Source organism: Balaenoptera musculus, chromosome 3, assembly GCF_009873245.2.
Source record: "Balaenoptera musculus isolate JJ_BM4_2016_0621 chromosome 3, mBalMus1.pri.v3, whole genome shotgun sequence".
In the NCBI taxonomy this organism is placed as follows: Eukaryota; Metazoa; Chordata; class Mammalia; order Artiodactyla; family Balaenopteridae; genus Balaenoptera; species Balaenoptera musculus.
The window spans coordinates 5,190,060-5,311,669 of NC_045787.1; the positions used below are offsets into that span (position 1 = coordinate 5,190,060).

Genomic DNA, 121,610 nt, shown 5'->3' on the forward strand with positions numbered 1-121,610 from the left:
CTAACCATCTAATACATGCTCTCAAATAGATGCCTGGTCTCCTGCTCCACTGTAAGTCCTGGGGGCCCGGGGCTCAGACGGGGGGCACAGCACCCCAACTCTAGTGAAGGGAGGGCAGAGCCACCCCCAGAGAGAGCTGGGCTCTGTGAGCAGGTCGGGGAGCTCAGGGCTTTAGTGACTCCCCCTGGCGAGTCTGACATGCAAAGACCCACTGCCTCACCCCGAGGGTGAGCATGCCTGTGCAGCTGTAACTGGTGCATCTGCAAACCCCGGATCTCCGGGGACAAACGACGCACTGGCCCCAGGAGCTGCAGAGGCTGCCCGCACCGCACAGGCGAACGAACGCGCTGCCCACTCCGGTCCCGCATGGCTTGGCTTTCCCGGGCTTGCTCGGCTCCCGGGCTCTCAGCCAAGGGGGCAGCAGGGAGCAGCTCTGAGTCAAGGGGGCAGCAAAGGCGAAAACGCGATGGGAGGCTGGCGGGTCAGTGTGGCCCCGGGGGGAGGGGAGGGTTGTTCAGAGGCCGACATCCACCACTGGCCTGATCTTTATTATTCACGGATATCGGGGTGCCCGTGGCCTGTGGCTGGCCCTACTCCGCAGGAGTCAGCCCCTATAAGAACTCGTGGAAAGCACACCTGCGTGCCCCCCTAGACGAGGGCCGTGGCGTCCCCGCCAGCCCTGCGGATCCCAGGCACCGGAAGCTCGCCCTCGTCCATCATCGCAGGAGCCTCGAATGCACCCACCCACCCCTCCCCAGGCAAAGGGAACCAACATGCTCCTGGCGCATCCCTCTGTCCCCAGGAACAGCCCGAGGTGTCTGGGCGCCCGGGTCCCTCGTCCAATCCAGCCCATCCACAGCGACTCAGAGCTGCCCCCTTGGCTGAGAGCCCGGGAGCCGAGCAAGCCTGGGAAAGCCAAGCCATGCGGGACCGGAGTGGGCAGCCTCTGCAGCTCCTGGGGCCAGTGCGTCGTTTGTCCCCGCAGATCCGGGGTTTGCAGATGCACCAGTTACAGCTGCACAGGCATGCTCACCCGCGGGGTGAGGCAGTGGGTCTTTGCATGTCAGTTACAGGAAGGACCCCCTCCCCCGCCCCCCGCCAGGGCAGCACGTTTCACAGAAACGTGGAAGCGTTTGCCCTCCATGTATGCACCCCCTTCTGCCCCTTCCCGATGGCAAAGAGGGAGAGGAGAACAAGGGCTCAGGGACGTCTGAGACCTACCCGGCCTTCTGGTCCTGCAGCTCCAGGGGGAGCTTTTAAAATCCCGTGGCTGAAACTTGGCATCTCTCCTCTCACTCCCCCTCCTGGAGATTCTTGATACTGTGCCTGCATGGGGGGGAGGTGCTGGGAGGGCCCCAGGCTGGGGAGGGGGTCTTCTACATAGCTCCACCTGCCAAGATTCAGATGAGCTTAATTTTCTGCAATTAATGATTTTTTAATGTTCTTAGTGTCATGTTCCAAGTGTAAAATTCATATCCATAATGCTGAATAGATATGCTTTTTAAGCTACGTCCGCACAAGACTGCACGAGGAGTCTCTCCTCCCTCCGCAGGCTGCCCTTGCGAGGCAGGAGAGAAACCCCAGCTCTGCCCTCTGAGAGCTTCCTCCCGTTTCCTCGTCCTGAAACGTGCCAGGCAACGATGCCCACCAGGCAGCGTGTCTCCACGTGGGAACGAGGCACAAGCATTCAGCAGGTGTTGGCTTAGGAGATGAATTGGAGATCACGTGGGAGTCGCCCGCCAGGTAGACGCTTCCCAAGCGCCGGCTGGTTCAGGTTCAGCTCCTGGAATCTCACAATAGGCTGGTGTCCCAGGGGTAGGGGGCTGGGGGCTTGTTTAGCCCCTTCCCTGAGTCCTGTGACCAGCTGGGCAAAGCAGACACACACACACACACACACACACACACAGAGGTGACCAGAGAGCCAATCTCACTTCTTTCCAAACTGTAAGCCTGAGGGAGGGACAGAAAAGCCAGTGTCCCCTCGAGAGGCTGGCATCCGTCACGCAGGACGCCTGCCGCTGGGATTTGCTCACCAACACCAGGCCCTGCGGAGAGAGGCAAACCTCCCCGTCCTGGTGGAGTTTGCTGTCTAGAGGGAGGGAAGCAGACAGAGAGCAAAGCACATAGCTGCTAGAGGGCATGTGGAAGCACGGGTGCAAATGCGACCGCGAGGGTTCATGACAACAGGTGAGTACCTGGGCGGGGCCCCGTGGCTTCAGCTGGTGAGAGAGAGGGCTTGGGAGACATCTCAGCTCCCAGACTCTGGGTGACACCTGACACCACCGTTGTGGCTTTTATTTTGATTCCTTATGCACATCATGCTAGTGAAGACCTCTACTGGGACTGTCACCCCTAGAGGGTCACAGCCAGCCAGGCAGAGGCTAAACACCCCTACAAACAGACCTGGCCACCGTTCAGCCCTGTGAGAGGATAGGGAAGAGCCTCATCCGTCCGACTCCTGGGACCCAAGTCCTAGAGCAACAGAGATCCACGGAGATCCCCGCACCTAACCCAGAGGTCACGTCAGAGGTGCCAGAAACACAGCCTCTCCTGAAATCTAACCGGAAGCACAGGGAAAGCCCACCTCCCAGGATGATGGCGCTAACCTGAAGGCACCCATGTGCCCGCCACCTTCACCCCTTCAACTTTGGTCCCTTTGATGAGCGAATAATCAAAACTCCTTGATACTATCATTTCTCATTCTTAAGTCTGCGTGGGGCTGTCTAGTGGTCACTTGCACACCTTTTTCTGCAAATTACCTGTGTCTCTCCTTTGCCTACTTTTCTCTCAAATTGTTCATCTTTTTCTTAGTGATTTGAAGAAGCTATTTACATAGCATGGAGGTGATGTGTTATCTGTTATACCTATGGCAAATATATTTTCTCTCAATGTGTCACTTTGTAAAAATCTTTGTTTATGATGTCTTTTATCTTTATCAAATCACTGAACTATTTAAATAAAGGTTTTTTATATACCTTTCCAGTTCATTCTCTTGAATTTTCATACATAGGTAATTATCTGACCTGCAAATAATGGCAGTGTTGCTCCCTTCTTTCCCTCATTTCTTCTCTTGGTCTCACTGTACTGACCAGGTGGTCGATGTGGACTAACTGAGACAATAGTGAACAACATCTGTTAGTCGGTTCTGGTTTCTAATATTTTTACCGTTAAGTATGATGTTTGATACAGGATTTCTGATAAATACCCTTCATGAAGTTAAAAAAGTTCCCTTCTATTCTTAGCTTATTTTTACTTTTAAGGTAAGGAATGAGTCTTGAATTTCATTAAGTCAATATTTTAATTTTTCTCCTTTAACCACTGAATATTCCTTATGATTCCTTATGTAGCTGTATTCAATGTATACATTCATATATAGTTTATTTTATAATGTAAATATATAATAAATAATATCTACAGTATATATAATAAAATATATAATTATATAGAGAATGTAATTCCTTATGCCCCGTGAATACAGCATAGCGCATCCCTTGTTTTAATTCCCGGCTTCTCTTGTCTCACTAATGTTTTACTTACGTCTTTTCACAACCGTGGTAGTGGTGTGTCAACAGCAGGCCTTCCTTTTTCGTGTGTGTCCTTGACCACTTGGGGCCTCCTGGGTACGCCAACATAGAATGATGGGGGAAATGTCCTAACTTTTTCTATCAAGTGAATTTAACATAGGAAAGAGGTGTTCCCTGAAAATTTGACAAAGCTCACCTGGAAACCCCCCTGGGCCTCGTGCCTGTTTGGGGCGAGGAGGTGGGTGCATCTCCAGCCGCCCTTTCCCTTTGTTTCTCTCCGTTTCTTGGAACAAATCTGGTGATTTCCTGTATGTTTTCATTTCACCCATGCCTTCAAGCCCATTGGCACGACGGCGGATGGGTGTGTCCTTGCACACTTACAAGTCTCTCCGGTAGTGCAATTGCCTTCTCTCACTGTCTCTTTCTTCCGTGAGCAGTTACCAGACATGTGCCCGCTTTACTGGTCTTTCCAAAAGCTTTTGAATGATCGGTCGCCCCTCATGAGCATGTGTTCTGTTTCATTACTTTGTGTTTGCTCAGGCTTGTTAATTGATACTCAAATCCCTATATTCTACTTTGCTTGTCAATTTCTGATAGATGTTATTATTAAAATGTCTTAATATAACTGTGGATTTGTCAATTTCTTCTTCTATCGGTAATATTTTTTGCTTTTTTAGTATTTTGTTGTAAGGTGTTTTAAGGTTAAAGGCTGTTATATATTCTTGGTAGATGATTTCTTTAATAAATATAAAATATATTAAATATTCCTGTTTTTCCCATTTAATGTGCCTTACAATGAATTCTGTTTTATTTGATATTAATATCAACACACCTGATATCTGTCCTAATTTAAAATGCACATATTCCCTGACCAATAAATGTCACTGCTAGGAATTTATTCTAACCCACATGCCATGTGCAGTGTTTGAAATGAAAGGTACAAAGTTATTCTTGCAGGCTTTTGGGGTAGTAACAAAGGACCAGAAACAACCCAAGTGCCTATTCACAAGGGTTTGGCTAAATGGGGGATCCTCTGCCCCCTAAGAAAGAACGAAGCTCCTGATGTACTGATATGAAATCATTTCCAAGCTGCATTATTAAATAAAAACAAATGCTAGGAGCAGAACATTCTGTATAGAAGTCATGTTTGTGTAAAAGAGAGAAAATGCCTGCATGGAATATCTCTGGAAGGATATACAGGAAATTACTGATGCTCGTGGCTGCCATGGAGGAGAAAGGGGGCCGGGCGAAGGTGGGGGGAGGCATCTTGCTGATCTGAACCTCTCAAATACTGAACGCTGTGAATGTTGGACTCTTCCAAATAATATTAAAGTAAAACACCCACACCTCCATCTTTCGTTAGTGTTTGCCTGTGTCCGTCTCGTTTCAATTGTTTGAGCTGTTTTGTGTTTCTTGTGTTTTCTTGTTATTTCTATCCTTTTTCCCCATTCTTTGCTCCCCTTAGACTGACAAAATTTTGTTACCTTTTTCCTCTAGTGGATGGGAAGTCATAATTCCTATTTTTATGTCTCCACCATGTTGACAAACACGTGTCAATTGTGTAGGGGATACACCATGCCTGGGCACACAGCCCAGCCCTGCTTCCTTCCCTGGGCCTAGCGTTCCGATCCAAACTTCCTGCATGCACATCTCCAGCCCGGGGCTGTTTCCCAGGGAACCTAACTAAAACATGCATTGCTGAATCAGCCTTAGAGAACCGTCACCTCCCTCCCAAGCAGGACAGGCCCTCAGCACACCTCGACCTTCCCTCACCCACCGGAGTTGACTTGCTGATTATCACTGGGAAGCAGAGCCCTGCCCACTTCTATATTTATATGTACTTTATGTCTCTGCCTTTCCAAAGATTGCGCCACGCAAACAGTCCAACGCTAATAATGAGAGATCAGTTATTAAAAGGCAAATCTGAACGTTGGCGCTGGTTGCATCCCATTTAGTGCATGCTCTGGACCCTTTATACTGTTTGTACTTATTGTTTAAAACTGGCTTAAATATTTAGACATTTTGTTACTGGGAAATGCTATCTGTTGCAACCAAAATCCACCTGGAAAAACAAACCACAGATACTTATTTTTATTTTAAAAAGTGTAGCCATTCTCCTGATACCAATGACAATCTTATAAATAATCTAATTAGAACACAAATTTGCATAATTTCCCAGGTGCTTGGATACTTTTAATGCAAGGCCTATGTTTTCCAGGTTTTATGAGTTTCTCACTTGTTACTTTAAAACTATCTTCAATACTGAAGTTTGACTTTAAGGATGGAAGGAGCTGGTGATGGAAACTGGTGCTTGAAAATCAAAGAATGGGGTCCATTACACAGTTCCGTATTTCCTGCCGAGACCAGTTCCTGAGCTGCTACCGCTGGCATGAATCACCCCCTCCCCGAGCCCATGAAAAGAAGTGAGAGGAGGAGCCTATGACCCAGGCGGTGCTGTGCGGTTCTCGGGCTTTCCCTCCGTATCTGCCTGCCTTAGTCACCCCTGAGACTGAGGACCTCTGCAGCAACAGAGCCTGTGAGCAAGACCAGTTTAAGCTGCATGCACTTCACCCAGCTGATCTCTGTCTGCCTGATCAAAAGGTTCTATCCAAGAGGGAAAAGAAACAAGGGCTATGGACGTCCCTGGTGGTGCAGTGGATAAGAATCCGCCTGCCAGTGCAGGGGACACGGGTTCCATCCCTGGTCCGGGAAGACCCCACATGCCGCGGAGCAACTAAGCCCGTGTGCCGCAGCTACTGAGCCTGCGCTTTAGAGCTCACGCACCACAGCTACTGAAGCCCACATGTCACAACTACTGAAGCCCACACACCTAGAGCCCATGCTCCGCAACAAGAGAAGCCACTGCAATGAGAAGCCAGCGCACCACAGCGAAGAGTAGCCCCCGCTCACCACAACTAGGGAAAGCCCGCACACAGCAACGAAGAACCAATGCAGCCAAAAATAAAATTAAATCTTTAAAAAAAAAAAAGAAAAGAAACAAGGGCTTAGCAGTGAATGCCTTGTCCTAGCAGCCTAAAAAAATCAGCCTCCACCTTGAAACACTTGCTGTCAAGTGCTGTCCCCAGTGTGTCCCACTCTGTCACAACTTCAGCCCTATCAGGAGGGTGCTGTCATGATGCCCATTTCACAGATGAGGAAATGGAGGCCCAGAGATGTTAAGAAACTTGCCCGGGCTCACACAGGCAGTCAATCAGTCAGTAAGTGACTATATCAGTTAGCTATGGCTGCATAACAAATCACCCCAGGATTTAGTGGCTTGAAACATTTATCGTCTCGTGGTTTCTGTGGATGAGGAATTCGGGTCTTTTCTGGGTCTCCGTCTTCAAGGTGTCTCAAGAGGCTCAGTCATCTCAAGGCTTGACTAAGGACAGACCCGCTTCCAGGCCCGCCTGCACAGCTGACGGCAGGATTCAGTGCCATGTGAGTTGCTGCCCGAGGGCCCTCAGCTCTTTGCTCCTTCCACACAGCACTCATGTCACCAAAGTGAGTGAGCCAGGGCAGAGGTGTGCCGGCAAGAGCTAACACAGCAGGGCTGAGACCACTGTCCTCAGAAAGGCCTGAATGCAAGGCTGGCCTCTGGGAACTTGGATTTTGGGAGTGTTCCTCCCACCCTAACTGATTGGGAGGGTTTCTGTGCCTCGACTGTTTATGCAATGTCCTGAACACCTGCTTTCCTCGTGGAAGGCTGGGATTTTGAATGTGCCAGGCAGCGGGTGCCTACATGACCAGCCCCAGTACAAACCTTGGGCTCTGAGTCTCTGATGAGCTTCCTGGTGGACAGCACTTCACACGTACGTCGCAACTTGCTGGATGGTTCTCCCAGCCCACTGGGAGAGGACTCTTGGTTTCCTCCCGCCTTTTTGATGGCGGGAGTGTTCCTCTGCATGGTTAGGCATCATTAATTTCACCAGTGCCCTTGCCATGGGCTTCGCAGGTCTTGCCAGTTTTCTGTTACCACGAACGACGTCGCATTGCATGATGTAGACACGTCATTTTGCTCACTTGCAAGTGCAGGAAGTGGACTTGCTGGGTTTGAGTTATGTATATTTGTCATTCTTTTTTAGGCACTTTATTTTATCATCTTCTCTAAGGTGGTATTCTAAAGCTCAAAGGAAACAGAGGCTTTTAAGTGAAAAATTTGTCTCCCAGGTTGACCCACCTGCAACCAACCCACCGCTATTTCTGGACGCGTGGGTCACCTTCAGAGACGCCCGCTAGACAAATACGGGCGTATCTGTGTCCTGGCGAGGAAACGTTCGTTCTTCAGCCAGATCGGTCTTCTCTCCTGCAACGCCGTCTTTTCAGAGCAGACACCCCTCACCAAAATGTTGATTAGAACTGGAGAGAAACCTTCAGTGTAAGTGTTCATGTTAAAAACATCCTTGTCAATTTTTATTTTTGGTTTTTAAACGGTCTCATGAGGCTTAGCCATATGCCATCATCCTCTAGCTTATTTTTTAATAAAAGGGATTTTTTTTAGGAAGCTTTCTTCTCCCTGTAGCGTCTGTGCTTCTTCTTAGCTGCTTTGTCCTGTTTGCTTTGATCCCTACATTCAATGACAGAGGCTGTTTCCAGACGTCTGGGGAATCCTTGGTTGTCTACTCCTGACTACGCGAGGGCTCCAAGGCGTCTCAGCTGCACTGCTGGGGAGAATGCCACCTGAGGGTGACTCTAGGGGGCCAGCTCTGGGAACCCTGAGGCCACGCCTTAGATCTTTCCCCTGGAGCTGGACAGGTTCCAGAGAAGTGTCTTCCAATAATCTCCCACGGGGAGACTGGCCGCCCCAAACATTCGGGAGCCCAGGGAAGGGCCGCCTGTGGACGGTTGCACAGCGGACTGCTTCTCGCTGTGCTCACCACTGACTTAGGGGTTCACTCTCTCGGTTCTCTTATTACTACCTCTGTTTGCTTTCCAGCTTCTGAAATTGTGTTGCTTCTGTACTGCCCTCTCTTTGTTTTTGTTTGTTAAAATATGGTTACTGTAGTTTTACTAGGGCTTGGGGGGCAGTGAAATTAGATGCCTGGATTCAATCCATGTCTCGAACCAGACAATCCCTCCTAATTATCCTCTGCTTCGAGAAAAGTTCATAAATTTACATTTGACAAAAAAGCTTAGAGGTTTAAAATAGCCTTAATTTTAAAAGAAGCAAGAAAACATACACTCACATATCACATTTGTTCCTCTGGAGGTTCACTCCTTACTGGCAATTTTGAAAAGCCGCTGAAACCATGAAAATGTGATCACTAAAAAGCAGCCGTTGCAATGCAACTGTCCCTTTAAAAGGAAGGTGTCCTGCGATAGAGGCCCCACTCACAACTGAACTGCCGGCTCTGCTCCTGTAGGTCAAGACTTTTTAAAAAATTGGAATCCTGTTAATTCAGGGAAGGAGCAGGAGGTCTCAAGAAAAAAATTTGAATTTATTTTTTCAAAAGGTAATGAAGGCTTGGTTATGTTAATAATAATAATAATAAATGTTATATACCAATTGTTGTACCCCTAATTAGGGAATCAGGGGAAATCATTTACATTTAAATTTGAATTATTTTCATTATGTTTTGGTAACTAAAGTTCCCGTATTTATCAAAACAGCCTACCTGCAGGCTGATCATAATGTGATAAAAAAATAAACTACTGTGTTTTAAAGAAAAAACAAACATACAAAAACAAAAAACTTGGAATCCTGGCTTTGTCACTTACTCTGTGTGATGTCTGGTATTACTTATTTTTGCTTCAATTTCCTTATCTGTGAGTAGGGGTGATACCCCCCTCCATTAGGTTGCTGTATAGTGAGTCACAGATCAGTCGTCAACTTACTGTCTCATGGCTCCAAGTTCATCCATCATTGCCCTCTCTGCCAAAACGGGTCTGGGTCCTTGAAATAGTTCTGCCAGCTCTGTCAGTAGAGGGCACTAGAGCGACACTGCAGGAAGAAGGGGTTTTGCCTCAAGATTCTGGTGTCCTTGCTCCCCAGCTGCCCCACTGTGTGCAGCTGCCCCGTGCCCAGCTCCTGCAGGGTGCAATGGCCAGCAGCGCCCAGCGGCCAGCAGCCTTCCCCGGCACCCTAGAGGGCAGACTTCCAGCAAGTTCCACCAGTGCAGAGCCATAGCAATGTCCCTGCGGTCACACCCTCCTCAACAAATCCTGGGGTGAGGAGTGATGGGTTCTTCCTGAGGTGCTCTCGCTCAGGGCTAGCTGCTCCTTCTGTCATTCCCATACCCTTCACCATTCTCTTTACTTTTTACCAGCCAAGCCCTCATTACCCCGACCCCACTACCGTAAGCCACCCTTCCTACTAAATTTCCCGTTCCCACAAATTACTATGTGGTTTCTCCTGGTCACACCTGACTGGTATGAGTCAGTGTAAGTAACTTAAATATCATAGGCAAAGGCCCGACATTGTCCTGTTAAATGACTGTTATTACCTAGGCCTTGGTTTGCTTACATGTTAAGTTGGGATGAGATCTACATACTCAAGGGTGTTTTATCGACTGCGTGGGCCCACAGTAACTGTGATGCAGTGTGGACAGACCTGGGTTTGAATTATGGCTCTGTCATTTAATATTGGTCGTGACAATCTAACCATGCCTATATAGACTACAGCTATACAAAATGTTTGTCAAGTACCTCAACTGAACAAATGTTAGCCATCTTTACTGCAAAGAAAACAGCAAGGGTTCTAATTTGCCTTTACAGTATCACAGTCTTAGATGAGCTAAGGTTATATAAACCAACGGTCCTCAACCTGACCACAGGTCAGGCCATATGGGGTTTAGACCCCACCCCGGCCATAAGAAATAGAGTCTCCAATAATAGGGCCAGAAATCTGCATTTTAAAGAAGCTCTGGAGAAACTTGAACAGAACTAAGAGCTCCCCCTTCCCTTTGGTTGGTGAAGTTGGCCCTGGCACAGCCGGTGGGCATTGGAAGGGCCAGAGTCTGAGGCTTTCAGCTCCAGTGAAAGAGGGGATTAGTACCTTCAAATGTTGAACAAATAGAAATAGGAAAATCAGGGCTACGCTGCTTACGTGGGGAAAAAGGGAGGATAAATAGGGAAGGGGGACTACAATAGAACCCGGTGTTGGGTTGGAATCAGAGGTATTGATGTGACATGGTTTGAAACAATGTATAAGTAACACATACAGATGTACAAATGTAAGGTGTGTGCACACACACACACATTCATTTCCTAGCTCTCTCTGCTGAGAGGGTCTGTAAGAAACAACACCTCAGTAGCCGTGAGCACACCTAATACCAGACGTTGGTTTCTACCTACCAGGTTCCACTAAAAGGATCCGGGGATCCGGGGTGGCTCCAGGACTGGACCATCATTGTACCAGAAAGAAGCACGATGGGGACATGTGGAAGGATGTTAGAACCGACTAGAAGCAGCTCCCATCAGCAAATCCTGGGACAATGACAGTAACATATACCTTACTGAATAAAACAGGAATCCTTGAGTCCACATGATATAAATGAATAAAGTAGGGGAGAGGGGAAAAGTGTTTAGTGTAGAATGCAAACTAATAATGTAGAGGAGTGATAAAACTGCAAATTATCATTTTGCAGATCTCATGGTAAAAACTGATTCAGGAAAAATTACCAAGAAATGCTAAAGCTGGTAAAGTTTGATAACAAAGAGGTACATAGTCAAAGTATCTCCCTGCAAAATACCTGTTAAGGTTTTAAGTGAAGAAATGTGGAGGCAGTTTTACTCAAGTAAAACTTAACTAGGAAGCGACAAATCCACATCACGAGCCTCTTGATATGCTCCTGGTGCCTTTGTTTTTAGCAAAGACATGCTGAAGTATTAAGGGATAATGAAACATGTCTGCAACTAACTCAATTGGTTCAGAAGAAAAACTAGTTACACACACACAGACACAGGAATTTAGGTGAAGGGTAAATAGGAACTCTTCACACTACTGAGCTGGAAAGTATTTCAAAATCAAGAGACTTAGGAGACAAATCAACCAAACACAGTGTGTGGTCTATTTGTCCAGACCAATTTAAAAAACAAACTGAGAGTAAGCAAATGTGAACATTAACTAAGCTATTTGTGGGGTTTTTTGGTCTTTATTTCTTCCCCATCTCCCAGCAACCACTTTTCTACTGCTTTTTTCTGAGTTCAACTTTTCTTTTTTAGATTCCACACATAAACGACACCATGTCGTATTTGTCTTTCTGTCTGCCTTATTTCACTCAGCACAACACCCGAGAGGTCCATCCATGTTGTCACAATGGCACGACTGCCTTCTTTTTTACGGCTGAATAATATCCCGTTGTATATATATGCCCCACGTCTTCTTTACCCATTCATCTGTTGATAAACACTTAGGTTTACCCGTTTCCGTACCTTGGCTATTGTAAATAACATATGACTAACATGGGGGTGCAGATATCTCTTGGAGATAAGTTTCATCCCTTTTGGATAAATACCCAGAAGACTGCTGAATCATCTGGTAGCTCTATTTTTAACTTCTTGAAGAACCTCCAGACTGTTTTCCACTCCCACCATCAGTGTACCAGGGTTCTCTCTTCCCCATGTCCTCACCAGCCTTTCTCCTTTTAGGTAATAGTCATCCTAACAAATTGTGAGGTGACATCTCATTGTGGTTTTGATTTGCATTTCCCTGATGACTGCTGGTGTTGAGCACTTTTTCATTTATCTGTGGCCATTTGCCTTCTTTGGGAAAATGCCTACTTAAGTCCTTTGCCCCTTTTTTTAATTGGATTTTTTTTTAATTCAGTTGTATGGGTTCCCTGTATTTTTAGTATTAACAGGTTAAATTTTAGTATTAACCCCTTATCAGACATATGGTTTGCAAACATTTTCTTCCATCCCATAGATCACCTTTTCGTTTTGTGGGTTTCCTTTGTAGTCCCACCTGTTTATTTTTGCTTTTGTTGTCATACCCAAAAGAATCATTGCCAGGAGCCATGTCATGGAGCTTACCCCTTATGTTTTCTTCTAGGAATTTCAGAGTTTCAGTCTACATTTAAGTCTTTAATCCACTTTGAGCTGACTTTTGTATATGTGTAAGATAGGGGTCCAGTTTCATGCTTTGTGCATGTGGCAATCCTCTTTTCCCAGCACTATTTATTGAAGAGACTGTCCTGTTCTCATTGTATAGTCTCAGTTCCTTTGCCAAAAATTGACCATATATGCATGAGTTTATTCCTGGGCTTTCTATTCTGATCTACATGCCTGTTTTTCTACCAATAGCATACTGTTTTGCTATAGCTTTTTAATACAGTTTGAAATCAGGAATATGATGCCTATAGCTTTATCCTTTTTCTCAAGATTGCCTTGGCTATTCAGGGTCTCTTGTAGTTCCATACAAATCTTAGGATTCTTTTTTCTGTGAAGAATGCCGTTGGAATTTTTTAGGGCTTGCATCAAATCTGTAAGATCACTTTGGGCAGTATGGACATTTCAACAATATTAATTCTTCCAATCCATGAGCATGGAGTATCTTACCATTTATTTGTGCCTTCAATTTTTTCATCCATGTCTTAATAGTTTTCGGTGTACAGAATTTTCATGTAAGTTATCTGACGTTAAGGAATTGTTACTGCTTTTGGTGTGAAGTTATTGAGGTTATTTTTTATTTTTATTTTTTAAAAGATTTTTTTGATGTGGGCCATTTTTAAAGTCTCTATTGAATTTGTTACAATGTTGCTTCTGTTTTATGTTTTGTTTTTTTGTCCATGAGGCATGTGGAATCTTAGTTCCCAGACCAGGGATTGAACCCACGCCCCCTGCACTGGAAAGCGAAGTCTTAACCACTGGACCGCCAGGGAAGTCCCGAGGTTATTTTTTAAAAAGAAAAAGGGTCCTTATCTTTTGAAATGTTAGACACGATTTACTTCAAAATAATACAAAAAGGTGGGTATTAATGAGATTGTATTCACTGTGAAAGCCAGGTGACAGGGACATGAAGGTTCACCACACCATACTCTTCTTTCCTGAAATTTTGAGGGTCTTGATAGGATGTGTCACCCAGAACCCCGCCTGACACAGAGCAGGGACCTGGTAAGCAACTAACTGAAACGGCCACGCAGCTCCTGCCTGGTCAGCACAGTGCCCGAGGGAGCCCATTCAGCACTGGAGACGGTTCCCAAACTGCTAAGCAACCCTCTGCCCACCCACATCGGGCTCACTGTAGCTGCAGCGTCAGTACCGCCCTCTGGAAGATAAAAGGTTAACCCACAAGAAAGTCCTTCAAGCGCTTTCAGGCCTAACTACTGACTTTATTCAAGAGCTGCCTTCACATTAAAATTCCTTCCACCAGCTAAGAAGGCTTTAATCCTAATGTTTCCATTTACCCCAAAATAAGTTAGTTCCTTCTGCCTCATGAACTGGAGTAAACACTAGAGTCGTACACATACCCATTTTCATTAATGACTCTTTATTTAAACTTTCCAAGGATCCCAAACCCCATTTAAAAATTAAAATTGCAGGGTACTCCAATAAAAGCACATAAAACCCTCATGACTAGTATCACAATTCACGATACAACTCTTACTGTGAGAAAGTTTATTTTACCTTTTATTACAAAGGCACAGAAGTCATCTGAGACCTCAGATATTAACCCCACCGCGTATTAATGTCACACTAATGGGCCACTTAATACAATTATTAAAGCTGATAGTACAGTTTTCCAACAATCCACACGTAGTTACAGATTCCCCCAAAAAAAAATGCCTAAAAGAAGCACTAGGCCTTAAGACCAATACAGGCATAACAAAAGGGACCTGAAATTTTCTGCCAGGGCAGTTATATTTCTTGGTAGAATAAGACTTTAACAATGAAAGTCTATTACCGGCAACAGGCATACTGGACCCAACTTTGCCAAAGAAATGAGGAAATTCTAACAAGCTAAAAAAATACCTTCCATACGCTCCACGTGAAAGGCGTCCGGGGGTCACTCACAGACCTGGCCTGCCGTCACCTCCCAGTCTTGACAGGCGTGTGCCTCACCGCTCACGAGTAGTCCTGGGTTGCGCCTCCGCGGCGGCGTGTGCCTCACCGCTCACGAGTAGTCCTGGGTTTCGCCTCCGCGGCGGCGCCGAGGCGGAGGCCCCTGCAGCCAGCGCACCGGGGCGGGCCGGCCGCCGGGTCACTGCCTGTGGCGGCCTCTGGCCGGCCGGCTACCCCGCCCCTTGCTCGGCAGCCAGCTGGTCCTCCGGAGCCCCAGGGCTGGCTGCACTCGCGCTCGTCGGAACACCCCTCTCTTTCTTCTTTTCTGCCGACACCTCCAGCCCCATCATCCTGAGATAGTGAAGCCGTTCATTCTTTGGCACAAAAGTTCGAATTGAGGCCTTTCCCCGCCATCCACACAGCACGATGGGGCACTGGAGCGTGTCCGGTTTCCTGTGAACACAACGGCTCCGGGTAAGCATTAAGCATCCTCCTAACTGCACCGTAGGCAGTGCTAACACACAACCGCTCCCCTAAAGTACCCCGAAGCCACGGGGAAGGCACTGTAGTCTGTGATTCTACGGAGGCTTCTCTCAAAGGAAAACCCGCTTCCTTCCTCCTGTCCTGAAGAGTACCAACGCCCTCAGGTTGGCCAGGTTTTCCTTCTAAAAACTCACAGTGGAATAACCCCCAACTCTGCAGATTTCAAACACTTTCAGTGTTAGAATTTCCAAATACTTGCACCTTCGCCAACGTGAAGACCCATCTGTATCCACCCTACCAACCACCAGGAACTTGTCCTGTCCCTCGTGGCTCCTCGCAGCTCGCGGCCCACGTCTACAGATGAGCAAACTGAGGCCCCGCAGAGGCCGGATAACTGGGCCCAGGGTAACAGCGCCAGCCGGACGGGGCACCAGGACCGGGAGCCAGGACCACCATGCTTTCCGTACTCAATGCTTCCCGGAATTGGGTCTGGTCACCCACCCCCGTAACGGTACGATGCCCGGCGCGCCGAGCCTGCCTGTGTCCAGCAAGCAGTGCCATCCAGGTCCAAACGCCCTGCCTGCCCAACCGGCTTCCCAGGCGGCATCAACTCCCCTTTCCGAACTGGGAGGGCGGCTACTGTCTGTATTGCGCATGTGCCCCTTACCAAGCACTGTGCGTACCAGCCTGTACCATGCATACTGTTATTTACTTTCTTTCAAACGTGACTCTGGTCTAGTTTTTAAGGCTCCTAAAGCCCTCATTTAAGTAAACATGTGTCCCAAGCCTACCTGATGCCAGGCATCAGTGACACAGGCTGTGCAAGGAACAAACAAGCGTTTCAGTCATATTTCTCAAAAAACAAACAGAAAAAGAGAAAGGCCTGAACCAGGAAGAGAGAAACCACTAAGAAAAGGAGATGGAAACACATCGGACCTTTCCATTTTTCTAGGACAGTGAGTTGATAAAAAACGATGACAGGAAAATACCAGAAAATTCCCATACTCCCATTTTCTTCCTCTTTAAAAAATCTAATTCCTGAAGCTGTCTTTTCACCTGTGTACTTCAACCAGTAGAAACCAGCATATGTGGAAAAGCGGACCCGCATCTTAAAACAGCCTACAGTTTTCTACGTGGGCCACACGAGCACTGTTACCTTACAACCCACCTGCCGTCTTACTCCTGGTCCCGCCCCGCCCCAGGCTGCACCCCACAGACCATGCTGGGTGCCAGGACCTGGCCTCCCGTGCGAACTCCACCCAGGCTGCTGCCCAGCTGGTCCTGCCTTCCAGAGAAGCTGCCCAAACCCCTCTCCAGCCCAGACTCTGCTCTATCTCCTCCTTTGGAAATGGTGCTTTATTTGACAGAGGCAGCTGTTAAATGTAAACCAGTCTGGGGACGCGAATGCTGACCCTGCCACCCCCTGCTGAGGACCCCTGGGCCTGACACCCAAGTCCTCTGTCTTGTTTCTGGCAAGCGCTGACCACGTGGGACCTGCTCCCCCTGCGAGGGGTGTCGCAGAGCAGTGGCCCCGTGGTCCCGAGGTGGCTGTCAGTCTAGCTACGGGGGCCGGCCCCCCATGCCCCGGCCCAGAGCAACACTGCCTGGTACCTAACGGGTGATCCACAAACACCAGCCGAACCAACAGCCGAGGTGGAAGAACTCAACCTCTCTTGACTATCTTATCTGTACACTTTCTCTGTTTAAGGTAAAAATCAGAATTAGATTTCTAGGGCACAGAGAATAGGACTCTGCATTTTATCTTCTAAATAAAAACACACGTGGCTTGAAAGGAATGTTTTATCAAGAGTATCTTCATGACATACGAGAATATTCCAGTTCTAAAATTTGCACAGTACTATTTGAGAGGAACATCATAAAAGGCTTCTAAGACCACCCACCACCCCCCCCCCCACGGACAAGAACACGGAGGCTCCGAGGGCAGGAGCGTCTCACTTACGCGGGGTCCGGTTCGTACTTCAGGACGACGCTGCCCTTGGCTGGAAGAGAAACAGACACACACTGGTCGAGCTCTGCCAGCAGGGACACCTCTGCTGTGCACGTTTGTGTGCCCAGAGAACAGTAATCTAGACTCTTGGTCTCAGGGGTCTGGAGGCAGAAAAGAGGCCTTTCCGTCTAACTTCACAATGCCATCTGCAAGCCAGGCACCAAGTGGGGTCACGGGGACAGTGGGGAAGAGGCTCACGTCAGACCACTGAGAGACTGAAACACTCAGCAAGCCTCTCTCAGGAGCAGGGAGGTGGGGATTAACTACTGCTTGATTCTCAAAATTCAAGACTAAATAAATAACTGCTCCCACTCCCCGAAAGAGCATGGAACAACACATTAAAAAATGCCAAAAATTATGCTGCAGTCGTCCAAATGTAGGATTAAAAGAGAAAAAGAGCACACGTCCCCTCCTCCTTTAAAACAATCCCTACTTTGAACGCAGCCCTGCCTGGGGAGACGAGGAGGCCTCGGCCCGGCAAGCTCCTACTCCTCAGGCTTCAGGCCTGAACGTCAGGCATGAGACCACGTTAACTTCAATGACTGATTTGTGCCCTTTTCAGCCAACTGAGCCGGAAATAAGGAATAAGTTATAAAAAAGTAAGTAAGAAAGAAAAGAAAAACAGAACTAGAGTCCAAGTGGGATTATTTGTATTCTTAGGAGGAAACGTCACTCAGTGATTCGAGGTGGAAGTTTATGAAACAGAAAAGCACGGATGTGACCGCCACCCGCAGAGCAGCAGGACCTTGGGCAAGGACGCACACTCTACTGCAGGGCGCTGGTCAAGGTGCCAAACCAAGCCGACAGCCTGTGCTCGTCGGTCCCCTGGGCCTCGAGACGCAGACACACCCGAGCGCTGGGACCTGCCCTCTGCATCCACGCGGGGCCCGGCCCTGGCTGCCCGAGTGACAGTGGGCAGCCTGGGGCTCTGGCAGGCGGGCTGGCCGGGCCCCGACACCTGCACAGGTAACCGTGGAAGGCTGGCTCGGGGAAGGAGAGCAACCCCAGCAATGCCCTTGACCCTCAATGAAAGGGATTATCAGGTATGTCTCCAGAAATCCCTCCGAAAATCGACGCAAGCACTAAGAACAAAGTCACAACGTCCTGAAACATAGAAGTGAAAAAGCTCCATCAGGCAGGAACACCTACATCTTCACTATGTGTACGAGGACAAGCTGCGTCTCTACGCCAGCCAAACTGCTTACCCATGTCCTTGACTTGGCTGTATGCCTCACTGCTGAGTTTTCTAAAAAACGGATTTTCCTGGGTTAACAGAATTTTAACATCTTCCATGGAGACGATGATAATTCTTGAATTAATAAATGGATACAACGTATATATTCCCTGTGGGAATAAAGAGAGGTGGCCATTACGAATGGCAGCAATCACCACCCAGGCACGTGAGGTGAGCCGCCGGCGTCCGCGGGGTCTGGCCGGCCCTCCCCTCACGGCAGCCCCTGGCAGGCGGGACGCCAGTGACACGCGGGACACACGCCAGCAAGCACAGCCCCACCCTAGCGCCCCGGGAAAGCTCAGTGTCCTCGAGAGCCCCCCTGGCAGAAGCCAGCCTGGCGCTCAGTGGTCCTGACCCGCCGGGCCAGCTCAGAAACACCCATCCACGCCTCCGCGGCCCCCACCGGCCGCGCTTACCTCCTGCGCCAACCGGAAAGCACAGTCGAACTCTTCACCGCTGTTGTTTCGACACCAGACTTTAACCCCAGTGTTAATAACCTGGGATGGAAAATATCAGATGAAACGCACGTAAGTGAAAGTCAGGATAATCGACTAAAATACTCCTTTCTACCACAAGGAGACAGAGCTCTAAGTAGCTGCTGAAAGAAGGAAAAAAGGAGCGGAAAATACTTCAAGAGTCATCTGACTAAAATAGACGTTCTCTTGGCCCAACCGATACTCTCACACGGCTTCGGTTTCTGTGGCTTATACGAACTGATAATTACAACAGACGTTAAAACCAAGAAACTCTGAGAACACAAGAATAGGTCAGCACACGTTCCACGGGCCATCAGGAGCAAGGATGCCGTCAGCCTGGAAACCCCAGCAGACACCCAAGAGAGGAAGGAAAGACGGCACCTAATGGCCCAGCCCTGTCCTGAGAACACTCTGACCTCGGGGGCCTCCAGACCACACAGAGATGAGCAGCGTTAAACACGCAGGCGAGAGGGAGACGAGCTGGGAAAACTGTAAAGCCAATGAGAAGAGGGCCCAGCAGTGGAAAAATTCTAAGGAAAATGGAAACAAACAAAGCCAAGCGCCCACAGGAGCAGCAGGCAGACGTCGGTCCCCCACGACACAGACAGCGTGAGCCCAGCGGGGCCGACAGGACACGGCCGAGCAGCCTGTGCCTGGCAGCGGCCGAGACCCCCGGGCAGCTCGGCTCCCCTCTGCCCACGACGCGCAGACTGGCAGGGCCGCGTCAGGACCGGCCCCTCCCGCCCGAGTCCCAGCAGACGCGAAAGCACAGCGCCCTGAGCGCACGCGGGCCCCGGGGCTGCGTGAGCGGTACCTTCACCCTCTCGCTGTTGTTCAGCAGCACGTTTCTCAGCTCCTTGGACACCATGTAGAGCTGCCTTCTCTTCCCCTCCACAGTTCGAGTTAACAAGTTCATCTTTGGGAAGGAAGGGCCCAAAGCATAAAATTTCCTGCGAAGAAGAAAGGGCGGCTGACAAGAGTTCCGTTCAGAATGTGACGAATGCCTCTTGGCAGCCTGCTCGCCCCGACAGGTCCCGCTCCTCAAAGCTGCTGTGGGTAAGGGTGCCAGCACTCTGCCGTGGACGCCCACCTTCACCCGCTTCACCTGGGCCTCCGGGAGCTTCGCCCGAGCGCAGCTAGATCTGGGACCTGCGTTAACAGGTGCGACCTCCCCCCTCAACTGCTGCTCCAACACCACACCTGAGAGCACCCGCCTGCTGCGTGGGCATTTGAGGAGGGATTTTTACAAACACAGGCAAAGGACCCACTATCTACAAGACAATGAATGTAAGTGACCACTCTGGTTTAAAGATACCAAGTTCAACAAACAAGGAAGAGATGAACCCAAGACTGTTATCCTGAGCACCTCTCCCCTCTGTTCTACCTGGAAATCCCACCCAGACCCACTACTCTTCACTTCCTAACTGGGAACAAGGCGGGGAGCCCTGGCCGCAGCCCAGAGTTTTCCATCTCTCTATCATCTATACCTTTGGGCGGTTTAGGTTCTCTGATTACTGCTCACCTTAAATTGAAGGGTTCAGTAAACACCCTCTAAACTTTCATCCAGCTCCGACATGCGTTAAAAAGGGGCTAAATGAAAAACTACAGTTAAATGTGACTACGTGTGCATTTAACCCTACGGTAAATTTAGAAGAAGAATTTAAAACGTTGAATTCATCCTTACTGGATAGGTGGAAATAATGGGTCGTCTTCAGGAATAAATACAAACGGATCTTCTTTAAATCCAAATAACTTCATTTTCTTAGATGGAGGAGGACTGAGAAGGGAATGGAGACGAGACGATCTGTCATCTGAGAAATGCCGCTAAATCCCAATAGCACACGCCTCCGCCCGCCCAGCCCTCATCCCAGCTCCGTGCAGCGCGGGCTCTGTAGGGAAGTAGGTCTCTTCCCTCCAGAGGACAGCCCGCGGCATCCACCCTGGGGGTTCCTCAGCACTGAACCGTGTCCTATACAGCAAGGACCTTCTCACCCCTGCAAAACCACCCCCGAGACAGCTCTGGGTTCCTGTTTAATCTACGAGGGCTGGGGAGACACGAGAACGTGAGCAACAAGACACACCGTTTCTTACCCACACACACCATCTTTCTTATTTCCATTATTCTCTAAATTCTCAGCTCTTTCAGTTGCTTCTGTGTCGCTAATCCCAGCGGCCGGTTTACTCTCCAGCTCCAAGGGGTGGGAGACGCTCTTTCCCATGGGGTCTGCTGGGCCCGGCTGCACAGGCCCCCGTGGCTCTGCAGACTCACCCTGCAGCTGGAACAGGGGGTAAGCTTGTTTAAACTCAGCCAACAACCTCCTCTGCCCTGATACAGGAACAGACGGAACTCAAACGTCGCAAAATCCATCCAAATGAATACAGCATCTCATGTACAAAAGAGAGACAACAGATTTTTTTTAAAACAAGTGTTTTAAATCTATCTGCTATTATAAGCAGAATTCATGGGCACTGATTCTAGTTTTAACTTCCCGTTTCCTAGCAAAGGCCAACAACGCCAGCTTGTCTTCACTCAGAAATGCTGCCGTGCATCTGCTCTGCGTGATGAGTCGCATGCTGCCCCAAACACACTATCCGGGGCCGAGAAGACAAGGACATACATAAAGGACAGTGGAAACTCTCCCAGGACCCCTGGATAAACCGCTGTGGAGATTAGAAGAAAGATAGTAGAAAGATAAAGTGCACCTCCAGGGACCAAGAAACTACCTGTAGAAAAACGAACTTCTGATCCGGGATAACAGTATAAATTTGGCTTTAAGAATGTGCAAAACGTCTCACTTACATTAATTTTTTATGTATGTTTTATATACGATCTTACATAAAAAAACTATTACATGACACATAGCACAGCAACTACAGGTAATAACACTGTTGCATATCTCAAACTTCCTAAGAGAGCAGATCTCAAAAGTTCTCACCATGAGGAAAAACATTCTGTAACTATGTATATACAAACAGAATCATTATGTCCTCCACCTGAACTAATATAATGTTGTATGTCAATTACACCTCAACTTAATAAAATTCTTTAAAGCTACATGTCCTTTCTAACAGGTCACGAGATTGGTAAAGTGATAATTCTCAATCCCTATGAAGTGAGTTTACGAATTAGGACACTTGAACACAGAAAAGTTCAACGTGTCCCTCAGTTCACAAAGCTATTAAGTGGACAAGTTGCTAAGGTCCTAAAGCTATTAACACTAGGCAACACCGCCTCCCAGAAAATGTACTCTACTTAATTGTTGGAAAAAAAAAAAGAGGCAAAACAGAACCAACCCCCGAACCCTCTGACAAGGCCAGCGACGGTGCGCACCCTTCCTATGCCCGCCTGTGCCTGCCGTTCGGAGCCTGTCTCCCACGCCCCTCTGTGCAGGAGGCTTTTTCTGTTCCACCGCAATGGCCCAGACCCAATCCTGCCCCTCACAAGGAAACCAACAGCACTTCGTCAGCATGGCTCTCCCTGGCTCCAATCCTGACTGTATTTACAAGCTCCATCACTTCAACTAGACAACGGCGTCCTGAAGACTGAGAAGCTGAGTTATCAATGTGGCCCCAGCAGAGTCACGCTGGGCGAGCTCACGGGGCAGGCCGCCAAAACAGGTTTTCTCAGCTAAATGAATGAGGAACTGACACACTCAAAGGAGACAGAAGAAGTAGTAAGATTTAAATGAGCAAATGATACCAAGTTGTTCTAAAAAGTAAGATGCCACATCAGAGGTGGCACACTGAAGAAAAAGCTCAAAACCACTTATGTGACAAAAATGTCAGCACAGCCCCAAGTGCAAGGGAATCTGAAGTACACGTATGCGACAGGCTCTGGCCAGTAACCATGTAGTACAGCACCAGTCGTGCGCTTTGACCATGTCAGATGTGACCGGTGCCACGTAAGATGCTTCTTCGAGTGAAAGTTCACACTGTTTTTAAATCTCGGAACGAAAGCATGAAAAATATTTCACTAATAACTTACTTTAAACTGCATGAAAATCACATTTTATTATACTGCGATAAATAAAATGTCATTAATCTCACTTTTCCGTTTACTTTTTAAAACGTGGCTGCAAGAAAATTTAAGTTACCGTGTGGCCGGCGTTCATGTGTTAGGGAGCACTGCTCCGAGCTCCGGGGGGGGCCCCATTCCCGACCGGGAGTGAGGGGCTGTGAGAGTCAGGGGCTCCGCCTCTGGAAAACCTCTCCAACTCACAAGCACCGCGCCGACGGCCCGCAACCGCCACGTCGCTTCAGTGTGAGGCTGCGCCCCAGGCGTTCGTCGGGATTAGCCATACCCCAGAGAACGGTTTCCTTTCTGTTTCTCCAAAGGCCAAGCATTCCTTGTCCTCGTTTTCCAGCACGCACTGTGACCCCAGGCCATGTTCCACGGTCACGGAAGGAAGGCTGACGGACACGCTAACAAAGCTCCCCACGTTGATACACTGATAAGGGGAGGAGAGCGCATCACACGGCAACCTTGTGTCAAGACTCAAGGCTGCCCTCTCCGAACCCCTCGGCTTCACGGCCTCCCTTACATAACCCAGGGGGCGGCTGAGGTTCGCTCGACAGGTCAGGCCCTGTCTATGTCCACGTCAGCCAGGCCTGGACAGCCTGTCATGACCTCTCATGGCCAAGGCAAAGACGGGCTGGCCTGCGGTTGGCAGAGTTGTTCCGACTGAAAACTACCCACAGGAAGGCAGACACAGACACCGGCCTGCAGGGGTTCCTTCTGATCCTAGACCACAGAGCAGTCGTCTTTACGACTTTCCAATTTTTATTAAAGAACTGGATTTAAGATATAGAAGAAATGCATTTCCCAACTCTGCCTTTTCCACCTCCCTTGTAAGACACTGCTGCTTTCTGGAAAACTCAAAATTTAAATTTAAGAACACCACCAGCACCGCCTCACACACAAAAACGCTCCACTGACCTCAGCCAGCTTCTGCCTCAACTGCACAAAAAGACCGCACGGTATGTTACGTTGTTTTGGAAGATGTTTACCTTTGGGGGACGTTTATTCCATGGCATTGAAGACTTTTTCACTAATACTGCCACGAAGAACCCTCCAGTGTTTTGATGATGTGGTAATATCCTAAGACTGAAACAAACAAACAAACAAAAACACCCCACACAATTTACCGTTTTTAACTGATCCTAAGCACACTCTTTTGCTGTAAATATTCACCCAGCCCTCACTGACAGAATCGTCAATGTGTAATGTGTAAAAAGTTAACGTACTGGCCAAAGTATTACCTAATTAAATTCAAGCCATTTATTTTTGTTATTTACAAATGCTCAACGCCTGCAGCTCAGGCCCTGAGAACCTTACTTGCTGAAAAGCTCACACACGAGGGGTCGGCCACAGGCGCAGCCCAGAACACGCAGGACACGCCAGAGGTCCCACCTCCCCACGAGCTCACCACCGCTCTAGGTGCATCGCCTGTGACTTCTCGGGGTCCTTTGGGGGGAACATGGTAGGCCGAATTTGGGTGTGTCTGCTGTGGGGAACATCATCCCACGTTGCAAACCACTGCCCATCCTTCGTCATCACCTGCAGGACGAGAGGGTGGGATTCTAGATTACCAGCCCCACCTAATAATAGGAAAAGTCAGAGTGGGCGATTCTCATTTCTCTCCAAAGCGAGGACTGTTTGCAAAGATAAAAATGAGACAACCTTCTATTCCATGAAACAGGACAATCGTCCTATAAAGCAGCATTTTCATTTTCCATGTGGGTTTTTATTTCTTTTTTAAAACAAGCCTCAGATTGTTCCTCGTTTAAAACTGAAAAGTGAATTGTTTCATATTGGAAACAAGGCTTGAATTCCAGCCAGTTAAAAGAAAAAAAGCAAAACTATACTTATGGGGATGAGAATAAACAAAGCTGACTTCTAATTGCAGAATAAAGACAGGAAAACTTTTCCAGGGCCAGAGAGAAATATTTGTGTCATCATACCATTTGTCATTAAACATAATTTTGAAATTGATTCTAAGCTGCATAACCAAATGTACTATTTATTCAAGTTACCCAACCGTGGGTGCTTTAAAACGTCCACAAGTCTAACAGGTCTATCGAGCTGATCTGCCCTTCTGAGCCAGAGACCTTGCAGAAAGACTACCTTCCACTGTGTGAGCCCAGGCATCCACTTTAGTCCTGGCAACTCAGAAGACACATCAGCAAGCTCCAAGGCACCTATGTATCAAACAAAAAACAAAAACAAAAATTCACATTATGCCCAGTGAAAGAAACTAATTATAAAAGATCACATATTGTATGATCCCATTTACAGGAAATGCCCAGGGAGGGCAGATCCACACAGGCAGAGAGCAGATTAGTGGTTCCTGGGGCGGGCGGGGGTGGGAACAGGGAGTGACTGCAAATGAGCTCTTCTCAAAAATGCAGTGAAGTCACTACAGATCACCGAACTGCACACTTAGAACAAGTGAATGTTACGTGCATAAATGACAACACAGTAAAGCTGCTGCAATACGGAGCTGCAGAGTCCACACCGCGTCCGAGACAAACTCCACAGCAACAAGAGAAGCCACCGCAATGAGAAGCCTGCACACCACAACGAAGAGTAGCCCCCATTCGCCACAACTAGAGAAAGCCCGCGCGCAGCAACAAAGACCCAACGCAGCCAAAAATAAATAAATAAATTTATAAAAAGAAAAAAACAAAACAAAACACTGTGTCTACAGTAGCACTACTAAAAGAAGCTGTAAGTTGGGGCCATTACAGGAAACCTCTCAAATCAACTACCATCCACAGACCACAGACAGATCAGACAGTCTCAGGAAGAGGAAAATCCAACATAAGCTCCATGGAAGCTACGAAAAATGCAGGCAATCATGAAAACAGAGCGAAAGAATCCCCAAGGTGGAGGCCCAACAGTAAGAAACCTTTGACAAAAGCATCACACTGACCTCCACTAGTACATCCAAATATTCTGGCTTTTAAAAGCAAACACTAGATAATAGTGCAAGTGTACGAAAACTGGTTTTCTCAATCAAACACTGCCCTGGGCTCAGCAGTGACTTCCTGCCAGCATTTGGGTCAGAAGCTGCCAACGCTGGCCCAGCGCGTGTAGACTGAAAGCCTATCAGCCACCCTTCCCCCAGCTGAGTCTGAGGACTTCCAGGTGGGGACCACAGCCTCTCCAGGCGAAATCCCCAGCGACTGCAGAGTACAAGGCCCAGCCAAGGCCTAGTGTCTGATGAAGCCACGTCCACACGTGACGCCTCTACACGACGTCTACACACGACGGAGGACGGAGATGAGACATCTACAATGTGGTCTGGAGCAACCACGTGCAGAGATGGCTGTGAGAGCAAACCCGAGACTGGAAACCCACCTGCCTGGTAAGAAAGTAATTACAGACTAGGACACTAAGAGTTAAATGTACTGTCAAATTACATCGCCCACAGCCGTCCTCTTCACATGCCTTTCGAAATAAAGTACCATCAAAAATGTAGAGCTCATAACCATGCAAGGAACACTGTTCAGAAATCACGTCTTTATGTAAGTATAGCAAAACAAAGTAAACACAACATAGTAAATGCAGGTCGAAAGGACCCCAAAGGTGCGAACAACCAGAGGGCTGACCACACAGCACAGAGATCACTAGGCCACTAAGAATGGAGCAGAAGCCTAGACGGTCTCGGACACCGCCTCAGGAAATGCACACCTGTTTCAACATCTGCATTTCAACTTGCTTCATACATAAGTAGAAAACTCGGTAGCATTCTATTCTGGAAATGTAGTTAGTTTGAAATTTCCAATTATTTCTGTTAAGGAGAAACTGACGGAACGGTTAACATTTCAGCAAAAACATGAAAACATTATGAAATGTTCTTACAACCTGTCTGGCCCCTCAGTATAAAACAGTGTGATAAGACCTCACACCCATTAGGATGGTTACTATCAAAAAACAAAACAAAAAAACAACCACAACAACAAAAAAAACCCAGAAAATAAAAAGTGCTGGCGAGGATGTGGAGAAATTGGAACCCTTGTGCACTGTTGGTGGGAATATAAAATGGTGCAGCTGCTGTGGAAAACAGTATGGTGGGTCCTTAAAAATAAACACAGAATTACCATCTGGTGCAGCAATTCCACTTGTGTGTACGCACAAAAGAACTGAAGGCAGGGTCTAAAAGAGTTATTGGTACAGCCATGTTCAAAGCAGCGTTTATTCACAACAGCTAAAATGCAGAAGCAAAACCAAGTGTCCATCAACAGATTAATGGATAAACAAAATATGGTCTAAACATACAATGGAATATTTTCAGCCTTAAAAAGGAAGGAAATTCTGATATACTACATAACATGGGTAAACTTTGAGCACATTATCCGAAAAGAAGTAAGCCAGTCAGTCACAAAACAACAGTACTGTAATGATTTCACTCAAAGGAGATATCTAGAGTGGTCAAAGTCACAGAGACAGAAAAATAATGGGGGGGTGGGCAGAGGGGATACTGGGGAGTCGTTTAATGGGTCCAGAATTTCAAGGTGAAGAGCTCTGGAAATTGGCTACACAACAATGTGAATGTAGTTAACACCATCGAACTATATATTTTTAAATAGTTAAGATGGTACATTTTTAAGTTATGTAAGTTTTACCACAATTTTTTAAAAAATGCAACAGTGTGGTAAGGATCTGACATAACCTTTCAAACTTAGAGAAACAAAATGGGCAAACTGCATAATTCACGAAATACAACAAACCCATTATATAAGCATGTTTTTAATCAGGGATACCTCATTTTAGGGTTTATGGGCTAATCACACAAACGAACGTAGAAATACAGAAAAATACACTATAGCAATAAAGGTTTTGAAAAGTACATACATACTCTTATTGAAAGATCATCATGCACTTACCTTCACTCTTTTCCAGTAAAGATGCTATGACTGCTTCATCTTCAATGGGGTTTAGTGAACACGTAGAATACACCATCCTGCCGCCTTCCACTAGCTGTTCAGCGCCCCGAGTTGCAATCCGCAGCTGTAAACTAAGGGCCGGAGACTAGGTTACCCTAGGTTACCCTATGTGCCGAGCACATCCGCACGGCACATACGTCATAGGCACTGACTATAGCACATATTCATTACAAATTTTATGACAGACATAATAAAATATAAAATACTCTATGCAAGGTGAACAACTCCCATATAAAGAAAAAAATAACAACAAAAATTTTAAGATTTTAAGCGAAGTTAGAGTAACCCTATATAAGATGTTCCCTGTTTATCTAAAAAGCACCTATTTATAGATGTTGTTACTATATGTTGTTGTTACTGTTCTGTTAACCTTTCCCAACATGCCAACAAGCAAAGCATAAAGCTGATTAACAACTGAATTCAATACAGTAGCTAAATCTCACTATTAAAAAGTCTCCATACTTATAGAAATATTTGCTTTTTCTTTCCATGAGCAGTTTGCATCTCTTAGTACATTATAATCCCAATTGCCTGTTTCACAAAAACAGTAGTAAGTTTTTAACAGAGAAACAAAATTTCCTGAAGTTATTTATGGTAAATATTCATTAGTACCCTCTAGATCACCCATAGTTCTATATTTGTATAATTTTAATGTTAAGTGAAAAAAAGAAAGCAAAGCTCTGTAGACAGTACAATCAAAACAGCTAGTTTAAAAATCCCTCTGCACGGAAAAACACTATAATACACCAGGCGTGACAGAAATTATCTCTGAGTTAGAAGAGTTTCTTTTTCCTTTCACTTCTAAGAACTTTCCAAATTTTCTTTAAAGACAACCAAAACATATTTCTGAGAGGTCAAAATGTTAAGCAAAATAATTCAACACAAAAGAACTGAAAACACAGAGGAGAAATATTAGTAAGAAATGGTCATTTCATGGAAAACACATGTTTGAAATGTTACAGGAAACTTTTATAAAAGGCATTCTCAATAAACGTGTACCTGAAATGTATACAATCTTCAGTTCCCTACTCTTGAGAGGTTTTAAAAACAACTACTTCTGACAAATAAGCAAACTCGCATGAAGGTGGCCATTAACATTCTGAGGCTTACAGTCAGTCAGCTGAAGCTCTGGATGCCCAGGTAATTCAACCATAAACCTTCACTAATCTCTTAGGCACACAGGGCTACCAATTACACAGTTTATTTACCCATGCAGCTGCAAGCTGTTTAAGGTGCTCCACTTTTTCCAGACGTCAATGTTTTTTCTCATAGTGCCATCTCCACTGCAAAGAAAGACATTTAAGAACTTAAAACTCTGAACCGGTAAGATGATCACAGCTTAACAAATATGTCATATTCCAGTTAAATTACAAAACAGGTATCATTATTATTATTATAAACACCAATTAGCAAACAATCTAAATTCTCACAAGCTACAATAAACTTTCTATTTTTGTTTTGGGGACACTCTAGTACAATAAACTAATTGCACTTCAATTTCAATGCAATAAGGAAATAAAGATTTGAAAAGAACACCTCTCTCAACAAAGAGATAGTAATTTGTTTCCATTTGAGAAAAAATACTAGCAAAACTAATCTTCAGACCTAGGACACAGAACCTTTTGATCCTGCTACTTAGAAAAGAAACTTGGCTAATCAACAGTAACATTTTAATCAGAATTACAAGAATAATGATAAACTTACACTCATAAAGGATTCCCACAGCAAATTCAATTAAGCCAATTTAATTTCTTTACCAAGATTTTTCTATATATCACACTTAAACATTTTTTAATTTCTGCTTTTACTTAATGGAAATCATTTACATGTAAATTCCATAATACAGAGTTGATCAATTAATCTTTCTGTCCACATCTAATTTTATCTACTCAGAATTTGAGTAATTCCTGTGTCTGCTGGCTTTCTCTGTAAAATTTAATTTTCCTTGATGGTCTAGTCACATGTCCTTGAGGTGAAGGGTCTGCAGGATGGAAACGTCCTATACGATATAATTGCTTTCAAATAACATCCCTTGCTTGTATGGTGGTGGCTTAAATTCTAATTCCCTCAACTTACAACTCAGAGCTCATGAGGTCACGTCTTTCTCACAGTATGATATCTGTGATCGAAAGAACACAGGGGTGGGAAAAATCAGTTTTTCTGACCCAAAGGAAAACTAAAAAGCTGCCACCTAAAAAGAAAGGAACGTAGCTCATGACCTATTTCAATTTTTTGAAGGAGAATTCTTTCGGTATTTGACAGGCAGTCACACTCAGTGCTAATGAGTTCTGCCACCAGCAGTAATCTGCCCCTTGTTTAAATAAGACAGGATTTAATTCCGATGTGTCATATTTAAACACTGTGTTTAGTGCTAACAAAGTTCTGTGGCAGCATTTGTACTATGGTCTCAACAAAGTCATGTGTTCAGAAGGTATTAAACATGTGTGACACCAGTGCCTATGTCACTGCCTCCAGGAAATTAACAGACATTTTAAGTTTTATTCTCTTCTTTTTGGAAAAACTCAGTTATTCAGCTATGCCATGAAATTCTTTTATAGGTAAACCCAAAAAATCTAAAATTTATTTGTAAAATTTCAAGAAAGCTATGTGTACAAATACAGAAGAGTTTCCCAAAGGTTGGAACCCCTGAGTTTCTCTGTGCTACATAAGGTTCACCATAGAAGCCCAACGTGATCACGTATTGTCCTATGACAAGTATCCTACACACTCACCGGAAGCAAGCACAAGCAAATCGCCCCGGCACTCACGTCCCGAAATGCCTGTTAACGAGGCTCTATGGTGGCGCTGCTTGCCTCTCAGGTGTCTTCTTCGTGTCCCTTTTTAAGACGATCAAAACCACCCCCTTGGGCTTCCCTGGTGGCGCAGTGGTTGAGAATCTGCCTGCTAATGCAGGGGACGCGGGTTCGAGGCCTGGTCTGGGAAGATCCCACATGCCGCGGAGCAGCTGGGCCCGTGAGCCACAACTACTGAGCCTGCGCGTCTGGAGCCTGTGAGCCACAACTACTGAGCCCGCGCGTCCGGAGCCTGTGCTCCGCAACAAGAGAGGCCGCGACAGTGAGAGGCCCGCGCACCGCGATGAAGAGTGGCCCCCGCCTGCCACAACTAGAGAAGGCCCTCGCACAGAAACGAAGACCCAACACAGCCAAAAATAAATAAATAAATAAGTAAAATTAAAAAAAACAAAAAACAAAAAAAACCACCCCGTCTGATCTCTTCGTTCTGTTTATCACTAAAATTGAGTTTCTGTCTTCTGATTTACGCTCACAGTGTCTCTCTCTTCAAACCAGGTGCCACAAGCTTCATACCTGCAACTGCATGCGCGTCGTGTGCAGATTCACTTTAGACTATATCTGATCTGGTTTCGAGTGGACTCTGGGCTTTCTGGCCTCTGAATCGTACCTGCAAGGGACGTCACATAAGATGCGGTCGTAGAAGAGAGCCTCCTTCTTCCCGTTCACATCCACCTGGAGCCGAGGGATGCAGGAGGCGTCGTGGTTGACCACCATGATGCAGGGGCTGCCCAGCCGCTTGGCCTGGTGCACAAGCAGGTAACAGCGCTTGTTGTCCACGTCATTCGCGATGACAAACCCCTCTGGGAACGCAAAGCTGTGCGTCAGGTGAAGGGTGACGTAAGTGGAGCAATTTCCTGAAATGCGCAACCTCTAGGTGGGCAGGTGAGACGGGCAACTGAGCAAACTTAAGACCGAGCTTCAGATTTGCTAGAACTAGGGACGTGGTCCAGAAAAAGGAACCAGGTGGCTCAGCATGGATTTTACAGTCACTTAAAATGTCAAAACTTCAAAATTCATCTGTTCAACAATTATTCACTTTGTACCAATTACTGTGGCAAAAGTAACGTTTCCATTATTAACTATTAACTAAAAAGGAGGGTGAGGGGAGAAAGATGTAGAAAACAACGAAATCCCCCAACAAGTGTTTAAAATAGCGCACATGTGCTGGGCCTCCATTCTAGACTCTGCGAATCCGCTTCCTGGGGAGGGGCCGAGGCTCCTGAGGGTCAACCCGCTCCCTGGGAGGCTCTGACCTTCGCAATCTTACATAATGTCCTCCAAGTTCAAGACAGATGTCCCATTTCGTATGTGATGTCTGGTAATGTCACAGAACTTACCTATTAAATGGCGGTGGGATTTGAACCTGGGGAGTCTGACAGCAGCTCTGAACAACTACACTCTCCTGCCTCTCACATAGGTAGTAAACAGTCAAAAGGAAACAAAAACCCCAATGTGAGACTGTTACTACTGAAAACTCAGAGGGCAATCTACCTACTGTGGCTTTAAAAAGAAACACCACTTGCTTTTATAGAAAATACACGGAATCCTAAAGTAAAGGCCCTCCCCACAGTGCCCGTGCGGGTCTGAGGACACGTGACAGGTGTGCACAGCGTCCAGCTCTACTTTCAGAGACACAAAACCCATCTGCCTGATGCCTCCTGTGTTACGCTCTTTTCCTTGGCTACAACCCACCAAAGTAGCACCCCTACCCTTCAAACACCAGCCCAGTGCATACCTGGGAAAGGCACGCTCATGTCGGCATGCAGCATCTCGATGAGCTGTGTGGTCTTTGATCCAGGTGCTGCGCACATATCTAAAATCTACTGAAAAGCAAGAAAGTGTCTGATGTTCTTCTTTTGATAAATCAATCATCCTATATTTAATTTAGAATGACTTAAAATTAGTTTTTCATTTCTATTTCACAACCCAAACACATATATTTATAGAATGAATCTATAGCATATTATATTGAACTTCCAGGAGTCTAATATTATATAATGTCCCCAAACCACAGAAGGATAAAGATACTTACTCCACAGGGGATAGGAACAAAATGGCACTAGACACCAGCGAAAGCAATACATTTAGGGATGATGAGTAAAGATGCTAAGTGCGAGAAGCAGTATAACAAGATGCTACGAGGCAGGGCTAGCGGGGTTCAAGTCTCAGCTCAGTCACTGGTGACTAGTTTGTGACTTCAGGCTCCACTTTTCTTTGCCTCCTTCCCCTCATCTGGAAAAATGGGGACAGCGATAGCATCTACCCTCACAGGGATATGTGGATAATAAAGTGAATCGATCCACAAAAAGAACTAGAGCAATGCTCAGCATTCAACAAGTCCTCAATACACGTTCACTATGACTTTCAACCGATTTAGTCAATCAAGAACACTGAAGATCGTCTGAAGATCGTCTGACTAGCAAGTAAAGAAACTGAGTTGTAAAAATTGCAAAAAGAACCTAAAATAAAATATATGTCATTCTCCACTTTACCCAAAGTGAAAAGGAAAACAGAAATGATTGACTATATAAAGAAAAAAAGGTCTCAACAAAACAGAGAGACACAAACACTGATAGTAGCCTACCCACCAGAATTTTCTATTCAATGCACGATACCTTATGGTGAGGGTGAGCATTAAGCAACAGTGGTGGAATCATGCTAACGGCTTCTTGACGACTGATGTTTCCCTTAGAAAATAAAATTTTTTAAAAATCAGCAATGGCGTTAAGAAAGGCAGAAAAAAATTAATATTGGGCGTTATTTCCAATGCAACAGGAAAATACCATATAATTATACACAGAACACAAAAGTTAGTACTATCACATAGACAGTAAGACAGATTTTTATACTAGTGGATAAATGGTTGCTACCAAAAGACTAAGTAAGGATGCCCGTTAATATCAAAACAACATTAGAATATTAGAAATTCAAGTATAACACGAGCACAGGACAGGACAGAAAGTCCCCGTCAGAAGTTTCACAGCTGAAACTGTAAGTTCTATTTCTTAGTTCTCCTGTTTCCAGAACAGCCCACGCCTGCTTTGTATTCCTGAGAACTGTCCCCATCAACCACTGCCCCCACGTTTCCTGTGGAAGAGAGAGAATAATTAAAACTCCTCACTAAACCAACCATCCTCTAGATCTTCACTCGTGGGTCAGGACATCTGTTAAAATGTGCAGCTGTTCAGATTCAGACAAAGTTTCTCAGTGAAATCCAGCACTTGTGTCAATCACAACTCTATTTTTAACAGCTTAGGACTAAACACTTAACAAAAAGCCAAAACAGCATCAGCTGCCAGGAGGCTTCTGCTTCTTTACAACCTGGGGCCCCTGCCCTGGAAAGGTCACCCAAGCAGCCATCACTCATCTTACACCTGCGCCCCTGACTGTCAGAACCTAAACACAGGCCTCCACTCACACCTGTTCCTTTCACCTCATGGGTTTCCGGCCAGCACTGCACCTGAGAGGACTGAACAAGGACTGCCGCGCCAGGGGCACGGACCCCAAGTTCTGGGTTACACCTGTGATTCTGATGAGGCTGCCTTCTGTTTTCACCCGAGCTGTCACTCAGAGCATTCACGTAGGACGAGGATGTCAGGCCCTTGGCTGGACACCCCAGCAGGTGGTCCCTGGATTCATGGACACTCTTTGCAGCCAACTTCGAACAACCCAGGGAGTATTGCACCCTGCTGACTCCTGATCAAAAATCTGGACTGGTTCCCGACGATACACACCACCAACACTAAACTCCAGTGTCCTCTACCTTTCAAAGCTGCCCAAACCCAGCTCTTCATGACCTACCGGACTGTGTATCCCTCCATTCCCCACAAACCCTCTGCTCTGTTGAAGTTCGAGCCTAGATTGCTCTCTAACACATCCACGCAGATTAAAAGCCGAGCCAGAGAACCCCTCCTTGTATGAGCCCGAGCACAGAGCCGGGCCCGTGGTGGTGCTCAGCTCTGTTTACTTCTTACCAGGGTGGGGATGGGGGTGGGAAACCAGGCAAGCGGAGCCCAGGTTGCCAGGTTACCAAGCTGGACACAGAGCCCCAAGGGGGGACAGCTCTACCCTGGACTGAGCAGCTACTAGAACGGAGCGAGGTGAAAGGTTTCTAAATTGATTATGGCTTCAAGGCAAGAAACACGGGAAGCACGATAGTCCTGTCAGCTGGATACAGAAGCTCAGAGGTGACACACAGAGGTTTCCTTGGCTAGAAAAAGGAGATTAGAAAATAGGAAGGGGCAGCTTCTGATTTTAAATGTGAGACTATTAAGAATGCCAAAAAAACTGAAAGTAAACTGCAAAGCTTACAACATCCAAATTTTATGGGCATTCACTCAATCACGCGTTACGCGCGGGAACAGCTATTTTGTTGGGGAAGACGTGATGCTGAAGGTTAGAAGTTCAGTGACGGAACCGCAATCAGGGAGCCTGGGGTGGCTGCGGAGCTGAGAGGGCGAAGGCGAGGTCGCCTGACGAGAACCAAAGCTGTCGTGTTTAGGTCTCGTTTGTCCGTCCGGCAGAGGTGGGGTAAAACACTTTAATAAAATACACACGGCCGTGAGAACATACGACTCTCTCCGCGGGAAAGGCACGTGGCACGCGCACCTCGGAAGGACGTGAGAGCAGACAGGGCAGCTGCTCCGGGGCGGGGCCCATGGAGCAGGGCGCTGTGCCCACCCCGGGGCTGCGGCCGCCCCAACCCGGAGTGGCCAGAAACAAGCAGCCGCGCCGGCATCTGTGGCGGTGCCCGCCGGACGTTTCCCGGTCAGAGGAGCCACACGAGAGAGCAGCTGCGTAAGTTACCAGAAATTCAGGGGGCGACACACACTTCAGCGGGTCTTCTCCGGGCCTCGGCCACCTCACCACTCCCAGTGGCACGTATGGTTAAAATAAAACTACGGGACTGATACTGAGGCCCATTTAAAGTTTCAAGGGAACCAGCAAACGTAGAGGTATCTACTCACAGATTCAGTTTCGCTAACCAGAAACTGGTGAAACTTTTCCAATTGTGGAGACTTTCTCAAGATTTTTCGACTTAAGTTTGTGTGCCAGGCAAGTTCTTCAGGATACCTGACCAAAAAGAAAGCAAAACATTTACGGGTTATGTTAAAGCGGCCTCTTCACACTTCTTGCTTATACAGGTCATAAGCCAAAAGAGACACCCAGCTGTGCTCCGGCCGCTCAGGCCCGTGCTCGCGTGACGGCCGGCAGCACCGTGAGAGCTCTGGGGCACAGGGGTGCACTCTCGCTGCCCCGTGGCCCGGCACAGGCGGCCTGGGCGCTCTGGGAGACACACGCACACGACGCCACTGAGAAGTTATGGTGACGCACGTCCACGATCTGATGAAATGGGAGACTCCCACCCCGCTGCTCTCCACTGTGGTGAGCCAACGTAACGGCACGGAGGCCAACAGAGGACATAAGGTGACGAATTACTTATAAAGTGCAGATCACACAGAATCAAAGTAATGCCGTAGGGCAGGTATTAGAATGTTTGACAAACGTTTGATTACCATCTTTTTAACTATATTTTTCACTATTTCCAAAACAAACCAGTGAATAATGTACTGAAATGTTTTACATACCAAAAAACCTTGGACATCACCAATGCATTAACTTGAGCTCCTAGGCTGCTACTTATACAGACCTAAGAATGAAGCTTCTCCTGCCATTTCTGGGAATATATTTGAACCGTCTACAAATCACGCCATCACTGATTAGGAAGTGTGTGCTTTCTCATCGCAGCTTGCACCTGCCCACCCACTGAGCTCCAGCTGCACAGGTCAGTACACGGATTGGACACATGGGGCCACGCTCAGCATAACGTGGCACTCGGTGACAAATCATACCGAACTCACTGTTAACTCTGAGGTACAATAATGAGTTCAACTTAACAATGCAGGGTCACAATGTTTCCACGTGTCAAACTGCAGCTAAGGTGACAGCCATGAAAATGAAGCCGGAACGTCTGTAAAACAACACATCTGACTGCTTTGAAACTCTGATTATTTGACAGACACAAACTCAGGCTTAAGATCTGAAGACACTGCTCAACTGTCATGTTATCATGAGATACATTTGAAAAATACTTTCCACCAAATAATGAAGATTAAACTGGCTGAATCTGTTCACAGCCACCCTCCAAATGTCCTGGTGCTTTGTTTCTATCTCATATGCCTGTTTCTGTCTTCAATATTTAACCTGTTTCAAATATACAGAACCAAAATGCAATCATACTTACCAGACAATTTCAAAAAGTTTAGCTTTAAATACTCCCTTTGGCCTCACTAGAGGTGAATGGCAGCAATTCACTCAGGTTGGCCCCAGCTGTAGAACTGAAGAAAACCTGCTGCCCCACTGCTACCTTTGCTGACACCCAAACGTCTACTGGCAACCCTAAATTGTCTGTGACTGATGACGGCACACATGCCAGTTACTACTTTACCAAGCCACCAAACACCACTAATTTGAATGCTGCTTGCCACTATTTATTGTACATTGCTGAAGTTTCATTTTCAAATAGAGACAGCAGTCTCTAGATATAACTTGAGGGAATATTTCCTTATGTGCCTTACAGGTTGAATTTCTAGTAGTTAAAATATAAATTTACTATTATAAGAATAAAATTTGATTGTAAGTTATTACGATTGTGAAAGCTCTTACTCTTATGAGAAAAATATTTAAGAACTTTTAGACAGTTAAATACAAAGACAGACAATTAAAATGAAAATATATGTTTCTTATGTAGCTTTAGGAACAACTCTTTTGAGCTAACAAATGTTTATGAAAATCTTCACGGATTTCAACATCAAACAATCTTAAAAAACTGCATTTAATTTATAGTTATGTAATTCAGATTTAGCTCCTGAGTCTTTAAAGTCCTATTTGCAAACTTGTCGTATCTTTTAAGGATAAATTAAAAGCACCGCTGTCCCCTTTGTCCCTAAAACATTCTTAAGAGAAACAGTCTCTAAGTATATACAACACCTATGATAAATCATCTTCAACCCAGACATTTAAAAAGAACACAAACAGCATGACAATAAGGTGTGTTCTCAACAACTGTCAAAACAAGGTCTCTTAAAAAATGCTTTAGGATAATTCCTTACAGCTCCTCGTCTATGAAAAGTAAGGATAAAAATGAAATCTGCCCAAGCTATAAGTCCTATACATAACATTCCTTCTAGAAAACCTGGTTCCCAAAAACATTTCTCCTATATTACATCCCACTATGTACCAAAAGGTTAAAAGAATACATGATCTATTTCTGCATTTTGAACAATATAGAAAACCACCAGAAGTATTTTAAGTTTCTGCTTGACTTGCTTACTGATTTATGGGTTTCCCACACTTGACAAGTGAATTTGATTGATTAAATGTTTATACAATAAAACTATCACACAACTGTCACTGATAATGGGAAAAGGTTGAATGTTGAATATCAGGAACCCAAACCTTACAACATGCTGCTCCCACCCTTCAGCCATGTTCAGAAAATCAAAGCAAACAGTAACGTTTAGAGAAAGCCTGGCCGCTACTGGAGTGACTCGCTGTGTTCTTCACCCACAGAGCACCTGCAGAGCCTTTCCTACAAGTCTGGGAACTCACTGGTCCTGCACCCACACCCAAAATTCAAAAATCGAGAGCGAAAAATAGCTGTTAAATGTTCAATGAGCTGATTAAACAAAAGTATGACCACAGTTTGCAGAGAACAATAAAAATAGTGAGACTAATTCCCGTACTTGTTGGAACTGTGGAGGAAAATTCCACAAGGACAGGCCCAGATAAAAGGCACCTCTTTCCCACAGAAGCATGCTGAATTTTCAGCTCCTCTTACTGCCCAGACGCAGAGGACGGTCAGAGACCGCTGCATCTGAAAAGCCACACCTCTGAACATAAGGTTGAAGGAATAAATGTTTTCAGGTGATTGCGAGAGGCAGCAAACGCAGGCAAGATTACTAGAAATAGAAACGTGCACAAAGACAACCTTAAACCTGCTTCTGGAAACATCAGATGACCCCTACTTAAGTGCCAGGACATCAGTCACATCTCCAAACCTCGGCACGGAAAGGTTAAGTCTGTAACCCAGGGCCTCTGAGAGGAGCAGCGGCTCACCGCGCGAAGGCTGCCTCACTCGGCAACGCTGCAGGCACAGCAACTGGAAAACATCTTCCTTGTCCGCTGGCCTCAGGACAGCAGACGTGCAGTGAGTGACCACCAACAGCCACCTAGCACCTGAGTCCTTTCCCTGTCCTCTAACAGTCAAGCTTTTAAACTCTGACTAAAATCATTTAACGAAGAAACCACCATGAAATTTTCTGGCTTAATACTGAAGGTTTAGTCCTGTGTCCCAGAAATGCATTCTATAATGGTGACATCTGGTTTTGATCTGATTTTAGCATCTGGCCATGCAGCATTCATTCTAAAGGTGGATGATGTGCACATCTGTGATACAGACACTGAAAATCCAAACGGCCAACAAAAGAATGGAAGCAAGCAAATCCACAGCCCATGATTAATGAGAACCTGACCTTGGTTTGTGATCACTAAAGGGTATCACAAGGGCAAAAACAAAAGATAACATCAAATACTTGAAGAGTCAAAGTTTCAAAAGTTGCCAGGAAATGCTGGTTAAATTCAGCTTTTTATGGCAATCATTTAAAATGTGGTGTTGTTGTTTTGTGAGAACTCTCAATACCTCAAAGTTGATCATCTGAAATGTGGAACTACAGCAATTTAACGACTTTTCTGTTTATAAATTAGTCCAGGGCTTGGCATTCCTATGGTTTGTGCTCAAGTACTCCAGACATTTTACGAGACAGAAGGGTCTGCCTTCACACATCTGAGCCCTGAACTGGACCCTGAGAAACAAGTAAGCCACAGGACACCTACAGGACAGGAAGATAAAAGGGCGGTGAGCAGAGAGGGCAGGAGTGTGCTTGGGCCCTGGAGACAGCAGACACACAGGACGGCTGAAGCGGTCTTTCTGAGCCCTTGCCAGGTGAAGGGCTATGATGTGATTTCTAGTCATGTGATTCCTACTCTTTCATTTTTTTAAAATAAATTTATTTATTTTATTTATTTTATTTTTGGCTGCGTTGGGGCTTCGTTGCTGCGCGCGAGCTTTCTCTAGTTGTGGCGAGCAGGGGCTACTCTTCGATGCGGTACGCAGGTTTCTCCTTGCGGTGGCTTCTCTTGTTGCGGAGCACGGGCTCTAGGCACGCGGGCTTCAGTAGTTGTGGCTCACGGGCTCAGCAGCTGTGGCTCACGGGCTCTAGAGCATAGGCTCAGTAGTTGTGGCACGCGGGCTCAGCAGTTGTGGCTTGCGGGCTCTAGAGCACAGGCTCAGTAGTTGTGCACATGGGCTTAGTTGCTCCACGGCATGTGGGATCTTCCCGGACCAGGGCTCGAACCCGTGTCCCCTGCGTTGGCAGGCGGATTCTTAACCACTGCGCCACCAGGGAAGCCCCGATTCCTACTCTCTTGTATGACTTTCGGCGGCGTTGAGTAGTCCGAAATGAAGTCACAGGGACCAGTGTGAATCTCCGTGGTGACTGTTCGGAAACGTCCGGTATTTGGTAACGTCCTCAGAAAGACAGCGTGGGAACAGAAGGGGCGACAGATAGAGAAGAGAACCCCGGGTGCATAACTCTTTAAAACACTGAGACAGTGGCTGGAAGGCTCATCGTCCCGGGCCCTGATGCTCCGAGGCCGAGGAGCTGCTTCAGAAGGACAGAGACGCTGCTGGAGGCGCCGTCAGAGCAGACGGGGACTTCCCGCTCGCTCACACCCCAGGAAAGGGGACCAACACTCATGCTGAGACGCCTCCTTCGTCACCCCCTTCCTTCCCTCAGGTGCATGACTACCTTCTCTTGCGTAGTGTGGTGTGTACAATAAACCGAGTGATTCACAAACTGAATATCGGCTACCCTCCGTGTTATCTCCCACGCCGTGATTCTTACCTGGCCTAACCGCTGGGCCCTGCAACAAAACGTTAAGTCTGCAACGCTTCTGACATGAAGACAAGGGGTGTAAATGGAAATGGTGGAAATGGTAATGTCAAGGAAGGAAAAAGGCTGGACTGACTTGGAAAAATTAACTGAAATCAAGACTTCAATACACTACACTGCAAATCACATAGGAAAACTTGCACACCAGCGTGAAGTAACAGCGATAAAAAAAAGCACTGGGAAGAAGAACTGGAGAATGCCCGGAAAGTATATTCAGGTTCTTTCACGCCAACAGCAAACGCACTACCAAGAAATACATTCAAGTGAGAAAGATTAAAACCCCAGAGAAATACCCAACAGGATGAAGCCTCATTATACCTACCAACTCAGGGGCTGTGGAACTTCAACTTTCTGCCCGTCCACCTCCAGGTCCTCCAGTTCCTTGAAATACTTGTTCTTTAAGCAATGGAGAATCTCTTTTGCGTGGCTATTAAAAAGTAAGCAAGTTTCAAATCCATCTGGAAAGCTAATTTTATAAATTTTATTTCTTTGCAAATTCAAGATTATGTTTTAAAGCTAAAACTATCGTTGTGTGGAGAGAACACATTCTTTAATTACTGCCTTTTTACTCTATTCTTTCAAAGCTTAAACAATCCTCATTGTCTGACCACTAAAAGGTGATAAACTAAACACAATACTACTGCACTCCTTCCCTCCTAAATATTCCTCGAGTTCCATTTTCACTTGCAGGTCATCTTCAAAAGGTATAACTGAAACCATACCCTGTAACTTACACACTCAAGGCCCATAAGGCAAAACACAGTGATTAACTGAGACCCCTAAGCTTGTTTTGCAAAAGACCAGGGATGTGCAGACATGGAAACAACGTGCTAAAGGCCCTTTCACGTGGCACAGGCGCGTTTAGGGACTAAAATAACCCACGGTAAACTTTAGACATCACAGGCTGAAAATCCACCACATGTTAACAGACGGAACGCCCCACCCTGAATTTGCACATGTGACCCATAAACAGGCAGGAAGGACACAGAACCTGTAGGGAACTCTTGAAACTCACCCCAACTTTCCACCCATCATTTCCGAGCGCCCTCCTCCTCTTACTGCCCACCTCCAAGATAAATACCCCACTCAACAGCTGACGGGAAGAGCCGAGCACTGCCTCCTGTCTCCTTGCTTGGCTGCCCTGCAATAAAGCCTTTTCACTTTCTGCAAAAGCCCCTTGCCTCGGTATTTGGTCTCTGTGCAGCGGGCAATGGGCGCGCACTTGTTCACCTACACGACTACAAACAAAAATTTTTTTTTTTAAGAAAGAGAACACTGTACGTTTCACTTAAAACTCGGTAATGTCACAAATTCTCATGTGTTCCAAAGGGTGGGCATCCTCAACTCACGAATTCCCAGGAGTCAACCCTTTGTCAGGCTGCATTTTCCTTTCTCATTCTGGCCTCCCAACTTGCAATCCCTCCTTTCCCTATGACGTAGGACACTTAGGCTCCCTCCTCTCAAGGCCTCCAGGGTCTCGAATCCGCTCCGCTGACGTGCGCTTCTTGGGGGAAAAAATAACACCCGCGTTTTCAACCTTGGGCATGCTAACCCCAACTTTCCAGGAAATACGAAAAGCCTGACCCCCTACCTTTTGTAACCCGTAATTCTTAACGTGGCCGGGAGAGGCTCCCTGAGCGCGTCCATGAACTGGTCCCACTCGCCTTCGGGCACGATCTTGAGCTCCTGATAGTAGTGCTCGAACAGCTTGTTCTCCTTGACTATCTCGGGGTAGCCGCCTTCCCAGCCCTGAGAAATAAGAAGAACGTGTGCCCGGGGCCGGGGAGTCCCCCCTTCGCCGCCTCGCAGGCCTTGGGATCGGGGAGGCCCCCGCGGGGCCCCGGCTCCTACCGCCCCACTGCGCTTCCCGCCGTCCTCGGCGCCGTCCTCCGCGCTCCCGGGTCGCTGCTGCTGCTGCTGCTGCTGCTGGAGCCGCCGGACCCGCGACCGCCGCCCCATGGCCCACGCGGCAGCGCACGCCGCCCGCACACAGCGAGCCGCCACCCTCAACCGCGAGCACTTCCGGGCTGCAGCTCGAGGACCCCGCGGGTCCGCGCCTGCGCCTCTCCCGGACCTGCAGGACCCTTCAGGAAACAAGCCAGAGCGCCGCGACCCGTGCTCCAGGAAAACGACGAGCAGGAGGAGCCGGGGACAGCCCTGAGTGGGAGAGTGGCTCTAGAGAGCAGGCCGAGAGACGCCTGCTGGCCGAGGGCCTGGGTTTCCGCGCGGGCTCAGGCGGCGATGCGGACAGCCCGAGGTCACGCGTGCGCACCACGGCGACGGGGGGGGCGGAGCGGGCCCGGAGTGGGCGGGGCTCTAGCTTGTGGGCGGGGCGGGCGGCAGACCCGCCTCCCGCCCAGTCCGCGGCGCGCCCCCTGGACTGGTGAAACAGGCGGGGTTAGCGTATCCACTGCTTCCTGGCCGCCAGGGCGGCGTGGATCCCGGCCCCGGGTTTTGACAGCGGGCCCCGACCTCAGGTAACCGCGCCTCCCGCCGCCCCCGCCGCCGCCCTATATGTGGCGCGTCGCGGCTGCCGGGCCATGGAGCACGCCTGCCGTCCCCCACAATGGAGCTGGCCGAGCGGTTCCTGCTGGACGCGCTCGCCTACCTGGAGTGCGCCCTGGGCTTCCTGTGCTACGTGCTGCTGAAGCTGGTGGGCTCGCCCTACGGGCGCTACGCGTCGCCGCGCTCCGCATTTCGGCTGCCGGCGCGGGCCGCCTGGGCGGTGCAGGAGCTGCCCTCGCTGGCGGTGCCGCTCCTCGCGTGCGCAGGCGCGCCCGCCGAGCGCCTCAACCGCTGGCCCAACTGCATCCTCCTGACCATGTTCCTCGTCCACTACGCGCAAAGGTGAGGGCGGGCGGCCCCGCGCCTCTCCCTGCCACCCCTGGTGCGCTGCCCTCTCCCTGCCACCCCTGGTGCCCTGCTCTCTCCCTGCCACCCCTGGTGCGCTCCCTTCTCCCTACCACCCCTGGTTCGCTCCCTTCTCCCTGCCACCCCTGGTTCGCTCCCTTCTCCCTGCCACCCCTGGTTCGCTCCCTTCTCCCTGCCACCCCTGGTGCGCTCCCTTCTCTCTGCCACCCCTGGTGCGCTCCCTTCTCCCTGCCACCCCTGGTGCCCTGCCCTCTCCCTGCCACCCCTGGTGCGCTCCCTTCTCCCTGCCACCCCTGGTTCGCTCCCTTCTCCCTGCCACCCCTGGTGCGCTCCCTTCTCCCTGCCACCCCTGGTGCGCTCCCTTCTCCCTGCCATCCCTGGTGCCCTGCCCTCTCCCTGCCACCCCTGGTTCGCTCCCTTCTCCCTGCCATCCCTGGTGCCCTGCCCTCTCCCTGCCACCCCTGGTTCGCTCCCTTCTCCCTGCCACCCTTGGTGCCCTGCCCTCTCCCTGCCACCCCTGGTGCCCTGCCTTCTCCCTGCCGCCCCTGGTTCGCTCCCTTCTCCCTGCCACCCCTGGTGCACTGCCTTCTCCCTGCCGCCCCTGGTTCGCTCCCTTCTCCCTGCCACCCCTGGTTCGCTCCCTTCTCCCTGCCACCCCTGGTGCGCTGCCTTCTCCCTACCACCCCTGGTTCGCTCCCTTCTCCCTGCCACCCCTGGTGCGCTCCCTTCTCCCTGCCACCCCTGGTGCGCTGCCCCCTCCCTGCCACCCCCGGTGCCCTGTCCCCTCCCTGCCACCCCCGGTGCCCTGTCCCCTCCCTGCCACCCCAGGCTGGCTCCCTCCGCCTGTGCAGCAGGGCCTGGCGCCCTCTTCTTGCGCCTCTGCTCCCTCTCCCAGCATCCTCTTTCTACTTTTCTAGTTCCACTTCGGGCTCTTTGCTGTGGGTGGAGGAGCTCTTTTCCCCCAGCCAAATGGTCACCTGCAACTTGGGAGCCTGGTTTTCTCAAACTCCTTGTGACTTCCCCTTTACAATGCACGGACTGTATGGGCTTGAATGGATCACGTTCAGAGACTTTCACCTCCACATTACGCAAGCGCCCTCACGACTGTGGAGGTGGCTTTCCAAGAAATAACCTTAAACACACATAAGGTCTTTACACTGACTTCCAAATGTTTCGTTTTTGTGAAGAATGCTCAGTGGCTGTGTCTGAACTGTTCAGGTCTCATAATAAGTTGGGACTTTCTCCAACTCTTAGGTTTTGGCTTTTACACAGCTAAACCAAATGGCTGGACAAAAGTTTAAAATCAGAATTTGAAAATGTGTATTCGACTTCAAAAGGCTGCCGAGTTAAAAAGGGCGTTCCCTGCATGCTAGAGACCTGGGCTGACCTGCTCTGTGAACGTGGGCAGGTTACTTGACCTCTGTAATCTTGGGTCCCACCCCACTACGCCCACTTCATAAAGTGGGACGGGAAGGAAGTGTGGGTGTCTCTAAGCCTCTCTTGAGTCCCTGGCACAGCTGTGTCCCCATCTGCTTTTAAGCAGGCACTGGAAGTGGGCAGAGTCAGTGTTCCACAAGGCTTTCTGGGTGCCCTGTTTCTGACACTCCTAGAGAATTCCAGTAAGCAAAGTTGTTACCAGACCCATGGAGGTTCTGTAATGTGATTGAGCATTACTGCAATTTGCATATCAATAGAATTCTCATGACTACATACATTTCTCCATAAACATGCCAGAATCTGTGTCTGTTTTTGTCACAACTAAAAGCAAGCTCTGGAGTCAGACTGCTAGGTGTTACCCCAGCCACGTCCCTGGTGACTGGTGAGGTAAGTTATTAAGCTGCTCTGCAGCAGATTGCCCCATCAATGAAACTGGCGCAGCCATGGTACCAGCTACCCACCAGTGGGACTGGCATGCCTTAAATACTAAAGGCAACTCCATAAAATGCTTGTGAGGTTCTGGGAAATCTGAATGCTCAATGGTGACAAATAACACCACTTTATATCACCATGCAAATGGGCGTATCCACATACACACCCTGCGTGACATTTGTGCATGCTGCTGCCGGCTTCAAGTGCCAAGTAAAAAATCTTCTGAAGACATTGAAGGCGTTGGAAAGATGTGAAGGGAGCACTTTACAGAGCTTTGTCTGAAAGCCTGGAGTTGAAGCTTTTTGATGTAAGGTGTCATGTGTAACTGCATTGGGGCTCTCTCTAGTGGGAGACTGGATGCAGCCTCCCAGAGGGCCGAAGTCGCTTCTACAGAAAGAACTGGAATAGATCCTGTCGTGCAGATGAGGCCACGGAGCCACAGAGTTCAGGTGTTTTACCCAAGGTTGTTGGATGAGCGATTGCCGGGACTAACACCCCGCTCCCCTCCTCGGCTTCTAGACCAGTGGCTTCAAAAACTCGGCTCCAAAGGATTTGCCGGGTCACGTGTAGTTTTTTAAACTGCTGGGCTATTTTTTTTTCCCCGAAGTCGTTCATGTTACTATATACGTAGCCCATGTGGTTTGGGGGCATTTAAGTTTTTCCAAATAGAAAAGATAAACATCTTCCATTCTACCCAAGCAACTAATTTATTCAACGGTCATTTGACCTAAGTCGGTGAGCCCTTGGACGAGAACAGAAGCGCAAACCACACTGAGCGCTTGTTCCAAACCGCTGAACTCCTTGACCCAGAAGCTGTTTCCTCAGCCCCTCATTTGTCAGGGCTCTGTAGACCAGACCAGACAGTAAGAAGGGAGACAGGTGAATCCAAGCCTGAGTCAGGCTGGTGGCGGGAGAAACACGAACCACGGGACATGCGTGGGAGACACGAGGCCGAGTGAGCAGCGACTTCCAGAACTTGGCAGATGTGTGCTGAGGCCCTGTGCTAGGACGTGGGCTGACACAGAGGGAGGCGGGGCCCCGCCCTAGGGGAGCTTGAGCCTCTTGAGGACTGAAGCCAGAAGGGGGCTTCCCATGGTCTGTGGGAAGGGGTGTTTGCCTGTGTGTTTTTAGGTCTTCATTCGGCACACATTGACTACGGATTGTTTGATGTATTTGGCATTCTCCTCATCGTTGGGCGTACAGAGTTGAGAGGTTCTTTTGAGTCAGTGAGTACAGGACAAACTCTGGAGAATCAACAGGATCTTTGGGGCACAAGAGCCAGGGATGGGAGGGAAGGCCTGCCTAGGAGGGCAAGAGGGGACAACGGTGGGCCAGAACACACCAGGGCCCTGACCAGCTCCCCCAAGGATGGTGAAGCATGTTTGTAGTAACTTTTTTTTTTTTTAACTTTTTGGCTGCACCGCGTGGCATGTGGGATCTTAGTTCCCTGACCAGGGATCGAACCCATGCGCCCTGCAGTGGAAGCACGGAGTCTTAACCGCTGGACCACCAGGGAAGTCCCCGTAGGAAGGGTTTTTTTAATCTATGGCAAACCACATGGTTGTCCGGCCGGCGGCCTTTGCATCCTGTCTGCACTGAGGTCGCCTCCTGTTGGTCACGGGCTTCTGAGTTCCCAAGGGCACCACCGCATCTTCTCACACCGCCCTTGGTTTCGTGTGTGTGGAGCGTGTCCGACCTCTCGCCCGCTCACCTGAGGCAAATGTATGCCGGAGATGGGCAGTTGCCTATTCTCAAGTCCGCTCAGAGCTGCTGTGCATTTGTCAGAAGCCCAGGTGTGGCTCCCTCAACCCCGTCTCACCTCGTGTTCTGCTGCTTTCTGTCTAGACAAGCGGGGATTCAGTATGACCCGAACCCAGGGTACCTGTGTCACAGATTTTCCCTTTCCATTCAGCAGGGAGTGAGTGAGTCACTGATTATTTCTTCACCGGCTCCTCTGTTTAACAATAGTTACAAACCAAAGTCCCACTTGAGCGCTGAGATGTTTATTTACCACTGGGGCCCCAGTCACCCCGAGGCCACAGAGGAAGGGTGCCAAACACCCCCCTCCCAAGTGTGCATACTTTGAAACACCCACCCCGAGGTCTGTGCTCAGCCAGCTCTGTGACCTTGTGGGATCTTGATTCTGTTGTCATCCTTGATTGCAAGGCCTCAAAGCACCTCACCTACTTCAGGTTCATCGTTCCTCCTGCTGGGGCCTGTTAATGGTCTGGGGAGAGCCTGGCCCAGCCTCTCTTTTAACTGTGTCATAAAGCATGTATAACATTAAAACACAGCAGAGGACTGGAGAGGGTGAAGGGCACACCAAATCCTTGGCCCTTGCCTTGTGGATTCAAATAATTGGAGAAGGAAAACTTTTATGTCAAAGTATAGAATGACAGAAAGTAAAGTATTCATTGTGTCTGTAACCTTGCCTTGAAAGAGCAAAGTGCTTATTTAAGTATGTAGCTTTACTGCAGTTTAATCACTACAGGGAAAGAGTCTTTTACAGAAGGAAAGAAAAGCAAAGGGAACTGATCCAAATCTAGGAAGTGCTGTAGATTTCAATGATGTCAAATTGTTGAGAAAAAAGTAATACAGTCAAATATTAAAATCAACAACCACTCTCAGTTTTAAACATTTAAAAATGGTTAAATCTACCATTACCTAAATTACTGCCAGATCACCAAGTTGGTTACTTAGTGTTCCCAAACTTGGGTGGGCGACATTATAGGCTGTCCTAGGAGATGATGGCCAACTGCTTTCATTTCCAGAGTCAAATCATTTGCTGAATGATTGCGTTATTTCTCGTTGCAAGAAAACTGCAGTGTTGTTATTGCAGTTTATTGGGAAAACATTTTAAGAGAGAATTCTTATGCTCCACTATGCGAATTAAGCAGTCATGGAGCTTGTGTCTGGGAGCCCCAAAATTGAAATCTTAACTTTCAACGATTAAAGAATTGTCATTTCACGTGGTTGCCGGCATGTTGACCTTTGAAAGGAATGCTTTCGCTTGAGTCTTTCCAGCAGATGGGCGCAGTGGTTATTTGCCAGTTACTTGGGCTTCGTGTAGGCATTAACCCTACTGGCTTGAGTGGTTCAGGAAACCACATGAGAGCTGCTTGGGAGGATGAGAAGCTTGGGTCTCTGGGCGCTACTTTGCAGTGAGAGTAGAAATGCGGGCTAGCTCTGGGGACTTTGTTCTTTTCTGTAATCCATTTTCCTTCATGGGTGCTAATAGGACACTTTCTTGTTTCCTTAAAATTCAGGACAAAATTTAAGGAAAAATTTGTGGTTTGCTTTATTAATTTTGCCTGATTCTCTCTGAGCCTTTTCCAATAAGCAATTGCAGGTCTTCAGCCCAAGAAATCAGATTTCTCCCTCTCACTCATCAGGTCTGTTCTGAATGTATTAGCTTCCAGGATTTAAAATACATGTGTGCGTATTGCATGCAAACCTACAACTGAGGTACGTGCTCCTGTAGAAAACTTAGAAAATGTGGAGGAACTCAAGGAAGAAAATAAAAACCACCTATCGTTCCATCACCCAGAGATAACACTGACGATATTTTGGCATATCTCTTTCCCATCTCCTTCACTGTCTTTAATAAGTTTTTGATACTTTTTTTTCTAAGCAGTAAAGATAACACATATAAACACGCATAAAACCTTATATCCCACTTTTGTCACTTCACATAAGTATTATACTGGCTTAGTAGACATGCTTACTAAAGACGACTTCTAAACACTAATGTGCCACAGAGTGAATAGACAGAGCCAGCCCTGCCTGGTCCTGCTTCTTGCCACCACCTTGCGATGTGTTGGATGGCACACCTGGGACATTGCCTTGGAGCCTGCCTCTTCCTAGCCTACTGTCGCTCTCCATCACCCAGGGCACCATATTCCTCTGAGCCTCTGGGTCCTGATCTGTTAAACAGGGTAAATAGTAACAGTTCTGAAGTATAAAAAAAAAACATGTTGTATATAGGATTAGGAATTATTGGGAACATTTTTGTCAGGAACTACGAGAAGCACTTTTATGCTTTCTAAGCATGTAAACTCACCCAAAAAGTGAACAGATGGCAGACTGCCCTGAGCATCAAAGCCCCACGGAGTTTCCGGCATCTCAGGGCTTTTGGTTCAACCAGTCATCAAACATTCCCTACATTCCTGATTGTCCTACAAACACAAACTTTTGTAAGTTTCCCTGGGTAATAAAAACAATTTGATGGAATGTACATATTCTTTCTTTACATGGAACAGAAAGAAAATAAAATAAGGAAACTGTAACACAATGAAGAACAAAGTGTCAAATTCAATCCCACATCCACTTCTGATGATGTAGGAAACAGAATTCCTTCCTAGCTCCTTGGGACCTGGCTACTGTGTATCCAGAAGAGGAAATGGCTTTATAACCCAGTACCTAAATAAAATGCTTTTAAGTCCAAGTGCTTCATAGTTTCTCAAAAGATTATTTCTATTTTAAGGAATTTTCAACCTCTGACTTAATACCGTTATTTTAAAGAGGGGTGGTATTCATTTCCCATAGGTGATTGTGAGGGTGAGGCAATGTCTGAGAAGAGCTTTGGAAGACGAGTGTCTGTTGTAACCAAGGTGGCCTGGGTCCCAGACCCTGACGTGTGACTGGTGCTGTGTCCATCCAGCAGGTGTGCCTGCCTTCCTTACTGTCTGAGCCTGGATCCTTCACCCTGATAAACGGCTGGGGTCCACCGCACTCCTTGATATGCTGTTGTCCCTCCAAAGTCTAGATGAAGGCTCACATGAAAGCCGTGCCCAGAAGCCACCGCTCCTCAGTCCCGTTCTGGTTCCTAATTGGCCCAAGTCAAAGGAAAACACTGGTGACAACAGCTGCATGGATTTCCAAGGAAAAGATGTAAAGCTAAAGGGAATAACCCAAAACAGAGAACAATAATCGAAAAGGTGCCCAGAGGGAGCAGAGCACTCCCCTCTGGAAGGCCTGTTGCACTTGGACATCTGGCTCCTGGAGACCCTAGCCGGCATGTCCTCAGAGCCAGTCATGGAGGTCTGCAGGCATAGGTGGCATTGCTCAGGATAGCTTGTTCTGACTTCGAAGGTTTTATGGCCAGGCCTGTGGTCATCAGGGTCACTGCTGTCCCCTCCAAGGGCAGAGAGCAGAGAGCAACAGAAGAGGCCTGTGTCAACCTTTATAAGGCCCTGTTTCCAGGCCTTGCCCCTTTACTGGCATTCACGGGAGACCAAAGAGAGGTAAGTCCTCTCCCCAGGTCCTTTATGACTGTCTTCCCCATGTTCCCCCCAGGGCATGCATAGGAGCAAAAGTCAGTGCACCTCTCCTGCCTGGTCAGGTAACAGGACACAGGTGTGCAGTCCCCGCCGGCCACCAAGCCACAGTGAGCCCCGGAACGCAGCAGCTGCCCGGAATCCAAATGCCAGGGCCACAGGCAGGAGCGTTTTCTAAGAAAATCAAAGTGATGGTTCTAGGTTAGATCTCCTGTTTTAATCTAGACCAAGGGCTGTGAACTTTTTGGGAAAGGGCCAGGTAGTGCATATGTTACACTTGCTGGGCCAAAGGCCAAAATAAGGTACATGGTGTAGGAATTTGTAACAAAAGAGAAAACAAGATTTCACAAAAGTTGTATTGACAAAATTTGAAATATGATACCTTAGTGCAATTTTGGTAATACAGGTGTAATGAGAAGAATGGGGTTCTTTTTTTTTTGTTGGGGAATAACATTTAACTTAATTGGACATCAGGGTTAGGGCACCTTCTTATCAAAATCTCTCGTAAGTGTCTACCTCCTACCGCGATGACATTTTATCTTTGAAAATGTCCTTTCGTGCATGTATGTCCTGCCAAATATTCATATCAGTCCACAAGTTTATGATTTTAATTTAGCACAACCCTAGCTTGAAAGCCTTTTATGAAATTTTTTTTAAACTTTATTCTATAAATTTATTTATTTATTTATGGCTGCGTTGGGTCTTCATTGCTGTGTGCGGCTTTCTCTGGTTGCGGCGAGCGGGGGCTACTCTTCATTGTGGTGCACGGGCTTCTCATTGCGGTGGCTTATCTTGTTGTGGAGCACAGGCTCTAGGCATATGGGCTTCAGTAGTTGTGGCACGCAGGCTCAGTAGTTGTGGCTCGCGGGCTCTAGAGCGCAGGCTCAATAGTTGTGGCGCACGGGCTTAGTTGCTCCGCGGCATGTGGGATCCTCCCGGACCAGGGCTCGAACCCGTGTCCCCTGCATTGGCAGGCAGATTCTTAACCACTGAGCCACCAAGGAAGTCCCATGAAATTCTATTGCATTCTTCTCTCTTGATATCTGCCTTTTAGTGGGTCATGACATTGTAGATTAATATCTTCTGATTGAGTATCAGGTGGCAGCTCCTCGATTACACAGCTAAGTGGATTTTGAAGTATGGAAACCAAGGTTCTAGAAACACTGGTAGAACTAGTCTGGGCTTAGAAATTGTGTCCACTGCACATTGATGTGAGAAAGTAGATCTTGCTGCTGCTTTTCATTTTTAACAGCATGGAAAGTATTAATATATAAAGCAGTCTGACATGACATGTTATTCAAACAGTGTCAGTTGTCGTTGAAATAACTAACACAGTGTAAATTTTGCACCTAAGTGATTTTTGTCCTACAGTTTTAGGTGGATTCACTAAGAAGGTGAATCGAGCCTGTAGCAAAAGCTAATTTCCAAACCCTTTAAAACTCAGTAAGAGTGGGCTTCCCCTGTGGCACAGTGGTTAAGAATCTGCCTGCCAATGCAGGGGACACGGGTTTGAGCCCTGGTCCGGGAGGATCCCACGTGCCGTGGAGCAAATAAGCCCCTGCGCCACAACTACTGAGCCTGCGCTCTAGAGCCCGCGCTCCGCAACAAGAGAAGCCACCGCAATGAGAAGCCCGTGCGCAGCAACAAAGACCCAACGCAGCCAAAAATAAATACATAAATAAATTTACTAAAAAAAAAAAAAAACTCAATAGTAGTGGTTGAGAGCAATTTTTCTCAATGAGAAAATTTGTCTTGAGCTCAAAATAGTGGTCAAGTCCATGGAGGTACTGTCACATGCACTGTTGACACTATTGATTCAGTCACACACAATAGATTTTGTTTGTTTTGCCGAGTACCTGATGGTATAGGAGATAGCTTTAAACACCTTACTTTTTTTTTTTTTAATTAATTAATTTATTTATTTATTTTTGGCTGTGTTGGGTCTTCGTTTCTGTGAGAGGGCTTTCTCTAGTTGCGGCAAGCGGGGGCCACTCTTCATCGTGGTGCGTGGACCTCTCTCTATCGCGGCCTCTCTTGTTGCGGAGCACAGGCTCCAGACGTGCAGGCTCAGTAGTTGTGGCTCACGGGCCTAGTTGCTCCGCGGCATGTGGGATCTTCCCAGACCAGGGCTCGAACCCGTGTCCCCTGCATTGGCAGGCGGATTCTCAACCACTGCACCACCAGGGAAGCCCTAAACACCTTACATTTTCACAAGCTTTGTAAATTTGTAATTCATCTGTGTGTCTGTCCCACACATTTTTACCACCATGAGTAATAACATCCTAGCTGATTCCACGTTAGGCTGTACTGAACTAGTGTTTCCTCAACCTCTTTGGAAGTATCCTCACCTTTAGTTGTTCCACGCAGACTGTTTGGAGAGCCTGGGCTTGCAGTCACTCCAGCCTCGGCCCTGAGCCCTAGAATAAACAGCTCAGCAATAGCAGCCGCTTCCGTGGACACACCAAGAGCCACGGATGCTCACAGGCTGCATCTTCTGCCTCGCTTTTTAACTACTGACGTCGCTCCTGGTGTCCTAACTCCTCCAGCGCTGTTCTCCCCAAAAGGCTAATAATAATGTACAGCAAGTTTATATTCCCCGGACATGTTTCTGTGGCTGCTGCAATTAACTGCCTCACCATTGGCGTATGGTTTCCCTTGCTTGGCTAACAAAATGAACTGCTTGGTAGCTTCCTGGGGGGACTGTAGCCTCATTTTCATTTCTTTTGTAAAGACATTCTGTCATGGGGTGCTGTTTTAAATTCTCTGAATTTTTTGATCGTTGCTTTCCTGGGAGTTGGGGACATTGTGATGACGGCTCAGCCTGGTAGTGGGGACCTCTGTTATATTCTCCTGGCACAGCTATAGTGGCATTGCATCCCAAAGAATGCTTTGCCATCTGATGCAGTAACAAAATAGCCCACACTCCACTGTACCTTCAAAGCACAAAGAGGCCATCAGCTTTTCTTGTTCTGACAGGATGGGTATGCACTGGTCATACACAGCCCAGTGCTGTGCTTGGTACTCGGGTCACTGCATCACGGTGATGGGCAGCAAGCACACCAAACAGCGGTGCAAAGTGATGAGATGGCCACGTACGGGTTCTGTCACAGCTACTGAACTCTGCGCAGACAACGTGCAAACAGAGGGCCATGGTCACGTTCCAGTACTGCTTTATTTATGGACCCTGAGATTTGAATTTCATGTAATTTTCACGCGTCATGAAATATTCTTTTGATTCCCCCATCCCCAGTATTTAAAAATGTAAAAAGCATTCTTAGCTCACAGGCTGTAAAACACAGGTGGTGGACAGGATTTGTCCCAGGGGCTGTGTTTGCTGACACCTGATCCAGACTCACATTGATATCACAGGCATAGAGCATTAGTGACAGATGAGGAACATGTGTGAAGGCAAAACAAAAGAGAGGTTTGGGTTTCACCTTTACAGTGTGCTAGCCAATGTTTGCCAGTTCAGAATTCAGCCCTGAACTTGAAACCGGATTGGGAGAAATCCATCAAAAGTTTGCTGTACAGAAACGTCTACCACCTTTGCAGAATGTTTCCTCAGAGTTGCTTCTTCAACACTTCGTACATCTATAATCTAGAAGTTTGTGATATCTAGCCTAGAAGTTTGCCTCCCACCATTTTTTAGTACCTGTTTTTCCTATTCCAAGCTTACTGTTTTTCCCTCCACTCTCTGACCCTGCGTTGCTATTAGCCTGTGTTGAACTCAGCATGTTCCATTCAGGTCAACAGTCCGTCTTTCAGTCTTTTATTTTTATCAATGAATGTAATGTACATTTTCAAGTTCTACATTTTAACAGGCATCTTTCTAAACCAAGTCCAACCCCTGCGTCCCCCACAAGTCTTATATCCTGCTCTCTCTTCTTTTTTTTCCCGTATTTCTCCAGACTTGGAATTCTAACACTTTCTCAGTTCAGTCCTGAAATTTGCCTCCTGGACATTTCCTTGAGACCATAACTCCCCGAGAAGTTTTCTCCTAACTTTCTCACCCTACTGTCCCCTTCCTACTTTCCCACGGCTAGAGAATCCCCTACGCTGACTGTGGGAATGAGGCTGCTCGCTCCTGGTACTTCTGAAGTCTGGGCGCTCAGGGACAGGGTGAGAAGCATTTTGTATTCTGCCATCGACCTTTTCCTCTGGGTCTCACACAAGGGCCCCTACCCTGGCTGAGAAACAGGGAGAGGCAGAAAGGCACCTTGACAACAGTGCCCAATCACAACATGTCAGATTCCCCGCCTGTTTTTAAGGGAGGCTATGCTGGTCCAAGACACGCACACTTACCCCCAGTCAAGACCAAGTCCTGGTCTTGCAGTGTGAGTGTTTGCAGTTAACCTGCATCCCCAGTGCCAGCCCACTGTACCAACTGTCTGCCAGATAGGAATCATGTTTTTCCCGAGGCGGAGAGAAATGGCTGAGATTCCCTGTTCTTTTTGAGGGGATGTCAACACTGTAGTTTCCAGGCAAATCTCTACTTCACTGATGATGTCATAACCAAATGGATGCTTTGCCCTAAATTTGAATAAGGTCTTCTTTGGGGGAAGTGGCATGAACAAGATGAGAACCACGAAGGCTGCTTGTGATTCATGTGAAAGTTCTCCCAAGATGCTGAGTGAGACTGTTGGGGAGAGAATCCCTTGAGGATGCATAGCCAACATTATAGTACTATTCTCGTGCTATTACTATTACTATTAACAATCAGTTACGTTTTTATTCTGGAGTAGATGGCCAAAATGGAAACAATAAGTGTTTACATTTTTCCTTGTTTTAAGCTATAATTTGCATAAATAAAATTCACTCATTTTAAGTCTGTAGTTTGATCAGTTTTGGTGATTGGATTAAGTTCTGTAGTCGTCGCCACAATCTGGATACAGAACTGTTGTACAACAATTCCTTTCACTGACGGAGGGATTCAAGTTGTCACTTTCTTCTTGGGTCAGTTTTGGTCACCTTTGTCTTTTAAGAATTTTGTCTGTTTCATCCACGTCGTCAAATGTATTGACATAAAGTTGTTGAAAATAGTTTCTTATTATCCTCTTCAGGGCTGTAGGTTACGTAGTGATGCCCCTTCTCTAAATGTATTACACACTGATTTTAAAGAAAAAATTCAAACAATAAAATTTTGCATCCTGTTTTCTTCATACATTTCAAGTTTCTTGTCCTTGTATTTTCCCTCTTTAAATTTTTAGTAATGTGCCCCTACACCAGCGTGATATAACCGAAGAACATGATCTTCAAATTGCCCAGGTTTACACTGAAACTCAGCCACTCTCTAGCCCTGTGGCCTTGAGCAGGTTACTTAACCACTCTGAGTCTTAATCTTGTCCTCTGTCAAATGTGCGTAACACTATCTCCTGTGCAGGTAGCTGGGAGGCCTTGCTGTGATGGGCACTCAGGGAACGAGAGCCATTGTGATGGTGATGGACAACGTGATGGTGGTCCCCAACTCGTAGTGCTCAGACTAGAACGAGTTACTGGTTTTAGGATGGTGGGAATTTTGAGAGCCTCTTGAAGCCTTCAGTCTCTCTCATTCAGTGTGTCTGTTTCACATTCTGTACAGTTGGAATCCTGGGTTTGTGCACAGTGGTGTCCATTACTGAAACACAGTTCATTCTTTAGCTAGAAATGCTGCTTTTAACAGATGTAGTACTCTGGGCAAGTATTACTAAGAATGACTTTTGTACAAAAAGCAGGATTAAAAACCCAAGACACTTAAAGTAGAATTACAGAAATTAGATTCTTTATCGTTGTTGCTTTTTTAAAAAAAAAAAAATATATGTATATGTTTCTTTTTTCCGAAGGGCCTTGATTTTCCCATTTCTCATCCGAGGAGGAAAGCCCATGCCATTGTACACCTTTATGCTGGCATTCATGTTCTGCACCTATAATGGCTACTTGCAGAGCAGATACCTGAGCCAGTATGCGGTATATGCTGACAGCTGGCTCACTGACCCCCGATTTCTAACAGGTGAGTGTCCTTAGTGATGCGCTCCATCCTCCTAATCATAACTTCGGTGCTCACCTTCCAGCAGTGTCCAGTTAGAAAGCGCACGCTTCTTGAGAGAACAGAGAGTCTGCGTAGGTCCATGGCCTAGCAGGGGGCCAAGCACTGGCGGAAGGGAGGGTCAGGCTGTCCCAGCGCCACATCAGTAGCTGCAGATGACGCAGGTGCCCGTCACCCTTGCCCACTCAAGCACTGAAAGCACAAATACCTGTTCTCAAGGTGAGCCTAAAAATAGCAACCAGCTCCGGCAGGGTGAGCAGTGGATGGGAGTGAGTTCATTTGGGCACTAATTGACTGTGTAATCCAAGACAGTCGTTAAACAGTCGTTAAACCTCCTACGGTTTCTTCCGGAAAGCGAGAGAAAGTCAGACTGGGTCATCTTCCAACAAGGCAATTAGACTTTTATGGTTATACTGACTTTAAACTTTGAGGTTTGTGAAGTTTTTGAAATTTTTTAAATTTTTATCAATGAATGTAATGTACATTTTCAAGTTCTAATTATAACCTTACAAGTTCTGAACAAAAATGATGATAGAACATTAGCCATCAGAAATATTTGCAAGGATGTTCAACTACATAATTGGGGAGCTCTTGTCTGTAAGGAAGTTTCTTCTATATGTTTACCCTCCTAACGTTTAGACATTCTAGCACATTCAGGTATAGCTTACCCCCAAGGTAGCATGTTAAGAATCTTGAGTTGGTCCATCAAATTCTCAAACTGCCCCAGAGCCCTTCACCCTAAAGTAAATAAAGTGACCTTACGTTTCATCTGGCTTTTTCTCCATGTGTATGAATTTGTCATAATAGAGAAAACGAACATTTGAGTAGTACTTTGTTGTCGACGAAACAGTTTCACATTTCTCGGTCATATTTTTTTCTGTGAATTAAAATTTTGCTCCCAGGGCGGAGTCCTCATCAAACCTGAGAACTGTGACAGCAAGGGATCTGCTTCCTCATCTATCAAAGCGGGGACGAATGCGAAAATTTTCAAGAGCCTTTTCTAGCTCCACAAGTCTGTGCCTCCATGAAACACCAGACTAAATTGTTTTGTTCGCACCCTGCCCCCAAATGTCGTCTTGATTTGTCTGCTCCCTGACTGTCTGATTTTCTTCTGCCCCAACTCTCAGAAGGAGACAGAACAGGCTTGGCCATCTGCCAGGAGCTGTACCCACGCCTCTGCCTCTCTGAGGTTCAGAAGAGGGCAAAAGTTAGGTCCTTTTCACAGGAGAAAGAAACGTCATATGGTTAAGCAGCTGGCCTCAGATCTAAATCGAGTAATAGCTGGTGGTTTAAACCAGACATCACACTGGCCCACAGTGAGGGCAATGAGGGACAGAGAAAGGGGATGCTTTTTAAACTCAAAGATAAAGGTTTTAAATGTTTATTTGGGATTCTCATGGGAATCGTTTTTATGATGAATTGTTTGAGCTTTTGATGAACAACAAAACAAAAGAATTCTTTGGTCTGTGAATTTCAATGTCATTTAAAGGAGCTCTATAGATAGACCGTGTTATCTGCAGGTGCCTTTGAAATTGGTCTAAAATTTAAGACATCAATAAATTGTATACAGACTTCCTGACTTCTCTATGATTGAACAGAAGTAATTGAAAATGAGGAAATACGCCAACTGAGAAACAAACTGGGTTACTTTTTTGGTATTATATTCATTTCATAAAGTTTATAGCTTTTGTAATTACATGGATAATTTTAGAAATCACATAATTAATTATACTTACAATAGTTATTATGAAAAGGTTAAGCAAGTATCAATAGTAATAAAATCCAACAAAAAGTTTCCCAGAGAAGTAAGAGTGGTTAAGCTAAAAGAATTTATACAAAGATTTTAAGATCCCTAACGATGAAATTAAATGTTTAGTTCAGATAAGCACAAATATTAGTTTTCCTACGAATCTAGGCAATAGAGGGAGCTTGTCTCTTAGAAGACAAATAAAGGAAGCATGGGATTTTGAGAACGTGATGCTTTCTGGAACATCAAATTGGGGGCCAAATCACCTAGAAGTGACATACTGACATTCAAAGAAGGTAACGAGTCAGCCATAAATTGATGGGACCAGTAAGTGACTCACAAAACACATTAGACAGTTTGGTACAAACTGTTTAGAAAGGAAGCTGCCTAGTGAAGTCAATAGGAAGAAATCTTGAAAACCTTGCTGTAGACCTGAACATGGTTTGTATGTCCCTGTTCTAGCCGTGGAAAGCTATCTAATGCCACTGGGATAACTGATGAATAACTCAGAATGTTACTCCAAGTGTACGTCTCTTTGAAATTGACTGGAATGCCACCATTAAGCACCATCTGCCTTTCACATTTTTTTAAATATCTCAGAATAATCAAATTAACTCATTTTGTGAAATCAAGTTATTCCTTTTATCAAACACTACTTTGACATTTTGCCTTTTCTTGTTGGAATTGATTGATACGATACTGATAAGTCTCCTTTAAGTGACGAGAAACCTCCGAAGCCCTCGAAGAATTGGAGAGAAAACGTTCAGACGCTGTGGAATATCTACTCAGAGCCGGGCGGCTGGCAGTTGAAGATTTAGTTGGGAGATGCGGTGGACGAACAGACCCAGGACCACCGACTGATGAATGAGCAGGAAATCAGGGGTGGGAGAGGCCATGGATGTGCATTAAATTGTTCAGATGAGGTTATAGAGAAAGAAGAGAAGAGGACCAGCGATTAGCTCCTTGGAACCGCCCCCTCAAGGGGCCTGAACGCAGCCAGTCGTGGTAAAGCCCGCGCTGGGATTTCCCGTCTCCTCTTCTGCCAAACAGAGGGGCCAGAGGGGGCGTCGTGCTTCAGACAGTGTCTGAGAGGACAAATAAACTTTGTGGGCTGACCCACTGACGATGATAATACCTCTTCCTAGAAAAGAGCCTTGCGCCTTAGTCATAAGTCAAATTTCTAATCATACCCGTCATCCTAAAAACATAGATTGTGGCCATCAGGTCAAGCTATTTTAAATAGATTAGATAATTGAATAGTATTATTAGAAAAGCAAAGCCCTTATCTAGCAGGCCTAGAGCAGTGCTTATAAGTCATCTTTCTAAATAAAGCACAATATTTATTATAACAATGATTTTTGCTATCAGTCATGGCTAATATGTTATACCAATAATGATAATATGAAGGACTACAATAATACCCTTCATTCAGGCTTGGGTTTGTAAACTTTGTAGTTTATTAACCATAATACTCTTGAATATTTTATTTTCTTTATATCTTATTTTCTTTAGGTTTTGTCTTGTGGTTGTTAGGCATGCTGATAAACATCCACTCAGATCATGTCCTGAGGAACCTCAGGAAACCAGGGGAGACTGGATATAAAATACCGAAGGGTATGTACCGAATATGGGGAATTTATTCTAAAATTTTATTGAATGATGCTTTGCTGTTTTAGTTTTGCCAGATCTCGTAACTAAAGTGCAGTATTTGTTAGCTGCAGGTTTTCAGTGTGAGTCACCATTATTGTTCGTAACAGTGACTGATTACTGTTTTGTTAAAATGATAGAGGAAGCAATTCTGACTAACTGAACGCTTATTAAGCAAAAAGGAAGCTCTAGTTATATCTGTGTTTGGAAAGAGAGATTAGTAGGAATTTGTGGTCTACAAGGGGTGTCCAATACTTCATTTCTAGCCACAGAATAGAATCGATACCTTGATTGACCCTCCCTCCGAAAACAATTTAAAATGTTGGGTGAAAAATTTAAATGCATCAGTGTGGTATCAAGAAAGCAAGTAATCATCAGAGGGCAAAATCTAAGTGAGTGCTAGAGTCCAGAGTGCATCTTGTTTTAATCTGTGACTACTAGCTGACCCTCATGCTGGTTTTGTGGCCCAAATTCATGCCACTTGCCTGGTCTGAGAAACGTCCAGCTGTGAATTAGGGTCCATGTATTCCTGGGGGTGGTGTGCTCATGCCTGTGGCCAACGCAAGCCCAGATCCCCAAGGAACCTGCCTTCAACTCAGGCCTCCGAGAGCCCAGCAGACCACACACCACAGAATAAGGGCCACAGTCAAAAGTTGCAGAGCCCATGAGGAATAGGGCACCACGAACAAGAGCTTCATGAACGTGAGCGATCGCAGATCTTAGAATTCATAGACACAAGTTGTAAAGTGAATACTTAAATATTTAAAAAATAAAAAAGGGATTGAAACTATGAGCAAAGGAGCAATATACTCTAAAAAGGACAAAATAGATACAAGCTGGAAAACAATAGAGCTTCTGAAAATTTTCTTTAAAAATCAGTAGGTAAAACTAAAACTAGAGCGAAAGTGAGAAGCACACAGCAGCACTTAGTTTGGTGTCCTTCACCTTATCTTCCTGGAAACCATACAGGAATAACAGCAGAACAAATGACCAAAAAACCCTGTAAACCTCAAATGACTTAAACTGTGGCCCTGGGGTTACCCTTGGAGTGTGCAGCTCTGCTCTCCGGCCCGATGACTCCCAGGCCCCCTCGCCCTGCTCTGCCCCTTGGGTTCCCCCCCACCTCCCTGGGGTGTAGTGGCCCAGATGTTGGGGGAGGGGTCTGGTCCACACAACACCCCATGTGCTTCGAGAAATGTCTGGCCTGTCATGTAGACTTGATGAATCTGTGAAGATTTGAGGAGTCAATGAATGAGCCTGTCCTTGAAAATTTGTATTTTCTTCAACCCTTTGTCTAGGGGTCCCTATAGGTCCATTTTATCAAGTTGGTTCATTAACTGTTAGTCTGTGTTCCCCATCCTTGTTTAAGTTTTGTCAGCTTGATTCATTAACCAGTGAAGTGATATATTGAAGTGCGTTAAAACCGTAGCATTTTATAGTCAGACAAACAGATAGGTATTGATACAGGCATGTACTTACTACCAGAAGCTGTGATATGAAACAGTAAAACCGGTCACGTTAGATGTGTCTCATTGATGAAAATTCTGTAAAGGTTTTATTTCCCCAGAGTTGATTTGTATGTTCTCCGAGGAAGTATCCACTGGTATCTCTCAAGTCCGGATTTCATTAGGCACTGTTTCATAGTGAACGCACTGCTGGGTCTCTGTTTTCTTCTAGGGGGCTTGTTTGAATACATCACTGCAGCCAACTACTTCGGAGAGGTCGTCGAGTGGTGCGGCTACGCCCTCGCCAGCTGGTCCATCCAAGGCTGGGCTTTTGCTGTGTTCACCTTCTGTGTCCTGCTCACCAGGGCTCAGCAGCACCACCAGTACGTTTGAAAACACTTTTGGCATTTCTAATTTGTCCTCCGACCTTGGTAGAGCAACCTGCAGGTTAGATTTTTCAAATGTTCATATCAATTTGCCAAACCCCAGTTTAGACCAGGCTTTAGCTAACCGAGCACGGAACCACGCAGACGTCTGAAGAATAGCCCAGCTGTAATCATCAGATCGTGTCGGCCACGTCATTTGCTCCGCCCTGCGCTGAGCCTCTTTGAATGTCTGCTGCTGGGCTCGGTGGTCAAGTGGAATGTCAGGCAGGGGGATTCAGGGTCTGACGTGGACTCGCCGATGACCGCAGGGGACGCTGGCTGGGCAGCAGGCCCTCGGGCGGCTGCAGTTGGAGGCATCAGCGTCTGGCCCTTGCAGAGCCCCTTCCCACAAGGGCACCCCACTGTGCAGGGTCCCTGATGGACTCCTGGGATACCGCACTCCGAAGTCACATTGTTTTCCAGAGTGTGGGGCCTTTATCGGATCCCCAAAAGGGTCTGTGATCCACTTGACCAACAACGTAGAAAACAAAGTATGTTAAAGCTGAAGCGAGCTTGGGGGGCATCTTCCCCATCTAACAGGTGGGGAAACTGAGGCTCAGGCTCAGACAGGGTGGAAGTCACGTCTCGCTGAGACTGGAGAGCTCGCAGACCATCTGAGCATCGGGACAGTGCCCTGATGCCGCAGCAATGCTGGAAGTTTGGCGTGGCTGGCTCCCCAGTGCCCACATGGACAGCTCGTGTCCTCTGAGCTCGAGAGGACGCTGCTCTGCTTCCCTGGCCTCATTCACTCAGAAACATTCCATCCTAATCTCCAGGGCTGCTGACACAGAGGCATCCAAAAATGTATGTCATTGTCCTGCTTCACAGACTTTGCCATCTCTTTGGGGAACAGGACAGAGCTGGAAGGCCAGCAGAAGAATAGGTGATATCACAGTGCAGTGGGAAACACAGGCTTCTTAGAGTCAGAAGTCCTGGGTTTATTTCCCAGGCTCACCATGTATTTAAAGACACAGAGGATTATTATTGGAGGTAATGAGGAAGAGCTAAAAATATCTGTGTAGCTAATAGTTAAGGACATTACAGCAAAAGCGTGAGAGTTATTGAGTTCCTGAGAGCAGCACCTCTGTTCTTTGAAGTGCCCCCTGCGCTGGTGAGCTGGTGATCTTCCCTCCTGCCAGTGAGGGGAGCGGGGCCCCAGGGCCAGGACCCGTGTATATGCCGGAGCTGCTGCGAAGACAGGGGTGGGAAGGAAGCCCATACCAGCAAGAGCTCAGGAAAGGGGTTACAGCATCAAAAGTGTCACAAATGTTCAGGAATGATTCGCCGTCTGGGGTTGGATTGAGTCCTAACCCCAGGAACAGAGTCCGTGTAGACGGGCTTAGTTCAGATGAGGTCGCCCTGGAGTCAGGCCCTAGTCCAGTAGGACTGGTGTCCTTATGAAGAGGAGACACTTGGACACAGACATGCACGCAAAAGAAGCGACGGCTGCGTTCAGGCAGACACAGAGGGAAGCTGAAGGCCGAGAATGTGGCAGTGATGGAGCCACAAACCAAGGAACCCCAGAGGCTGCCGGAAGCTGGGAAAGGCTGGAAGTGAAACCGTGCACCTCAGACTGGGACTTAAACCCACGTGCCGGGACTCAAACCCAGCCGAAACCCAGATTAGGACTTGAACCCGGCCAAAGCCCACAGTCTTCCAACTGAGGTCACACACCTGCTTTCAGGACTTAAATGAAGCTCAGATTCTTGATGTCTCATCACAGAAAGAATTCAGTGAGAGACAAAGTGATAGGTAAGAAGTGGATTTATTTAGAGAGAAACACACTCCGTAGAGAGAGTGTGGGCCGTCTCAGAAGGTGAGAAAGGCACCAGGGTATGGGGGTTGTCAGTTTTTATAGGAGCGGGTAATTTCATAGGCTAATGAGTGGGAGGAGTATTCCAGCTATTTTAGGAAGGGGCGGGGATTTCCAGGAACTGGGCCACCGCCCACTTTTTGATCCTTATGGTCGGTCTTGGAACTGTCATGGCGCCCGTGGGTGTGTCATTTAGCATGCTAACGTGAGCTTGCTGATACTGAGGCTCAAGGTCTAGTGGAAAAAGTCGACTTGTCCGCCAGCTTGGATCCATTTGGTTCTAATCAGTTTATGTCATGTCCTCGGGCTGTGTCATTCTTTCAAGGGTTGTGCCCTGCCTCTTTCCCTCCTGTTTCAGAAGGACCCTCCCCTGGAGCCTGGGAGGAAGCAGTGGCTCTACCTCACCCGGACTGCAGGCTTCTGGCCGCCAGGCATAAATGCTGTTGTTTCAAGCCCCGGGTTTGTGGCTCTTTGTTACAGCAGCCCTGAGAAACCAACACCCTAGCCCTTCCGGGATTTACAGTCCATGGGGCCGTAAGCAAAGGCAGTGAGTCTGAGCTCCTCAGTTTTCTCCTCTGCTAGATGATTTCCCCAGATCTCATGCCTATGAAGCACTTTTCTCAGAACCAGAAAGATTCATACTCTCAGCAGGCCTGGCTGAAATAATATGTTATTATCACTTTAGACTAAAAGTATCTAACAACGTCCTAGAAAGTGAATAAAGCAAAACTAGATTCATGTAACAGCAGTGACAACAACTGCCAGCTATCTTCCCCCCCCCCCCCCCCCCCGCATCCCTTCCCCTCCTCCTCCCCCTCCCTCTTCCCCTCCCCTCCTCCCCTCCCTCTTCCCCTCCCCTCCCCCTCCTCCCCTCCCTCTTCCCCTCCCCCTCCTCCTCCCCCTCCCTCTTCCCCTCCCCCTCCTCCTCCCCCTTCCCTCTTCCCCTCCCCCTCCCTCTTCCCCTCCCCCTCCCCCTCCTCCCCCACCTCAGCACCAGCACCTACCCCACACAGCCCAGTGCAGGGGCCTAAGACCACTTTCTCATGGCCACGGGGGAGATGCTATTCCTGTCCATTTGTTATATTAGATATTAAAAAGTGAATATTGGTTGGTTTCTAATAATAAAACCAAAAGAGATAATCCTGACATTTTAAGAGCGTGGAACAGAGGAAGATTGAACAAGAGCACACTAGGTCAGTCATAAAGATGTTTTCTTAAATGAAAACAGGGCACAGGAAAATCCCTCTCAACATGCAGTGTGACACAGATAGAAATAGACAGTAATACTATTTTCCAAATGAAAGTCTCTGTAAAGAAAACCCAAAGGTGTTCTTTGCAGATTCACGGGTTGAAAGGGCTCTTTTTCATTCATTTGCTGTTTAAATTGATGTCAGTGTGAAAGCAACTTTAATTGCTGAACAATTAATTCGGTTTAGTGGAAGTATGTTCAGAAATGTTAGATTTACAAGCTGAGGACAAAATAAAGCCTATCTTTTTTTTTTTTTTTTTTAAATCCAGTCAACCCAACCAATGAAACCATCAGATAAATTGCTTCCAAAAGGAAACAATCCCTAGGACTAGTCCTTGCACTATATTTGACTTACTGACAATGTTCTTAAAGCAACATTTTATTACAATGAACTTCTTTCTGTAACAGCTAGACGTGAAGTATTTAAATCCATAAATGATTGTTATATTGATAATTAGATCTGTAGATCAGAAGCTTAGGGTCACCTGTTCCGAGTAGCTAACAGATATTCAGGTCTGAGGGCCAAATTTCAAGGAATGGTTAGGGGGGGCACGTTTTCTCACCGTTTTCTTCCCTGCCAGCCTCCAGCCGCCATGCTTGTTGGATGGAGCCGGAGCGTGACGGCACATGATTTCACAGCTGTGCGAGAATGAACTCAGACGTGTGCTTGTTCACACTCGGGCGCTGGAGGTTGGGGCCGGCCTCAGGGGCAGTCTTTGAGGGCAGACTCCGTGGAAATAAATTATTGCATGCTTATCTATTTGTTAACTTTAATGTCATTTTAAAAAATGAACTCAATGTGTCTTCAAGACACTGGTTGATGACACAATGATTTTTTTAAAAAGACCCACACGAATATGACATGCTGCCGTCTTGTCACAGCCTATTTCATGAGACTTGGGTGCATAACCGTGATTTGTGAATGCTTGGAAAGTGTTACTCAACTGTCAGTGACCCATCCCTGTGTTCACAAACACAAAGCTGTTTCTGAGCCAGAAACACACAAATGGTTAGGGGTTATTTTGCATTCAACAGAAAGGCAATGAGATGTTAGTTCAGTCTCCACAGTAATAAAATCAAGACAAAAAATTGGTATCCAGCCCTGGTCAGTGTCACATAAGCTTTGATTCTAGGGGTAGAAAAATGAATGAGAAAAGTAATAGAAACATGCTGCTTGTCCTTTTAAAAGTATCTATACATACACACATACTTATAAACCTTAAAGTACTTTTTGCTTTTTGGCCGCGTGGCATGTGGGATCTTATTAGTTCCCTGACCAGGGATCAAACCCATGCCCCCTGCAGTGGAAGCACAGAGTCCTAACCACTGGACCACCGGGGAAGTCCTTTAGAGTATATTTTCTTGAGGTGGGTTTGTGGTCTCAGTGATCACACAAATGAGAAGTTTCCTGGGTGGTTGCACAGCGCCTGGAGCCGTCCCGAGGGCGTGGGCGGGAGCGCCTGTCCTGTCTTCCGGCCGCCGCCGCCTTCGCTGTCGCCCATCTGAGGCCGGTGTCCCGGGTCCCCGGGCAGTTTCAGGATGGGGGCTCGCCTCCTGCCCTCCTAGCGTGCTGTCCACACTGCTGCCCCGTGGGAGGCTCTTAGGAACTGGCTGCTGGTCCGTGTCCTGGATCCCGCGCGGGCTGTCTTAGTCTGTTCAGGCTGCTGTCACAAACATGCCATAACCCAGGGCCTTATAAACAACAACGTTTATTTCTTAGAGTTCTGGAGGCTGGAAATCGGAGACCTGGGTGCCAGTACTGGCAGTTCTGGGAAAGGCCCTTTTCTGGGTTGCTTTCTCACTGTAACCTCAAGGACAGAAAGAGCCGGGGGACCTCTTGAATCAGGGCACTAATTCCATCCTGGAGGCTCCACCCTCATGACCTCATCGCCCCCCAAAGGCCTCACCTCCTAATGCTATCATCGCCTCGGGCGTTAGGTCTTTCACATGACTTTTGCGGGGGTCACATTCAGACCATAGCACAGGCTGACGTGAGTAAATATGCGGCCTGTGCACATTCTTGGCGCCTCTGCTGCCCGTAGCCCTTCTTGTCTCCACGCACATCACTGATCTGGAAAAGTCCGTTGTTACCGTGGCCTCATGTCAGGGGAGGTGCTGCTTGATCTGAGGTCCAGTGACCAGCTTCTGTGGGTGTTTCTCGTCACGTGTCTTTTGGGGAATACAGAACAGCGCATGAGAGCACCATGGCATCTGCTAGGTTGTAATTCTGTATTTGTGGATGGCAGTGTTGAGTTGATCTAAAATCGACGGGATTTTGTGGACTCACTTTCAGGTGGTTGTTTTCATATGTTTCTGCCATCTTAACAAATAAGCTAATTTATTTTTTTTAATTTTTGAATTTTATTTTATTTATTTTTTTATATAGCAGGTTCTTATTAGTTATCCATTTTATACATATTAGCGTATATATGTTGATCCCAATCTGCCAATTCATCCCACCCCCACACCCCCGCCATTTTCCCCCCTTGGTGTCCATGCGTTTGTTCTCTACAATAGCTAATTATTTTCCATCATTGTTTTCAGTCTGTTTAGCACTCTTTTGTACTTATGGAAAGTCTTTTTCTGCCTATTTCTCCATTTTGTCAAATTATTTTTAATCTTTTACTCCTTCCACTTAGCTGCCACCCTTCCCAACGGGCTATTACCCCACAACGAATGAGTGTGCCTTTGTTGATTTAATTTATATCAAAACTGAAAATACCTGTTTGAGTGCAGGACCGAATTATGAACAACCCGTGTCACGTGTTCCTGGGTTTGTTTGAGAGTCACCTGGCACGTAGCTGCGTGCCCCTGCCACAGACCCTGGGTCTGGAGCAGAGAAAACTCTTGGGGTAACTAAGAGATTACTCAGGATACACCTACTCGGTTCCTCTCCCCTCCCCCAGTCAGCCTGCTTCCCAGGATCTGCAAAGATAGCGCCCCAATATCCTGATCTGCGTGTTTATCACATGCCTGTAATTTTCCCTGCCAGTATAAAGGTGAATTATATGAGTCACATCTTCATGAACCGTGCTGTACAGTCTGATATGTTTATTCATGATACAGACCAAGTCAAGCTATATGTCTGAGATGCCAGAATTTTTATTACTACTTTTAAAAAGCTCAGTATCCCTTTATGATGAGAAATATTGTCTATTTTGTTAGCAACTGTTAAATGTTTCAACGAGAAAATTAACTTTTTTTTAATGTATTTTTTTGTCTTATTTCAGGTGGTACCATGAGAAATTTGAAGACTATCCAAAATTCAGAAAAATTATGATTCCATTTTTGTTTTAAGTTTGTTGTCAATGGGGTTACCTTCAGCTTGAAGCTTTTCGATCATGTTTCTCTCAGGATGATATAAATGAATTTATGTCTCTGTAATTTTTCTGCTACTTCACCTTTTTCAAGATTTGCTCTAGGATTGTGTAAATGAGTAAACTATCTAATAACAGTAGCAAATGTGTAAGCTACCTAATCACAGTCTAATCAAACTGAAATGGCAGGTGGAAGTATGACGCTGCATACCAGGTCACGGATCTGGAACTCTGTAATTGCAGCTTGACCCTCCTCTGATTTGTTTGCCTCTATGGACCAAAACATTCTCTACCCCTTGCACAACTCCCTACAGCAATGGGTTTAAGGTCAAAGGTGATGTCCCCTCCCCCTATGGAGGTGTGTTCTGTCTTCATGTCCCTCTCATCCCCCTAGGTCGGAGAGGCCTGGGTCCCCACAGAGTACCCACCACAGCCTCTCACTGTTGGGTGCTGGGCAGGCGGAGAAGTTGGGCATAGGGAGAGGAGAGGCCCAGCGGAGGCCAGTGCAAAAGGCCTCTGGCACCTGCTCCAGCCTGGACCACCAGGTGACTTCACTGGCAGGACAGGGCACTGGGGGCATTCTTAAGGAGCAAGCTGCTGTGTCCCCCATGAAAGGGACTTACTTCCCGGAGGCCCTGAGCTGGGAGCACGAAGGTGCTGCGGGACAGCCTTCCCATCTCGGGTCACTCGCCATGAGCCATTAGGAGTCTCTGGCTTGGGATGATTTTTCTTCCTCCTTCTAGGTAGAATTAGAATTTTTTAAAGGCACTTTTTCTTTTTAAGTACCTCTCAATATTGCAAAACTATAATTTGAAGCAGAATTTCTTATTTTAGATGCACTCAAAACCTCCACGGAGATGAATGACAGTAATAAAATCTACTACTTATTGCCAGATATGTAAAAGAAGTCTCCCCACTGGAAGGCTGCCTACTGAGTCTCTTGGTCCCTCTGTGAAAATCCAATGAACACATGGTACAGACCCCTCCTCACCTGGGACAGCACTACCTCTATTGTTCCCACATTTGTAGGGGTGGGAACCGAGCAAGGTGTAAGTGGAGAGAGTCCGTGTGCACTTATGATCGCTAACGATGCTGGGTGGCAGAGGCCTCTGGGACACACCTGACGTTGCGTCCTGTATGTTCTCTGACCGACTGCCACCTTTGGGCAGGGAGCAGGCCCTCCTGCCCCTGCACCTCGGGCCCCTGGGCACCCCATCGGCTCCCTCCCGCTTCTCCTGGCTCACCTTCCCAACCAGGGGCTCCCTCCCCATGAGGTTTCATGTAGAAACTGTGTTCTTGGCGTTAGTGGTTTTTAGAGTCCCTTAGGGTTTTAGAATTACACGGAAAACTTTTCCTGATGTGGTTGGGCTTCATTTTTAACTAAAAATTGAATGCTTTTGTGGGGAAATTTTATGATCAAATAAGCTTTGGCCCTTTTTCTGACTGAATAATTACTTGAAACCATAAAACAATAAATATTTAGGATCTCCTCCAGAAAACTCAAAAATCTGAGCGAGTCTTGACTGATTTGGGCCTCTGGGCTCTGGAAGGTGTACCTGGCCAGAAAGATGCTTGTCTGAGAGCTAGAGATGCTCACTGTGATTTTTACTTCTGTTGGTGCTTCTTTTTTATTTGAGTGACCAAAAGTTTGGGTTAAGTGGGGATTTGAGGCATGGTGCTACTTCACTGTCATGCACTGGGTGGATGATTGACAGCACGAAATCTTGTTCTATCTTGTCTGCCTGTCTTCCCTTTGCTAAAAACTGTAACTGGCAAATTATGACAGTTTGTTATTGTGTTAGTTACAATAATTAAGGAGATTAATAAAATCACTGGTAAAAGTTTGGTTGTTTTGTTACCCTTCTGTGTGGACAATTCTTCACGCTAGAAGTTCAGACAGCCCTGAAATCTCTTTCCCACCCATATTAATATTTCATAGTGCTAAATATTCTCTTCTATCTCTCGGTAGAGCTGTGTGACATTCTTCGTATAAATCTTGTGCATTTCTGCTAAGGTTATTTTTATTTTTATTTATTTTATTTTTTTAACATCTTTATTGGAGTATAATTGCTTTACAATGGTGTGTTAGTTTCTGTGAATCAGCTATACGTGTACATATATCCCCATATCCCCTCCCTCTTGCGTTTCCCTCCCACCCTCCCTATCCCACCCCTCTAGGTGGTCACAAAGCACCGAGCTGATCTCCCTGTGCCATGCGGCTGCTTCCCACTAGCTATCTGTTTTACATTTGGTAGTGTATATATGTCCATGCCACTCTCTCACTTCGTCCCAGCTTAAGGTTATTTTTAGATATATGTGAATGAGAATATGTCCCCAAATACATTTTATAACCAGGATAAATCAAACCTATTGATGTTTGTATATTTGTCACATCCAGCCATGCTACTAAGATTATTTTATGAATTCCAGCCTTTTGTTGCTGTTATTCTTAGGTTCTCTAGCTTTACAGTCACACCATTCTCAATAAGTAGTTCTTATTTTGCAGTATTTGAAGCTGTTGCTATTGTCGCTTGCTGCTTATATTAGCAAGAAATTCAAAAGCAATATTACATAATAGAGGTGATTGCTAGGATTCTTGCATAATTTTAACAGGAATGCCTAATTTGAAATTATTATTTTGAGCACTCATTTTCTTGTGTAGTTATTGTTCTGTTTAAGCTTTAACCATTTGGATCTTGTCTTTGCTTTTTTTGTTAGTCTTCTTTTTATTGAGAATTTCAAATGCACTTCATACAGATCAGAAATGAAGGCAAGGGTTGGCCAGCAGGCGAGGAGGAGTTGGCAAACTAAGAACAGGCCCACTTGGACATTCTGATCTTGTAGGTTATTCATTAGATATTCTCAAAGTTTATCTTTTTCTGTTTTACTCTATGTTTTTTATGGTAATTTCCTCTGTATTGCCTAATTTGTTAATATTCACTTTGATCTTATTTTCACTGTTCTAATTTGGGGGAGATTTTTCCATTGTGTTCATAACTGCTGAGAAGGAGTGCTTCATTTCTTTTCTTCTGAGCATGTGTATTTTTGGCTTTTATTAAGGCTCTATGTTTCTGCTAAGTAACATTGACCACATTTCCTTAAGTTTAACCAAGTTCCTATAATTATGATCCTGAATAGTCCCAGCTATACTTCTTAGATTTGCTTTGATCCAAATATTTTTAGGAAACTAGTTTTTTGTTTGAAATGGTGCTTTTTACTTTTCAACCATTTGGGGGGATTTTATTTAAACCTTTTTTGTTCTTTTCACATGTGTGGGTATAGGAGAGACCATTTTCTGTGAGATTTCTCCTTTGTGGATTTTGAGTTTTCCTTTGCAGCCTCAAACCTTTTTTATAAAATAACAACACCATTTTTAAAGTTGGTGCTGTTTGTTCTATAGTTAATTCAAACATATTAGTTATATTGTTAAAATTCCCTTTTTTTTTTTTTTAGCACCTTAGGAATGATTTTATGTTTTTAGGAGTTCACTTAGAAGCTCCCAGTTAAATACAATGAGCTGAACGTATGCTTTGACTTCCTCCTCCTCATCCTGACCCCATTACAATCGCTGTGAAGGGATTTAAGGGTTAAGGAGGGATGGCCCCATAAGGAGAATGAGAGCGGGTCACGGCAGCGTATCCACAGCACGTGTGGGAGTGGAGACAGGTAAAGCTGGGCAGAGGTGATGTGAGGACGCACGGAGCCCGCAGTGTGCCTGCCGAGATGGTCCTTCCTAGACGCCAGGGCTGATGGGAGGGTGGGAGGGAAACGTGCACCTTAATATAAGGGCCGACTGCACAGAGCAGGCGACCGTGCCCCCTCCCCCACCCCATTCCTGCTCCCCACAAACAGCACGCAAAGCCCAGAAGTCAGCTGTATACTCATTCGCAGGGAAAAGCGTGGTGGGAGCAGAGGTGGGAGGCCTGCCATGAATAAAAATTAGCTCTCTGGGGAGACCCCGAGCAACTAGATGTTGGCAGCCCAGGACAAAATGTGTCCACGTTTTGGTCTTTAGGGACCCTCCAGTGTAGCGTGGTAGTTGGTCACCTTCTGCCTGGGGCTGCCCGGGAGCCTGGGGAGGCATTGTCCCCTTCGCGATAAGCTCCTACTCTGCTTTTCTGGTGCTTTTTAAAAATGTGAACTGATGACCAAGAATCACCGGATATTTAGAGAAGTCTCTGTCGTGAAAATTAAAACAGATGCCTCTGGAGAAAACATCATTCCAGGAGCAAAAAGGAAATGTTTTTAAAAAATTGTAACATCTGGGCGATTCGGCATCCATAGACGAGTGGACAGCTGTGGGACTTCGTGCGCCAGAATACGAACCAGCGATGTGAAGGGGCGGCCTACTGACAGAGGCTTACAGACCACACCTGAGAGAGGTTTTGTATCCAAATATGTCAAGACCTCTCAAACTTCAGTAATAGGTATTTTAAATACATTTTAATGGGCAGAAGATTTGAACAGACACTCATCAAAGAATACATTCGAATGGCAAGTAAGCGCATGCAAAGGTGCTTACCATCTTGAGTCACTAGGGTAACACCCATCAAACCACAGCGAGACACCACTGCCCATCTCTTCGAATATCTAAAATTAAAAAGAATGACCAACCACGGTTTGGCAAGGATGTGGAGACCCTGGAACCCTCACATACTGCTAGAGGAAATGGGGAATGATCTAACCACTTTGGAAAACACTTTAACGGTTTCTTAAAAACTTAAACATACATTTAATATATGACCCAAACATTTCACTCCTATGTATTTACCCAAGAGAAATAAAAGCACGTATCTATACAAAAACTTTTACACGAATGTTCATAGCAGTTTTATTTATAATAGCCAAAAACTGGAAACAATCCAGTTGTCCACCAAGGGGGGAATGACTTAAATATATTGTTGTGTATCCGTGCAATGGAATACTACCCTGCATAAAAAGGAATAAACTATGGATCTCAGCAACAACATGAATGTGTCTCAAAATCATTATGCTGGCTGAAAGAAGCCAGATAAAAAAAGAGTGCCTGCTGCATTGTGTGGAGATAAGCATTTGCCTGGGAATGAGGGCAAGGGGCAGGGGTCTTACGAAAGGGCATGAGGAAACCTTTGGGGTTGATGTTTGTTATCTTGGTTATGTGAAGCTGTGTGCATCAAATTATACACTTTAAATATATGCAGTTCATTGTCCCTTACATTTCGAGCTTTTTTTTAAAAAATCATGTTATTACACTTGCAAAACAATAGGATGCTATGAAAACGAAATTATCTGAGAACAATGAATCTAGGAACTTAGAAAACGAGAATTTGATAGAAGAGGTAGAAGGCAAAATCAAGGCTGTCCTAGAAAATATAACAAAAGACCCAGAACAAGGAAACACAGCACCATGTAGACGGTCCCACATTTGACTCATGGGCATAACAGGAAAGCCTTCTCCGCAATTCTTCCCTAACTGGCATGATGTCAAGAACCTCTGTCCACATAAGCTGATCTGAGGATGGCTTCAAGGTGACCTGTGAAACAAGGCGGACTCAGACTAGACCGGAAGCCCTGGGTGGCCTTCAGGTGAAGAAAGGAAGCAAGTGGCAGAACAATCACTGGAGAATGATACAGTGTTTGTGAGTTGAGAGGGAAACAAAACACTGTATCTGTGGAGAATGTGTGTGCACATGTAGTAAAAGTATAAAAACAGGGATTGGATACACAGAAGTCCTTGATCGTGGTTGTCTTTGAAGAGGGTGTTTCAGCAAAAATAGAAATGAAGTCTTCCCTCCCCTGAGAGCAAGGAAAACAAAGGGGCAGCGAACAGGCTAGAGAAGAAACATAACCTGGCCTGAAAGAGTTAATCACGCCTTGGTTTACTTTAACTGTCACTAATTTGGAGTAACTAGATTTGTACTTTACAAAGCTAACCTCACTCCCTGACACTATGTAATTTACACTGGGTACCTATCACCCCTAACTCTGTGTGAGTTACATCCCGGGGCACTTACATTCTATACGCCCCTTGCAACAAATCACCCCCTATAGTCTTTGCATTTCAGAAACGAGGTCAGCGGGTCGATAAACCAGAGGCAAAGGGATGCAATTACCAGACTGCCGGACCCCAATTACGGGGCGGCCTGACGCCGGCTATGACTGTTTTGAAATAATGCAAAGGAAAGGAAGAATGCAAGACCTTCACTGCTTTGATCCTTATCACATACACCGGACTGCGAGAGCCCCGCATATAAAATCTTCCCTGATTCCCGAGGAGAGCACAGCTCCGGAGACGCTAGCCTGCTGTGTCTTCCCTTCTGCCTGGCAGAAAAATAAAGCCATCTCTCTCTCCCTCCAAAATCCCTGCTCCGTATTTCTGTTCGGCCTCGGTGCACAGGGAAGCCAACATTTCGGCAGCAAGGAGAGGAGCCTGGAATTGAGGAGGGGAATCTGGGCTACTTCAGGCTTCCAGTCGTGTTTGTTTTAAAGATCTAAAGCAAATATATCAAATCTATGTTTCAAATATTAATATTTATGCTGGGGGGCTATGTTATACTTTGCAGTTCTATGTGTTTTTATTTTTTAATTAAAAAAAGAAAAGAATACGGAAGTGGACAGTGGAGTCTGGATGGTGAGGAAAGTGAAGCCAGGATGCTGTTCCTGTTCTTAGGGCAGAGGGTCTCACACCTTCCTTTGCTGTCGTTGTTGTTGTTGTGGAGATCAGAAGCAGCTCAAAGAGTTCATGAACACCGTTGAGATTTGATGACAGTTCCCACACACGGAATGAGGAAGTTTAACAGACGACAGATACTGTATCCCCGTATCCCAAAAGAAAAATGCACGGTGAGGTTACTCAGTACATTTCTGGAGAAACCTGTGGTCCACCGTGGCCAGGCACGGAATTAGACAAGGGGGCTAAAAGGCACAATGCAGTTGTGTCCCCAGTAGATCTGGGGTCTAGTGTAGAAGGAAAATACAATGGGATGTTTGCATTATGGGAAATGAAAAGGACAGAGGGCCCTCAATCTGCCCAGAGGCTACAGTATGTTTACAATTTGGGGAAAACAGTCTGGGCAGAGGCCATACCTGTAGAGGCCAGAGGAGTGGAAGGCCAGGAGGCTTCTGGGACCGAATGTAGTCCAATGTTGGTGAAAATAAGTGAGAAAGGGGGAATGGGAGGGGCTAAGATAAAACAGGTGAGGCACGTGTGAGGAAGACACCGTGTGGCAGGCAAAGGACAGAAAGTCCCGTCGTTCAGAGCCCGCAGAGATGTCTGAGAGGGGCTATGACATCAGACCTGGGGGCTCCAGAGGTTTCTCTGGCAGCCGTGAGCGTGATGCAGAGGAGCGGGCAGGACAGGGAGACTGGTGAGGGGTCAGGAGAAGAGCAGGTGCGGACCTGCCCCAGGCAGGTGCTGGGGGAGGGGTGGGCATGATCAATACCGAGGAGTAGAACTTGAAAGGCTGTATTTTTTTTTTTTTTTTGGCCTCACCGCACAGCCTGTGGGATCTTAGTTCCCCGACCAGGGATCGAACCCCGACCCCCTGTAGTGGAAGCACTGAGTCCTAACCACTGGACTGCCAGGGAAGTCCCATGAAAGGCTGTATTTTTCAATGAGCCAAAGATCTGAACTTCACTAAGGAAAATACACCTGTGGCAAATAAGCACATGAAAAGATGTTCAACATTTTTAGTCATTAGGAAAATGCAAGTTGATACCACAGACATACTACCACACATGTGATAGAATGGCTCAAATGAAAAGCCTGAACATACTAAGTGTCGGTGAGGATGTGAAGCAACTCAAAGTCTCACACACCTGGCTGGTGGACATGGAAAATAGCAAGACCGATTTGGCAAACCAGAAATTTCCTTCCTCTCTTTTTTCTCTCTTTCTCTCTCTCTCTCTCACCCCCACCCCCCATCTTTTCTTCATTTCTTCCTTATTTTCTTCTTTTCATTCTTATGTTCTTTCTCTCTCTCTCCCTTCCTTATTTTCCTTTTTGTTTTTTTGAATTGTCAAATATTTAATGCTAATTAAAGACCCAATGGTCTTACATTTTTATCACTATTTGATCATGAACAGCAAACATTGTTGGTCTACAACATACCATCTATCTATATACAAAAACACTGTAACATATTCTTAGGCTCTTAATTCTGAGTTTCAAAGTTAAGCTGAATTTCTATTGAATTTTAGGAAATGTTAACTGTAAAAGTGATTGAACTTTTTAAATGTATTGCTTGTTCTTTGAAGACCATTGACAGTGTGAATTTAATAAGCACACCGCTGGAAGCTTTAGGAGTTACGTTCCTAATATTTATCTTGCCTGGACTTAAAATTACTGAAAGCTTTCCTTCATTTTCAAAGCTCAGAAGTATTTATTCCACGGCATACTGAACTGGAAATGTGCCATTAGAGGATTTGGAAACGGTTTATCACATACGAAGTAAAGAACATAATACCATAAGAGACTCCAGTTCAAGTTGGCAGGCAAAATATAATTTAGACTTAAAATGCTGTATTTAAAGAGAAAATAAATTTTCAATTTGGATAAATAAAAATACTTTCATTTTCAAAGGCTTGGCACCACAAAGGATGGCGTGCACAGGAAGAATTCTTACTTCACAGTGTCCTCTGCTCTTTCTAGAGACTTGAAGCTGGTCAAGTAGTGAATAAGAATGAACATTTTCCTCAGTAAGATTCATAAGTCATAACTTATTTACTTCCCCCCATTAAATACTGTTACATTTACTTCAGATCATTTAATAAATTTATTTATTTATTTATTTTATTTATGGCTGTGTTGGGTCTTCGTTTCTGTGCGAGGGCTTTCTCCAGTTGCGGAGAGCGGGGGCCACTCTTCATCGCGGTGCGCGGGCCTCTCACTGTCGCGGCCTCTCTTGTTGCGGGGCACAGGCTCCAGACGTGCAGGCTCAGTAATTGTGGCTCACGGGCCTAGTCGCTCCGCGGCATGTGGGATCTTCCCGGACCAGGGCTCGAACCCGTGTCCCCTGCATTGGCAGGCAGACTCTCAACCACTGCGCCACCAGGGAAGCCCTACTTCAGATCATTTAAAAAGTAGGTCTGTTCAAAGTGGAGGTTCTCCAAGTACAATGCAAATTTGTTTGACCAGAGAAAAGCAAACCTTACTAAGAATATAATCTTTATTGACAACATTTTAACCCTCTTTTTTAAAATTTAATTTAAAAAGCTAGTCCAAAAATGGCCTCTTCCTGTAAAGATGCATCTCTTCCAAACCACAGTGAAAGAGATGTAAGTAATTTTCTATTTTATCTTCTACCACATGCCTCAGAATTCCTCGTGAAATCGCTCTCGGACACACCAGAAGAGCATTTGCAGAATGAGTTATGGGAATGACAGTGTATGAGGCTGTTGGACGTGTACACAACAAAACCAGAAGGCTGATTGTTAACCCGTTAAAATTATTCGGACGTCAAATGGTTGGTTATGTGCTAATTATTTACATAGAACATGGATTCACCAACATAAAAAATAAGTAACAGCTGCCAGGAGACTACTTCTTTTCATGTGCAGAGGGTTAAAACTCTTCTTCCCACTTTCTGCAGGCAAATCCTCCTCTGGTAGACATCTTATGCCTTCCTACGATAGAAATCTCTGGCATTTTCCCAAGTGATTGAACAGCAGGCTAGCAGCATCATAAACAGAGACGTCAGCCTCAAGTGTGCCGTTCACCCAGGCTCATCAGTGCCCAGGGGGCTGGGTTCCAAGGATTAGACATGAGCACAGCGTGGCCTCCGCAGCTTACGTTTCATCCACCCCTGGACAGCACTGTCCCAGGGCCCGTCCATCGAGGTCCACCTGAAGACCTGGTAGGGAACCTGGGGCATAGTTGGGGCTCAAAACACACTTGTTAAATGAAACAATGACTCCCACACTGCTTCTCACTCAACAAGAAAACCAAGGTAGAAAAGCTCCATGCTTTAGGACGGGACAACCTGGGCTGAGGGTCTGGATCCTGAAATAAGTGTCCCGTAGGGAGTTGGTGGCTTTCACACAGACAGTCTGGACAAGTGTGCCTGTTGCTGCCTCTGGCAGGAGGTCATTCAAGCCTACTGCCAAACACAGCTGGCCTGTGTATTTTTAGACCTGTAATCGTCTTGGAATCCTGTATGCTTGGACACAAGTGAGTGGGTGCACATGATTGATGGCTCTTGGGGGTGTCCTCTGGAGACTCCTCTTGCACAGAAGCAACTTCCAGAAGCTAAAACCCCTCCCTGGGCCAGCTTGGGGCCCTCACGTCTGCCTCTTTGCTCTGTTATTGGATCTTGTTCTCAAAGCGCAGACTCAGCCTTGACTAGCATCACTAAGGATGAGATTTGGGCTATCCTTGCGCTATGATGAAGTCCAAGATTGCCAAATAAGTCGCAACTTAACAGCCTGTAGCTGCAGCGTGATTCAGGGGCCCCTGGTTCCTCCAACCTTCTGCTATGCCCCTGGGGAGGACCCGCTGTCTTTGTTTTTCCCATCGGAACATGTGACCCCACCCCCACTGGGACCAACTCTTAGCTGAGATTCAACGTGGGACCCCGGCGCTGTCCACCCATCCCAGGCAGGAGGCTGGTCTGCTACTGCTGAGGCTGTAGCCTCTCCTCGGGGACCAGCGTCCCAGCCTCTCTCTAGCGGCCAGGGCAGTCTTCCCTCATCGTTCAGGATCCTTGGGGAACCGGGTGCATCCAGGGGTCCAACCCACAGCTCTTCATTCAGCATGGAAAGGCACTGGCCGCCCTGCCCACGGACCTGCTGCCTTCTGAGCTGCCTCTCAGCATCTGCAGTCTCCTATGAGCCGCCTGCTTTCCCATACCTGGCCTCCCTCTGCCAAAATCACTCTGCTGTGGCAGCCCTGGGGCTGGAACAGGGGCCCAAGCCCTTTCCCACAGCTTGTCTGCCCCTCTCCCCCGGGGGGCAGTTTCAGAGAGCTCCTCTTTCCTCCCCTAACTCTGCCCAGGTCTGGAAGGGGCAGGCTTCCCACGCTGTCCTCGCTTGCCTAACTGGGCTTTCTTTCTGCCCTTCAACTTTGTGGCTAAGCCTTGCTGTTGCACAAGGTGCAGGACAGAACGTGGGACTTGTTTAGCATGAAGGGGCTGATGTCAAGTGGTATTGCAGAAGCTGTTATCTTTTACAATTGCCAGCTGCCTTATTTGTTTTAACCCCAAGTGATTTTTCCCTCAGCCCCAAAAGACAGTCCCTTTCCTTCACTGACTCAGAATCCCTCCAGCAACCCCCAGGGCTCAGTGCCAAGCTTCTCCTCACTTGACCTGGCAGCAGTTGGCACTCTGCCTGGCAGGGACTTCTCTCTCTACCTTTTACCTGCTTCTCATCCAAACCACCTGAGTCCCAGTCTCCTCCCTCCCATGACTGTGCAAAGCCTCAGTCATCCGCTATCTGCTACCCACTCAGTCTGCTGCTATTTATGGGAAAACAATCCACTGGCTGTCTTGGCTAAATCTGAAATCCAACAAGGCAGAGAGCTTACTATACCTGCCCTCCTCAGAGGATGCTTCTCAAGGGCCAGGCTTCCTCCTGTGACTTCCATTTCTGCTGGATCCAGGAGGGAATGTCTGCCCTGGGTTCCACAGCACAGCAGTTTGAATCACTCTACCCACTGATTCCATTTCTAGAAACCTCTGTTTTATTGGGTAGGACCCTCTTGATATTACATCTCAGTGAGAAGAGAAATGCCAAAGGGGATGAATACCCAATGGGTCAGCTCATGGAGAAGCCATCTCCAACAGGCTACCTCACCTTCCCCTGGTAAGCCCAGCATCAGGGACAGTGCCTGCAGATCAAGCCCACTTCTGATACATACTTTCAGCTCTAAAGACCTTCAGCTCTAAAAAACTCATTCGAATCAAGCTTCCACAAAATTTAGAGTCGAATCCATAGTTTTATGTCAATACCATAATTACTATAGCTTTGTAATATAGTTTAAAATCAGGGAGCATGATACCTCCAACTTTGCTCTTTCTCAAGGCTTCTTTGGCTATTTGGGGTGCCATACAAATTTTAAGACTATTTGTCCAATTTCTGTGAAAATGCCATTGAAATTTTCATAAGGATTGCATTTATTTGTAGATTGCTTTGGGTAGTATGGACATTTTAATATTGATTCTTCCAATCCATGAGCACAAAATATCTTTCCATTTATTTGCGTTCTTCTTCAATTTCTTTCACTGATATCTTGTAGTTTTCAATATACAGGTCTTTCACCTCCTCGGTTAAATTTCTTCCTAGGTTTTTTATTCTTTTTGATGCAATTGTAAATGGGATTATTTTCTAAATTTCTCTTTCTGATAGCTTGTTGTTAGTGTATAGAAACACAACAGACTTTTGTGTATTGATTTTATATCCTGCAATTTTACTGAATTTGTTTATTAATTCTAACAGTTTTTTGATGGAGTCTTAGGGGTTTCCTATATTTATGTTATGTCATCTGCAAATAATGATAGTTTTACTTCTTCCTTTCCAATTTTGATTCCTTTTATTTCTTTTTCTTGCCTAATTGCTCTGGCTAGGACTTCCAATAATATGTTGAATAAAAGTGGTGAGAGTAGGATTTCTTGTCTTGTTCCTGACCTTAGAGGAAAAGATTGTCACCACTGAGTATGATGTTAGCTGTAGGCTTGTCAAATATGGCTTTTATTATGTTGAGGCATGTTCCCTCTATACCTGCTTTGTCGGAAGTTTTTATCATAAAGGATGTTTACTTTTGTCAAATACTTTCTCTGCATCTATTGAAATGATTGTATGATTTTATCCTTCATTTTGTTTAATGTGGTATATCACATTGACTGACTTGAAGATATTGAGCCATCTTTGCATCTCTGGAATAAACCCCACTTGTTCATGGTGTATGATCCTTTTTTTAAAAATTTTTTTAAATTAATTTATTTATTTATTTTTGGCTGCATTGGGTCTTCGTTGTTGCGCGCTGGCTTTTCTCTAGTTGCGGTGAGCGAGGGCTACTCTTTGTTGCGGTGCTCAGTCTTCTCATTGCAGTGGCTTCTCTTGTTGCAGAGCACGGGCTCTAGGTGTGTGGGCTTCAGTAGTTGTGGCATGCGGGCTCAGTAGTTGCAGTGCATGGGCTTAGTTGCTCCGTGGAGTGTGGAATCTTCCCAGACCAGGGCTCGAACCCATGTCCCCTGCATTGGCAGGCAGATTGTAATTTTCTTTTCTTGTGGCTTCTTTGCCTGGTTTTGGTATCAGAGTAATTCTGGTCCCATAAATGAGTTTGAAAGATTACTTTCCTTTTCTGTTTTTTTAAAGAGTTTAGGAAGGATCGGTATTAATTCTTCTTCGAATGTTTGGTAGAATTCATCAGTGAAGTTGTCTGGTCCTGGACTTTTTATTTTTTTTATAAATTTATTTATTTTATTTTTATTTATTTTTGGCTGCGTAGGGTCTTCACTGCTGCGCGTGGGCTTTCTCTAGTTGTGGCGAGTGGGGGCTACTCTGCGTTGTGGTGCGCGGGCTTCTCATTGCGGTGGCTTCTCCTGTTGCAGAGCACAGACTCTAGGCATGTGGGCTTCAGTAGTTGTGGCTCGTGGGTTCTAGAGCGCAGGCTCAGTAGTTGTGGCTCACGGGCTTAGTTGCTCTGCAGCATGTTGGATCATCCCGGACCAGGGCTCAAACCCGCATCCCCTGCACTGGCAGGCAGATTCTTAACCACTGCGCCACTAGGGAAGCCCTGGGCTTTTGTTTCTTGGGAGGTTTTGATTACTGATTCAATTTCTTTTATGTGTAATTATGACATATAAGACTGTTACACCCATCTTGTGAGATGCTCTCTCTGCTTTGAAGAAGCCAGCTGCCATGGTGGAATCTGCCCCATGGAGAGGTCCACATGACAAGGAGCTAAAAATGGCCTCCAGATGACTCACAGCAAGACGCTGAAGCCCTCAGCCCTACAACCACAGGACCTGAAGGCTGTCAACAACCACACCAGCTTGGAAGCAGATTCTTTCCAATTAGAATCTCTGATGGGATCCCAACCCAGTTGACACCTTGACTGCAGCTTGGTGAGACCCTGTGCAGAGGACCCTGCTAAGCTGTGCCCCTGAGTCCCAACCCTCAGAAACTCTGCGGTCATAAACATGTGTTGTTTTACACCTTAAAGTTTGTGGTACAATTGCTATGCAGCAATAGATAACTAATACAATTATAAAGAGTATGATGGTTTGCTTTTTTTTTGAAAACCACAATGGACTGAGGATGGAAAACTTTTCAGAACAGCTAAGACAAATATACACATATCAGGACATCCTCTTAACCTCACAAAGAACCAGAACATTTTGTAAAACTGCCTTTTGTCTGTTTGTTCTAGCCCCAGCGCTAACATCAGGTTTGGTCAAAATGTCCTTCCTGCTTTAAGTCATTTCAAAACCCAACTTGTCAGAAGATAGTAAATGGAACTGCTAAGTCAGTAAAATAGTCTTTCTGAACTTCTAGGACCTTGTCCACAGAATGATGGAATCTAATTAACACTATCATTCAACTATGAACCAGTTTAAAAACTGCTGAAAGCAGACCACTTCCTCAGGTTTTTTTTTAATGACATTCTCCACTTTTCCCTAAAGAAAATGGGGCTGGAAAATCATATTTATATTGCCACTGACTAACGGAACTCAAAGGTAATATTTCAGAATGTTCACCTTCATTTATAAAAACCTCACCTTTGTCAAATACAATACGAATGGAATATTAGATTGTTACCTCATCAATTCCCGGGTCTCCTAAAGCAGTCAGTTTTTACATAAAATGAAGATATGTTTAAAGAAGCAATATAAAAATCCCTCAGCATTTAGTGGTCTATCTATACGTCTGTTGGCAAATGGACAGGTGTCTATCTATAGGGAAGAACAGGAAGGATTAAATACTATCCTCCTGCTTTCAGGAAGGATGATGGGACTCTCTATCCCACCAGAAATGAAACAAGATGGATTCAACAGGACTGGAGCCTGGAGAGCTGATGGGGTGCTGGGGAGGGCTGCCTTAGCATTAGGCAGAGGACTAGGGGTTTGCATTACCCATGCAGCTAGTCTCCCGGTGAGCATTTGTTCTGCTGCAAATGGAAAAGGGGAGGTGGTATCTCTCTTTTTTTTTTTTGTCTAAATAACCCATTAACTTTAATTAATTAATTTATTTATTTTTGGCTGTGTTGGGTCTTCGTTTCTGTGCTAGGGCTTTCTCTAGTTGCAGCAAGCAGGGACCACTCTTCATCGCGGTGCGCGGGCCTCTCACTATCGTGGCCTCTCTTGTTGCGGGGCACAGGCTCAGTAGTTGTGGCTCACGGGCGTAGTTGCTCCGCGGCATGTGGGATCTTCCCAGACCAGGGCTCGAACCCGTGTCCCCTGCATTAGCAGGCAGATTCTCAACCACTGCGCCACCAGGGAAGCCCGGGAGGTGGTATCTCTTGAAGACTGTATACATGAAGCCCTCTGGTCAAAGAGATCTGCCCTTTGCCAGGGTACCTCCCTAAGTTTGCATTTCCTCTAGGAAGATACTGGAAACCCAGCTGCTTTATATAGATTACACTGGAAGAGTGGGTTCTTCAGTATCTATGAATGAGTTGGTTGAGGAAGAAGGAATGAATGAGATTGTTAAAACTCTATATTTTGGAGGGAATATTTGGAAAAGTGTTATGTAGTACCCAGTGCAGAGTGAAAACCATGGGAAATGAAGGGCCGCTGGGCTAAAGACAAAGCCCAAGGATGTGAAAGACGTCTCACTTCCCGTCTTCCTTCACAGAGTGACGCTCATCAGAGCTTGGCCAGGATGAGGATGAGTAGCAACGAAGCTCAGAGTCGAGCCCCACAGTTTGGGTGCATTTGGGAAGAGTCTGGCCTGGATTCCTGGAAACACTGACTTAGACATTCCAGAGAACTGACAGTTCGTTATTCCCCAAAGCTTAAGGAGGAAAGCTCAAGCTGTGAGTAGGGGGCCTCTAGGAACCATGGTGCCCACACACGGACCATTGCAAGGACACACTGAGGATCTCAGACAGACAGCCACTGGGCTCTGTCACTCAGTCCCACCAAGAGGAGTTCCTTCTGTGGGGTGGCACGCTTCAGGGCAGACAGCTCCGATTGTCAATGTCAAACTAGGGATAGAAAGAGCTCAAGCATCATGGTCAAGCTGGACGCTGAAACTCCTGGCAGTTGCATTCCTGTTTCTAGATGTTTGCTGTCCGGGCTGTTGTCTGTGTATTAACCCCGTCTTCCCATCAAGGTGACGAGTGAGCCACCACTCTTTGCTCTTTGCGTCTCTCACTGTGGCTGACAGGGTGGTCCTTAAGAGATAATGTTAATGTCTTAATAAATATTGGCTCATGGAGAATTTGCTGGAGCAAGCACAGACACTAAATTTAAATTCTTCAGTTTGATAGAACTGAAAACAAGCCAATTCTCTCAATGAGGTGACAATTGCCTTTCTCTTTTTAAAAATCTAGCTTGCATGACCTAAAATACACAAGTGGGAGGCAGTATTGTAGAACTATCTCAAGTTAATTAGTGTCTAGCTCTTTGCAAAGTATTCAACTGTCTAGATTGGTTGCTTCTGCACATCGCAAATCAGCGAGATTTGGTCTCAAAGGCTCCACATGGCTGAGAAAACTCCATTCCCAGCTAGGATCCTCTGGAGAGGGCATCAATTATTCCCCATTGTTTTAACATTGATTGTACTGTCTAATTTGAAAGCGTGTAAAAAAGAAAATGTTACTTGACATTAGTATCATTTCCCATCACTTTTGAAAGATGTGTTAAGGGAGTGTTTGGCCCAATCAGTCTAGAAAAGTATTTCTCCCATAATGACAAGCCAATTATTTCTGCTTTGAATTACAAGTATCTCCCTTAGGCCCATAGGGAAAAAATGAGTGACAAGCATATGAAAAAATGCTTGATATCATATGTCAGTAGGGAATTGCAAATTAAAACAACGAGATACTACTGCACACCTATTCAAATGGCCAAAGCCCAAAACACTGACAACACCAAATGCTGGTGAGGACGTGGAGCTGCAGGAAATCTCATCATCGCTGGAGGGAACGCAAAACGGTGCAGCCGCTTTGGAAGACAGTTCGGTGGTTTCTCACAAAACTGAACACACTCTTACTATACTATCCAGCAGCTATGCTCCTAGATGATTGCCAACCTAGCTGAAATGAGTTGAAAATTTATGTCCACACAAAAACCTGAACATGAATGTTTATAACAGCTTTACTTACAATTGCCTAAACTTGGAAGCAACCAAGATTTTTTTTTTTAATTAATTAATTAATTTATTTTTGGCTGCGTTGGGTCTTCATTGCTGTGCACGGGCTTTCTCTAGTTGCAGCGAGCGGGAGCTACTCTTTGTTGCGGTGCACGGGCTTCTCACTGCAGTGGCTTCTCTTGTTGCAGAGCATGGGCTCTAGGTGTGTGGGCTTCAGTAGTTGTGGCACGTGGGCTCAGTAGTTGTGGCACACAGGCTTAGTTGCCCCGCAGCATGTGGGATCTTTCCAGACCAGGGCTTGAACCTGTGTCCCCTGCATTGGCAGGCGGATTCTTAACCACTGCACCACCAGGGAAGTCCCCAAGATGTTTTTCAAAAGGTAAATGAATAAGGAAATTATGGTACATCCATGCAATGGAATATTATTCAGAGATAAAAAGCTCTCAAACTACAAAAAGACGTGGAGGAAACGTAAGTGCATATTGCTAAGTGAGGCCAATCTGAAAAGTCTACATATTGTATGATTCCAACTATATGATATTTTGAAGAAGGCAAACTATGGAGACAGTAAAAAGATCAGTGCTCGCCAGGGTTTGGGAGTGAGGGGAGCGTTGAGTAGGCAGAGCACAGAGGATTTTTAGGGCCGTCGAACTATTCTGTATGACACTATCCTAACGGACACATGTCATTATGCATTTGTCCAAACCCATGGAATGTACAACATCAAGTGAACCCTAATGTAAACTATGGACTTTAGTTAATAATAATGTATTATTTTTATTATAATTATTTATCTTAATTCATCATTTAAATAATAATTTAATTGTTAAATGTAAACGCTATTTAGGTTTTACTTTATTTAAATTATATTTTTAATATCATTAATTGTAACAAATGCACCACACTAATGCAGGATGTTAATAATAGGGGAAACTGTGTGTGGAGAGAGGGAAGGATACAGAAACTCCATTTTCCGCTCCATTTTTTTCTGTAAACCTAAAACTGCTCTAAAAAAGTAAAGTCAATTAATTAAAGAAACAATAGCTAAGTGGAAAGAGAGGGCATTTTGCGCATTCGGACAGACCGTTCAGACGTGTGATGTCTGATGCCCTGGGGCGGAGCCCGCGGTAGGTAAGAGAGGCTGCTGGCACCCTGAGCTTCTGATGCTCTGGTTCTCCCAGGGCTGAGCTCCACTGCCCCCTGCTGAAGGTGCCCGGGGAAAATGGACAGGTAACTCATGAGCTGCTTCGCAGAGCTTTCTGCTGGATGAATTTCTCAAAGGCAGGTGCCTAACTCCAGCCAGGGAGTGCCTTCTCCAGAGCTGGACACATGTGCCCCGATCCGCACAGCTAATCCCCTTTGCAAGCTGGGCTCTGGGGAGGGAGGGCTGGTGGGGATGGCCAGGGCTGGGCAAGTTATAAAAATGTGCCCTTCCTCAAGACACTTCACGTCTACCTGTCAGAACATTGTCACAATGTTCTGATTATTTATTTATTATAATTTATATACCAATAATAGTCACTTATTTTTTTAAGTGTAGTCTGTCTACTCAACACATTTTTTATTTACTTATTTAGTTGTCTATTTAGCCGTCCTGCGGGCATGCGGCATCTTAGTTCCCTGACCAGGGACGGAACCTGCACCCTCTGCAGTGGAAGCGCGGAGTCTTAACCACTGGACCGCCAGTCTTGTTCTTATTTTAGAACAAGACACTTGCATCTGCTAGAAAACTATCAAGATAAATACAAACCTGCACTGTCCACACCTCTGACGGCACCTCCTAGATGTGGTGCCCCCCTCCGCACTCCCCAACCACCCGACAGCTCCTGGAATATCCATCCTGGCGGCTGGTCCCCTCTGTCCCCCAGGAGGCATCCTCTTCCACACTCACTCGCCCCTGCTTAGGGGCCAGGAGACCTCACAGATGGTGTTCAGAATCCCTTCGTGCAGCTTCCTCAGGAGTCCTTTGTTTCTTAGGTTAATAGCACAAAAATGGGCTACTGTTCCACATTTCTATTTATTTCCATCAGTTAATTAGACCTGGCTCTGCCTGAATAAGAAGGTTTTCTCTCTTGGGCTCCTTGAGAAGAGAAGCCTTGGGGTGCCGTCCTAAATCTTCAGGGCACAGACTCCCCGTATATCACCTTCCCAGTACTGAGTGCAGCGTGGGTCCTGAGAATGTCCAGTGCCCATAATTTACAGCTTTTTTTTCTATTATAAGTAACAATTTAATTCAGGACAAGAGATGTTATTCAAAGACATATAAATAATAGTCTCTACTAAGAATGTTCATTGTGTTGAGAATAAAGCACTGGGAGATGCAAGATTGGCAAGTGAATGCCAAGGCTGGTGGGACTCGGGGACAATTTTCCCTCTTGAATAAATGGAAAGGAGCATACTGCTGCTTTCATTTTTTTTTAAGAAGTTGAATATTTTATTATTAAACCGTTTCTTGTTTTCCTGCAGGGCTGTTGCTTCACTGTATAAAAATAGCACCAGCAAACACAGTATATTGCAAAATTAAGATAGTAACGCTCTTCATTGGACACTATGCAACTAACAAACTTTTCTCCACTGCCATTTATTTCCAGTGGGAATATCATTGAGTATTTTGACCCAAATCCAGGGATGGCTGTAAGCAAGTTACAATATTATATAAGGTTAAGATAACAATGTTATCCTTGAATTACATAATTTTTATAACTAGTTTTACCACAGATAATTTCAGGAATTCTGAATATTATAACTGGAGACTAGCCTAAAAATCATAGGGTGTTGTGAAAAAGATGCATAGGGTTTATCTGACGTCATTAGGAAGTTAAGGGGTATTTTCTTCAGGCAACATTGTTGCAAGTAGTTTCTTTTGCTACAAGTTCCTTTTAAAAAATCTATCCACTACTAATTTAAGACAACTATGCTAGATTAAGTTGCTTCAAACTACTTTATTTAGGGGTTCCATTTTCACTCCTCAATAGATTTTATGTATTTCTCATATGCTTCTTCACTCATTAGTTCATCTGGTTCTGAAGGGTTACTGAGGGTCATCTTGATCAGCCAACCATCTTCATAACAAGATTTGTTGACAAGTCCTGGATTTTCTGCTAGAGCCTCGTTAATTTCAGTTACTTCTCCTGATAGAGGAGAATGGAGTTCATTAGCAGCTTTCACATTTTCCAAAGCACCAAATTCCTCTTGTTTGTTCAATTTTGTCCCAGCTTCAGGCAGCCTACAGTAAACAACATCTCCCAAAGCTTCCTGTGCAAAACTGCTGATTCCCACTGTTCCAGCACCGTTTTCTGTTGTTACCCATTCATGTTTGTCAGTGAATTTACTCACCGACAGCAGAGCGGGGCTGGCGCGCAGTGCCCCGACGGCGCCCGCCCGCAGTCCCCAGGGCCACGGCGGGCAGGCCACGTTGGGCGCAGAGATGGCGCGCGGGCTGCAGACCACGGCTGGCACACCCCGCGCCGCTCGCAGCGCCATGTGCGCAGGGGTCACTACTTTCATTTTTATTAGAAAATATGCCTTATAATAGCGCCCAAGTTTTCTCTTTCAAACTGTCAACTGAAAAAAATGCACAACCTAAAAGTTGAGAGTTGTTTTATCCGGTGGACAAAAATGAGGACTTAAGCCGGGGACAAAGAATCTCAGATCACTCTGAAGAGACAAGGTGGGGAGCCAGGTTATATAGGAGTTTTTGCAACAAAGACTGGGTAGTGGGAATGTCAAAAGATTATTGTTAATTAAAGAAAACCAGACATCTCACGTTAAGGAATTTGGTGCTTTTCTCTGTATGGGAAGATGCAAGAGTCTGGACTCACTGAAATCATTCCTTCGATAAGCACCTCAGCTGTCTGGGGCCAGTATCCTGTGCTTTCTCATCCTGAGTCTCCTCAGGGTGCCTCTTTGTGGGGTGGCTGCAGTGACTGAGGGCTTGATGGCGGGCATCCTGTTTCTATCCTGAGTTCCCTCAGGGCTCACCATCAGGAGACTGCAATGTGATGGCTTAATAGCTGCTACATCCTTTGTTTACTGATATGGCAGGCAGCATTTTTAGTTCACATAATAGAGAACACCCATCCTACCCTGCAGAGAGGACAGATTCAATGTCCACTCTCCTCCACTCGCCTCCCTCCCCTCTCAACATCCTCCTGACAAGCATTCATTCAGCTCTTGCCAAGTGGCAGGCAGAGCTCAGGCTCAGGTGATACAGAGATGAATACAGGACAGTTCTCAACCTTGAGGCACTCATTACCTGGTGAGTCAATAAAATAAAATTTTAACACAAGGTGGCAGGTATGTGATACAAATTATGTTCAAGACACGTGTAAGTGGAGGGGGAAATGTTTGATTCTGCAAAGACATCAGGTAACATTTCAGACTAGTCTTTGGCAGAAATAATTCTCATTGTTATCAACCATTTAATTCTCTTCCTGTGCAACCAGGAGGATGACATTTACCAGCTCCATTTACACAAGAGGGGCCCTGAAACTAATTCCAGCCAGTGGGAGGTAGGCAGATATGATAGATAATACTTCTAGGCTGGCCAATAAATACCTTGCACACCTGATCCTTTCTCCTCTTCTCCTGTAGCAAATCTAGAGCCACATGTTAGAAATGGCAGCATCTCAAGACAGAGGAGCCAGGATTACTGAGTCACTGCCTGAGGGAGGTGCCCCAACTGGAAAATCTGCATTGGATATCAAGTGCATGAGAAAGTTTTACTTTGTCGAGCCACTGAAATTTGGGTGTTGTTTACAACAACTAGCGTAATTTATTTAACACCATGGAAATTGCTGTTTTGCAGTGGACTGTTTGGGTGACAAAAAACAGGTGGCTATTTTCTTAGCAGTTGGGCAAGAGAGGGTGAAGAAACAGCATGCTGGATGACTGGACATCTACGTGATGTAGTGACAAATCATTCGACCAAAGGGTCACCTGCAGAGACTTGGAAGGCAGACCCCATCACAATAGGGGGTGTACTGGAAAATGGCATGTTAGAAACGTGTTTTAATTGGACTTGGCTCTGTTTGGGAAGGCGATCCAAGGAAGAGATGAGCTCAGGAAATAGTTGGCTGTTTTTAAGCAGAAAATGAAAGGTAATAGAGAGTCCAGAAATGCAGGAACTTGTAAGGCTGCAAAAGGTAACTGTTTCTAGTTCCCAAACAGTAAGATATGGGAATAAAATGTAATTGAGCTGACTTTTCAGTTTTGGTGAACTTTCTGAGTGGAATAACATGACTCGGGACAAAGGTGTGAGTGAGCGGGTAGACTGCCCCCCAAGCCCAACGGCCTCCAAGAGGCTGCCTCTTTGTTGAGAGAGAGTCACAGGAGTGAGGAGGCCAGAAAACAAAGGAGATTCCAGAACAGTGCTTAGGAAACGTCTTTGGGTGCAGTTATAGGTACCTGAGAGTGACTGGAGGCAAATACATCAGCAGTCACTAAGTTTTTGAGATGATTGCTTTGCCAAGAATACCACGAGGCAGTGAAGTAAACAGGGAAAAGGGGTCTGTCTTTAGGTAAAAAGAAGGTTGAGAGATGGTCAAGATTCAGTGTTCTGGACACCTAGGGTCTGATCCTGTCAAACTGGAAGATAGATGCACAAGCCTTGACCTTTTCAGAAGGTAATTGGACTGTGGATCACCACAAACTTAATTACATGGTGACTCCAATATTAGCTGTTCTTTCAGACTTGGTACCTTTACTGGAAAATATGAACAGAGCTCCTGGCATTTGATATGCAGCTATTGATCTGACAAATGCTTTCATTTATTATTTTCCAACTTGCAAGTACCAGAAGAAGTTTGCTTTTACTTGGCAGGGCCAACAATATACCTTCACAATCTTGCCTCAGAGTTGTATTCACTTGTCTTCTCTGCCATAATCTAGTCTGTGGAGAACTTGATTATTTTGATATCCTTCAGAATATCACACTGACCCTGTATATGCCTGGAATTATGTAGATTGGATTTGATCAAGAAATAACAAGTACCTTCAATGCTGTCTCAGTCAGCTCAGGCTGCCATAACAAAACACCACACTGGACAGTTTAAACATCAGAAATTTATTTTCTCACTTCTGCAAGCTACAAGTCCAAGATCAAGGGGCCAGCAGGGTTGGTTTCTGGCAAGATCTCTTTTTCTGGTTTGTAGATGGCTGCCTTTTGCTTGTATCCTCACCCAGCCTCTCCTTTGTGCACAGAGAGAGAGAGTGAGCCCTAATGTCTCTTCCTTTTATAAGGACACCAGTCATATAGGATTAGACCCAACCCTTACAACCTCATTTAACCTCAATGACCTCTTTAAAGACCTCATATCCAACTATAGTAATATTGGGGGTTAGGGCTTCAACATATGAATCTGGGGGACATAATTCAGTGTATAGCAGATGTCATATAAGAACCATGACAGTTAGAGCAGGTGAGATAAATACAAGGAAAATTCATGGGCCCATTAACTTGATAATGTCCGTAGGCCTCTATGGTCTATAGCCCATCAGGATACTTTTTGAAGGCTAAAGAAAAGTTGCTGCACACAACTTCTACATAAAACTAAAAATAGATTCCATACTTAGGGGCACTTTAGGATTTTGGAGGCAACGCATACCACGTTTGTGTGTGCTATTCCAACCTATCTACAGAATAACCAGGAAGACCACAAGTTTTCAGTGAGGTTTCAGAGCAAGGGAAGATTCCGTAGCAGGTGCAGATTACAATCCAAACTGCCCTGCCACCTGACCCTCAGGACAGAGCGGATGAGTGGTGTTCCCTGTGTGTGGCCTCTCTGGGGAGCCCCAACAAGAGGATCATGGGACAGAACCATACACTTTTGGAGCAAAGACCTCTCTTCTGCAGAGCAACAGACTTCTCTTTGAATAAAAACACCTGGCTTGATAATAGGCTTTGGAAACTATGGAACTTTGACCACAGGATCGGTGTCCTTGAGACCTGAATGCCTCATTCTGGACTAGGTGCTATCTAAGCCACCAAGTGTGGGTGGGTGCATGAGTATTTCATTACCAAGTAGATGTTGTGTCTATGTGCTTGGCCTCTGGCTGGTATAGAAGGCACAAGGAAGTTGCATAAGTATGTGGTTCAGACTCTGACCTCTGTCCCTGCTGAGTTGCCTCATTTTCCTCGCGGGAGATTTGTTAAGTCTAGTTGACTGGGGAGAAGCCCTCATGCCTGCTTTATAGTTGGTTCTACACAACGTGGAGAAACCCTTGATGTGGACGCCAGCCCAGCCAGGGGAGCCCCAGCCACAACTGCTCAGCTCTGATGTCCTAATACAAAAGCAGCCAGAGACAATATGGCCCCAATACACATGGCTATGTCCCAATAAAACTTTATTTATAAAGACAGGCAGCAGGCTGGAACTGGCCCACAGTCCATAATTCTTGACCCCCTATCCATGGGAGACAGACAGTGAAATGACTGATGAATAAGATGAGTCACTGGCCATCAAAGACTCTCCATAACCTCTCTGAGAATATTAAAAACCACTTTGAGATTTGACATATGCCTGAGGCATCCATTTGCTATGAATTATTTCTTACCTGCATTTAAAAGGAAATCTTAAATTTACTCTCATTTCTAAGAGGATTTAAAAATACTCTTAACGGACTTCTCTGGTGTTGCAGTGGTTAAGAATCTGCCTGCCAATGCAGGGGACACGGGTTTGAGCCCTGGTCCGGGAAGATCCCACATGCTGTGGAGCAACTAAGCCCGTGCAACACAACTACTGAGCCCGTGAGCCACAGCTACTGAAGCCCACGCGCAGCAACAAAGACCCAACACAGCCAAAAATAAATAAATAAATAATAAGATTTTAAAAGGAAATAGGTTTTCTTAAAAAAATAAATAAAAATACCCTTAAGACATATTTTATTATAAAATAACTTTATCTGTGACCCCCATAATAAATGCAGTAGTGATCGTTCTCAAGGAGTAATTATTTGCTTTTCAAAGACATTGCTTTTGAATTTCTTTAAATATTTATATCCCTGCCTGAATTCACTGTGTTGGATCTGGCAGCTGTAATTTCCAATAGAGGGGGTAAGTAGGTAGGTGAACATTTTTAACCTGATGCATTATAGTTAATTTATTTCAAAATGGTGAAGGAGAGAACCAACGGAACAGCGGGGCTTCTCTGGGCCTTGAGCTGCTCGGTGTGTGTGCGTGTGTGTGTGCGTGTTCGAGGGCCCACTCTCTTTTCCTCCCTCTATCGACTGTGTAGCCACCACCGTCCTGGAGCTGGCCTTGGCCACTGCTGCAGGCCCTGCAGTGGGCAAGGACGTCAGAGGCCCTGGGGAGGGGTGCACCCCTGCCGTAGCATTTCCCCTCAAGGCCAGGTTGGAATCCCTTTCTCACATCTTGCCCTCCACTGGTGGAGGCCAGTGTGGTGTTACAGTAACAGCCAGGAGCTCTGCACAGACTCCCAGCCCCACGCCTCACCAGCTACGGGATTCCTCACATCCCTTACTGCTCTGCACCTCGGTTTCCTCGTCTGTAAAGTGGGAACGATAGTAGTTCCCTTGCAGAGTTGTTGTTATGATTAAATGAAACAGTATCTGAGCAGCCAAAACAGGGACACCCCGCAAGCAAGGTGGCTCTTGGCCCAGTTCAGGGTCTGCTTCTGATATTTATTAAGCCTTCTTCAATGAACTTGACCTCTCCTCACTTGCCTTCTTCAAAGTAACACTTGTCATTTGCACAGAGTGATTCAGTGGGTTCTTCCATGGTTGTTTCTCATGTTCTCCCCCTAAGGGAAAAGTGACTGTAAGGGCTGTGCCACGCACTTCTGTGTTTTCACCAGTAACACGCACAGAACAGCTGTCAGTTTCATATTCAATATTGGTAATAAATATTGATACTTATTTTTATTTCAGGGAGGTGAGCAATTATTTGCCTTCCTTCCTTCCTCCCTTCCATCCTTCCTTCCTTCTTTCCTTCCTTCCATCCTTTCTCCCTTCCATCCTTCCTTCCTTCCTATCTTCCTCCCTTCCTTCCTTCTTTCCATCCTTCCTTTCTTCCTTCCTTCCTCCCTCCCTCCTTCCCTTCCTTCTTTCTTTTCTTCCTTCCTTCCATCCTTCCTCCCTTCCATCCTTCCTTCCTTCTTTCCTTCCTTCCTTCCTCCCCCCCTCCTTTCCTTCCTCCCTTCCATCCTTCCTTCCTTCCTCTCTTCCTCCCTTCCTTCTTTCTTTCCTTCCTTCCTTCCTCCCTCCCTCCTTTCCTTCCTTCTTTCTTTTCTTCCTTCCTTCCATCCTTCCTTCCTTCCATCCTTCCATCCTTCCTTCCTTCCTATCTTCCTCCCTTCTTTCCTTCTTTCCATCCTTCCTTCCTTCCTTCCATCCTTCCTCCCTTCCATCCTTCCTTCCTCCCTCCCTCCTTTCCTTCCTTCTTTCTTTTCTTCCTTCCTTCCATCCTTCCTCCCTTCCTTCCTTCTTTCCATCCTTTCTTTCTTCTTTCCTTCCTTCCCTCCTTCCTCCCTTCCATCCTTCCTTCCTCCCTCCCTCCTTTCCTTCCTTCTTTCTTTTCTTCCTTCCTTCCATCCTTTCTCCCTTCCTTCCTTCTTTCCATCCTTTCTTTCTTCTTTCCTTCCTTCCCTCCTTCCCTCCTTCCCTCTTTCCTTCCTTCCACCTTTTTGGACACAGGGCAGTGGCACAGTGGGCTCTGGCTTCAGCTGTGATAGCTCAGGCTGCCCACTTCAGGTCTGGTGCTGCCCTCCATCCACACAAACAGCTCTCTGCATCTCTGCGGGGACAACATTTGGCCCAAGGATGGAACGGCTCTTCGAAATCTCTGGAGCTGGGGACTGGACTGTCCTCTCTTCCTGCAGTGAACCTAGCATGCAGGCCGATGCTGGGCTCTGTGGTTGCTTCCCTTTGTACTTCGTTGACCCAAGGGGCTCAGGGGGTCAGTGGCAGAGCCTTGGGCTCAAGAACTGCTTTCCCAAAGTGTCTGTTCTTCCCCGACCACCGGGCACTGTGGAGAGGAGGCCACAGGCTGTTGGGCAGGCAGAGGGTGGGGTGCAATATTTCACAACCACAGGTCTGCTTAGGGGAAGTGCAGGACCAGCCACGGGGACAATGTACCAGTCAGAGCGCCACGGAGCGATATCCAACTTGGGATCTTTCTGTCCATCAGCCAAAATAACTAGGCCTCCTCTCCCAGCACCCCTTCTGGTACCCAAAAGCCTCTGCTAGTGGTCAGAGCTTCCTTGGTTGAATGTGAAGTAAGCGCAAAGGGGAGCAGGTGTTCTCCAAGGAGACATCGCTTGGCCTTCGAGAGGCTGGTTGCCAGGGACTTTCCTTTTCCCTTGGTCAATGCCAACTTCTTCATCTCGTGGAGCCATCCTTTCTTGCTGTTGGCTCCTGGACTGGTTGATCAGTGCATCCTTGATGATCCATCACACGTGGTTGTAGGAACAGTCCCTGTTTGCCCCAGGCCCATGCCAAGTACAAAGTACTTCTACTCACCCTTCATTTATTCACTCAACCAGTAGTTAATGAAGACCTATTGTGTGTGTGTTCTGGGCACTGTGCAAACATCAGTGAACAAAGCTCACATTTGTGGAAGAAGACAGAACAGAAACAATAAACACAGTAAAGAAGTGAATTCTACAGCACGCTGGGAGTTGCACAGTGCTGTAGGGAAAAGAATGATAGACTAGGGCAGGATTGGGGGCATCAGGAGTGTGGAGGAGAGAAGGGCGTACTGACCAGGGCTACCAAGGCAGGCTTGGCTGAGAAGGAGGGGAGGGAAGGAGCCAAGGGAATATATGGAGGAGGGTTGTGGGCGGAGGGAGGGGCAAAGATCTAAGGTGGGAGCCTGGAGGGCTTGGGAAGAGCAAGGAAGCCAACGTGGCCAGAGCCTCCAGAGCTGGGGAGAGGAGGGGGGGAGGGCAGAGGGAGCTGGGCCAGCTGCTGTACTAACATGCCACCACTGGGGTGGTTTATAAACAGCAGAAATTTACTGCTCACAGTCTGGAGGCTGGAAGTCCGAGATCAGGGTACCAGCGTGGTCGGCTGACAGTCCTCTTCTGTGTCATAGACTTCCCCCATCCTCCAATGGCAGAAAGGGCCAGGGAGCTCTCCGGCACCTCTTTTAAGGGCCCTGGCCCCATTCATGAAGGCTCCGCCCTTATGACCTAGTCATCTCCAAAGGTCCCACCTCCTAATAGGATCACTTTGGGCATCAGGTTTTCAACATATGAATTTGGGGAGGGGAATGCACAGATTCAGTCTGTATGTAACAAGGCTGTTATAGCTGAACTCAAGGCAGAGGTGATGGTGGCTGGGACTGAGGTGCTCGCAGCAGGGATGCTGAAAGGGGGTGGGTCCTGGGTGCACAGGGAAGGAAGAGCCAGAGTGAAAAAGAAGGAGAGGAAGAAAGGATGACTCCAAGGTTTTTGAACTGAGCAACTGGAAAGATGGAAGTGCCATTGTTAGCAAAGATGGAGGCTAAAGGAATGGGGGCTTTCTGGGGAGGAATCAGATTTTTTTTTGAAGTATAGTTAATTTACAATGTTATGTTTCAAGTGTACAGCAAAGTGATTCAGTTATACATGTATTCTTTTTCAGATTCTTTTCCATTGTAAGTTATCATAAGATATTGAGTGTAGTTCCCTGTGCTACACAGCAGGTCCTGGTGTATAGCACAGTGATTCATATATGTGTATATGTATGTATATACATATTTTTTCAGATTCTTTTCCATTATAAGTTATCATAAGATATTGAGTGTAGTTCCCTGTGCTACACAGTAGGTCCTGGTGTATAGCACAGTGATTCATATATATGTATATGTATGTATATATATATATTTTCAGATTCTTTTCCATTATAAGTTATCATAAGATATTGAGTGTAGTTCCCTGTGCTACACAGTAGGTCCTGGTGTATAGCACAGTGATTCATATATATGTATATGTATATATATATATTTTTTCAGATTCTTTTCCATTATAGTTCATTACAAGATATTGAATATAGTTCCCTGTGCTATACAGCAGGACCTTGTTGTTATCTATTTTATATGTAGTAGTTTGTATCTGCTAATCCCAAACTCCTAATTTATCCCTCCCCCCTCCTCCTTTCGTCACCATAAATTTGTTTTCTATGTCTGTGAGTCTGTTTCTGTTTTGTAAATAAGTTCATTTGTATCATTTTTTTTTAGATTCCACATATAAGTGATATCAAATGATATTTGTCTTTCTCTGTCTGACTTACTTCACTTAATGTGATAATCTCTAGGTGCACCCATGTTGCTGCAAATGGCAGTATTTCATTCTTTTTTATGGCTGAGTAGTATTCCACTGTATATATGTGCCACATCTTCTATATCCACTCCTCTGTCACTTAGGTTGTGTCCATGTCCTGGCTGTTGTGAACAGTGCTGCAGCTTCAGATTTAAGCATGTTGGATCTGAAGTATCTACTCATAGCTGGTCCCCTCTGCTTTTCATGACTCTGCCTAGATTCCCTCTCAGAGAGTGACTTTATCCCCAGGTCTGCAGACCCCTCTCCAATAACAGTGGAAGGATATTACTTTTCCCCATAAAACTACAGGATTTAGTAATGAAAGTTGTAGCCACGATGTCATATGCATAAGCAATAAAAAGTTAAAAGTCATAGCTTAATATTGTCTGTCAAAACTTTTTATAACATGTAGCCAAGAAGCATCAGTTACCTACTAGCAACTTGATTTAATCTCAGCCAGATTTCTGAGGTATAAGAAAAGCAGAAAGTAAAGCAATTTTCCAGTACATTTTATTCAGTTGAGAGAGAAGGTCAACCAGACAGCTCCACCGGAACGTCTATGCCTTGTACAGGTGCACTTGTTTGGAAACCTGCATTATATTTTAAATATGTACCTGTATCAGTCAGGGTTTTGCAGAGAAATAGAACCACTAGGATGGTTGGATGGATAGACAGACAGACAGACACACACACACACACACACACAGAGAAATAGATACAAAAAGATTTATTTGAACAAATAAGCTTATGCAATTGTGGGGCCGAGAAGTCTGAGCTCCATCGGGCAGGCCAGCAGGCAGGACAGGCTAGAAACGCAGACAGGAGCTGGTGCTGCTGCCTTGAGGCAGGCTTCCTTATTCTCTGGAGAACCAGGTTTTGCTCTTAAGACCTTCAACTGATTGGATGAGGCCCACCCACGTTATCAAGAGGAATGTTTATTTCAAGTCAACTGATTGTAAATGTTAATGACACCTACAAAATACCTTCCCAGGAGCACCTAGATTCATGTTTGACCAAACAACTGGGCACCGTGACCTTGCCAAGTTGACACATAAAATTAACCATCCCAGCAAACTTCACAAGCAAGGGTCCTACTCTTCTTAGAGAATTCAGATCTTTTTTTTTTTTTTACTCAGGGCTTTTATTAATGAGAGAACTGCTAAGACGTTACAATGAGCTCAAAGGAGAATCTGCAGAATAGATATATATAGATGAATTTGCCAATTGATGCCCTAGGATATTTGGAATCATCCTTTCTACAGGATAGAAAGCGCTTGTATCTTGACAGGACAAAATTCACCTGCATGTTTAATAAGGGGACTCCTCAGTTCTGCGCATGTTAACTCCTATCTCTATAGAGTTTCAAAACGGCCCAGCCAGAGACAAGGGTGCTGTCCCTGTGGATCAGCTAAGCCACACATGTCCCCTAGACACACCAGAGTTCCACTGGAGAATTCAGATCTTGAAAAGATGACATATATGCAAAAAAAAAAAAAAAATACTAAGCTCTACATTTTTTTTTTGTCCACATTGCACAGCACGCAGGATCTTAGTTCCCCAACCAGGGATCGAACCCATGCCCCCTACAGTGGAAGCACAGAGTCTTAACCACTGGACCGCCAGGGAAGTCCTTAAAATAACACCAAACTTTAATGGAGAGTAATTCATAATAAGAGTTTATAACAGTCCTGGGCAGATCTGAGGCTTCGGGAATTGTGCAGAGGCTGAGCTCAGGGCGGTGCAGGCGGCCCGGAGAAGCAGGGGCGCTTCGGAGGGAAGAGCCAGGGGCACAGGGCACAGGGCCTGCACCTGCTCTGCTTCCTTCACCCCCCATCCCCACTGGGGGGCTGTCATCAATCACACAGGCTTACTGGGTTTCCGCCTGCTGCCATGTACTTGGGGTCGGACCAGAGGGGCGCCAACAGTTAGGATGGCAGCTTCCTGCTCTCAAAACCCCACCTGTGTCACTCTTCCTTTCACGGTGGATTATTCCATCCTTCATATTCATCGAGCACCTGTTGGGGCCGGGCCTGCAGTGGGCCCTGGGGATGTGAGGACCAGGAAGCCAGAACCCACAGACAGAAGGGGGAGGCTGCCAGGCGGTGATGGTGGAGTTAGGGTAGCCTCAGGGTGCTGTGGGAGCTCCAGAGTTAGTGGGGGAGGGATGTTCCTACACCCCTGGAAGTTCAGGGAAGTCTTCTCGGAGGAGGTGGCCCCTGGACAGTCTTGAGAATCCTCCAGCAATTTTGTAAAGATCAAACCACAAATGACCTGTGCCTGTTTGCTAAGGTTCAAAATGATTGCAGAAAAGACCTAAGAATTTTTCTATAACATGGTTACATAAATAGTCCCAGCTGAGTGTCACAATTTCCAGTCCCAGTTGCTTACCCTTTTCCCATTCCTGTGACTTTTTTTTTTTTGGCCATACAGCTTGTGGGATCTTAGTTCCCCAATCAGTGATCGAACCCGGGCCACAGCAGTGAAAGTGCCAAGTCCTAACCACTGAACTGCCAGGGAATTTCCCCATTCTTGTGTTTTTGACTCGGGGTTATCAGAAATTATCTTTAGGAAGGTCATAGAAATCTCTTCAGAAGAATTTAAACTCATTTCATGGTAGTACTATGAGGCCGCTTAAAATTGAACAAGTTGGGGGAAGTGATTAAAAATCAAGCAACATGGTATTTAACATTTCCAAAAAGGATGAAAATCACCGTTACAGATGTAAAGCGGGCCAACGCCACCTGAATTCGCTGAGTATCTTTTAAAAAATCAATCGAGACATGCTTGGGAATCAGAGAACTGAAGAACCCACCGGGATTTCTTTGTATATTTCAGGTTTGAGCCTTTATACTCGACGGAGAATTAATGAGTCGTCACTATGTAACTGTCATCTGTTGAGAGCCTTCTTTGCTGAGTCAGCGGAGGCTCCGTTCACAGGGAGTTGTTAATGAGTCAGTACACACGTAAACAGATGTGTGGTTTGCACAAATGTCTGATTCAGGCAGGACTGAAGTTCCTGGGACCAGCGGTGGGATAATAGGTAGGACTCACTGTCTTAGTCAGCTGGGGCTACCCTTGCAAAATACCACATACGGGGCGGCTTGAACAGCAGAAATTCATGCTCTCACGATTCTGGAGCCTGGAAGTCTGAGATCAGTGTTTGAGGTTTGAGAACCCGCTGCCTCAGGACCTCGTTGGTATCTTTTTTTTCCTGTGGAAGGCCAATATTTCATCTTTTCCTCAGGTTTTTGAAATATCACTTCTTTTCATTTCCTAGATTCCGAATCTACCAGGGTCTGTTTTGGCGTTCTCTACTTTGCTTATTAATTTACTAGATACAAGATTCTTGGAAGACTATACTCTTACAGTGTTGTTTGATGTCTGGAAGGACAAGTCCCCCGTAATTATTTTTCTTTAAAAATGTTTTTCTGGGCTTCCCTGGTGGCGCAGTGGTTGAGAATCTGCCTGCCAATGCAGGGGACACGGGTTCGAGCCCTGGTCTGGGAAGATCCCACATGCCGCGGAGCAACTGGGCCCGTGAGCCACAATTACTGAGCCTGCGCATCTGGAGCCTGTGCTCCGCAACGAGAAAGAGGCCGCGATAGTGAGAGGCCCGCGCACCGCAATGAAGAGTGGCCCCCGCTTGCCACAACTAGAGAAAGCCCTAGCACAGAAACGAAGACCCAACACAGCCATAAATAAATTAAAAAAAAAAAAAAAAGTACTTAAAAAAAAAAATGTTTTTCTTTAAAATTAAAAACAATGCTTCCATAAATTTATTCTTTCTATTATTTCATGTCATTTTAAGTTGATCCCACTTTAATTTTCAGCCAATGGAAGAGCCAAAACCACCCCATAATGCACTTTACCAGTGTGTAGTAAATACTCAGGTTTTCTCAGTGCAGGACACTGAAGTGAGTTACAGGAAGATGGGCTCCTGCTGGCTGGGACATACAGCCAAAGCTGGGGCCTGAGAATGAGAAAATTGCAGACGTGGTGTAGTGAGCACAGGACTCTTGGAATGTAAATAATGAGTTTATTCTCAATAGAGGAGTTTTAGAAAGTGAAAAATGGTGAAATTAAATGAGTGGATATAAGACGCCAGATTATATTTAAAATGTGGAGACATGGACGGGAGAAGACAGGATGACAATCAGTGTGGTGTGTGTTTGTGTATGTGTATGTGTGTGCAAAGGTGTGCATGTGTCCGTGTGTGTATGTGTGTACTTGTGGGATTGGGTGAGACGGAGCAATAGATAGTAAATCAAAAAGTAACATTTAGATCTTAACTCTGAGAATTAGGGAAGGGTAGCTCATGAGCTTATATTAAAAAGCAACAATATAACCATTGCCAGAATTAAAAGTCAGGATATCTAACTTCGAAATATAAAGCTCCTCCTCCATACCATCAAGAAAAAAAAAAAATTTAAGGCAAGGAGAAAGAACAAAGACGTAGAAGATAAATCCAAAGAACAAGAAGACAGAAGCAAGCAATTATTTATCAACTAGAATAAAAAATATAAATGGTGTAATAACCCAGAATGAGAAAGAAAACTTCCAGAAAGTTCTGAAAATGTAAGTGAGCACTATTCATGAGAGTCATGCCTACAAAATCTGATATTGGCAGATTGAAAGTTAAAGGAAGAAACTAAGTGGAGAAGGACTCCAGCTTTGTTCTGATTCAAGATTTTCTTGCTGCTTCAGCATTATGCATTTCCATATGCATTTAGGAATCAGCTCGCCAAGTTTCACAATAGTAGACATGCTGGAATTTTACTTAGGGTTGGATTCAACCCGCAGATCAATTTGAGATGACTGGCATCCTTAGCATATTGGTTTTCCCCATCTATGGAAATGATGTACCTTTCCACTCACACAGGTCTGCTTTAACTTCCCTCAAAAATGCTTCATCATTTTCAATGTAAAATTCCTGCACATATTCTGATACATCTACTTCTAGTTATTTTATTTTTATGTTATTGTCAATGATACATTTTTAAAAATTCTTATTCTGCTTCTTTATCGCTGGTGTATAGAAATACAATTGATTTTTTTTTTTTTTTAAACCTCAGTATAAGAGCAAGGACGTTCAGTTCTGCAGACTCTTTTTTTTTAAACTTTTGGGTTTATTTTATTTATTTATTTATTTATTTTTGGCTGTGTTGGGTCTTCGTTTCTGTGCGAGGGCTTTCTCTAGTTGCGGCAAGCGGGGGCCACTCTTCATCGCGGTGCGCGGGCCTCTCACTATCGCGGCCTCTCTTGTTGGGGAGCACAGGCTCCAGACGCGCAGGCTCAGTAATTGTGGATCACAGGCCCAGTTGCTCCACGGCATGTGGGACCTTCCCAGGCCAGGGCTCGAACCCATGTCCCCTGCATTGGCAGGCAGACTCTCAACCACTGCGCCACCAGGGAAGCCCCAATACAATTGATTTTTGTGTGCGTGTTGGTTTTGTCTTCAGTCACTCTGCCCCATTTGATTATTAATTTGAATACTTTGTAGATTGCTTTGGCTTATCTATGTACACAATGATGCCATCAGCAGATACTGAGTTTTATTTATTTCTTTATAATTCTTTTGCCTTTTTTTGCTTGGCTTGTCACAAACAGAAGACCTACCATATAATGATGAATGTGTAACAATGGACATCCTTTTCTCATTCCTGATTTTATGGGGGGAGTTTCAATATTTTATCATTAAGAGGTTTACTTCAAGGTTTTGGTTGATGTTTCTTATTAGATTAAAGATGGCCCATTATATTCCTGGTTTTCAAGCGTTTAGTTTTTTTTTTTTTTTATAATCATGAATGAGTGTTAAATCTCATAAAGTGCTTTTTTTTCCCTGAATCTATCTAGATGATCATATGCTTTTTCTTCTTTTTATGCTAATGTGGTAAACTAGGTAGATTGATTTCAAATGTTAAACCTTCTATTGTAATTAACCCAAATTTGACCTGACGTATCATCATGTTTATATGTTGCTAAATTTTGGCTCTGGGTCCAACTCGCGCTCCTGACTGCTGGTCCTGCTGAGAAACTGTGTCCCCAGGCCACCACCAGGCAGTTGGTTGTAGACCTGCACAGATGGCTGGACCCAGAGGCAGCGCCTCCCTTGAGGCAGAAGTATCCCTGGCCCTCACCAAGGGCTCGCCCTTTGTGGTTTCACTTTGGAAGTGAGACCTGCAAGCCCCCGTATGTCCACCAGCTTCAGATGAGCTGGTGAGTGACGGCTTCTCAGATCCTCCCTCCCCCTGCACAGACCTTCACTGCCCGAGCCTCTCCCACACCTGTCAGCCCTGGGTCCTAAAGTAAGTCCCTCATTCTCATAACGCTCACAGTGGCTCTGTTATCCTGATAGAATGCTGACTTACCAGCGAGAAGAAGAGGATTGAATGGAATGGAGCACAGGGGTGTCATTTTACATTGTCAGATTATACAGTTCAGAACAAATATATAACTTTAATGACTCTTCAGTGACCAAACAACAGAGCTTAAAAAAGGCAACAGCTATTTAGAACTACAAAACAGAAATTGATAGAAACACAACTTTATGCTATATAAGTGTGAAAACTGATGTTTTGCTAGAAAGATGCAGATAACTCAAATGGATTCGATAAGAAATAGAAAGCCAGGAAAGAACTCTTGAAATTTTAAAAGTTATCAAAAATCTGTCTTCAATAACATTGCTGTCACAAGATAATTTTACAAATCATTGTCATGAAATCCTTAAGGAACAAATGTCACTATTTACACTACATGAGTCTCACAGATGCAAAAACTTTAATAAAATATTATTGTCTAGTGGTCTATTCCAGTAATAATCCACCATGTCTAAGTATATTTTATTGCTGGAATGTAAGAATGATTTAACATAAATTAAGTTGTTCTACAATTCTTTTTTTTTTTTCTTTGTCTGCATTGGGTCTTCGTTGCTGTGCACGGGCTTTCTCTAGTTGTGGCGAGCGGGAGCTACTCTTCGTTGTGGTGCACGGGCTTCTCATTGCAGTGGCTTCTCTTGTTGCGGAGCACGGGCTCTAGGCGTGTGGGCTTCAGTAGTTGCAGCATGCAGGCTCAGTAGTTGTGGTTCATGGGCTCTAGAGCGCAGGCTCAGTAGTTGTGGCCCACAGGCTTAGTCACTCCGTGGCATGTGGGATCTTCCCGGACCAGGGCTTGAACCCCTCTCCCCTGCACTAGCAGGTGGATTTTAACCACTGCACCACCAGGGAAGTCCTTGTTCTATAATTCTTGAATGAATAAATAGGTCAAAGTAGAAAGGCTTTATGATTTTTTGATAAATATAAAAAAGATGTTTGATAATATTCACTTCTGAATTTAAAAAAAAAGCTTCTAGAACTAGAAATAGAATGTCATTTTCTTAAAAATCTAACAACCTATTGGAAATAAGCAGGTAAATTTATTTAGCAGTGAAAAAATATGGGCACTCCCATTAAAATCAAGAACAAGAAAAATGCTTACAATCACTGTTATGGTTAATCATTGATTTGAAAATGTTAGACAATGAAATAAGATGAAAAAAACACGAAGCTGCAAATTGCAAAGTAGGAGACAATGTTATCTCTTTTTACAGGCAATTTGACTGTCTGCCTGAAAAGCCCAAGGGAATCAACTTATTAAAACTATTCTAATTAATGACAAACTCAAACTGAGTGGTTGGTTAACAATCCAATACACAGAGACCAATATCTTTCTGACATAGCAGCAACAGCAGTAAAGTTAAAAAATCATCTACATATTTTCAATTAAAAAAATAAAGATACTAGCAATAAACAGAATGTGCAGAGTCCCTGTCAAGTCACTACTAGCACTTTACTTCAAGACATAAAATTCTTTTTTTTTTTTTTTTGGCCCACCTCTCGTCATGCGGGATCTTAGTTCCCCAACCAGGGATAGAACCTGCACCTCCTGTGTTGGAACATTGGAAACATGGAGTCTTAACCACTGGACCGCCAGGGAAGTCCCAAGATATAAAATTCTTGAATAAGTGAAGAGACATAACATTCTTCGGGGTGGGAAGACTTACATTAATTCTTATATATATTTAATACAATGTAATAGAATTAATTTATAGGATCTAAAAATGTAATATAATTTAATACATTTGAATTTATAGAACTCTATTGGGTCTTTTTTTGACCTTGACGAAATTATTCTAAGATTTACCTGGAACAATACCTTTACTGAAACATACAAGATAATTTGTTTCTTGTAAAGTAACATAAAACTTTGGAGAGGAACTGCCCCCCTTACCAGACATTAGACATACCAATGTACAATCTAATAATTAAAATGGTATTTTTCTGGTTGAAGAATGGACAGACTAATTATCAATACAGAAAGAAACTTTAGAAACGTACTCAAGCGTTTGTAAAAATGTAGTATGTCACAATCACAGTAGTCAGAGAAATATTGGATTGAATGACTAATTATTTGGAAAAACTAAATCAGATTTCCTATCTCACAGTTTACACACAAATCAATTCAAATGCATTAAAGTTTTAAATGTGAAATATAAATGCATATATTTATTTCCATTGTGTATGCATAATATAAACGCATACATATATGGTGGAAATAAATATATGTATTTGAATGGGTGAAGAAATTCTAAGTGTGGCTCACAGTCAGAAAAAGTATTCTATGAATAGTTCATCCCTTCACTGTGGTTGATCATTATTCCCAAAATATTATACTAACCCATTGAACCCATGTTTTATTTTCATGATCCACCAGTTGAAAACAGTATACATGTTCTTCTCTTGAATTATTTTCTCATAAAAAATTCACAAATGTAGAAGATATTTTTCAGTATTGGGCTTAACTTTACCATAAGTATTTTTTCTCCCATGAAATTATACGTCACATTTTAGACGTCAGGAGACTGGGTCCTAAGGGGTCACAATTTGGATTTAAACATGTTTAGCTTTCAAAAATTTTAACTAGCAGCTCTAAGTAATGTGCCAGTGTTGGCAATAATTCTTCACAGTAATTTAAAATTTTTGAATTCCGGAAATGTCTTTGTCTCCACAGCATGTTTGTTTTGCTTTAGACATGTTGCAAACAAGATGCTTTTGGAATAAAACTTTCTAACTCCCCCGGAAAAAAAATTGATTTGTCATTTTATTGTTTAGACATGAAATGCATTCACCTGTCTGTTACTAGACAGGCTTTTATTAAGTAATGACCTGATTACAGGATTCGTGCATATATTTTCTCTGACACTTTAAATTTTCACAAACTCATTCTTAGAAATTAGTGGTAAAGAAACGAGGTGAAAGTTTCTCCCATCTCCCTCCAATAGCTGTGTGCCTAGTGGAAGACACATGCTCTGGTTTGTGTCTCTAAAACATGCTGAGTGCATTGTCCTGAAAAAGAGCCAGCTTCTCTGGGAAAAAACTTAGCCAAGATCACTTGCTAACTTTATGATAAAATGTAGTGTTTCATTATAAAGCACATATTCCGTTTCAAAAGGATGGGAAGTGAATTTTAAAAAAAAATTTTATTGTTGTATAGTTGCTTTACAATATCGTGTTAGTTTCAGGTGTACAGCACAATGTTTCAGTTATACATATATATATATATATATATATATATTCTTTTTCAGATTCTTTTCCCTTTGTGGCCGAGAAAGACACGGCCACAAAGACAAAGCAAAGCTTTGACAGTTGAAATGGTTTCTTTCTTGTTCAAATATTAAGTATAGTTCGCTGTGCTATACAGTAGGTCCTTGTTGGTTATCTATTTTATATATAATAGTGTGTATCTGTTAATCCCAGCCTCCTAATTTATCCCTCCTCCACCCCCCTTTGCCCTTCGGTAACCATAAATTTGTTTTCTATGTCTGTGTGTCTCTTCCTGCTTTGGAAATAAGTTCATTTGTATCTTTTTTGGGGGTTTTTTTTGTTTTGTTTTTTTAAGATTCCTCATATAAGTGATATCATATATTTATCTTTGTCTGGCTTCTGGAAGTGAATTTTAGAAATATTATTTGATTGAGCTAAGGATGAAAACAAAATAAATTGAGTATCTCCTTTTACTCTGAGACAATTTTTTGAAATTTTAGCACCCAGATAATCTGTGTCAGCAATTGCGTTGAGTTCACTGAACACTACAAGCGACCTGTTTCAATCTTTTGATTTTTGCTCAATAAGAGCTTATGTTTTCAAACCAGTGTGGAAAAACTTCTCTCTTGTCCACTAAGTTGAGGTCTTCTGGATAGTGGGCAGCTCAGAGCCTGGCACCCTGATGTGGGGTGGTTACTCCTTAAATACTTACAGATTCAAGTGTGTTTCTGTCCTCAGATTCCCCCTTTTGCTGCCTGGAGCACTTGGAGATGAATGGTGTCTGTCTTCTGTTAATTTGAAACTTTTGTAGTTCTTTTAAAAGATCTGTACCCAATTGCGGTTAAGGACATTTCCTCCCCTGTGATACTGGGTTATCCCAGGCAGTGTCAGAAGGACCCGTGCCTGTCCCGTGAATTACAAAGGAGCAGAGAGGCAGCTGGAAACACGTCACACCTGCGTGGATTGAGCGCCTCCTGCCGGCCAGCTGAGGGACTGGGGCCGGTGCAGGGCTCAGATGATCAGGAGGTAAGACTCCTGCTGTGATGAAGCCTATGGTCCACCTGGGACACCGAGTAAAAGGGTGAAAAATCAAGGGATCCCACAGTTACCAAATTCCAGGCAGTGGGAGAAGCCCATCACTCCTTTTCAAAATCACTACAGTAACGTTCAGAATGACTGTAAATCTCCACTTCCTAATTCTATCACTTTAGGTTAATGTGGCCAGGAAAGCCTTGCAAAGGTTTTGGCTGGACCTGGGTCTGGGAGGTTTGAGTTGTACCGGGAGAGGCAAAGATGAGGTTGAGAGAAACTTCCAGAAAATTGGTGCCCCCTGAACGCAGGTCAGAGACAAGAAAGACTGCGGCTCGCTAAGCTCAGGGGCTGTGAGCAAAGAACTCTGAGACCCTGGGCACCAGCAAGTGGCGGAATGGTTGGAGGGAAGGCTGGTCTGGAGATTGAGGTCCGGTTGGGAGGATCTTGAACGTCGGTTCCTTTATTCAGTTGACAACTGTGTATGGGACACCCCGCTGAGCTGTGCCAAAGGGTGCGCAGGTTGGCACTCTCCCTGTCCCCAGCCGGGGCAGCAGAAGGGGACGTCACCAAGGTCACCTCACTCTAAGATGGCTCATGGCCCATCCCCTGCGCACATGGTTGGTCACACTGAGATTTTCTACCCAGAACTTTTAGCTCCTGCTCCCAAGCATTTGCCTTTTGCTCAGGGGCGGGGGTGGGGGTGGGACCTTCCCCGGGGCTGAGGAAGGTGTTTGACCCCGAGTCCTCATTCTGACTTTCTGATGGGAAGATGATCCTTGAGTTATTCTCTGCTGTCCATCCTGTACCCATCACATGGGGGCAAAAGGACTCCACATAGGTCTGTTCAGTCATTGCATAATGAATGCACAAGTGGATGAATTTATCTACAGAAGAACCAAGAAAGACATGGCCACAAAGACAAAGCAAAGCTTTGACAGTTGAAATGGTTTCTTTCTTGTTTCCAAACATCTTGAGGTCAGAACATCCACTAGTCTTAAATATTTTTAAGATAAAAAGAAATGGACTTGTTAATGGCTGTTTTTAAACTAGCCAAACTGAGGCAATAAACAGCCCTGCATTTATTAGCCCAGAGTCTGCAAACCCCAGCGCCACCTTGGACCACAGAAGCATTGTCTCTGAGTGGGGTGGACCACCGGTGAGATGTGGCACGTGCAAGGTGGCATCCTTTGTCCAGAGGTGGTATTGGATCTTCTTTATCCCTGATTTTTCTGTGTCCTCTGTCAGAGGATCATGCATCCCATCCTCTCCCTCGGGCGTGGCTTCAGCCAGCGGGGTGTGACTTGATGTGGCATCGCCACATTCCAGCAGAACCCTGGGAGCCAAGGTGTGGCTTGGCTATGTCTTCCTTTTCCCTCGCCGTGTGACTGAGTTGGGGACTGATCCTCCGGCCAGGGTCCCCGAACGAAGAAAGTATGATGTGGAACAGCGCCGGGAGGGGCTGCCGACGTGTGCCGTGTTATTCCTAGAGGCCGCTGAGATGGGGGCTGGGGGGGTGGTTACTGCAGCATAAACGAGCAGAGCTGACTAATCAAGTGAATTTTCTTTGCTTTTATTTCATTTTATGGCATTTTATGGCCACGCTGCTCGGCTTGCGGGATCTTAGTTCCCCGACCAGGGATCCGGCAGTGAGAGCGCTGAGTCCTGACCACTGGACCAACAGGGAACTCCCGCGATTTATATTTTAAAACGTTAAGCAACATACTGTAGGCCAAAGGAAGCGTGTGTCAGGCCAGCGTGTTCTTTGCAACTGGATGCCCAAACCCTCCCCTCCAGGAAGGCTAAAGTGACCTCCGGCGCTGCCGGCCCATCTCTACCTTAGGGCACGGTCCTCTTTCAAAGTGTCTGTGCCAGGACAGGCACATGCATCACGCAGAGCCCCCCAGGCTGGAGCACCCTCCTTCCAGCCCCCTTGTGTAGGGGTATTTGCTCACCCTGCCCACTCCCTTCAAATCCCAAACTCTTGAAAAGCAACTGTAAGTCCAGAGCAGGAGTCCGGCCCCAAAATACTTCCCATAGAAAGACCATGTTCTCTCTGAGCTGCACTAAGGCACCTCATGGCTAAAATTAAACACTCCTCCAATTCAAGAGAATTAATAAACGGAAAACGGCAGTGATTAGCATCCTGTCCTACACATTTTTTAAACCACGGTACTTGTCATCATTTCTTTGCTGGTGGTGAAACCCATGTCTTTTTCACAACTTGTGGTCTGTTAAGGAAGCACTGTGGCATCGTGTACTGGTTTGAAACTTCAGAAATGGATTCCTTTGATTGCTCCCTCATTTTCGGGGAGGAGGGTGCCCTGTGCTTCAGAGAAGGTGACCGTCCTGTGTCCTGTGACCATCCACCTACCATTTTCTTTCATGAAGAGCTGTGGCCCTTCGTGATGGGGGGCTCTAGCCATGGTCCTGTCATGGCTCAAGTTCAGAAGGAAGGCGACATTAGGATGAGAACGCTTTCTCAACAAACAGCGGGTTGGTGGACTAGGAGATCCCAGGCACCGCCTGCATCCGCCCTTCTGGCAGCATGGAATTCACTAGAAACGCCTCTGCCGACAAGTCTCCAGGCCCAGCTCTGCCTTCCACCTCCAGGGCTGCTTGGCTGGGCCTGCGAGGCCTCACAGTCAGGAGAAAAGAACCCGCAGGTCTGCAAACATGCTATATTTAGGCCTCGGTGGACCTAAGCCAGTTACCCGAGTGTATGTAGTAATTGCTGAAATATTTTATTGAATAGGGCCTTGAAAAATGACAACACACATCTTAAATCTACTCAGAAATTTGAACAGGTTTAAAATGCCATGCAGCGAATTCGCACGGCGACGAGCCGCCTTGCCCTGTGCCATCAGGCTGGTCCCACCCCAGCTCGGCTGCCCCGTCACCCACGCCCACCGGGCTGAGCTCACCCATCGGCACTACAGGCCAGCAGGGAAGGGTTCCCTCCCAGACACGCCTCTTCAGAGCAGCTTCTCTTCCAAACACAGCACTTATGTGGCCAACCGCCTCCTGGGTATCCCCCGAGGATGTCAGGCAGGGACATCTCAAACCTAACGTTTCCAAAAGGGATGCTTCTTCCTTTCCCTGTGTCTCCATCTGGGAAAGGAAGGCTCTCAGTTGCTCAGGCCACCAACCCGGGTGGACCCTTTACTCTTCCCTCTGCCTCACTCCTCAGTCAATCCTAATAATTCTACCTTCAGACTCCGTGCTGGACCTGCCCCCTGGTCCCCGTCAGCCCCCACCATCCTGGGACCAGCGCCCGTATCTCTTCCGTGGAACTGCCGTGGCCCCAGACGGGTTCCCTGCCTGGATTCCTCCCTCCGCTCGGTTACCCTTCGCAGAGCACACGGGGCGACCTGCTGGGGGTGTAGGCGCCGTCTCCATCGCTCGGCTCAGAATCCTCTCGCCCTGGCCTGTGAGGAAGGACACGTGTCTGTGGGTCTTGAGGCCCCTCTTGTGTCTGGTTATTAAACGTCATATACAGAAGATCTTGACTCAAGTGATGGTTTAGCAATGATTGGAAACAGAGGTGCTTCCAGTCTACCCGCCCAAGTCCTGGTTTGCAAAATAGAACAAAACAGACATCCAGAGGGTTTGTCTGGGACTGAAGAGAAATAGAAAAATGAATTAGTTCTTCAGACCTGCAGGGCAATAAACTATTCTCTTCCATCACCAGGGAAGTTGGATCCTGACCAAGAGCTGAAAGCAGGGAGCATGGCCTTTGACTGCACCTTCCCCTCAGTTAGAGGAGGAGATAACTAGGAAACTAAGGATGCCAGGAAAGTTCTAGCTTCTTTAAGAATCTCCGCGAAATAACATTGCGAACACGCACGTAGGACGTGTGCTCTGTGCCAGTCACTCCGGTAAGCACTTCACATGTATGACTCTTTTAATCTGCACACAATCCTACGCATAGGTTACAACTATTGTCCCCATTCTGCAGATGAGGAAATCAGGGCCACCAAGGTTAATCACCTTGCCCAAGGCCTCACCGTCAGGAAATGGCAGAGTGTTTGCAAAGCGAGCTGCCTCCACAGCCCCTGTTCTTAACCAGAGAAACAGATCTGGGTTTAAGAATGGGCCGTATGCCCCGTTACAGTCCTAAAGCACAGGGAAGTTTCAGCAAACTCCGTGAGACAGAGCGTCTGGGTTTACTTACCTATGACTGCTTCTCTGTATAGAGCTTACGAACGCCAGGGGCTGTGGCAGTAACGTCTGGACCTGGCTGCCAGTGACCTCTGTCAGGGGCGGGGACAGAGCCCCCGGCGACTTCAGCTGCAGGAAGTGTCTGAGACTCTGGTGTGTAAAGTAAACACTCAGTAGGTGCTTCTGGTTGTAAAGGCTTCTCCAGGGAGTGGGAGAAACAAGAAAGCCAAGGGGCCTCTACTAGGTAAGAATGAGAACTGGAAAACGAGAATTTTCCTGTTTCACATGCAGGCTGTCTTTTACATCGTAGATTTACATGCATTTATATCTACATTTCTCCTATAATGGGATGCAGGGCGCACACACAGTAAAACAGGTGGTGCCTGTTAAGTGCTCTGCGGTGCTTTTAGGACAGCCCCGGTCAGACTCGTCGTTAAGGCCGGGCTCCCGCGTTCTCTGTCAGCGGGTCTGTCCTCAGGCTCCTCGCTGGAAACCTGGAAGCTCTCCAGCTCCTCCCCCTTCCCTTCCTCCAGGTGGAATCAATTACAGGGCCGAGGGTTTTACCTCCAAAACATATTCTATGGCAGAGTCAGTGCCGTGTGTTTACCAGACCCGTTTCCTTTCTGTTTGGGGCTCCCGGCTCGACTACACTTTCTAGACCCCCTCCGATTAGGTGGGTCCATGAGCCTGAGTTCTGGCCACCGGGATGTGGGCCGAAGACGCGTCGGCCACCCCAGGCCTGGCCCCAAACCTCCTGCGGGACCCGCCATCCTGCTCCTTCCCTCTCCTGCCGGCCCTCTGCCGAGAACCAGCGGAGCCTGCCAGGCGCCAGGGAACCGCTGGACTCCTGAATTAGACAGCCTGCATCCTTGAGGGACCCCGTGAAGTCCCTTCCCTCCCGACACCCAGGCCCCATCGGGCCCAGCTGGATGGGGATGTGAATGAGAGAGAAACTCGCTAGTCCTGCCGCTGCGATCTGAGGGTGTTTCTTACACCATCTACAGCTACTGACCCGAACTAGTTTATCTTCTCCTAAATATTCCTTTGCAAACCTAATACTGTGCCCATTACTGACTTTCTAGTTCTCTCCCCAGGCCATGTTCTCCTCACCTCTGTCCCTCGTGCATCACAATTCCATCTCCTAAGGCAGAGTGAGCCTCTTAAAACACAGCTCAGACCCTGTCACTCCTCAGTGCAAATCTTTCCATGGGGACTCCGATAGCCTCCAAAGTGCTGCAGCGTGGAATATGGTCTTCCCAGGCCTGGCCTTGGTCTGCAGCGCCAGCCTCGTGTTAGATTCTGTGGCCGTCCCCTGGGCCCAGATGCAGGGAGGGCAGGCGTGTCTGTCCTCAGGGCTGTTTCTCTCCCCAGGCCTGGAACATCCTTCATCTGCCTGCCTCTACCTCCCTCTGCTGGCTTACTTCTCTGCATCCCGCAGGATCGTCTAGCAACAACCCCTCCAGGCTCCCTTTTTCTGTACCCCCCTCAACAACCAGCACGCCATGCACATCACTGTGTTTTCTCCACCCAGAGCGTGTGGTTCAGAGACTGGGTTGGTCATCTTTGTGCCTGACACACAGCAGAGGCTCAGCAGCTACCCCTGAGACCTGACAATCACAAGTGCCTGCAGATGTTGCCAGATGTCTCCTGGGAGGCAAAATCCGCCCCACTTGAGAAGCCCTGCCTCTGAGTCAGGCGGGAGAAGGGACCATCCGCTGATCCTGACAAGAAACCAGAGGGCACGTTATCTCGGTGGGGTCACCCTGGTCAATGTCGACCTGAACCTGGATTTTATCAAAACAAGCTCTCAGGGGACCAAATTCAGAAGAGACTGGGCTGGCCGACACTGGGCTTACACAGTACCCACTGCCTGCTTCTTCTGAGCTAACAGACCCCGGTCTTTGTCAACATGGCCATACGCCCAGCACCAGCAATGTCTCACGATTGGTCTAGGCCTTTCTTGATCATTCTGTGTCTCAATATAATTTCCCAGCCTTTCTTGCAGTTAGGGGTGGCCTTATAATTGGTTCTAGTCAACGAGATATAAGGCGAAATCTAGTTTCTTTTTAGAAATTTCTGCTTTTCTGATAAAAAAGGGCCGCAAGCAGGAGACACCTCCCTGCCTCACCTCCCTCCATCCTTGACTGTGGACATGACGAGTGGGCCTGGGGCAGCCCTGGAGCAAAGGCCAGGGGAACCACGGGCAGGTCAGCTCGGACATCCTCGGATGCTGGACCACCCTGCCAGGGGTGCTTTTTCTCCTGACTCTTAGTTATGGGAGAAAAAGAACTCTTGGTTTTTGTGTAAGCCCCTGCAGTGGGTTGAATAGTATCTTTCCCCCGACCCCCAAATTAATGTCCACCTAGATTCTCAGAATATGACCTCATTTGGAAATAGGGTCTTTGCAGATGTAATTAGTTAAGGATCTTGAGATGAAATGATGCTGAATTTAGCGTGGGCCCTAAATCCAGTGACTGGTGTCCTTATAAGAAGAGGAGAGGGCACAGGGAGACTCACAGGAAGAGGGCTACGTGGAAAGACAGAGTCAGAGGAGGAAACAACACAGCCACAAGCCACGGGACACCAGGAGCCACAGGAGCTAGAGGAAGCAGGGAGCGCGGCCCTGCCGACACCTTGATTTTGGGCCTCTGGCCTCCTCAACTATGAGGGAGTGGATTACACTTGTTTTAAACCTCCATGTTTGTGGTGATTTGTTACAGGAAGACCCAGGAAACAAATACAGCCACTGTTAGTGAAGTTTTCCGCTGCTTTAAATGAAACTATTCTTTAAAATTTTTTTTTTAAATTTTATTTTATTGAAGTATAGTTGATGCACAATGTTGTGTTAATTTCTGCTGTACAGCAAAGTGACTCAGTTATATATGTATATACATACACACACATTCTTTTTCATATTTTTTTCCATTATGGTTTATCACAGGATATTGAATATAGTTCCCTGTGCTCTACAGTAAGACCTTGGTGTCCATCCATTGTATACATAATAGTTTGCATCTGCTGACCCCAAACTCCCACTCCATCCCTCCCCCCACCATTGGCAACCACAAGTCTGTTCCCTATGCCTGTGAGTTTGTTTCTGTTTCATAGATAAGTTCATTTGTGTCATATTTTAGGTTCCACATATAAGTGATATCCCATGATATTTGTCTTTCTCTTTCTGACTTACTTCACTTAGTATGATAATCTCTAGGTCCATCCATGTTGCTGCAAATGGCATTATTTCGTTCTTCTTTTATGGCTAAGTAGTATTCCATTGTCTATATGTACCACATCATCTTTATCCATTTAGATGAGACTATTCTCAGTGAATACACTAAGACACGGATGGAAAAACCAACTTAAAAATCACATTGGGAGATTTAATTCCAGGGCCCTTGTTTGAAGACAAGGGAAGGAGAGGAGAAGGTCAGCTGTTGTTCTAGGGAAGATGAAGCTGGTTTCTTTCATGTCTAGGTGGAGCCTTTAAAAAAAATTGGCTCCAAATATTTACCACTGATCTATTTTTTATTATTTATCATAGAAACTTTAAAATGGTGGAGAACAACATTCATGGAATACACTTCATTTATCTTACGTTGTGAGGAAGTTAGATTTTCCACATAAAATGATTTTGCAGAAAACTGAGGCTTACCATTTTTTATGCTCACACACTTCTAATATTGTCAATTATACATTTATTTAGTGTTAATTTTTAAGCATTTTAAACATACATTTTCTGTTTTCTCAAAATCAAAATTTTTTCAATATGCTTGAACTTACGTATAAAGTTTTAAAAATTCAACCTCATTTCTTTGTTTATTTTACTTTTAAGGAAAAATTGTGCATATTTAAGGTGTACAGCGTGGTGACTGGACACACCTGTACACAGTAAAATAATTGCTACAGCCAAGCTGACATATCCATCTCGTCACATGGTTACCTTAGGCTTTTTAGGTGGAGCCTTTTGAAAATCTCCCTGCCCCCCTCAAAGCTCATGGTGAAGGACCATGTGTGTCCACCAGGGTCAAGGTGTCCATCCTGGGACAAGAGAGAGTCAAAGCATGATTATGGGGCTCCCTGTTTATAGATTCCCTACAGACCATTTCTCAAATTCTGTTACATATGCCTTCCACAGGAATACTCCTTCCGTATTCCGTTATGTCATATTTGTGTGACATATTGAAGTTAATTCGTATGGGGTCTAACTGACGGGACTTGCTTAGCTGAGCCCCCCGCTCCAGTCGACCCGATTGGGCCAGAATATTAGAAGTCTGGGTTTCAGGAAAGCCTCAGAGTCCTCATCCGGGGTTGTGAGGAGTTAGACCGGACGATCTGCACGGCATCTTCTGCGTCTCAGGTGGGAAGGGGCGTCTTGGGTGCTGTTGAAATGTGGTGACCCCGCCCTGGTGGAATAGTGGATGGAGGGTCTTAGGCGATGCTCATCAAAGGCGCTTGAGGGACACAGATCCACCTCCGCCGTTGACACGCTTGCCAAAAAAGACTGAAGCCGAATGTGATCAAGACTCTAGATCCAACAGACCAATTTACAGAAAAGAGAGATGACAGGGAACACGTGAGATGTCACCACAGGGAGATATAACTGCAAGATCCAGACCGTGGGACAAAGGAACCAAATTCTTCAACAGCAGACTGTAACCCCCTCAACCCTTGCAGGAGAAAAGGGAAAAAGATGAGGGAGAAATCATAGATTAAAAACCTGGGAAGATACAAATCAACCATTGCAATATATAGAACTTTGGGGAAAAAACAACCTATTAAAATTTTTGTAAGATAATCAAAGATATTCATTAGATTATGGATCAGACGTTTGATGATATCAAGACATTATTATTACTACCTTGATGGGATAATATCATAGTTTTGTTCTAAAGCAAGTGTGCTTATAACTTAGAAATGCCTACTGAAATATTATGGATGAAATGATATATTAGCTGGGATTTGCTTCAACGTATTTGGAAGGGAAGAAAGTGGGTGAGGATATGAGTGAACACAGTTGACCACAAGTTGATAATTACTGGATCCGGGTAATGGGTATACAGGGGTTCATTATATAGATTCTCTCCTACTGTTGTATAAATTTGAAAATTTCCATAATTAATGATAAGAGGAAGGTCATTCATTATACCAAAATGCTCACTTCCAGATTTCCTTTTTTAGAAAAAAATTATTGAAGTATAGTTGACTTACAATGTTGTGTTAGTTTCTGCTGTACAGCAAAGTGATTCTGTTATACATATATATATTCTAGATTTCCTTTAAGGAGTGGCCCCAGTGCTTGCAACTTTCAAAAAGTCCAGCACCCACCTTTGCAGGAATATAGCTCTTTGAAGGAAACCTCTGATCATGAACACAGAATCACTAGGGCACAGCACAGGTGGATCGCTCTCTCGCTTTCTCTCATCTCTTTTTTCTCCATCATATTATTTGCTTGCCAGGGACCAGAGATTACCCATAAGCTACATGTAACCCATTGACTATTCTAGTCTGGCTCTCACTGTATGGTAGCATTTTCTGAATTGCTGTATCAAGGTGATTTCTGCAGCAAAGTGTGACCTGTCCAGAAAATGCCTCTACCAGTGAGGGTGGTCATCACCTCAGATGCCAAGGGGTCTGCAGAGGGAGGCGGTGCTGTGGCTGATTCTGTTGCTCAGTGAGGCAACCAAGGGCATCTTCTTTCCATCATTCTGCTCGGCCCCCAGAGCGTTGGTCCCCTCTCTTTTCTGGCCTCAGCGTGGCTGCAGCAGTGCCAGGCATCCTATATAACTGTGTCCAGCGGTGAAGAGGGGGAGTTTCCTCTTGGATGTCTCTTTTATGTTCACCTTGAAGACTTTCCCAGGAGTGTCCGGCAGCCTTTCCTGCAGGTCTTGTCCTCTAGGACAGAGTCGTGTGCCGTGCTTATATTGGTGCTGGCAGGGAGAATGAGACCCCCAGGAGGGACGTAGACGCGGCATGATTCAGCCTCTGATCCAAGGAAGGTGGGCCCTTCCTGTGTACCTGGCCATGCTGACACCTGGACAGAAAGGGGGCTCTGCCTGCTACAACAGAGGGGGGCAGCACGGCCAAACGACTTGAGTGGGCAACCAGCAGCACCTGCCTACAGGTTGACATTTCAAAACGGGACATTTCAGGCTCATTTCTGCATTTCCAGTTTCCTGTGAGAAAGGCCATCTCTGGTACCTTGGGTGAGTCCTGCATTCCTGCCAGCTGGAGAGCAGCATCTGTGGTCCTTTACGGCAGGCAGGTGCTCTCCAGGGTCCCTTGTTCCCACCATTCCTCATTCATGTCACACTGTGGCCCTAATTATTCCCTTCATAGCATGACCCCTGAAATGTGACTTCAGCTCTTCTATCAAGGGGTGAAGGCTACTTCCCCACCCCTTAAATCTTGCCAAGGCCTGGTCACCTGATTGGGCTCATAGATTGGGAGGAAGTGGAGGCATGCCAGTCTGGCCTCATGCATGCCTGCTTGCTTTCTTGAAAGCCTATTCAGCCACCCTGAGAATGAGCTGGGGCCAACCTGAGGGGTAATGAGAGACACACGGGCTAGTCAACCCTGGTGTGCCAATTGCTAGCCAGCCAACTGCCAGCCCTGTGAGTGTGGCTACTCTAGATCAGCCAGCCTTCGGTGTACCCTCTAGCTGACTGAAGCATCTAAGTAAACTTAAGCCAGTTTCAGCTGTATCTGACCCAGACCAGCAGAACCACTCAGTTGATCCACAGACTTGCGAGCAATACCAAACACTTATTTTAAGCTACTGAGTTTGGGGGTGGTTTGTTACTCAGCAGTAGCTGACTAATACACACACGCACACGTGCGCACGCGCACACACACACTGATTTTTTGTCAGTTACTTATATTACCTAGTCAGTTCCTGTGAGCAATTGAGTTTGGAAATCTTGGATTAGGCAGAGGTTTTCAAACTTTACTGTGCTTAAGAATTGTCCAGGGGTTTCCCTGGCGGCGCAGCGGTTGAGAATCTGCCTGCCAATGCAGGGGACACGGGTTCGAGCCCTGGTCTGGGAAGATCCCACATGCCACGGAGCAACTAGGCCCGTGAGCCACAATTACTGAGCCTGCGCGTCTGGAGCCTGTGCTCCGCAACAAGAGAGGCCGCGATAGTGAGAGGCCCGCGCACCGCGATGAAGAGTGGCCCCCGCTTGCCGCAACTAGAGAAAGCCCTCGCACAGAAACGAAGACCCAACACAGCCATAAGTAAAAATAAATAAATAAATAAAATTAAAAAAAAAATTGTCCAGGGAATTTACTTAAAATACTGATTCCTGGGTCTCACTTCTAGAAAGTTTCAGTAGATTGGATGAGCCCCAGATCCCTGCATTTTAACCAGCATGTCTGATTCTGGTACAGAAAGCTCATGAAACACACTTTGGAAACCATTTGTTCGTGAGAACACTAAAACTGTAATGTAATCTCAAATATCACCTCTCCTTTAATATCAGGAGAGAGAGAGAAGAGTGGGTTTTGGTCAAAAAGGGTAAATGTTGGGCTTACTGTGAAAATTGATAAGCAAAGAGAAAGACCTCCCCTGCCCAGAGTCTCAGAGACTGCATTTTGCCCTCAGTGTTGTTTCTTGATTTACATAAAGAAATATACTGCTTCTAATTTACATAAAAGATTTCTGATCAAATGCATACATATCAAAATCTGGATATAATTACAAGAAGTTGACTGGTGGCTGATGAATCAAACTAAGGGGGATTAGCTAGAGGCAAACGGGAAAGACAGAATGGGAGGTTATGGAGGGGAGCTTGAAATGTTGAAAACAAGTAAACAACGACAACCCGTATAATAGATCCTGGAAGCTCGGCAAGGCAACTTCCTGCTTTCATTCCCATTGGGTCGGTTAGGCGACCATTGGTCACCCCACCAGTGTTCACTGAGGACCTGTCATGTGCCAGACACCATCCTTGAGTTGGCACCCAGTAGGGAAAAGGACAGATAAAAATTCTTCTCGTTGTGGAGCTTATATTCCAACGAGGTGAGGGGACACAGATGACAAACAAGGTAAACAATGTTTATATTAGATGGTATAGTGGGTTGAATTGTGTCCGCCCCCACCCCCCAAAAAAAAAGAGATACGTTCAAGCTCTAACCCTGGGTACCAGTAGAATGTAACCATATTTGGAAATAGGGTCTTTGCAGATGTAGTCAAGTTAAGATGAGGTCAACAGCATGAGTCCCAACCCAATGTAAATGGTATCTTTATAAGAAGAGAAGAGACACACACACAGGGAAAACTCCATGCACCAATGGAGGCAGAGATTGGAGTGATGTACCTACAAGCCGAGGAACACCAAGAATTGCTGGCAACACCAGAAGTTAAGAGTAAGGTTCTCCCACAGAGCCCTCAGAGAAAGCACGGTCCTGGAAACACCTTGATTTCAGACTTTTAGCCTCCAGGATTGTGAGAGAATAAATTTCTGTTGTTTTAAGACATCTGGTTTGTGGTATTTTGTTATGTGGCCCTAGGAAACTAACGGAGATAAATGCTAAGAAAAATAAAGCAGGGTAGGGTAGTAGGGAGTGTTGAAGGCTAGCTTTGTAGTTTAAACAGAGCCACTTGGAAGTCCTCACTAAGACCTGAGAGTGGAGAGGGACATCTCGGAGAAGAGCATCCCAGGCAGATGTAACAGCAAGTGCAAAGGCCCTGAGGTAGGAGTGTGCCCACTGGCTTGTGACTTGATCAGGCTAGGATAGGGCACCAGACAATGCAGGGACTTGTAGATCATAGTAAGGTTGAGTGAGAAGGAAAGCCACCAGAGGGTTTTGAGCAGAAAAGTGGCATGATCTTTTTTTTTTAAGTCCACATTCTTTTTTTAAAGGATCACTCAAGTGGCTGTAGGGAGACAATGCCAAAGGGGTAAGAATGGAATGGGGGAAACCAGCTAGAAGGCACTGTTTAAAATAGGCTAAAAATATTGGTGGCTTGAAGGGGGGTGTAGGTAGTGGGTAGGGTGGACTGAGGGTAGCTATAGGGCTTTGGCTGTTTCTGAAGGTGAAGCCAAGAGGGTGTATTGGTTATGGAGAGAGAGGAGGCTGGGATGACTCCAATGATTTTGGCCTGAGTCACTGGAAGCAAGCAGTTCCAGAATAGTGACTGACTTGCTTGTGTACGATTTTCTGGAGTTTATTTAACTGGACATGTTCTAATCCTTGATCATAATTTCCACATGTACAATACACAGGTACTGAAAA

The 121,610-nt window shown here is 45.8% G+C and overlaps 3 protein-coding genes across 5 annotated transcripts; 1 reads left to right on the plus strand and 2 right to left on the minus strand.

Annotated features, from left to right (window-relative positions):
* Positions 1-13,917: 13,917 nt before the first annotated feature.
* Positions 13,918-43,142, minus strand: NSUN2 (NOP2/Sun RNA methyltransferase 2). 2 transcript variants are annotated; one of them, XM_036846294.1, is made up of 21 exons: positions 43,050-43,142; positions 42,293-42,598; positions 42,033-42,190; positions 40,764-40,868; positions 35,396-35,501; positions 33,044-33,115; positions 32,164-32,248; positions 31,036-31,228; positions 28,824-28,898; positions 27,556-27,686; positions 24,791-24,864; positions 24,093-24,223; positions 23,674-23,770; positions 22,968-23,114; positions 20,758-20,942; positions 20,351-20,443; positions 19,481-19,616; positions 18,607-18,687; positions 18,162-18,300; positions 16,909-16,948; positions 13,918-14,918 (listed from the first exon to the last, which is right to left on the minus strand). In XM_036846294.1, the coding sequence occupies exons 2-21, from the start codon at positions 42,398-42,400 to the stop codon at positions 14,696-14,698; spliced, it is 2,379 nt and encodes a 792-aa protein (XP_036702189.1). In that variant the 5' UTR covers positions 42,401-42,598; positions 43,050-43,142; the 3' UTR covers positions 13,918-14,695. The 2 variants fall into 2 exon arrangements, with proteins under 2 accessions (XP_036702189.1, XP_036702188.1); XM_036846293.1 differs by lacking the exons at positions 22,968-23,114; positions 43,050-43,142 and having other exon boundaries at positions 42,293-42,400.
* SRD5A1 (steroid 5 alpha-reductase 1) lies at positions 42,841-69,966 on the plus strand. 2 transcript variants are annotated; one of them, XR_005019238.1, is made up of 5 exons: positions 42,841-43,288; positions 56,277-56,443; positions 59,739-59,840; positions 61,551-61,765; positions 68,036-68,114. XR_005019238.1 is itself a non-coding variant. In XM_036846295.1 (5 exons), the coding sequence occupies exons 1-5, from the start codon at positions 43,008-43,010 to the stop codon at positions 68,100-68,102; spliced, it is 768 nt and encodes a 255-aa protein (XP_036702190.1). In that variant the 5' UTR covers positions 42,843-43,007; the 3' UTR covers positions 68,103-69,966. The 2 variants fall into 2 exon arrangements, 1 of the variants encoding a protein (XP_036702190.1); XM_036846295.1 differs by having other exon boundaries at positions 42,843-43,288; positions 61,551-61,701; positions 68,036-69,966.
* Positions 69,967-88,312: 18,346 nt separating this feature from the next.
* LOC118893621 (glycine cleavage system H protein, mitochondrial-like) lies at positions 88,313-88,834 on the minus strand. Its single transcript, XM_036849367.1, has one exon. It carries the CDS (start codon positions 88,832-88,834, stop codon positions 88,313-88,315), a length of 522 nt encoding a protein of 173 aa, XP_036705262.1.
* Between the last annotated feature and the right edge of the window lie 32,776 nt (positions 88,835-121,610).

Bases quoted from the DNA above. Each gene is read 5' to 3' on its own strand.
- LOC118893621 (XM_036849367.1), bottom strand. From the start codon at position 88,834: ATGGCGCTGCGAGCGGCGCGGGGTGTGCCAGCCGTGGTCTGCAGCCCG.
- NSUN2 (XM_036846294.1), bottom strand. From the start codon at position 42,400: ATGGGGCGGCGGTCGCGGGTCCGGCGGCTCCAGCAGCAGCAGCAGCAG. The intron at 20,943-22,967 runs GTATGGCTAATC...CCCCTGTTCCAG, and splicing joins AAAGGAAACCGTTCTCTGGG to CTGCAGGGTGAGTCTGCAGA. The intron at 16,949-18,161 runs GTAAGCAGTTTG...TTTCTCTTCCAG, and splicing joins CAGCCAAGTCAAGGACATGG to CCAAGGGCAGCGTCGTCCTG.
- SRD5A1 (XM_036846295.1), top strand. From the start codon at position 43,008: ATGGAGCTGGCCGAGCGGTTCCTGCTGGACGCGCTCGCCTACCTGGAG. The intron at 43,289-56,276 runs GTGAGGGCGGGC...TTTTTTCCGAAG, and splicing joins CTCGTCCACTACGCGCAAAG to GGCCTTGATTTTCCCATTTC. The intron at 59,841-61,550 runs GTATGTACCGAA...GTTTTCTTCTAG, and splicing joins TGGATATAAAATACCGAAGG to GGGGCTTGTTTGAATACATC.